Source organism: Lontra canadensis, unplaced genomic scaffold (assembly GCF_010015895.1).
Source record: "Lontra canadensis isolate GAN:19392208 unplaced genomic scaffold, GSC_riverotter_1.0 scaffold39, whole genome shotgun sequence".
NCBI classification, from domain to species: domain Eukaryota; kingdom Metazoa; phylum Chordata; class Mammalia; order Carnivora; family Mustelidae; genus Lontra; species Lontra canadensis.
Genome location: NW_022631033.1, coordinates 15,043,726 through 15,187,904, shown reverse-complemented (window position 1 = coordinate 15,187,904; position 144,179 = coordinate 15,043,726). Strand labels below are relative to the sequence as shown.

The following is a 144,179-nucleotide window of genomic DNA, read 5'->3' as shown; positions in this document are numbered from 1 at the left end:
TGTCTACCCTTTAGCCAGACCTGCTATGGGTGAGATCTCATGCCAGCGACACACACCAAGGAAGCCACAGCTTGGCTAATGAGCAAAGAAATTCTGGGGAAAAAGTCAGGCCCTCTTTGCCTTGAGTGGTAGCTCATGTCAGGATTGTGGGGGCCGTGGAAGAGCCAAAAAGGGCTTTGCTGTATCTCTGCTTTCTCAAGTAACCCATCACTCTACCTCCCCCTCCCACAAAAAGGAAGATTTTTGTTGCCACTACTGTTTCTTTGCGTTAAAAGTGATTCCCATTGATAAGATTGGATCCCATAGCTCTGCCACAAAGGGGAGCCCTTTAAAGACCTGTGTTCCCTCTGGTTCTGTGGGCTGCAGAAATGGGGAGGACATTGTCCCCACCTGGTCTAGTAAGAGAACCTAGCATTCTGTGTTGAGCTACTGATACTTTTGGATTAAAAAAAAAAAAAAATCACATAGCAAAGATTCTGGCAAAGTTCCTGTGTTCTTCTCTTTTATTTTCTTCTTTTTAAAAGTGTAATTCCAGTATAGTCAACATACAGTGTAGTATGTTGTAGTAGTATGAAACTACTAGAGTAGTTTCAAGTGTACAATACAGTGATTCACCAATTCTGTACATTACCCAGGGCTCATCAGGAGAAGCGTACTCAATCCCCTTCACCCATTTCTCACACACACACCCCCCGCCTCCCCTCTGGTAGGTATCAGCTTGTTCTCTATAGTTAAGGGTCTGTTTTTTTGCTGGTCTCTTTTTTGTTTGTTTGACTTCTTAAATTCTGTGTAGGAGAGAAATCATATGGCATTTGTCTTTCTCCTATTTATTTCGCTTAGCATTCTACTTTCTAGCTCTACCCATGTGGCAAATGACAGAACTTCATTCTTTTTTATGGCTTAGTTTGAACACACATTGAACACTCCACTGAAAACACACACACACACACACATACACACACACACACCACACCTTCTTTATCCATTCATTTATTGATAGACCCTCATGTAGCTTCCATAATTTGGCTATTGTAAATAACACTGCAATAAACATAGGGCTGCATAAATCTTTTTGAATTCATGTTTTTATATTCTTTGGGTAAATACCCAGTAGTGGAATTACTGGATCATGTGGTAATTCTATTTTTAAGTTTTTGAGGAAACTCCCTACTCTTTTCCATGGTGGTTGGACCAGGTTGTGCTCCCACCAACAATGAGAAAGAGTTCCTTTTTCTCCACATCCTCACCAACACCTGTTGTTTTGTGTTTTTGGTTTTGGCCATTCTGACAGGTGTGAGATAATGTGGTTTTGATTTGCATTTCCCTGATGATGAGTAATGTTGAGCATCTTTTCATGCATCTGTTGGCTATCTGTATGTCTTCTTTGGAGAAATGACTGTTCTTGTCTTTTGCTCAGTTTTTAGTTGGATTTTTTGGGGAGGAGTGTTAAGCTGTATAAGTTCTTTATATATTTTGGATACTAACCTGTATTAGATATGTCATTGTAAATATCTTCTCCCATTCAGTAAATCGCTTTTTGTTTTGTTGATTGTGTCCTTTGCTGTACAGAAGCTTTTAATTTTGATGTTAGTTCATTTTTGTTTGCCTTGCCTCAGGAGACCTATCTAGAAAAATGTTGTTATGGGCAATGTCAAAGAAGTTACTCCCTGTGCTCTCTTCTAGGATTTTTATCATTGCAGGTCTCACATTGAGGTCTTTAATCCATTTTGAGTTTATTTTTGTGAATGATGTAAGAAAGAGTTTCATTCATTTGCATGTAGCCGACCAGGTTTCCTGACACCATTTGTTGAAGAGACTTTTTCCCATTGTATATAGTCTTTCCTCCTTTGTTGAAGCTTAATTGACCATATAATCGTGGCTTTATTTCTGGGTTTTCTATTCTGTTCCATTGATCTGTGAGTCTTTTTTTTTTTTTTTAAAGATTTTATTTGACAGAGATCATAAGCAGGCAGAGAGGCAGGCAGAGAGAGAGGAGGAAGCAGGCTCCCTTCTGAGCAGAGAGCCGGATGCGGGGCTCGATCCCAGGACCCTGAGATCATGACCCGAGCCAAAGGCAGAGGCTTAACCCACTGAGTCACCCAGGTGCCCCGAGTCTATTTTTTTTTTTTTAAAGATTTATTTATTTGACAGAGAGAGATCACAGTAGACAGAGGCAGGCAGAGAGAGCAAGAGGGAAGCAGGCTCCCTGCTGAGCAGAGAGCCTGATGCGGGACTCGATCCCAGGACCCTGAGATCATGACCTGAGCTGAAGGCAGTGGCTTAACCCACTGAGCCACCCAGGCGCCCCCCCCCCCCCCGCGAGTCTATTTTTTATTACTGTTTTGATTACTACAGTAGTGTATCTTGAAATCTGGGAATGTCATCCCTCCAGTTTTATTCTTTCTCAAGATTGGTTTGGCTATCCAGGGTCTTTGGGGGTTCCACACAAATTTTAGAATTACTTGTTACAATCCTGTGAAAACTTCTGTTGGTATTTTGATACAGATTGCATTAAATCTGCTAGTTGCTTTGGGTAGTAGGGATATGTGTTCTCCCAATCACTGAGCATAGGAAATCTTTCCATTTCTTTGTGTCACCTTTAATTTCTTTCATCTATGTTTTATAGTTTTCAGGGTATAAGCCTTTTTTGGCTAAGTTTATTCCTTGATATTTTATTCTTTTTGGTGCAATTATACATGGATTTTTTTCTTTTTTTAAAAGATTTATCTATTCAGAGTGCCTGGGTGGCTCAGTTGGTTAAGTGTTTGTCTTCAGCTCAGGTCATGATCCCAGGGTCCTGGGATCAAGTCCTGCATCAGGCTCCTTATTCAACAGGGAGCCTACTTTCTCCCTTTGTCTGCTGTTCCCCCTGCTTTTGTGCTCTCACTTGCTGTCTCTTTCTCTGACAAATAAATAAAATCCTAAAAAAAAAAAAAAAAGGATTTATTTTAGAGAGAGAGTGCACACATGTGTGAACCAAGGGGAGGGGTAAAGGGAGAGGGAGAGAATCTTCAAGCAGACTCCTCACTGACCACAGAGCCTGACATGGGCCTTGATCCCACGATCCTGAGTTCTTGACCTGAGCCCAAATTAAGTCATATGCTTAACCAGCTAAGCCACTCAGGTGCCCTGGGGATCGTTTTCTTAATTTCACTTTCTGTTGCTTCACTATTAGTGTATAGGAACACAATGGATTTCTGTACATTGATTTTGTATCCTGTGACCTTACTAAATTTATTTATCAATTCATTTTGGTGGAGTCATTAGGGTTTTCTATATACGGTATCATGTCATCTGTAAATAGTGAAAGTTTTTCTTCTTCCTTACCAATTTGGATGCCTTTTATTTCTTTTTCTTGTCTAATGGCAGTACATTTTATTTTCATGTGTTTCCTTTTGCATTTGTACTTCATTAGAAAAGGCTTTGAAGTGACATTAACAGCATTTATAGTTTTGGGGTTTGGTTTCACTTATTAAAATTTATAAATTTTGCCTTTCCAAAATATATACATTAATAAGATTTTTTTAAAAAGAGAGAAGGAAGGAGAGAAATCAGAGAAAGGGGAAAATAAAAATAGAGGATGAGAAAACTGAAGAGAAAATTCATGCCCCGAACATCTGTGTGGTGAGGTCCTGCCCAGTTACGAAGGTTGGGTGGGACACTCTGCCTGGAGTTCCCAAATTGAAGAGAATCCCAAGCGGAAGACTTGCCTTATAAGTGATTCAGTGAGAGGACAATGAGGCAGTCTTGCTTTATGATTCTAACCATTTTAAAGCACTATCGACTAATAGTTCATACCGTGTGTTTGAATCACCTGCTGAAGGAAAGCTGCCCATGTACTAGAAATTTATATGACATTTGTGGGGCTTTTGTGTGTTACAGTAACTGTGGTACCCTAACAACCCTAGAGGAGAACTGATTGCACGCATTGGGTTAATTTCTTTATGTTTGAGTGCAAGTTCTTTTGGAATACTTCCTTTTTTTTCCCCTTAATCCTCTATCCCCAGAGAGCCTAGCACTGAGCCATGCACCTAGCAAGCCTTCAGTAAATGCTGAGTGATTGATTTGATCTAAAGGGATGGATTGGAGCCCTTGTGGTTTTTCAACAGCGCCCATTGTACAATGATGTGCTAGCCAGTCACTTTTTTTTAAAAAACATATAATGTATTATTAGCCCCAGGGGTACAGGTCTGTGAATCGCCTGGTTTACACACTTCACAGCACTTACCATAGCACATACCCTCCCCAGTGTCCATAACCCCACCCCCCTCTCCCTACCCCGCCCCCCGCCCCCACCCCCTCCACCTCCGGGCAACCCTCAGTTTGTTTTGTGAGATTAAGAGTCTCTTATGGTTTGTCTCCTTCCTGATCCCATCTTGTTTCATTTATTCTTTTCCTACCTCCCAAACCCTCCATGTTTCATCTCCACTTCCTCATATCAGGGAGATCATATGATAGTTGTATCCAGTCACTTTTCATAAAGGTTCTTGCCCTTAAGGAATTTGAGACCCCACATATTCCTAGAGAATGGAGATCTAAGGGAAAGAAATAAAACTGATATGTCCAAAAGTGCATTTAGGATTTCATTGAAAGATACTCATCTCTTTAATCCTGGAGGTTATTGAATGTAATGGTGGCTTAAGCGGATCTGAAACAGGACTGTGAGCTAGGAGGGGGCAGGTAGCGGTGGGGTGCGTGGGTCTAGCTCTGTGGCAAGGCCTCTTTCATTTCTTTGCCTTAAAACAATGTCAGTAGTTCCCAAGTGAAATTCTATGGATTAAGGCACATTGACTACCATTGGATTACATACATATATATATGTTCCCCATATGATTTTTATGCACAACCAGATTTGGGAACTGTAGCATGAGGTAGGTAGGTAGGTAGGTAGGTGAACTTAACTGGTGGGTCTGTCTTCTATAACACGGAAACACAGCTTTTCTTTCTTGATCTCAGGGGGTAGAATTTGGAATTGGAAAGAGATGGAGGATTGAATAACCCATCTCTAATTGGAGGGAGGCAAAAATGCATGACAACAACCACAAAACACCTTTAGCTAGTCCAAAGATGAAATGGAAAAATAAACATGTTTTAAGACAATTGGGTAGAGGAAATATTTTCTTTGACAGGAGATGAGAGAATTCACCAAGTGTTATTAAACAAGGAAGTCAGAGTTCCCATTGCAGGAACTTAATAAATATTTGTTGATTAACTGACTGATGTGCTCATTCAAGCAAAGAAGGAATTTTGTTGCTGTTTTAAAGTCAGGATTTCTGACTCCCCGTTCAGGATAAAAATATGCCTTGTGTTTCCCTAAGCAACCTCAACTATCTAGTCCACTATTCAAACAAACACCCAAAAAGATTTAATGTATCCTTTGGCAACCAAAGATAGAATGCCCACTTAAGCTTCTTTCCAACAGATATTAGTGATTATTTGGTTATTTTAAGTATTGAGAAATACTGGGTGATCCATGCTCTGTGTTTGACAAAGTGAGTTTGAATTCTGCCCCTGCTCCCCACCCCAGGAATTTCAGGGGGCACTTACCCTTTTGGGGGTGGCTCCTTTTCCTGCCCCCAGGTGTTTACCCTGCTGCTAAGTGAAACCCAAAGGATTTACTAAATAGAAAGGATCCCAGGTTTCTTCAAAAGCACAGAGATCAGAAGAACTATTGATTCTGGAATTGAGCAATTTCCAGTGGTACAAAGAACTGGCATATTATAGTCATTAGGCTATGTCTTCTATTCAACACATTCCAAATTATTTTCTATTCAAGCATATTCAAAATATATTTTTATCCAGTGTATTCAAAATGTTCCTTCTTCGAAAAGTATCCCCCAATTACCCAGTGGCCCCTCCCCCTCAGTTTTCCCACCTTTATTCTCAGGGCTTAGCGGCCACTTGGGAGCTGTCCTCATTGGAACCACACATCCCCATTTCGTGTATATTGGAATTATGTAAATTTTAAATAATGCTCTGTAGAAGAGTCCTAAGATATTCCTGAACGGGCAACCCTTAACATAGTGCAGATTCCTCCAAATTGGTATGATTTGTGCAGAATGACATAACAGGGCCAGAGCACCAACTTCGTGACATTTAAACCACTTTTCGTCCTGTGTCTGGCAGACGCTTACTTTAGCGGCAAACAGAAACCTGTATAAGCCTTGGTCACAGTCATGGCGAGCCATAGTGGGACTCTGGAGCAGGGGCTGTTGTGATTTTGGTGATGATAGTGCTGTTATTTTAACACGCATTGTTTAAATAGTTTGATATCTTTTCTATCCATGATCATAGCATCTAAACTTCTAAAAAGTAGTGGTGTTGCAAATGTGCCCTTGAAATGAGGTCAGACGCAGTGGATGAAATAGGCCTGGCAGTGGCCGTGACCTTCGGCCCTATTGATTTCAGGGAAAGACAGCTAAACCAAAGGGATGTTGCTAGGACTTTTTAAAAAAGCATCACTAAAGTAAAATTAAGTAAAGTAAATTAAGTAAATTTAGTAATTAAAAAATTAAGTAAAGTAAAATTACGGATCTGTATGCTCTGAGAACACATGTCCCAGCCCATTTTGTGATTTTTAACTATAAGAAAATTATACTTGAATTAAGTGAATTCTGCATGATGTAGTTCTTAAGGAATGCTGTTGTCTTGTGAATATCCTGGAGGCTCCTTCTCAATGCAAGAGGAAGCAGAGACCATCTGTTATTTCTATAGTCCACACTCCAACCACCTAATAACAATCATAATGGTGATATTGTTCTAGAACTTCAGGGATTACAAAACCATGGTCTCAACTCACCCCCCAGGATGACCCTGGGAGGTGAGTTTTCTTATTTTTCCCATTTTACATATTGGGCCCTCCCCAGAAGTATAGAAAGATTCACTGATTGGCTCACATCATCCAGCAAGGAGTGGCCCATAAGAAAGCTTCCAGACTGATCATGGAACCGGGAACCTATGGGCATCCAAATGGACTTGCAACATTTCCCTCAACTCTCAAGTGCTAAGTGCTCTGGATAGAGGCATGTTCTGGTGACAGGGAGGATGGAAACTTCTCTGTTAGTTCACAGGGTAAGGAAAGACCAAAGAAAGAGGCAAAACATTCCAGATTGATAGGTGGCAGTTATAATGAGCAAGGGAACTTCTTTACATGGACTATCTTGGGTGGTCACAGGAAGAGTAGTTCTCCATACCTGGCTACCAGGTCTAAAAGTTTCTAGAGACGCTGTAACTGCATTCAATCAGAACTACCATCCAGATGGTCTCAACAGCGTATCAAGGCTACGTTCTTGGGAAAATTGCTAGCATGGGGAGGGCAAGCCGACCAGGGTAGGGGGTGAGGAGCCTCTGATTGCTTGAGTTCAGCTTATGGGTCAGCCAGTGGTCACATCCTCTCTGTGACCTCCTCCAACACTGTCCCTGTGTCCCTCCTGCAATATCTGAGGCTGTGGCCTTGTGTCTGTTTCCTTGGCGAATTCCTTAGTTAGGAAAGCAGATTCATTTGGGGTTGGCTGGTGATCAAGAAGTGTCCCTTGTGTGCATTGAAGTGTTCAGTGCGAGAAAAAGCATCTCTGTGGAGATGATAAGGAGAGAAGGGTCACAAGCCACGTCAGAGCAGGACTGTCATAGCTATGGGTCCTGGGGAGAACGGCAGAAAAAGTCCGGGGATAGCACTCTGTTTCTCTTCCTAACCAATCCTGAGATCTCAAACAGGGCTTTAACCTCCCTGGGCCTTAATTTCCTCATTTGCAGAAGAGCAACACTTGTCTGAGCTACGTTAGAGGATTGTTGTGAACAGATGGGAACCTTTTCTTTCTAGTGCATGCCCCCCAAGGCAGAAAAGACTCAGGGACTGAATGGCAGCAGGCAGGCGGGAAGCCTTTGCCTCCCCGCCAACACGTCCACCCATCCAGCCCTCCACAAGCTCCCTGGTGCGCAAGGGCAGGATTTTGTTGTTTATTTTGAAAAAACGAACTCAGCCCTTGGGATTCAGAGAACAAATAACAAATGTGATAGCTGGTTAAAGAAACTGAAATAACTTATTGATAAACATACTTTCTTATTTTTTACAGATAGGAAATTAGGTCTCCTTCTGGTCTATACAATCTATAAAATTATCCAGGTATAAGGACTGAAATCAATTCAAAAGACTTTATTTTATTTCAGGAAGGTCCAGAATCAGTAATTTAGATGCATTGATGACGAATCGCCTCTTTTTGCCCTGAAATATGCATAGGGTAGTGTTGGGTAGGAGACTTGGCCTCCCCTGGGGAAGGAGCTGGACAAAGGCAAAGCACCCCTTGTCCTCTCCCCAGGCCACTTTCGTGCCAGCCCCCTCTTCCACAGTGTCTCTAGTGTGCATGGAACTTCATAAGTTAATATGTTTGGGGCAATGAGTGGGATTTGCTCCAGGAAGGGAGAGCAATAAGTTTTAGCTTGTGGTCAATTGATTCAGGCTGCCTGGGACGCCAAGTTGAAAGAGTCTCAGGCAAGTTCTGGTCCGGGGCAGAAAGACATGAGCACCCCCCATGTAGCTGCATCCCTTCTCTCTGGCCTCAGGCTCCCTTGACATTGTCCTGGCTGGCGATCTTTCACAACCAAGCTTCTTCTCTGTTTTGTTCTAGACACACCAGAATTGCAAGCACATAGAGACCACTCTCAGAGAGAGACAGAGAGGTTTGTCAGAGAGGAATTGACCTAGGTGGTTATGGCCTAAGAATTGGGGGCCATTTGTGTAAACCTTGGTCTGAGTCCAAAGACCCAAGAACCAGGAGTACCAGTGTGTGAAGGCAGAAGCTGGGTGTCCCCGTTCAATGAGAGTGAGACCATTTGCCCTTCCTCTTCTTTCTGTTCTATGAGACCCTCAACAAGTTGGATGATGCCCATTATGGAGGCCAATTTTCTTTACTCAGTCTCCCTAGTCAAGTGCTAATGTCCTCTGGAGTCACACTTGTAGACATGCTCAGAAGCCTGCCATCTGGGCATTTCTAAGCCTAGCCAAGTTGACATATACAGTTAACCACCATGGCCTGTGTTTGTGTATTGAGCACAATGGCCTTCCGTCTTATTCATCATATAAATTAATTATGTAAATGTGGAGGTCACAGAATCCTCAAATTGCCAGCAATCTACTAAAGTTCTAGACCCCCCTCTCTGCACCACACACACATTTAGCACTTTCAGTACTCAGCATTCTGAGGTTAAGAGAGGAGACCAAGGGAGGTCACTTGACTTGCCTGGGGCCACCAAGCTAATTGGTAGAAAGGCCAGACCCGAACCATTTCTCTGCACCTCTCTGTCTTAGGATGTGCCTTGCATGAGCTATTTCCTTTTCATATGGGACAGACCACGAGGATCAGAACCTGGGACTAAGTGTACCTACCAGAATGGGACAGGGAGCTGGTGAACACACTGAGAGAGCTTTGCTAAGAGCAGGTGCGGTCTCGCGAACAATGAGGTTTCTGAAAGTTGTGGCTACACAGCAGCTGTTGGAACCCAAGGACAAGTTGGGAACAGGTGATGCTGGGAGACCTTGAGGCCAGATGGTGTTCGGTGCCCTGATGGCAGTGAGCAGGTCCCAGGTACTGGGCTGTTTTCAGGAACAGGTGTCCTGTCTCTGGTAGGACTTCTGGCACTAGACACTCAGAAACTCAGTCCCACAGGGACTGACATGGTTGACAAGAAACAAACATGGATATTCAAGCTTAAGAAACAGGGCAGGAACCCAAAGATCCAGTGAAAGATGGGGTTCATTTTAGGAAGTAAAGAAAGAGCATACAAGGCAGGAGCCAGAAAAGGGAGTCAGTGTTGGGCTAAACCCACCGGGCTGTGGACAGGACTGGCCCCCGAGGCCAGACTGAAGTTGAGTCTGCAGATTTGGGGTGTTTAAAGAGGATAGTACAGGGACAAAGGTGAGGGCTGCTGACCAGGCAGAATGTTGCCTTGACTTTGAGCCCAGTGCTCTTTTCTATTAAATATTTATCTGTTAGCAATTCTGCAGAGCTGGAGACTTTTCACCCTTGTACCTAAAAACCACAAATGAAAGAAAGGGTAAAGAGATGAGCTTCCGACTTGCTCCTGCTAGTTTGGGAAAAGCAGTTGTATTTACCCAGATTTGGTGATTACATAAGGGACAGCTCGAGCAAAGGGTCATCGCCCTCAGATAGATACTTCCATGGCCAAGATTCAAGTTCCACACAAATCACAGGAAAATGGGTACTTTAAGAATGTATCATGTCATCCTTTTAAAAAGTCAAGCTGGGCATAAAATGTGAGGATTTAACCAGATGATTGTCGTGTACACTTGTTGTGCAGGAAGAGGGTAATTGAGACCCATATCTGAGGCAGGATGGAGGAGGGAGAAGAAAACTGGTCTTGGGAACAGAAGACCTGGGTTTTGAGCAGGAATCTGTCCTTGCAATTGCTCCAAGCAATGTCCTCATCTATGACCTGGGGCCAAAACCCCAGAAAGGGATAAGGATTAAATGGAGTCTTGGCTTTGCAAATGCACTGAAGGAAGCTGCAGAGAATCATTGCCCTGTAATGTAAGCCCACAATCCCTTCCTTCTTTCTCAGAGTACTCCACTTGATTTGGCCTGCGTAGACCAGGCCTCGTGACTAATTTTACTGTTCCAGAAACACTTCATCACCTATGTCCAATCTCACTCACTCTCTCAAAGCACCAGAGAAAGTCTAAAATTCCTCTCACTACTCCTGGACCCAAAACTATTGGGATCAAGTCCTACCAAACTAGGAGTCAGGGAAGTTGTTGTGAGATTCAAGAGAAGAGAATGAATGACCTTCACATGGACTCCCCATAACTCCATTGTGATTCCCCCATATGGACTCTCTCTCTCTCTCTCTAGTTCTCCTGGGGACTCATTGGCTGTCTACCCCTGTGGGTCAGGTAGTTCAAGCTGGACTCCCTTCTGAGAGTTGTCGGGACATTGCCTTCTGGAATTGGCCAAAGCCAACAGGCAAGGAACTGACATACTAACACTGGCATGGTCCAGCCCAGGAATTGGAGAAGGTCCCGGTGGGCCCTTTCAGAGAAGATGGTATTTATTTCCTGGGCAGGTCTATATATCTGGCACTGGGCTATCTGCTTTATATATATATATTTATTCTCACAAAAACCTTGGAGGAAGGGTATGTTATTGCAGAAGTGAGTAAGAGGAGGATTGTAGAAGCTAAGTGTCTTGGGTAATGTTGCCAGCCTGCAGGTAGCAGAGCAGAATTCAAGCCCAGGTTGTCCTGACAGCAAAGCCCATGCTGTTTACTTGACACCATGCAGCCCCCTTCTCAGAGAAGTGCTAATGAACTTGGCTCAGGGTGGGTAGGGCTTTGTGCTGGAACAGAAGAGTCAAAGCCCATCAGATGAAAGTCAAGAGTCCAATGCTGACAACTTAGACCCTCCCTTCCCTCATCACCTTTCTCTCCTCCTTCTTGTTCCTTTACCAGTCTGGGAGACCCTTAGGTCGGGGGAGCTTGGACTGGCTCTGCAGATGCATCCAAAGAGTGAGGCTCTGGAGACCAAACAAATAAATGAGAGTTGAGAATACCATCCCACAAGGAGTCGCTGAATGCGCACCACGTGCTCGAGGCAGACGGCTTCCATCTTCACTAGGGAGCAATATATTCATCCCACATTGTTGAATAATAGTCAGGACTATATGTGACCAGGGTGAGAAGGAGGGCTCGAGGTAGCTGGGGCTCAGTCTGTGGTTGAGATCAGAGGAGATGGTGCAGATAAAGGGAAAGGCTCCCACAAGGCACAGGGGACCCATCCATCTTCATCCTAGGCAATCTCTGGCTCAGAGTAAATGTTCGTTGAATGACTGAAAACTGAAGGGTGGTTGAGTTGACTTTCCGGGAAAGAGGAAAAATACCAAAGAACTCTTAGAAGCAGGAGTCAGTGGGAGGAGGGGAAGCCAACACTATGGTTCATTTGGGGAGAGGAGCAGGGATACCATTGGTAGCTGTGCCATACTGACAAGTGCCAGGCTGTGGATATCTGAGAAGGTCCCTACACGCCTGTCCTCCAAGCAAGCACTCTGGCATCTCCCCTTGGGGGTCTAATAACCAGCTTGAACTGAACTTGTTACCTTGTAGTTGACAGGAAGTCTATCCTTCCATTTTCTCAGGCCCCCAACCTTGGAGCCATTCTTGACTCTCCCCTTTCTCTCACCAACTATACCCAACACAGTAGGAAAGAAGATTGCCTCTTCCTCCACACTCAGTCTAGATTCTAGAATGCAAGCCCTTTTGCCACTCATCTTTCATTGTTCTGGGGTGTTCTCAGAGATCTAGACATCTGGGGAAGGCAAGAGGAGAGAACATGTGATTCATTGGAGACCATGAAAATGTTTTCAAAATAACTATTCATTCTCAGAGCCCAATTAAAAACTCGTATATTCCCCTTAGCTGGCTTTTCCTCAGCATTTATTTCTAGCCTGGCCTGATGTCACTGATAAAATGAATGGAGAGATGAGTCAGTGGTGGAGTAGGGTGACATGCCCTCAGTGGTAACTACTAAATTAAGCTAACTGTAGCCTCTTAAGTTCAATGTAAAAGCAGGAATGGAGGGAAAAAATTACCATGGAAAGGAAGAGGCCCAGAGGAAGATAATTTTTGGTCTGTCTTAGAGAATAGATTTGTGCCAAGGGGCCCAAAATAATTCATAATTGGCAGGCTTCTTGTCAGCCCTGCTACTTTTGTCCCAGCAGAATTACACGTCAGTTGTGTAAACTGCTATAAATAATTATCGCTTTTGCAAAAAATTATTTCCAGACAAAAGAGCTGGTGTCCTGTGGGAGCTACGTTTCAGAAATAGCCAGATTTGGAACAAGATTAACAACCTCCAAAACCTGCACCGCAGTGTGCAATCGCTTAAGTGTTTCAACAGCACAAACGTGGGCACCCTTCTTCCCCCCACAGTGTATGTGGCGGGGGAGCACGTGAGTCTGGACAAGTCACAGCTGTGTTTAAGCTGGAAATGACAGTCTTATGAAGCAATCTACGCCACCTCCCACTCAACTCAGGAAATTGGAATACGACCGAATGAAAGGACTTTGTAACCAATTCATTCAACATATCTTATGAGAACGTTCCACTTCTCAGGGGCTAGACCCTAGGGATAAAAGAGAGATACCATTCCTGCTTTACAAAACTTATAGTTTCAGATAAAATACCTGGAAAATATGGTAAGAACTGTGAAGGAAACAGAAAATAATAAGAACATTGACTTGAGAGAGAGTAGGGAAAGCCCCTTTTGAAAAGGGGAAAATAAGATCTAACAGATGAGGAGGAGCTGGCATTGGGAAGGCTAAGAGCAAGGCCATTCCAAACAGAGGGAACAGCATGTCCTGAGCACGTCCTGAAAGGGGAAAATGACATGTCTGCTATTGAGGTGGAGGGAAATATAGAGATACAAATCTGCAAATCAGATTCAGAGAATTATGAATCTACAGATAGCAACTTGCCAGACACCATTATTTTATATTTTCTGAAATTTAGACAGTCTTACTACCTTCTCTAAAGTCTCACAGAAAGCCAAGGCAAGGACCCAGAATTCTGGACTATTCTATATTACCAAACCCTCTTGACAACCAAAGAGAACAATTTGACTTTGCCATTTTTGTTCTTCCAAGATACTAGTAGCTCTATGTGTCATACAACAAGCAATTCGCAGGTTTGGAAGAGAGAGAAGAGGTCATTTTATGTCATTGCCTTTACTCATTCATTCTTTCACTTACTTATTCAGCAGGTTGGGGATGTCCTCAGGGAAGCTCATGAGCCCACAGCTTTGCTATTTTGGTGGCCACTGCACTTTGTTATGCTGTTCTTATGTCCTGTGGGCTTTCTGTAGCCTCTTCTAGACCCAGAGCTCCATGAAGAAGTCAGAATCTATCCTGCCTCAGCACTTAGCCCAGCACATAAAAGGTGTTCAATTAATACTGGTGGAAAGCTGAATGAAAACCTGAATGGATGGCTGAATAAATGAAGGTTGAATATCCTCCACTCTTAATTGGAAAATTCACCTGTGAGAACATAGGTGTGTTCACGCTTGCCCAGTCTTATCTTCAAACACCACCAATAGGGAGTTGATATATCATTAAATGCTTATTTACCATAAAGACCATTAAAATCCAGGAGTCAACTTTACAGTGATTGTGGTATTCACAAATATTTTCTTAATCTTATTTCTCATTTTTTCCAATAGGTAACATATAGGCATGATTCCAAAGTCAAAGCGATGGCACAACGGGTACTTTGTGAAGTCTTACTTCCACCTGTCCTGGGTTACTCTATTCCCCATGCCCCATCTCCTCCCCACGCCTCCACTAGGTAGGTTGGGTTGGATAGAGTGACCCTATAGACTGGTTTGTCTAGGACAGTTTCTAGTTGTACCTACTATCTTGGTATAAATATTAACAGTGATCCCTTTCCCTCTCAGAACTATCCCATTTAGACAAAAAATAATATGGTTACCCTATCTATAACTACTTTCACTACTTCCTTCAAACTTTTCTTTATGCAGAATTAAGCAAATAAGAATATATATTCCTATTTTCCCTTCTTTTCAGCATCTTGCTTTTCTCCGTGATTTGGAGACTTCTCTATAACAGGAATAGAGGTGGTCTACTCCTTCCTTCCTTCCTTCCTTCCTTCCTTCCTTCCTTCCTTCCTTCCCTCCCTCCCTTTCTCCCTCCCTCTCTTTCTTATTTATTTAGCAGCTGCATGGCTTCCATTGTTTGTATGAGTATGACCTATTTAACCACTCTGCTGCTGATGGGCAATTGGGTTATTCCGGTTGTTTGCTGTTACAATAAGTGGGGCAAGGCTGTTAACATTTAAGTGTGTGAAGTGAAGTTGTGTCTAGAGGATTACTGAGTCAAATGGCACACGCATCTGTAATTTTGATAGATATGCTAAATTTCCTTCCACTGGGGTTGTGGCATTCTGCAGTCCTAAAACAAGGTATGAGAGATCCTATTTTCCTATAACCCTGTTCTTAAATAACTCACTGATTACACAACTTGATCCAAAATTAGCAATTGTGTTCTCGAGGGGAATACTGTTGGTTTATCTCTTCCCCAGAACCTGACTGTCTCCATAGAACTGCCAAAGAAGTGCTAGCGTATTAATATTTTCTTCTAATAAATGGTTTTAGAAATTCCTTAAATCAAATACCTTTATGAATACTAAGAACTTTCAGTATTTTCCTATTTTTTTCTCAATAATTAATAGTTTCTTTTTTACTAAATCTCGTGATAAAATGGTTGCTAGCCAGTGGTGTTTTTTTAGTCTGATACACAAATTTTTAAGAACTATGGAAGGCTATTCTGTCAATAAATATGTTGCGGCGGGGGGAGAGTAATGAAGTATGTAGTATTTAGGAAGTACTTACCTATCATCACATTTTTAGATCCTTTGGACTATTGAGATAAATTGAGTTAATTGCCCACATCCTACCATTAGAGTGGCCTTGCTAGAATAAAGGAAATTTGGCCCATTGGAAGTTAGAAATCAGACCATGTTCTATAACTCATGACTGAAGGGTTTCTCAGTCTGCGGTCCTCGGGCCACCTACTTTGAATCAGCTAAAGCACCTGTTAGAGGATAGAGCTTCTCCGTACCCATCTTCTCACATGTCATCGTTCTGATCATTATCACTATTGTCCATAGTTATTGACCAAAAGCCATGAGTAGGACACCAGACCTATGCTCTGTAGGAAACTCCTAGCTCCTCACACCCTGAGTTCCAGAGAGTCTTTCTTTGTTCCTTTTTTTTTTTTAACTATCTCATTATTTTTAAGAAGTATTTTATTATGAACATTTTCAAACACAGGTGAAACCTAGTATAGTAAACTCCATGCATCCGTGATCAGCTTGAACAATGACCAACTCATAGCCAACTTGGCTTCATCTATGTCCCCAATGAGGTCTTGCCATCCTTGGAAATCCCAGACATCCTATATTTCATCTGTACCTGCATTTTAGCATGTATGAGGAATGCTTGCCACTCCCACAGAGGAGCAGCTGATCAGAGAGGGGTTTTGAGAGGCACCAGGTGTGGACGGAAGGAGAGCATCTCAGAAGGACAATGGCCTGGCTAGATGTCCAGGGTATCTCCTCTGGGCTAGCTATTAGCCTCCAAGGAATTTGTACTAGGTGCATTCCGAGGTCCCTCCTGGCTCTAAGATGCAGGCTTTAGCCTGTGTCCTGAGGGGCTGTCCCTGCTGGGTTGTTGGAGGGTCCGAAGGGGGGCATTCATGGAGCCAGTGCTGGGGAGAAGACATCGCATGGGGATGCCATTAAACACTGCTGGCTAAAGTGCATTTTTGTTGTAAGTGAAGTGCTTCCTTATGGTTTGAATGCTTTGCCAGACTTTTTCCACCTTTCAGTAGTTTTTTTTTCTCAATTTCAACAGCATTTTGCCCGCATTTCCTTGCCCCATGCAAGCAATTCATTCCAAAAAGCGTTCGCTCTTCTGCAATAGTCAATATGCTGCTTGAATTGGAAGTAGGTCTTTTTCTCCCTTTTTAAAGGAAAAGTAACAATTTCTGTTTTTACAGAGAAAACCCAAGCACTTCATGGACTGTGTGATAAAATGTCACTTTATGATTTTCGTAGCCAGGACAGGCTATCGTTGGTTATCCTCAAAAGCCTTCAACCCATTTTGCAACTGACCTAAGCAAGCCTGGGTGCCTGACAGTGGGGAAGCCAAAGCTCACAGCCCTTGACATCAGTAACAGAGACAGCGAGAAAAAACCCCCAACCCAAACTGCAGGACTACGGAAGAAGCCTTTTAATCATCTTAGAGTTATAACGTTTCCTACTAAATGGTTAGAGGAGATGTGTGAAGAGTAGGCTCTTGACCTGTCTTTGGCCCAGAAAGTAAAGGGCTTCTTGCTGCTGGAACTGCTTTTCATGAAGCTGTGAAGTTGGCAGTTTCACGTTCTCATTTCTCTGCAGGGTTTTTTGTTTGTTTGTTTGTTTTTGTTTTTCCTCCAATCCCGCCCCAACTTTTGCAAAAGTCTTGCATCATTAGGTGAACTCTGTTTAAAAGAGGTACATATTTCCCCAGCCTAAAGACACTATTCTGCTGTCTTGTGAAAGACCATTGTTTCAGTGCAAGCACCAAAGGGTTGGGAAACAGGGTCAGATTTCTCAGCCTACCCCACTCTTGCTGTGGGACCACCTACATATCTGAGTCCCAAGACACTTGTGAAAGCCTGCTACCGGACAAGTCACCCTGGGAAAAAGCAGCAACGTGAGGTTGCATTTTTCCTGTTGGCATCTTTAACAGCTTAATAAACTGGACTTGAAAAAAATGTAAAAAACGTAGGCAAAGAAATGTAAATTTAAACCACAATAAGCTGCTTTGTCAAATAATTGACAGAGATTTCAAAGAATGGTAATGCCTAAGTTAGCAATGGTATAGGAAAAGGGGTCACTGATAGTGGGAGTGGGTATGTATGTTTTATGACAATTCCGAAGAGCACTTTGGTAGTACATGTCAAAAATCCATTAAAAGCATATCATGTAATCCACCAACCTCTCTTCTAAGAATTTCTCTCTCAAGAAATAGCCAGACTGCAGTTTAAAACTGTGTACAACAGATGTTTATGGTAAGAAAAAAATTCAATGTCCAAGAATATAGATTGGGTTAAGTGAGTTACAAATTTATAAAATGGAAATCTCTGAAGTCAGAAAAAAATTATAAGGTAGAGTTACATTTATTGGCATAGAAATATTTCACAACATTTTTTTTTTCTTGTGCATAGATTTCTTGTCTGTTTCTGTCCTCCTTTTTGCAGGGATAGGTGCTCCCATGAACTAGGGCTAATGGTCAGGCACTCTACCCCATTGTCATCTAAACAGACACTAGAATTCTAAGAGGATGTATTGCCACAGTACAAGGAAACTGACTGGTTCCTTTAATGGAATCACACTCAGTGGTCAGCACGGAGGTCAAATCTCTATTTGGGAAAGAGGAGCAGTTTGATGTAGTCCTGGCTCTTATTCTCAGGCACTTGTCTTCCATCTTTGGAAGGATCTATCAGGGAATATTTCCTCATCCGCTATTTTTCATGAAAAGGTCTTCATGGAAAAATGAAATAGTACAGTTGGAACATTAGAAATAAAATGACAAAATGCTAATTTACTGTTGAGGTAGGTAAAAAGGAAAGATGTCCCTTTTTTTAATAAGATTTTATTTATTTATTTATTTATTTATTTGAGAGAGACCAAAAGTGAGAGAGATCACAGAGAGGGAGAAGCAGACGTGCCTTGCTGCTGAGCAGAGAGCCCAATGTGGAGCTCAGTCCCAGGACCCTGAGATCACGACCTGAGCCGAAGGCAGACGCTCTACTGACTGAGCCAGTCAGGTGCCCCAAGGATGTCCCTTTTTATTTAAAAGTCTTTGGGGGGTGTGTGGATGGTAGAGTTGGTTAAGCTTCTGATTTGGTTTCAGCCCAGGTCCTGATCTCAGGGTCATGAGATCAAGCCCTGCCAGGGCTCCCTGCTCAGCGAAGAGTCCCTTTAAGATTCTCTTTGCCCCTCCCTCAGCCTCTCCTCACCTTAAACAAACAAACAAACAAACAAATAAATAAATAAAAGCCTTTGAACCTGCCAAGGGAGATAAATGGAGAGGAAGCATGAGGGGTGAGTGAAGAAAATGCTTAACAGCAGGGAGAAATTTGGTCTAAATTCTCCCCAAACAATGGGAAGTTTATTTATAGATGTACACGTTTCCTCATTAAATAGACATTTACCATGTACTCGTGTGGCAGAGCTCCCAGTCAGCCCTGACTGGCCTGGATTTGGTAAGGGGACTAGAATGTGTCTCAGCTCTGTCCCAGGTGGGCAAGCCCCCTTCCACGTCGCCCCCAATGCCCCCCTTCAATTACTTGTTCACAAATGTAAACTAATTTCTCTCACTGGTTGTTCCGGTGTCACATAGACGAAGCCTGTCCTCCACAGGTTGGGGTGTCCTGGGGCTCAATCCCGGGGCCCCTTCTCTTCTTTCTGTGCCTTCTTTCCCTAGGTCATCTCACACAGTCTCCTGGCTTCAAATACTGTCCCGGTGGGATGACGCCAACCTGGGCTCTCCAGTCCCTACGTTTCCCCAAGTTCCAGAACCACACTCACACCTGCCTAGTTGACAGTCCCCACTTGGACATCTAAGGCACTTCTCAGATCTCTCTGGGGACATTAGCCGGGGTCCACTCCGCCTGGCCAGCCCTGCTGCCTCTGGCGCTGACCTCTGCTGATGTCCTCCCTCCACAAGAGAAGGGCAAGGAGAAGGAATCCGCCTTCCTTGGCCACTCAAGTAGCCAAGTCGCTCATTGATTTAGTCACTTCTGCTCCTTCTTCCCTTTACCCGGAGCTTGACATTCTGCCAGAGTTACCCTTGACACCATAGCTATCTTCTCCTACGTGTGTTTTGGATTAGGGTTTTCTCCATTAATAGGATCCTATGTGCTTTTTATCATTTGTGAATTTTCTCAAAGTTTGAAGCTTTCTGATTGTGCTGCTGCTTTTTTTTTTTAATCTTTGTTTCACTCATTCTTTTAATGTTTTAAGGTCTTTTGTTCTGGACATTTTGGGTGGGCGGTAGAAACAGGCACTCAGTGGGCTGTGTCGATTCGGTATCTAGTCTTTCTTATAGATTCAGCATTGTACTGAATATAAGCCAATTTAGTAACTCAGTTATTTTTCTTAATTATCATTGTGTGCTCTGGAGCTGTAATACCTTCAGGGGCTGTCGGGATGTGTAACCCTACTTTACCCAATGACTAAGCGACCCCCAAAGAAGTAGAAAGCGATCAGAAGTCTCAGGGTTATTGTTTCTTTTAGTTATGAAGTGTCACTTCTCACTTCTTTCAATATGCCTTGCTATTATAATTGGTAGTCTTATGTTTTATATAGTTTCTTTTTCTTTAGTAATAAAAAAAAAGAAACATGTGTTATAGAAACTTTTGTTCCTTAGTCCTCCCTTAAAGGGAGATGATTATTTCTCTTTTTGTCATTACATTATATAAGAACATTTTCTCAGATTACTTCTTTTTAAATATGTGATGTTGTACTATAATTGTGCTTTTTTTTTTTAAAGATTTTATTTATTTATTTGTTAGAGAGAGAGAGAGAGAGAGTGAGCGAGCGAGCACAGGGAGACAGAGTGGTAGGCAGAGGCAGAGGGAGAAGCAGGCTCCCTGCCAAGCAAGGAGCCTGATGTGGGACTCGATCCCAGGACGCTGGGATCATGACCTGAGCTGAAGGCAGCCGCTCAACCAACTGAGCCACCCAGGCGTCCCTAATTGTGCTTTTTTAAAAACCTTGGAACAAAATCAGTTTGGTTTGTTTAACCTGGATCCTGCATTTGAAGAGTGCACTACATAACTTAGTTCTCAAGTTGTTCTAATATCATCAGGATATAGGTAAATTTTGTGGTTTATTTTAAATATTAACTGGACTGGGCCATGATGTCCAGCTAGGCGATGAAACATTAATTTGGATGTTTCTTTTCCTTTTTTTAATTTATTATTTATTTGTCAGAGAGAGAGCACAAGCAGGGAGAGCAGCTGGCAGAGGGAGAAGCAGGCTCAGTCTTAGGACCCTGAGATCATGACCTTAGCCAAAGGCAGATGCCTAACCAACTGAGCCACCCAGGCATCCCTATCTGGATGTTTCTATGAGGGTGTTTTTGGATGATATTTACATCTGAATCAGTGGACTCTGAGTAAAGCAGATTGACCTCCATAAGGTAGGTGGGCTTCATCCAGTCAGTTGAAGGTCTTAAGCAAGGAGTTCTACCAGCAAGTAGTCTTTGGACTTGAACTGCTGCATCATCTCTTCCTGAGTCTCAGGGCTGTGGCTCCTTCTGCAGATTTTGAACTTCCCAGCCTCCATATTTACATGCTCCGATTCCTTAAAATAAATCTCTTTATATCTATACTTATACAGATATAAACATAATATTAAGTAGGGGGGCCTGAGTGGCTCAGTTGTTAAGCATCTGCCTTTGGTTCAGGTCACGATCCCAGGGTCCTGGGATTGAGCCCCACATTGAGCTTCCTGCTCAGCGGGAAGCCTTCTTCTCCCTCTTCCACTCCCCCTGCTTGTGTTCCCTTTCTCGCTGTGTCTCTCTGTCAAATAAATAAAATCTTTTTTAAAATATTAAGTAAAAAATTTATAAAACATATGCATTTGTAGAAATATGTATAAATACATTACATATATCATACATTAAATATATTTTATGTATATGTACTTAACACTAAATTGACTTGAAGTCCTTGCATATTTTCACACGGAGCAGTAGATGTTACAGAAATCAGAGTCAAAACGACACATATCCACATATCTGCTTTGAGAACTAGGAATCAAATCCCTTTACAGGTGGCCCTTTTGTGGGGACACCTGGGTGGCTCAGTCAATTAAGCGTCTGCCTTCAGCTCAGGTCATGATCCCAGAGTCCTGGGATCGAACCCCATGTCAGCAGGTTCCCTGCTCAGTGGGGAGTCTGCTTCTCTCTCTCTCTATTTCAAGTAAATAAATAAAACAAAATAAAGCAAAGAAACCCTTTTGTGGATCTCCTTGTTTGTTACTGCCTTTGTAGATACCCCAGACTATGAACTCTATTTGTCCACTACCAACCATAATGGCAGCCTTGTTTCTAGTCCACTGGGCATTTCCTGAATGTTGGCTCCGGTTCAACTACCAGAAGTGCTGTTGTGCCACTACGACTTCATACCTTTGCTACATTCCTTGAGTTTGCACTTGACACCATCTCCCAGTCTTCTTGGACTTCTAGTTTCTGGATACCTTCAGGTCCAGATGACTGATTTTCACTCATTTCCACATCAGCCAGACCGCTGCTCTCAGCATCCAGGTTTTCTCTGCTTCCCATAATGGGAAGATGGGCTTCCCATCTGCTTCACCATAATGAGTGCCACAGCTTTCGCACTGGTTTTTCCCAATGTTCACAACAACCTGACAAACTGGCCAGTGTCTTTTGTTTTCATTTCTAATGTAGCTCATATGTTTTCACATTCTATTCTATAATCTGAAGTTGGCTTGCGAGGAAGGACAACATTTTGCAAATAGGAAGACTATTTTTAAAACATTGAGTGCTCAGTATGTTGTCACAAGCACCTGGGAACCTTGGGGAGGATTATTGAGACCTGATGATTCTAACAAAATAAATAATCAAATGAAATAACTGAGCGGCACTTACGCTGTTAATAATACAGACCTAGAGCTGCAGTTCTACTTGACTCAGTTGGGGTGAAGTGAGGAGATATGCAGCACAGCAGTCGATCTAACAGAGTAAGTTTCTATTACCACCATCAACAAATTACCTCCCATGGAGTGGCTGGAGACAACACATATTTGCTACTTTACCATTCTGGAGGTCAGAAGTCCAAACATTTTCACTGGGCTAAAATCAAGGTGTTGGCAGAACTGTGTTCCTTTTGGAGGCTCCCATGGATCTGTGCCTACCTGCTGATCCCTGCTTCCAGAGACCACGAGCATTTCTTGTCTCAGCGGCCCTTCCATCCTTGCAACTTCTGCTTCCATTGTCACACCCACTTTTCTGACTTGGACCCTCTGCCTCCTTCTCATAAGACCCCTTGTGATGATGCTGGGCCCCTGCAGATAATCCAGGATAATCTTCCCATCTCAAGATCCTTAACTGCTAAATTCCTTTGGCCATGTGAGGTAACATATTCACAGGTTTTGGGGGTTCGGCTGCAGTTGTCTTTAGGGAGACCGTTATTCTACCCATTAGAGTAGTTGACGAGGTGAAAGAACATGCAGGTATCACATTTCATAGACTGAATTAGCAACTACAGGAAGCAGTGACACTCCCCCCTCCCCCCCCCGGGGTTCCAACAAAGGGAAGATGTTGGCATGTTGAAAATGTAGAAGCTTAAAGAGAAGGCCCACAGAGCAGAAACCTACCGCTCTGAGGACAAGACATCAGCTGCTAGTGGTGGCCTCTCTGAAGGGACAATGAGGCAGGGGCTTCAAAGGTTAGGAGGACAGTAGACTGCTCCCTTTGGAACAAAGTACGGCTTAGAGGGGAATGAAGCAAGGTTTCTGATGCCAACTAGAACAGGAAGCTACCAAAAGGAGTAGGTCCCTTTCCTTCCTCCTGCTTCCTAGTCTTTCTCAAGTGCTCCTTACTGACACTCCAAGAGGGAGGCCGAGGGCACAGGATAATTGTGGGTACAGCCTCAACCCCAGCATTACAAAGCAGAACACAGGACCTAAGTCAGAACTGGAGAGACAATAGTTTTACAAGTGGTACATAACTCAATGCAGTGAAAAGCGAAAAGCATAAATCCGGGAATCCTGGGTGGCTCAGTCGGTTAAGCGTCTGCCTTCAGCTCAGGTCATGATCCCAGGGTCCTAGGGCCAAATCCCACATCGGACTCCTTGCTTGGTGGGGAGCCTCCCTCTCCCTCTGCCTGCTGTTCCCTCTGCTTGTGCTCTCTCTCTCTGACAAATAAATAAAATCTTTAAAAAAAAAAAAGGCATAAATCCATCAATTGTTTTTATTCTGTATCCCTAAAGCAAGACTTGTTTGCTCAGTTCATTGGTTTTTTATATTTTGTAGCTTCAGATCACTTTAAGACACATGTGTGGAAACTAGTGTTTTTAGATAGACTCCACATAATACAAAGGTTACCACACTTTTTAGAAAGAATGGACTCTTGGCCTACTTAGCCAGAGGGAGTCATTTTGTTGTTTATGCAGTAAACTTAGATTGACCCTGCCCCTCCCAGAGGAACTTACTTGCAAAGCCCAGATACAAGGGCAGGTCAGGCCAGGTGGAGACATCCAATGAGTGGAGCACGCATACTGTCTCCCTAGCTACTGGGGAGAGTGGGCCCCGCCTTTTGGGCCCCAATTCTGACCAAAGTGATAGGCTAGTTCAAATATCTACTAGGGTAAATTGTAATCTCATTGGCCACCTGTGTGTAGCCAGGCTCTACCACATGGCCTTTGCTCTATAAAAGTTAGTCTGTGAGGCGGGGAAGGGTCCCCTCTTTGTAAGAGACGGCCCTGACCGGTCGCATTCTCGATGTTTGGCACGAAATAAAGCTTTGCTTGACCTTCGCTTTGTATCAGTCTCGTTCCTTTGATTACGGACCCAACACTCTTGCATTATTTTGTTTTATAACACTCCATGCGATCTCCCTAAATCCCTTCTGGTATATATTTAGCTTGTAATTAAAGCAGTTCATTCATTTGAGATGCCTGAGTGGCTCAGTCGGTTGAGCATCTGCCTTTGGGTCAGGTCATGATCCCAGGGTCCTGGGGTTGACCCCTGCCTCGGGCCCCCAGCTCAGCGGGGAACTTGCCTCCTCCTCTTCCTCTGCTGCTCCCCCTGCTTGTGTTCTCTCTCTTTCTCAAGTAAATAAAAATCTTAAAAAAAAACCAAAACTATTAATTCATTTGTTTGAGGATTTCATACCATTCTTTGATACAACTGAAAACAACTCAGGATAACTCAAAAACAAGAGGAAAATTTCTGGGGCACTACAGTGGATGGTTTCTTCAAACCTTTTCATAATAATAAGTGAAAAGAAACCCATAGAGGAAACATCCTGAGTCAGATATTCAGGTTAAGAGACATATATCCTATTTTGAGAGTGCAGTCTTTGTATTTTGACTTATATTCTTTTTTTTTTTAAATTTCTTTTCAGTGTAACAGAATTCATGGTTTATGCACCACACCCAGGGCTCCATGCAATCCGTGCCCTCCATAATACCCACCACCAGGCTCACCCAACCTCCCACCCCCACCCCTTCAAAACCCTCAGATTGTTTTTCAGAGTCCATAGTCTCTCATGGTTCATCTCCCCCTCCAATTTCCCTCAACTCCCTTCTCCTCTCCATCTCCCCACGTCCTCCGTGTTATTGCTTCTGCTCCACAAATAAGTGAAACCATATGATAATTGACTCTATCTGCTTGACTTATTTCACTCAGCATAATCTCTTCCAGTCCCATCCATGTTGATACAAAAGTTGGGTATTCATCCTTTCTGATGGAGGCATAATACTCCATAGTGTATACAGACCACATCTTCCTTCTCCATTCGTCCGTTGAAGGGCGTCTTGGTTCTTTCCACAGTTTGGCGACCGTGGCCATTGCTGCTATAAACATTGGGGTACAGATGGCCCTTCTTTTCACTACATCTGTATCTTTAGGGTAAATACCCAGTAGTGCAATTGCAGGTTGACTCATATTCTGACCTCATGTTTTGATGGCTTGTGCGAAGTTTTTCCGGACATAGTTCTCAGTTTTTCAACACCAGATTTGTGTTCTGTGTTACTCTGTGTTCTCTAATATGATCTTCCTATTATCAAGTTGTTCTTCAGTTACAAAAGCAAGACTAGGGCACCAGGGTGGCTCAGTGGGTTAAGCCTCTGCCTTCAGCTCAGGTCATGATCTTGGGGTCCTGGGATCAAGCCCCACATCAGGCTCTCTGCTCAGCGGGGAGCCTGCTTCCTTCTCTCTCTCTGCCTGCCTCTCTGCCTACTTGCGATCTCTGTCTGTCAAATAAATAAATAAAATCTTAAACAAACAAACAAACAAATAAAAAACAAAAGCAAGACTAAAAGAGCTGAATGTCCTCATGTCTATCTAGCATCATGTGCTCCATGTTGACTTCTAGAATGTTTTAGAATGTGCCAGGCTTGAGCACCTGCAGTGCTGTGGTTGGTGTTCCCTTTCATTCTCAAGTCAACTCATCGTGAAGCTCTTAGGTCCTAACCTTGGTTGGCTAGTTTGGCTTTCGACCCCATTCAGTACACTTTCTTGTCCTAATAACCCAGAAATGACTTCAAGCTAAAATATTTGTTGAACTGCTTCTCATCCCTCATCCTCAACAATTCTGTTTCCTTTCCTCTCCTGCATTTATAAATGCAATCTTTTGAGTTGGAACTATGGTCCTAAATTGGTGCAACTTTCCTTTAAAGTCATTGTTTAATCACTTCCTTGGAATCCTTTTGTAGGTAGATTTTTAAGAAAAAGAAGCCAATACAAGAAAACACAAATTATACCAGGAATTTATTCCAGAAGCTTTGCTCAGGATCAACTGGGTCTATGTAGATTCTTCCTGTTTCCATACACATTTGACATTTCCATCTGTTCAATAAAGACTATGTTCAAAGTAGTAATCCTAAAAAACTGTTGATAAATCCAAAAGTAACAAAAAGTCTTGAAATATGTGACATGCATTGTAACTATTGAGGCAGAAAATAATAAATTAACTATGGAAAATTGATTTTTCAACAAGAGTTGATACTTGAAGTTTTCTGTTTAAGCAATTTTATTTCCTTAATTTCTATTTTACCACTACTTTATTTTCTATTATTTTTGTTGGTGATAAAGCTTCTTTGAAGATTGCTTTCTTTTTTTCTTTTTCTTTTTTTCAAATGCTACTGTGCTTTTGTTTTATTAACACTATTTTGCTCTTAGTTTGGCTTTTTTCTCCCACCCTTACAGTAACCATAAATTTTTCCTAATTTTTATATTTTAAATCTTTACTATTCTCACATCTTCTTATCAATTAATGTTTTGAATGGCAATTATTTTGTCCCTAATAATTGATTGACCATTTGCATCTTATAATCTTATTTTATTACCTAAGTAACTGCAGTATATATCATTTATTTTTTCCTCTCTCAATTTCTTCTGTATTCTCATTAATAATTGAAAATTGGGGTTTATATAACAAATTTTATTACATTTCCCAGGCAAGTGTATCAAAAGTAGAGAGGTGATTAGTCATAGGGTAAATATATACAGGAGATAAAATATACAGAAGATAATATATAGAAGATAACAGAGGTATCAAAGACAACTAAGAGGCTATAGCTATGTTTCATTTGTACTGTTTATGTTCTCCATAGTATGTTCATATGCATACGATTTCTAATATTTCATTTTGTAGCCTGCCTTTTTCTTCACTCTGATTCCTTTCATATATACCTAAAGACTTCTGTTCTGGGAGTTCCCCCTTCTGATTGTGGGTAATCTAAGTAATTCAGCTTAATCCTTTTGCTAAGAACTAGAAGAGCTGAACAATTATTTTTTAAAAATCTTTGAAGGCATCAGGAAATTTAGAAGTCAATGAAGAATCAGGGACCCAAGATCTTACGAAAGAAGGGAGATGGGCATTGCATTCGGGTCTCTGGAGCTTCCAGAAGAGGTGGTTGAGAGGCTGAGTAGTGCAACAGAGGGTGACAAATTCATGAAGTTAAGGAGAAAAAGCTGGAGTTCAGAGACTACCAAAGAGGAGGATCATAATACCCTTTTAAAGTGGCTTCAAATAATCCCAATCTTTGACTGAACTCAGGTTATCTGGGATAGCTTGAACTCTTTGCTATTAACAAGAAGAAAAACATAAATCCTCTCTACTGAAAGAGACTATCATCCTAAACTTCAATTTTTCAATTTTTCCCGATAGTTTTTCATATACAATATCCAATATTTCTTTTAAAATATTCATAAGTCTATAAAGAGACAAGTTACTGTGATAGATAACCAAAGTGGGAAACACAACAAAAATAGACTTATGGAATCTAGATAATCAGACACAGACCTCAAAATAACTGTACCTAATTGTAATTGTAATTGTAACTGTAATTGTAAAGTACTAATTCCCTAATGAGATCAAGGGGAAAAAAGATAGAAATAACCCCTATCAAGAATGGGAGAGGGGATGGGGTGCCTGGGTGGCTCAGTCACGTAAGCATCTGCCTTTGATTCAGGTCATGATCCATGGTCCTGTGATCGAGCCCACCATTAGCCTCCCTGCTCAGTTGGGAACTTGCTTCTCCCTCTCCCACTTCCCCTGCTTGTGCTCTCATGCTCTCTCTCTCTCTGTCAAGTGCATAAATAAAATCTTTAAAAAAAAATGGAAGAGGGGACACTGTTACAGATCCTACAAATATTTGAAATATTGTGAGGATATTAAAACCAATGTGAATACCTAGATTTTTTTTTTTACCAATTGACAATTTTCTAGAAAAGCACGGTTTACCTAAACAGACACAAGAAAATCTCTACAGTCCTGTAATAATGAAGAAATGGAATGCATAATTTTAAACTTTCCATTAAAAATAAACCCAAATCCAGGGGCGCCTGGGTGGCTCAGTGGGTTGAGCCGCTGCCTTCAGCTCAGGTCGTGATCTCAGAGTCCTGGGATCGAGCCCCGCATCGGGCTCTCTGCTCAGCGGGGGGCCTGCTTCCTCTCTCTCTGCCTGCCTCTCTGCCTGCTTGTGATCTCTGTCAAATAAATAAATAAAATCTTAAAAAAAAAAAATAAATAAATAAAAATAAATAAATAAACCCAAATCCAGATGACTTCGCTGGTGAGTTTTATCAAATATTTGAGAAATAAATAATGCCAATTGTACATTAACTTTTCCAGAGGAGAGAAAAAGTGAGACACTTTACACTTTGTCTCCCAAGGCCAGTGTTACCTTGCTACCAAAACCTGACAAGAACATTATAAAAAAAAAAGAAAATAATAGGCCAATACAACATAAATGTTAAAAAAAAATTAAACCACCTATTAGCAAAACAAATCCAACAATGTCTGGTGAATACGCTGTGACCAAAGTGGGCTATTCCAGGAAGGCAAGAATGGTTTAAAATTTGGGTTGCCCTGGCAGAATGGAAACAGGTCCTCTGGCTGGAGATACACATAACACATTGACTTACTGGGAGCTATAAATGGTTGCAAAGAATGTCTTCAACAGAGGATTTGGGTTTGGTATAATAAGTAGATTTAAGAACCCAATCTTGTAGTGGGGTAGAATGTTCTACTTCCGGTCATGCTTCCACAGATATAGGCAAAGCATTAGACAACCTAGAGACCAAATGTAAGATCTGTAACTAGGAACTTCTTTTCAACCAAAAATGAAAGAGACGGCACTCTTGGGCCAGAAATGTCTTTATAGAATAAGTTGGTTGAAGGGTTGAAACTGACTCTTGATACCATATTTGTACTGAATACAGGAAAGAAGAGTGGGAAATTGAAGTCCCTATAAATAAGATTGTTTCCATCTTGACAGTAATGTTGATAAAGATTTTTCTGGATCAAACATTTATGGTTGAGCTGTGTTAGCCTTTGAAAGTTGGCTTGCTGGCTCTCAGATGAGTTTTCACAGAGCTAAGTCTAAACAGTCACAGAATATTTTTACCATGAATTACCAGGCTGCAGACCTCCAGCTACACCCTCAAGTAAATGATGGCACTGAACTTGGAGGTTGTATCTACCGGGGGCTTAAAATGAGAAGATCAGATCACCAGTGAGCCTTGCTCACATAGCTGGCACCAACACCTGTTTTGATGTTGTTGCTAATTACACACTGGCTTGTAGAACTCCTTTATCTCCTAAAGCAAATAATCCCAACATGATTGGACTGGGTGATACCCCAACCTCCAACCACGAGTCAAACTGACCCCATCAGCTTTAATTGATGGAAAGAACATCAATGCAGGAGGTCAAAAGGTTGGGGTGAGAGTCAAACTAGAAAGCTTAATGTGGTTTTGAGTAAGGCATCAGTTTTATCCCTGGAAATGAAGAGAAATCAACCTGCTGTGTTTTGACCTTAGAATTCTTCTGTGACATTTCAGAAGGGTGAACTTTTTATTCTTCCAAAGAATGGTTATCTTCCCCACACCGAAGTCTACAGACCGGAAGGTCGGCACTTGAAGGCATGCCTGGAAGTTGTCAAGTCTGTGGGACGTTTCAGTCTGGTGTTAGTTTACAGGCGTGCCTCAGTGACAGTGCAGTGACATGTGGTAAAGGAACTGACCCAGTCCTCCAGTTTGTATGTACTTCATGTCTTGCATGTGCCCTGCCACTTTCTCAAGACCTTTAGAGATATAATGGTCTCTGTGCTGTAATGGAATCTTTGGTTTTATAGCAGAGTTAAATGAAGTAAATCCATCACGGGGGCACCTGGGTGGCTCAGCTGGTCTGTCTTTGTCTCCGGTCATGATCCTGGGCTTGAGCCTCCCATCGGGCTCCCTGCTCAGCGGGGAGTCTGCTTCTCCCTCTGCCCCTGCCCCTGCTCGTGCTCCCTGTCCCTCTCTCTCTCATATAAATAAATTAAATATTAAAAAAAAAAATCCATCATGCTTGGAACAAAGAGAGAATGGTTTAAGGTTTATGAAATTTGTCACATTAACAGAATGAAGGGGAAAACATCAGACTACGTTCTAGATAAATGCTGAAAAAGAACTTGCCAAAATCCAATGTATATTCGTGTTTAGAACTTCTAGCGAATATAAATGAAACTGCCTGAATCTAATAAAATGCACCTATAAATAATCTTACACAAGCATGATTAAATGTTAAAAAAACATTCCCTCTGGAATTGAGAGTGAGACAAAAATGTCCAGCCAATTTGATAAGCAAGATAAAGAAAACAAGTATAAGAATATGAACACAAGGATAAAAACCACTCCTACTGATAATTTGGTGATGTACATAGACTATCCGAAAGAATCTACAGATAAATTGTTAAATTTAATTAAATTTAAATTTCTGGCAACCAGTCTTCTCTGTACTTATGAACTTGGCTTTTTCTGGTTTTGTTTTATTTTGTTTTGTTTTGATTTGTTTTTTTTTTTTAGATTCTGCATGTAAGTGAAATTATATTGTATTTGTCTTTTCTGACTTATTTCTTAGCATAAATGCCTTCAAGGCCCATCTACAATGTTGCAAGTGGCAAGATCTCGTTCTTATTTATGGCTGAGTAATATTCCATTCTACATATATCTCCCCCGTCTTTCTTCTTTATTCATCTGTCAATAAGCACTTAAGTTGTCTCCATATCTTGGCTATTGTAAATAATGTTGCAATGAACATGGGGGCGTAGATATCTTTTTGAATTAGGGTGTTTGTATTCTTTGGATAAATACCCAGAAGTGAAATTCCTGGGTCATATGGTAGTTCTCTTCTTGACTTTTTGAGGAACCTCCAGACTGGGTCCATAGTGGCTATACCAGTTAACGTTTCCACCACCAGCGCACGACGTCTTTCCCTTTCCTCCACATGTTCGCCAACTCCTGTCATTTTTTGCCTTTTTGATGATAGCTCTTCTAACAGGTGTGAGGTGATATCTCATTGTGGTTTTGATTGGCATTTCCCTGATGATTAGGGATGTTGAACATCTTTTCTTGTGTCTCTTGGCCATCTGGATGTCTTCTTTGGAAAATGTCTATTCAGTTCTTCTGTCCATTTTTTAATCACATTGTTGTTTTGCTACTTTAGTGGAATGAATTGGGTTTTAAGCGTTCTTTATATATTTGGAATATTAACCCCTTATCAAATATGATTAGCAAATATCTTCTCCCATTCAGTAGGATGCCTTTTCATTTTGTTGATGGTTTCCTTTGCTGTGCAGAGGCTTTTTAGTTTGACATAGTCCCTCTTGTTGATTTTTTATTTTGGAAATTAAAAACAAATCATCACTGAGAGAGTTGTCGAAGAACTTACTGCCTGTGTTTTCTTTAAGGAGTTCTGTGGTTTCAGGTCTTACATTCAAGTCTTTCATCCATTTTGAATTTATTTTTGTAGATAGTGTAAGATGGGGGTCCAATTTCAGTCTTTTGCATGTAGCTGTCCAGTATTCCCAGCACCATTTATTGAATACACTCTTTTCCCCCCATGATGTATTCTCCTCTTCTTTATCAGAGATTAATTGACAGGAAGTCTTAAGTCACAAAGTATTACTGTAAGGGAAAAGATTGACCAATATGGCTACCTTAAGAATTTGTTACTCAAAAGACTCAACTTTATGTAAATGATATTCTTTCCTGAACAGCTCTTCCCCTCACCACTGAAAATTATGACTGTGAGAGTCATCCATACTTTTTAGATGTTTTATGTTTATATATGGTCTGAGATAGGGGCCAAGTTTCATTCATAGAAAATATTTGTTATATTCTTACTAAACTCTGCCCATTGGTTTAAACAACACTCAGGTGGTTACCACTGGGAAAGACTGAAAGGAAAATGATGAGAAGGGGAAGCCAAGAGGGCTCCAAGTTGCTGGTTATGTTCCATTTCTTGTCCTGGAGGTGATTACATGAGTGGGATTACTTGGGGTAGTTCACTGAGCCATATAGCGATTTGCTCGCTTTTCTGTATTTGTGTTAGACTTCAATAAAAAGTTAAAGAAATGTATCTTCCTTTCCCTTAGAGTTATAGACTAGCAATAAATGCATTAGTTCCTTTGTTCCTGAATTGTCCCCAGTTTGTTCCCTTTTGCCAACTGCCATCTCACCATGACCTGTAGAATTTTTTATTGGCCACCTAATGCATGCCCCCTACGTTGCTAGATTCAGTTACATATATTGTCACATTGAAACTTCACGACAGCTCTGGGGATTGGATGTCATAGCCACTGAGACTGGGAGTGAAGAAGGGATCTATCGAAGTCAAACTGCTAACAAACAGCAAGCAGCAGAGCAGGGATTAGGTTCTGGTGTGTTTGCTACGTTCTACTGTGCTATTAAAATCCGAACATTAAAAATAGAAAATTCTGGGGCACCTGGGTGGCTCAGTGGGTTAAGCCACTGCCTTCGGCTCAGGTCATGATCTCAGGGTCCTGGGATCGAGTCCCGCATCGGGCTCTCTGCTCAGCAGGGAGCCTGCTTCCCTCTCTCTCTCTCTCTCTGCCTGCCTCTCTGTCTACTTGTGATCTCTCTCTGTCAAATCAATAAATAAAATCTTAAAAAAAAAAAATAGAAAATTCTACTTATCAATTCACTTGGGAACCTCTTTGATCTATATAAAAATGCTGTTAAAAAGGTACATCCGAGTAAAATAAACATTCTTTTCTATGTTCCTGGTATAAATTTATAACACTTGTCAAGTTTGTGAAGCTTTTTAAAAGTGAATGTTGGTGACTGGGGCTGGGGGTGGGGTGGGCACCCGGGTGGTTCAGTGAGTTGAGTTTTGGCTCAGGTCATGATCTCGGAGTCCCAGGATCGAGCCCCGCATCAGGCTAGCTGCCCAGCAGGGAGTCTGCTTCTCCCTCTGCCCCTCACCCTGCTTGTGTTCTCTCTCTCTATTTCGCTTTCTCTCTCAAATAAATAAAAATCTTTTTAAAAAAAAAAATGAATGTAGAAGGAAAAGCGTAGGTTTATAGTGAGGTACATCAAATCCCAGACGGGCTACTTAACACTTGTGTTTCCTTGAAAATTTCCTTAAGCTATTAGAGGCTGGATTTTTTCATCTGCAAAAAGCAAATAATAAGGGGCATATGGGTGGCTCAGTGGGTTAAGCCTCTGCCTTCAGCTCATGTCATGATCTCCGGGTCCTGGGATTGAACCCCACATCTGGGCTCTCTGCTCAGCAGGGAGCCTGCTTCCCTTCCTCTCTGTCTCTGCCTGCCTCTCTGACTACTCGTAATCTCTGTCAAGTAAATAAATAAAATCATTTAAAAAAAGAAGCAAATAATAACACCTTTTCATGGCAAGCCAAAGGAACTGTGTAGAAATCATTTGGGACTACAGATTAGTGCAGCTGGCCTGTTAGCCTGAGAAACTGAGAAGATTCTGCTTGTGGTGACCAAGGTTGTAGCAGAGAGCTGAGCTAGGACTCAGTACATTATAAATGCAGGTAGAGTCTAACTTATCAGAGCCCCCCATCCTCGTACTTCCAGCTAACTGGTCCCCACTCCCCACCCTCCACCTGTGCCCTCACCTTTCCCCTTTCCTGCCCCTACCCCCATTGTTACAGACTTCTCCACTGCCCAAGTCACGAGAGCTGCTGTGAGGGACACGTACATATTAGATTGCCCGAGCGAGGTCCTGTAACCCACTAAATGCAACTTCAGTCAACAAGATAACCATTTTTTCGTCAATCACATTAGCAAAGACATTTCATGTGATAACACTCCGTGTAGACAAGGGACAATTAACTTTCTCATTCACAACTGGAAGACCCATGCGCCTTTCCAGAAAACCATATGAGAAGCAAATTGGAAAGAAAACATCGAGAAGTTTAAACCATAATTGTCATGGTAATTTGCCTTCCAGAAATTTATTACTGGGAAACAGTCATGTTCATCACACACTTGGACAGAGCTTTATGTCCAAGGATGTTGCTGCCATACTTGCCATAGCAAAAGTCTGAGGTAACCTAATATTCAAATATAGGAGAATGATTAGGTCATCTCTTGTGCACTCATAGGGAAATTGTCAAATAAAATCACAAAATGGATAATTATATGTGATAATTATCACTATTTGTTATATTCTTATATTTGTGAGAATATATAACATATGTTATATATATAATATATAACATATATATAGAAATATATAACACAAAAAGAGAATGCCATGAGTGAGAAATTATAAAGTGAAAAAAGGAGTTGTAAAACGATAAATTGAAAAAACCCAAATGCCCATCAATAGATGAATGGATAAACAAAATGCAGCATATACATACGATGGAATAGTATTAAGATTTAACACACTCCAGCGTGGATGAACACTGAAAATGTTATGCTAAATGAAATAAACCAGAAGCAAAGTGTCAAATACTGTAAGATTTCATTTATATGTGGGGCGCCTGTGTGGCTCAGTCATTGGGCATCTGCCTTCGGCTTAGGTCATGATTCCAGGGTCCTGGGATCGAGCTCCACATCAGGCTCCCTGCTCAGCGGGAAGCTTGCTTTCCCTCTCCCACTCCCCCTGCTTGTGTTCCTGCTCTTGCTATCTCTTTCTCTGTGTCAAATAAATAAACAATTTTTTAAAATCTTTTTAAAAAAATAAAAAGATTTCACTTATATGAGGTACCTAGAATGTGTAAATGCCAAAAGATAAAGTTAAAAAAGGTTATCAGGTACTGGGTGAGGAAAGAATAGGGAGTTAGTGTTTAATGGGGACAGAGTTTCTGTTTGGGATGAGAGAAAAAAATTCTGGAAATGGACAGTGGCGATGGTTGTACAAATTGCGAATGAACTTCCTGCCACTGAAATGTATACTTGAAAATGGTTAAAATCATAAATTTTATGTTATGTGTGTTTTACCACAGTAAGAATGCACAGGAAAAAATTATATGTACGTGTTTACCCAAAAAAGTATGCTCTAAAATAGTGGATAATGTGTAATTAGATATTAAGATATAATCTCTGTATATGGATTGATTCAATTTTAAAATATAGGTTGAGTTACACCAAAAAAAGGTGTTATATTGGACACCTCCTATGTGCTGCTTACTCTGGATCTGGGGGATAGAACTTGATGAACAAGACAAATGACCCCTTACTCTTAGGGCAAAGGATAACACATACTGAGATTCCAAAGGATTTTCTGTTTTGACCCTTTCTGTATATTCTGAATCTTTTTCAATGAGTATGCCATTTTTTTTAAGAGTTGATGTTTTTATTTGAGAGAGAGAGAGAGCAGGGAGGAGGGCAGGGGCAGGGCAGAGGAAGAAGCAGGCTTCCCGATGAGCAAGGAGCCTGATGTGGGACTTGATCCCAAGACCCTGGGATCATGACTTGAGCCGAAGGCAGATTGCTTAACCGACGGAGCTACCCAGGCGTCCCAAGTATGCTATTTCTAGATTTGGGAAAAAACATAAGTGGGAAGCACTTATGAAGAGGGGAAGCAATTATGAAACGCAATACTAGCTCAAGCTGAGGCTTTCTCCCTTGGTGTAAACTCATCCACAGTCATCATAGAGAGGAGCAGGTCTAGCCGTGCTGAGCTAGGAGGTGGGGTAGAGGGCAAAACTGAAGAAATGAGACCTGTCGTTCCTGCTCAGTCAGCCATTCTTCTCTTTTCCTTGTTATGTGTTGGGCTTTCTGGCTTCTAGAAGCCTGTGGACCTCAGTTACCCTGTTAATCCTGGTCACTCTTGTCCCTCACCATCATAGTTTACATCAGTGTTCAAAAGACTAAGAGCTCTGCTTTTCTGGTACCTGGATTTTCTTCCTTTAAAAAGAGTCCTGGGGGCACCTGGGTGGCTCAGTTGGTTAAGCATCTGCCTTGGGCTCAGGTCATGCTCCCAGGGTCCTGGGATCGAGCCCCACACCGGGCTCTCTGCTTGGCGGGAAGCCTGCTTCTCCCTCTCCCACTCCCCCTGCTTGTGTTTGCTCTCTTGCTGTCTCTCTCTCTGTTGAATAAATAAAATCTTTTAAAAATTAAAAAAAAAATAAAAACAGTCCTGCAATAACTTTTGAATAATTATCTTGTCCTTCTGCCTACTTCTGTAGGATAGTATGCGTCTTCTAGAGACTCACAAAACTGATCTGAAAATATTGGGCAGAGGTTAGTAGACTTCGGGGCTCGCACCTCTCCACCAAGAGATGGTTGCTAATTTGTGGCTCCTCTTACAACAGAGCAAAACTGAGAATAATTTCAGGGCTTTGCAATGTAAAAAAGTCCCCAGGGGCCTCATTTCTACATGCCCTCTCTGCCCCCAGTAACGACCCTAGGTTTTTTTTTGTTGTTGTTCTTGTCTGATCTTGGCTAGAATTAAGGGAAGGAGCCTGACCTGGATGAGTGGAGTTTGAGTTTCTTCATCATGACTCAGAAACCCCTCTCTACCCCTGCTCTGCGCAGAGACAGGAGGGATCCTAGGAATGAGAGAGAGAGAGACCCCCATCCCCGTGTGTTTGCTGAAGCCCTCCTGTAATTCTGTGACCTTTGGTCCAAGGATCTATTTTAGGCAGTGATTTCCACACTCTGTCAGAAACCTCTCTTGTCACCAAACTAGACTTTAGAGGTGTGCAAACATCTGGTTTTTGCCTGAGTCTCCTGGAGCCTGATACTGTGTTTCCTTCCTGCTTCTCGATGAAGGCCTAGTCTATCGGTATATGACGACACATGAATAAAACCAGCTTTGAAGACTTCATCTTATTCCCCAGACAACTTTTACTCTCTGTTGCCCCCACAAAAACTGTTTTTTTTTCTTCTTCAGTTCAATTCTTTTCATCTCCCTCTCCCCCAAATCTCCAGCTATCAGTTCTTCCCATGGAAAATTCCTTCTCTTCCCTCTATTGATACTTGTTCATAATCTAGGAGCTTAATCCAGGAGAGAAAGACTGTGTGGTCTGGTGGCTCAAAAGCACAGGCTGCCTGAGTTCAAATTCTGATTCCAGAACTTTTGGTGATTCTGGGTGAACCTCAGTGACATCATCCATCATTCGGGGCTAATAATAGAAACAAGGTGACAGGGTTGGTAGCAGTGGTGATACTTGTATCTCACACGGAAGCCGGCAATGGAAGGCCATGGAAGGATTTAATACATCTCACTGTGAGTGATGTTACCTAAATGGGTATAGGCTGTCACATTATTTAGGTAGGCCGTTCTTTCTTCATGGCCTTTGTCCACCCCCAGACTTGATCAGATGAGGAGGAAATGGATCATGGACCTGTGAGGGAAAATCTGGGAGAATGGGTTTTTGCCCCAAAGGAAAGGTGACTGGGAAGGATACAGCTCCCACCACCCAGAGCCCTTCCCCAAGCCTCACGCAGCCCCTGTGATGCTCTAGCAGCTGGGCCTTAGGCACAGAGTAAATTTCGGGTCATCACCGCTGCCTGAGATTCTGTGTCCCTACTTACCAGCTGTGTTATTTGACACTTTAAAAGGAAGAAGCTTGGGGCGCCTGGGTGGCTCAGTGGGTTAAAGCCTCTGCCTTCAGCTCAGGTCATGATCCCAGGATCCTGGGATTGAGCCCTGCATCAGGCTCTCTGCTTAGCCGGGATCCTGCTTTCTCCTCTCTCTCTGCCGGCCTCTCTGCCTACTTGTGATCTCTGTCGAATAAATAAATAAATCTTTTTTTAAAAATGAAAGGATGAAGCTACAAGCTAGCAAGGACAGGAAATTTGCCTAGGGTCAAGCAAACTACTAAGTGACCACACTGAGTGGCGATCCTAAGGTCTTTAGAAGACCCATCTAGGACCTCGGGGACACACAGAGTTGCTGGGTCTGGTCCTCATTTCTATTTAATCTTCCCTGCTTCTGGGGTCCTTGCTTCCTGATCCCCTTCCAGCCTCCTAACCCTCTCATACCCCCAGCCCCAGAGCCAGCCTCGAATGCCACAGACCCAACACAGAAGTGTCTCCACCCTCCTGCATACCTAGTGGGGCTTGAGAAGAAACCACCAGCCCAGACCTAGTCCGGTGGCCTGGTCGCAATATCTGGGCTCAGGTGACTCCTGAGGGACCTTGCTGTCTGTCACACCTGGCAGCTTCCAGAAGCACTTCCCATAGTCCCAGCCCTCTCTTCCTGCCTTCATCTCTAGCTGGGTACTCCCTCCTCGGGCCCAGATCTATTGCCCGCTCTATTCTCTAGACCATGGGGAGGGAGGCCAGCCTTATTCTGAATTCCAGTTCGGTTGTTGGTGGCCTTGGCACCCAGCCTGGCCCCATCTCTGGGGCTTGAACTGACCCATAGTGTCATTTCCTCCTATAAACAGACAGATTCCAGAAAGCAGTTTTTCGCCCTCTTGTTTTCTGAACACTTGAAGGCTGCTTGCAACCCCCAGCTCCAGGCCTCACCCACCTGACTATAGACTCTTTCTTCACCTACTGCTTCAGGAATGAGGGGCCTCCTCCTTTCTTACTGCCCATCCCCCATTTTGTCAAAGGACCTGTGATATTTTGCATCCAAACAGCCTCGGTTTCAACACATCCATGGGTTTGCTCCTGTGTCCTTTTGGAGTGGAATTAGACTATCCACTCCATCTGTGACCTTGAGCAAATCATTTTCCCGCTCTGAGGAATTTCCCTCAAGTTAATATGGACATTAAATTAGATGACCTCTGTCTGCTATAAAGTGCTGAAATTAGAATGGAGACATCTTTTCTGTTACCCAAGGACGGGGGAGAAAGCATGGTTCTTGGACTAACTTTAAGTAGATCTATGTGTCTTCCAGGAGAGTCTGAAAATTATCACCACAGATAAAAAGTTCTAGTCTATTTCCAACTCCTATCCCTCATGCTATTGCTTCAGAATGACCTTTCCTATCTCTATAAGCTATATCACACTGGTCAGGTATTTTTACCTTCAAATCTACCTTTGATGCTTCTGGAAAATTCCCTGAGCTTTGTAAATTAAGTTACTTGCATGCAAATCATAATAATTTCCTTCAGTCCGAAAGTGTTTGGGAGACCTAAAACTAGAAAAATAACCTTTAAAGTGAAATGCCCCCTGCAATGCGTTTATGGAACATTAAGGTCACCGGATTTCAACTATTTCAATGCTGTATACTTTTTGTCTCTTGATATATGCTCTAATTGTTGGCTAACTAATTTTCATAGTGCTGTTCTCATTTCTGCTTCTTAGAGTTTTACGTTTTCTTTGTTTCTTGGTGAGGCAAAATTAGCTTCTGCCATATTGCTGTAGAAACATCACTGATTTAATAACACATGCATTCAAAAATTAATTCTTGCCGTCTTCATTTACTCATATGTTTTACCAAAAAGCATAGGGGACCCCTATGCTTTTTGAGTATTCACAACCCAAAACAGCTGTTTGAAATAGAAAGTTAAATCATCCCACATTTAAAGGTATGCTGATGGACAGAAAAATATGAATTATTACCTGATTTATTTTTTATCCAGCCCAATACTATATTTTTTCTCTAAAGAGGTTGACTCACCCAGCCTCTTTCATCCTCCTGAGAACACAGTGGAATTAATTTCCCAATCACTGTAACATCTGTGTGAAAACATATAATCCGCACTCATAAATGGAATATAATGGAGGTGATAGTGGCCCTGAGGGGCTAAGGAAGTTCTGCCCCACTCCCCCATCTGCCAACTAGATGATACTGAGATGATCTTGAAATCCTGTGTTGATGGTAGAACTGCATGAAAGAAGCCATGTCCTGAATCATCATGGGAAATGCCATATGCCTACCACACGATTGGATGTGAGGCAAATCGCTGGAATTCTGGGACGGTTGGATACAGTTAGCCAACCTGGCTGACACATTCCTCTTCTCCTTCCCCTTGAAGAACTTACATGCTGCAGTCTTTGGAGTAAACAGCCTTGCTGCTTGGTACAGTCAAAGATGGTGCTTTTCGCGTGACTTAACAACACTCCTACTGCTTACTCTGTCTTCACTCTAACTAATGTAAGTTACATCTCTTCAGCAGAATTAGAAGGGGGTTCAAAGTCATCAGCACATTCTCTCCTTTTAACTTATCTTTGCTGCTGGCCATTCACACCCATCAAACCTCATAAGCTTGTCAAAATGGCCGCCCATCTTGGCAATTTCATGAATAAGGCAAAATGACTCTCTGGTGGGTCAGAGCCTCAGAAACCAACACAAAGCATCCATATCTAGCCCCTTCATTTCTTTCAGATCACTCAATAAACATAATCTGGTTTCTTTCAAAATAACATGGTTATCTAATTTCCTTCATTAGTAGCGAGTTAGGCAAAGCTTCTGGCTTCCCATGACCCAATTTACTGGGTCCCTGAGCTCATTTAAGGCTTCTCCTCTTACTCTTGAGGTCAGTCACAGTCTTACTTCTGTAATGTAACCTCTGGATTTTCTGTTGAAATGTATTTCCTGTTTTTTTCTGTTACTTAAAAAAAAAAAGAAAAGGAAGAAAAGAAAAGAATGTCTTGGATCCTCCTTTCACTATTACTAGGCTACTGATTCTCACTCTCAACTGTGTCTCTTTCACTACCATTCCCTGAAAATATATCTCAAGTCATTTCTTCAAAGTAAGAGCTCAGTAATATAGAGATCTACTGTTTCTCTTTCCCTAGACCATAGATGTTATCAACTGTTTTTCTGAACCACCTCTCCTGGTCCAGGCCTTATCTTACAGGATAAACTGATTGCTAAATCAAATCAAACAAGATAATACCCAATTTGCTCTCTTTTCTCTCTCGCTTCTCCTAATGTTTAAATTTCTCTATCAATCGATTAATGAATCAGTCCAGTACACTTTGCCAAGGCCTTTGTACACTCCAGGTACACTCCAGGACCTTTGTGATGGGAACAGAAAAGATGAGAACAGAAGAAATACAAGGGAGTGCACACAAGTCACATGTGAGTCTCATTTGCAGGAAACCACTGGAGAATAAGATTGTATATAATACTAGTCATCTCGTGTGTACAAAAAGTGTATTCACAATTGTAGAGGGGAGAGATCAGTGTTTGCTGGAGTAGAGCAGAGTTTCATAAAGGTGGGATTTGGCCTTTAAAAACTGTTGGGTTAGACCAATAGGAAGGACAAGCATTATATATGGGTAGGATCATGAACAAAGGCACAGAGTAAGGAAGGGATACCACCCATCAACAGTGGGTCTTATTTATTATGTACCTGTTACGTTCCTTGCACCATGCCACACCCTGTATGTTCATTATATCTAATCCTCACAGCAATCTGGGATTATGAGATGGGTATTTTACAAGTAAGAGTACTAAATGTCAGAATTGTGATTCAATGTCTGTGCTCCGCCCACTACATAGGAAGGTGGGGGCAGTTAAGAAGAAGGGCACCACCCTGGAGAGCAGAACGCAGTCAACTAGACAGCTTGGTGAAGCCCAGTTATGGAGACACTGGATATTGAACAGAGGTGTGGGACTTGACATGGGAAGTAACAGGAGACGGCTGGAGATATTTTAGCACATACATAGCATGGCGACTTTGGAATTAGACAAGATATGAGTTCAAAGTCATACTCCATGTTAGCTGAAGGACTCGGGTGAACTTGCCGAGGCTCAGTCTCTCACTTGTAAAATGTGTTTGGCAGTAGCACCCATTCTTAAGGGAGGTCATGTATTTTGGTTTGTTTTTTTGTTTTTTTTTTTTTTTAAGATTTTATTTATTTGAGGAAGAGAGAGAGAGTGAGAGAGCACAAGAAGGGAGAGGGTCAGAGAGAGAAGCAGACTCCCTGATGAGCAGGGAGCCTGATGCAGGACTTGATCCTGGAACTCCAGGATCATGACCTGAGCCTAAGGCGGACGCCCAACCGACTGAACCACCCAGGTGCGGAAGGAAGGTCATGTATTTAAAGCTTCTGCTGAAGTACTTGATGTACAGTAAATGTTTGACACGTGGTATTCCTGCTACTGTCCCTGCTGCCAAATGATTCCAGATGGTAATTGAGAGAAAAACAGCTTGTGGGCTATATCCTTGGAGACATGTGATGAGGGGGCCTGGGATTCTTGGGAGAAGGAGGGACAGGTGAGGATGAATTTACAAACATGGCAAAGATGAGTCCATGGGATGTGGTGGCTGATGTAGGGAACAAAAGAAAAGATAAGGCCAAAGAAACATATTTGGAAGCATTGGAGAAGTGTGATGACCAGAAATTAGGAAGTGAGGGAGGGAGTTAGTTTTAGGAGATAGAGGATGAGTTAAGTTTTGGATATTTTGAGTTTGAAATGATGGTAATTCATTGAGGACTAGTTACTAGAAACTTGGACAGAAAGGTTGACTCTGGACACGTAGATTTGGAGACTGCTATAATAATTGTATTTATTTGAGAAAAAAAAGTTATCTAGAGCCCAATATAAGGAGAGAAGACCAGAGGACTCGGATTGATACGAGGAGGTTCCTCCATTTGGGTAACAGGAGATGGGAGAGAAGGTGTTGAAAGACCAAACAAAGGAGCTGAGGGAGAGATAAGACAACAACAACAGCATCAACAACTAAAGACAATAACACATAAAGACAATAACACAGATCACAGAAGTCACAAAACAGAGAAGGGATTTTCCCAAAGAGGGAGAGGTCTGCTGTGCTCAGGGTTGCTGAGGAGGGAAAAGACCGAGGGAACTCGGAAGAAACTCTGCACTTGGTGTAGACAGCTGGAACCCAGCCTGGGAGGAAGCAGGTGGCAAAAAAGTCAGTGGGTACTGCCCATTCATCCATTCATTGGAGACATAAATGTACTGGGAACTAGGCTGTGGCCAGAGGTAGTAGCAAAGGAAACACAGGAGGTTATTTTTTGTTTTCTGAAGAGGTCAGTACCACCAATAATTCTCAGAGTGTGTTTCAGTTCCTCCCAAACCATCCCACTGCATATCTCTTTGTGGACATGTCCCCTTTGCCCATCACTAGGTCTGCAGTCTTCATCTGACATGTATGAACTCTTATGTTCTCCTTCAGGTTTCACCACTCTTCAGCCTGACCCATCTGACCCCAACCCCACCATGTCTGATAATATCTTGGGTCCTATGACCTTTAACAACCACATCAAAGATTGTTTCTCTTTCAAAGCATCGTCAGGATTCAAAGTTATTTTACCTAATCTCTTTTTTTCTGGTTTGACACTGGTGTCTAAAAACATGATAGCAACTGTTATCATTGTGGGTTTTAGATCACTCCTCAAACACACTCAAAATTCCTCCCCCTCATACACTGGAATTCCATCATGAGCCGTATCCCCCAAATATTATTTGGAGCATGGGGTGGGAATAACCGCCCTACCCCAGCCCGCTTTGGAAGTGATTCTTAGGATCATATTTCCTCTCGAATTCCTGCCCTGGTGACACCTATAGTCCATCTCAAGTGACAAATATTATGTGCCAATGAGTAATGCAGGCACAGTTGCCACATCGTGTAAGTAAGTTTACTTTTCCTTCTGTTGTTGGTTTCACCCAATAGGCTAGCCTGAGTTAGCTTCATTTGACATTATCTTGTATCATACATGTCAGAAACTGTGTCCAATTTAGTGTGTCTGCCTAGTGGTCACCTTCTGTACTCTAGTATCCCCGCCGTGTCATATAAAAGATGCTACTTTGTAGTGCTCCTGGGTGGCTCAGTTGGTTAAGCGACTGCCTTCCACTTCAGGTCACGATCCTGGAGTTCTGGGATCAAGTTCCACATCTAGCTCCCTGCTCAGCAGGGAGTCTGCTTCTCCCTCTGACCCTCACCCCTCTCATGTTCACTCTCTCTCATTCTTTCTCAAATAAAAAAATCTTTTTTTAAAAAAATCATGCGTGCTTTTTGTTACTGGTTGGTAATGATGGTGACCCCATTCCTCTTCTCTGTAGGTTCCTCTTTATGGTGACAACTAGGTAGCCTTATTTCTCTTCCACCTCCTGCAAACCAACTCCAAGCATCACTTCTTACCTGTCAGCAGCTCTGAGAGCCAGTCTTCCTTTCAGAGACTTGCAGGACAGACTATCTTTCTTTCTTTTTCCTTTTTTCCTTCCTTCCATCCATCCATCCATCCTTCTTCCTTCCTTCCTTTTTTTTCCCCCCCCAAGATTTTATTTATTTATTTGACACGGAGAAAGAAACAGCGAGAGAGGGAACACAAGCAGAGGAAGTGGGAGTGGAAGAAGTAGGCTTCCTGCAGGGAGCCCGATGCAGGGCTCAATCCCAGGACCGTGGGATCATGACCTGAACTGAAGGCAGACGCTGAACAGCTGAGACACCTAGGCACCCCCAGACCCTCTCTCTTAATTAATACTTATATCATAACATTTTCTGGTTTCCTTGCCTTTTTTTCTGCCTTTGGAAAGGTATAGCAATGATGTCCTGATCAGAAGCATTCTCCACAGACAAGCTTCTGGTTATGTACCTTTTAACGTTTTCCGCCACTACCCATGTATTTTCATTCTGATCCCGGATACCACAGGGCATAGTCATATCACTGTATAACCTCACGTCCTGGACTTCAGTTTCGCAGGGCTGGGTGAGTCAGCCAGTAAGTTCTAGGAGTATCCCTGAAGGTCATTCTACTTTTGGATTCCCGGTAATACCATAACCATATGTTGAAGTTCCTGAAAAATACATCAATCTATCCTACTCCACCAAAAATAAATCTATCCATAATTTGATTTCTCCCTAATTAGATCTCCAAATGCCGATATCCACTCTGATGACACCTGACACAAGGAACAATGTGATGGAGGGGAGGTTGAAGTGAGAAGTTGGGCAGATTTAACCAATTGCAATTAGTCTATTTTACCTCTGAACATTTATCAAATGTATGACTATGTGGCCACAATTCTGGGCCCCTCCTAGGGCTTTGGAAGAAGGAATCAGTGCAAGTGAGGGGCTCTGAAGTTAAAGCTTCATTAAACTCATGGCACATCCACTTTCCCACAACTTCTGAATTTCTTTTTTCATCTGCAAAAAAGCGTACTATTTGCTTTGCTTACTTGGAAGGTTGTTGTGATATATGCAATGAAATCATCTATATTTTTTAAAAAAGCACTTGATATTACTATTTAATGCCTTAGTGGAGTTTCTGTTCGCTCTTATTTTCTGACATTGGCTACAACAACAACAACTCCCTTCCCGAATTCTCTTCTTACAAAGACTTCGGCACTCCTGCAGTTGAGCGTTGTGGTCTCTGTTCCTACTCTTTGAATTTGGGTGGGCTTGTGACCACAGCAGAAGTGATACTATGACTCCCCCCAAAAAGGTCATAAAAGGTGAGAAATCTTCCACCCAGCTGTCTTGGAATGTTTGCTTTTGCAACCCAACAACTGTGAGGAAGCCCAAGCTATAGAGAAGCCCACATAAAGAAGAACAGATAGCCACCTCCAACTTTCCCACCATGTGAGAGAGCCATCTTGAAAGTGCAGCTGACACTGATGGGACAAAGCCATGTTGGAGAATCCTGAACAAGATAAGAGATTGTCGTTGTTTTAAACCTTTAGGTTTTGGAGGGGTTGGTCATGCAACACTAGATAACTGATATACCATCCATGTTTCCTTTTAAGCCCCTCTCTGCTCACTCCAAATTCAATCTCATGATCACACCTTACAATTCCCTACACCTATGCCTTTTCTCATACTGTTTCTTCCACTGGAATGTCTTCTTTCCATTGAAATCTTATCCATCCTTAAAGGTCTTCTTCAATTGCCTCTTTCTCTGTGGAGCTTCCCTCATTGCCCAAGCTGGTTGTAATATCATCCTCCTCTCAAATCTTGAAGAAGTTTTTTTCTACTATATATATAGCAATTATTGCCAGAATGGATATTCAGAATATTTATCAACTGGCATGGCCAAGTACTGACCAATTAGAAGGGGGCCTCATGAATTATCGGCCCTAGGATTGACCTTAGCCATGCAGCAAAGTTGGTTCCACATGATCTTAGTTCCTTCTCTGGCCTCCTTCAGGGCAGGGACCTCATATGTTTTTGCAAGTATCCCATCTGCCATGCAACACAGAGTCTTGCATGTAATGTGCTATGTACATTATTTTAAAATAATTTGCTAAGCCTTAAAAAATAGATCTCTGACTAATCAAAGAGAAGGTACAGAGAAAATACCCAAGGGAAAAAGGAGCTTAAAACTTTAAAACTGTAAATAACTGAAAACAAGATAAAATCTCTCAAACCAGGGTCATGAAGCCACAGGACTTTGTGATCTGAGAGCTTAGACATCATCTAATTGGTACTCACACTTGTGTGTGCAAAGAATCACTTGGGGGGAAATTAGTGTAGGTGTGGGTCCAAATTAGTGTATGTGTGGAAACAATACAGGTCTGCATTCCATACCCAGGCATTCCGAATAAGTAGGTCTGGGTGGGACTGTGAAACCTCCTCCTCCTTTCTTCTTCTTTTTATTTTTACATTTTTTTTAATTGACATATAATTAACATAAAATATTATATTAGTGTCAGGTGTACAACATATCAATTCAAAAATTCTATAATTACTCAATGCTCACGAGGATAAGCATAGCTACCATCTGTCACTGTACAGCAGTATCACAATATTATTGACTATATTCCCCACATTGTGCTTGTCATTTCTGTGACTTATTTATTTCATAACTGGAAGTTGGTACTTCATCTCCTTCACCTATCTTACCCTTTCTTCCACCTGCATTCCCTCTGGCAACCATCAGTTTGTTCTCTGTATTTAAGAGCCAGATTTGCATTTTGCTGATGATGAGTGATGTGGAGCAACTTTTCATGTGCCTGTTGGCCATCTGTATGGCTTCTTTGGAAAAATGTCTATTCAGATCCTCTGCCTGGTTTTTAACTGATTATTTGTTGTTTTGCTAGTGAGTTGTATGAATTATGAATTATGAGTTATATCAATTCTTCATGTATTTTGGATATTAACCCCTTATCAGATATATGATTTGCGTTTTTTTAATGATAATAGTAGTAATGTTATTTTTATTTTTACTATTTTAGCTAATAACTTTGATGCTGGTTGACTGATATCTTTCATCTTGCTTCTTATTTGCAACTCCTAGGAAGCTTTCTGTCCCCACGCTTCCAAATTTTTATTTAAATTCTAGTTAGTTTACATGTAGTGTAATGTTGGTTTCAGGAGCAGAATTTAGTGACTTATCACTTACGTACAACACCCAGTGTGATAAAGCCTCCTTTATGAGCTCTCCAGGTGACCCTGATGCAGGGTGGAGTTGGCGGACCTCACTTTCAGAAGCTCTGGCTTAGTTAGACCCCCTCTGTCTGGGTCTAGTTTGTTCCCTCTTGTTGTAGTCAGGTGCTCTTTGAACTACCCATGCAAGCAGGACTGCGGTGAAGTAGAAGAGGTAGCATGGTCAGAAGCAAGGAGAAGTTGGGAAAGCTATAACTTTAGGGTTGCCTTTGAAGGAGAAATCACCACCTTTAATCTTTGGGTGGTGGCAAGATGAAACAAAGCACTTCACTGAGATCAGCAGGGAGACAAGCAGCCTGGTTGGGGAGTCTTCTGTCTGGAGGTGTCCTTGGGTGGAGCGACCTGTTTCTTCATAGTCAAGTACATTGTTACTGGGCTGAATCACTTGGTATAGTTCAGCCTCCACCCTTGGCTACCCGGTTCCTACCAGTCCAACACCTCATTTCACTTACCCACAACCCCAGAGCTAACATTAGAACCCTGGGTTTTACATCAGATTAGCTACTTCAAACCCCCACCACCCGCCCCCTTCTTTTTTTCAGAATGAAATCTACACCTTCTAGATCCTTCAACTACTTAGAAATTAATCCACGGAGTCTTTCGTCTTTCCAGCTTTGTTCTTCCAGCTTTCCATATTCCATCTTCTAGAATCCTGCACAAAATGAGTGATCTGGAGTCTGAGTCTCCGGAGGAGGGGTCTGAGCTACTGCTTGTACCCGTCATTTTATGCCCTACAGTGTCTCAGAGGTGTCCGTCCTGCCTTTCAAACCTCAGTATTTGCCAAAAATATAAACTGAGGGACATCCTTTAAACAAAACAGCTTTGCGTCCACAGGAAAATGCTTCTCATCCTCGAAGGCAGAAAAGGAAAACAGGGAAACAGTGAGCTGCTACCATTGATTTAACCTGAATTATCATTAACCATGAATTATTTGGGAGCAGAATAGCCCTCTTTTATGAAATGCTAAGTCTTTCTGAAAATCCTCTTTATCTCCCCCGATTCTTGTGCCTTCTTAAATTTTTTATAAATATCTGCATAGAGAGCATAATCTAGAAACTGACATCTAGTAAGTGATAAGACCCTCTAGAATCTGAATCCTGGAAGAGGACACAGTGTTGCACAAACATGACCACAAAGATGAGCAAATCCTCATTATTGCCACAGACTTTCTGATGACAAAATTCCGGATTTTCTGTAATTGGTCTTTAATAACTGCGATTTTTTGATTTTGTTACAAACACACACATTTGTAACATCGTACAAAGCACTTTATACCATGTGTGCTCATTTCATTCCTCACCATTCTGTGAGATAGGTTTTACTTTATTTATTATTATTTTTTAAAGATTTTATTTATTTATTTGACAGAGAGAGACACAGCAAGAGAGGGAACACAAGCAGGGAGAGTGGAAGAGGGAGAAACAGGCTTCCCGCCGAGCAGGGAACCTGATGCGAGCTCATGGAACCCCGGGACCATGACCCAAGCCGAAGGCAGACGCCTAATGACTGAGCCACCCTGGTGCCCCAAGATAGGTGTTACTTTAAAATCAAGAAACCAAGGTTCTGAGAGGTTAGGTGACTCACCTAAGGTCACAAGGCTAGTGACAATCAGGGACTTGGGGCTCAACCGCCCAGAACCGAAATGACAGTTCTCGAGCACATTCCACCATGTCACATGGACTTGCCCCGCGTATGAGCCAAGCTGGGCCTGCACTGCTCATTCAAGAGAGAGCCTGGATGTGGGCCTACAGGGGCCCTGAGGATGCCGACCTCCAGCTACTCGGGGGCATGACTGGCCCAGGGCACCTGCTGGCTGCGCTCTGCTCTATAATCCATCTCTGCCTTGCTGAGGCCACCCTTCTGACAGACTGCACCCCACCAATGACCATGTGGCCACAATGAGGCTCTTTCTTGGGAGCCGGGGGACTCGTCTGACTGGTGACTTTGTCTCAGGACGCCCTTGGGACTTGCTCAGCTTTCCTGAGTGCATGGAAACCGAGGAAGTGTCCAGTCCACCTTCCCTCCCCTCCTTCACTCAAGGTCACACTTGCAGGGCTATCTGATGGCAATCCCACCCTTCTCCAGCTCCCGAAGCAAATCTTTGGCTGCTGCTTCTCAGGGACCCCAGACTGTCCCAGCCTGCCTAGTAGAGTCACTACCACATGGCAGGGAAACAAGACAAAGGGGGCTGTCTGGGGAGACCCTGGGATTTAGACAGCTTGATTTACTTTTACTGAAAATCAGCTCTTCTTTTTTTTTTTTTTTAACCCAGCTATTACACATATTTACCCTGGTGGTGATGGTCTCATTTTAAAAGCACACAGCAATTATCCTCCAGTGTGTCAACAATTAATCCAGGTGTGGCTGGAGTTCGCTGGATACTGATCTGTGTCTCGATGGTACCTGTACCATCAGGCTGTCATTGCTGGCCCTTTGGGGGACACGCTCTGGTATTGTGATCCCCAGAGCTTCAGCCTCACTATTTGATGGCATCCTGGAGCTTCATATGGTCCCTGGCATCCCGAGATGGCCAGTAGGCAGAAGGGAGGGCTTTAGACATCAAGGAGCAAAGTTGCACAGTACCTTCTAGATCTGGGCTGTAAGTGGTTACTGAGTCCTCGGAGCGTGGGGGTCCTCTTAATTGGTACACGCTCTAGGTATAAAATATGCAATGGATTTTGAAAACCAAATTTAAAAAAAAAGAATGTATGATATTTTATTAATCATTTTTGTATTGATTACATGTTGAAATGACATTATTTGGGACATCTTGAATTAAGTAACATACATTCTTAAAATGAACTTCATCTATTTTTTTTTTAAGATTTTATTTATTTATTTTGACAGAGATCACAAGTAGGCAGAGAAGCAGGCAGAGAGAGAGGAGGAAGCAGGCTCCCTGTCGAGCAGAGAGCCAGATGCGGGGCTCAATGCAGGGCTCTATCCCAGGACCCTGGCTTCATGACCTGAGCCGAATGCAGAGCTTAACCCACTGAGCCACCCAGGCGCCCCAACTTCATCTACTTCTTTTTGCTTTTTTAACGTGGCTATTAGAAAATTTAAACTTACGTCGAAGGCTCAGATTACATTCACAGTGCCATCTAAGTGTCAGACTCAATGAGGGTGAGGATTGCCTCTGTGCTCATAGAATCACACTGTACTCACAGAATTTAACATTATCTAGCACTGAAAAGAACTGAATAATTAATTTGAGGAATGAATGACAATGTGAATGAGCAAAGGGACTTCAGTTCTTCCTTTCTCTCTCTCTCTTTTAAAGATTTTACTTATTTATTTGACAGAGAGTGAAAGAGCTCAAGCAGAGGGAGCAGTAGAAGGAGAGGGAGAAGCAGACTCCCTGCTGAGCAGGGAGCCCTACTCAGGGTGATCCCAGGCTACTGGGATCATGACCTGAGTCAAAGGTAGACGCTTAACTGTCTGAGCCACCCAGGCACCCCAGTTACTCATTTCTCTGAAGCAGGAAGCATTTCTACCCCCTCTTGCCCCTTCTGACGTCTGAGGAAGAGCCAGGAGATTTTCAAAACTTCATCTCCGAAATTTGAGTCTCCAGCCCTGAACTCCCCTGAGTGTGTGTCTGGTTGCCTGCTCCGAAACTTCTTTGAGGTCAGTAACAGACATCTCAAACCTAACATCTCCAGAGCAGAATTATTTATATTCTTCCCAAACTGATTCCTGCCCCAGTGATTCTCTTCTCAGTCAATGGCACCCTCATCTACCAGTCTTTCAGGGCAAAAAACAAAACAAAACAAAAACTAGTCATTCTGGAGTTTTCTGTTTGCCCTGTTAATACCACTGCCCAATCCCATCCAACCAAGAAATAAGATTTATTGGTTCTACTGCAAAATATGTTACAGAAATACCCAGATTTCTCCACCATCCGGGCTGCCATGTTGGTAGAAGCCACCATCATCCGTCACTGGCCTAGATGTTCCCAATTGGTCCACATGCTGCTGCCACTGCCCTCAGAAATTCTGTGAACCCTTATTATCCTTCTGACAAAGACAGTTGGATGCTCCACAAACTCTATGATAATGTGACTTTTATTTGTATGTAATAGCCGTGTTTCAACAGAGCACACAAACCACAGGCTGGATACAAGTGGGCAGTCATCTGAATATACACCAGCCTTCGGACAGGTCTTGAGGTTAAAACTCTGCTCTATTTCTAAAACTCTCCATGGATGGGCGATCCAGAGACAGGCCAACAGAGGGTTTAACCCCTTCATTTATTGGCTGTATCACCCCAGCCTTTCCCGGCGGGGGGGTGGGTACAATCTCAGAGCAAGCATCACTCCCCCTCCTAGCACAGCTTCCTGCTGCCTTTTGGGGACCTCATCAATAGTGTCATCCCCCCCAGCTCAGAAGCAAGCGAGGTACACCCTTGCCCCCTTAACACACACAAAACAAAAAATAATAGCTTTCATCAGCTGGATCACAGAGAAGGTGAAGGAGACATCAGACACGGAAATAAGTCACGGGCACGCTTTGCTGATTTAGTTGTTTAAAGAGTTAGTATTGCTACAGAATTGCAGGGGAAATTAGCTTAAAAGAGGACAGCAAGCTGAGTGGGAACATTTCACACGGGATTCTGCCTACCGTCTTCCACACAGGAGAGCAGGCAGCTTTGATGCACTTTTCTGTGATTGGACTGGGGACTGCCTCTACATCCTCATGCCCTCCCTTCCCCCACCCCCGAATTTCACCTTCTCCTAGGACGACCGTCCTCAAACACCCTCCTCCCTCACAAACACCCCGCCATCCCTCTGGTCCCTGGCGTCATCTTTGGCCCTTTCTGGGGGTGATTTCAGGCTTTTCCATGTGACACCACACTTCCTAAGGGTGGCCCTCTCTTCACTCTCTCCTACTCTGCTGTGCCAGGTGAATGTTCTAGAAGCACCATTTTCTTTAAGTCATTTTCCTGAATAAGAATTTGAAGTAGCTCCTATGGTTCATTCAGTCCTTTTTAAAAAATTCATCCATCCAACGTATGTTTCTGTCAGGCCATATCTGGGGATGATGATGAGTAGCGCTAAGTCCCTCCATCCAAAGGAGCTCCATACTCTTCCCTAGGATTTCTCATACTTCACCATCTCTCAGATAGGCCTTTGCTGTCATTAGTTCCCCCAATGGGAGTTCCACCTTCACTCAGTTTCATACTACACAGAGAGGTAGTATTAAATCATAACTGCTTGAAACGAACTGTAGTGCATATTACATCACACTGATAATTTTGTAGCCTTCTCCTGCTGCTCTTGCAGGGAGCTCAAGCGTCACAAGTATCCTCTGAAAAGGTCCTGTAATGCCAGTTATCTCCATGTGGGCAGCTCATCTCGCCAGGAAACTGTGTTGCAGTAAAAAGCGATCACTCACAGGTTTTGCGTGTTTTTCATCATGTTTAGGGCAATACTTTAGATAATGCCATGGAATCTGTAGGAAGGACCACTGGCAATGTGGGAAGTGCTCCCAAGAAACAGAGAGAGAGGTCCTGACCTTACAAGAAAAAAGTTGAATTGCTTGATAAGTCCTGGAGATTGTGATCTTTAGATCTATAGTTGCGAGTGGTTTCAAGTAAGCGAATCCAGCAAAGGACCATGGTTAAAAAAAAAAAAACTTGTGACGCCATTGCCACAGCTACACCAGCAGGCATGAAAACCTTGCACTCCTTGCTAAATATCTTTTCTCTCCTATTGAGAATGTGCAAACTGCATGGTAAGTGGAGGGGGAGTAGGGAGGGGGAGGGGCAGAAGGAGAAGGAGAAGCTCAAGCAGGGTCCACGCTGAGACTTGGTCCCATGCCCCTGAGATCATGACCTGAACTGAAATCAAGAGTCAGACTCTTAACAGACTTCAACTCCTAGGCCCCCCAAGAATGCAGCTTTTATCTGGGTGCAGGATTGTTGTAAGAAAGGCACACCGAGGGTGCCCAAGTGGCTCAGTGGGTTAAGCTTCTGCCTTCGGCTCAGGTCATGATCTCAGAGTCCTGGGATCAAGCCCCTCATCGGGCTCCCCGCTCGGCAGGGAGCCTGCTTCCCTCCCTCTCTCTCTGCCTTCTTGTGATCTCTCTTTCTGTGTCAAACAAATAAATAAAATCTTAAAAAAAAAAAAGGCATACCGACCACCTCTAACTTCATTTAAGATAAATTGAGTCCTACTACGACAACTTGAAGCAAAAGGAAGGCAAGTGATCCAAAGCTAAAGAATTTTTTTGAATATATATATTTTTAAAGATTTTATTTATTTGTGTGAGAGAGAGCACGAGGGCTGAGACAGTCAGAGGGAGAAGTGGATTCCCCATGGAGCTGGGAGCCCGATTCGAGACTCAATCCTGGGACTCTATCCGGGGACTCCGAGATCATGACCTGAGCCGAAGGCAGTCGCTTAACCAGCTGAGCCACCCCAGGTGCCCCAAAGCTGAAGAATTTTTTTTAAAGATTTTTTTTTTTTTAATTTATTTGACAGAGATCACAAGTAGGCAGAGAGGAAGGCAGGGAGAGAGAGGAGGAAGCAGGCTCCCTGCTGAGCAGAGAGCCCAATGTGGGGCTTGATCCCAGGACCCTGGGATCATGACCTGAGCCGAAGGCAGAGGCTTTAACCCACTGAGCCACCCAGGCGCCCCAAAGCTGAAGAATTTAATGCCAGAAAAGGATGGTTTGATTTTAGAAAGAGGTTTGCCTTAAATAATCTCAAGTTAACAGGAGAAGCATCTTCTGCCAACCAAGAGGCACCAGATAAGTTCCCAGACACATTAAGAAAATCATTGAGGAGAAAGATCTTCCCGAATGGGTTTTTTTTAAATATAATTTTAAAAAAAGATTTTATTTATTTTATTGACAGAGATCAAAAGTAGGCAGAAAGCCAGGCAGAGAGAGGGGGAAGCAGTCTCTCTGCTGAGCAGGGAGCCTGATGTGGGGCTTGATCTCAGGACTCTGAGATCATGACCTGAGCAGAAGGCAGAGGCTTAACCCACTGAGCCCCCCAAGCGCCCCTTAATATAATTTTTTGAAGATTTTATTTATTTATTTATTTATTTATTTATTTGTCAGAGAGAGAGGGGGAGAGAGAGAGCACAAGCAGGGGGAGCGGCAGGCAGAGGGAGAAGCAGTCTCTCTGCTGAGCAAGGAGCCCGATGCAGGACTCAATCCCAGGACCCCGAGATGATTACCCCGAGATGAAGACCTGAGCTGAAAGCAGATGCTTCACTGACTGAACCACCCAAGCATAACCTGAATGGGTTTTTAATGCAGATAAAAGGCAGAAATGCCACAAAGGATATATATTAGTAAGGAAGAGAAGCAAGGACTGGAATTTAAGGCAGGAAGGGATAGGCTAATGTTCCTGTTTTGTGCAAATGTAATTGGGTTTATTATGAGGACTGCCCTCATCTATGAAGCTGTGGACCCCTAGCCTTGAAGGGAAAAGATAAACACCAGCTGTGTCGGTCTTTTGGTTGTACAAGAAGAACCCTTTTTTCCTGGCTTAGTTCCATCAATACTTTGTCCCTGAAGTCAGGAAGTACCTTAGTTAATAAGTGACTGCCTTTTAAAATTCGTCTGAAAAAAAAATTTTTTTTAAATAAAGTTCCTTTGATAGTGGACAGTGCCCTGCCCCCCCCAGCCCCATGAGTTCAACACCAAAGGCGTCGGAGTGGTCTACTTGCCTCCAAACACAACATCTCTAATTCAGCCTCTAGATTGGGGGTCATAAGGACTTTTAAGACTCATTACACACATTACTCTATGGAAAGGATTCCCAAAGCTATAGGAAAGAACCCTGGGAAGGAGAAATCAAAAAGATCTGGAAGAATTACACCATTGGAGATGCCATCATTGTTAAAGAAAAAGCCATGAAAGCCATCAAGCCCGAAGCAGTGGATTCCTGCTGGAGAAAGCTGTTCAGAGCTGGGCATGATTTAACATAAGTTACGACAGAACCAAAAGGAAATGAAGTTAGAGATTATGGATATGGCAGAAAAAAGGTAGGGGAGGAAGGATTTCGAGATATGGGTCTTAGAGAATTTCAAGAGCTAATGGATACCACACCAGAGGAATTAGGAGGTGGCCTGATGGAGATGAATGCTTCCAGACCGATGCCCAATGGTGAGAGAGAAGATATAGAAGAAACAGTGCCCAAAAAATGATCATTGGACAATCTGGCAGAAATCAACCTGATTATTCAAGACTGCTTTTGACTTTTTTTTAATGACATGGACCCTTCTACAATACGGACGTTGAAACAGTGGAAGAAAGATTGGTACCATATAGAAACATTTTTAGAGACATGAAAAAAGCAAAAAAGTAAGGCAGAAATTACAATATATTTCTATAAATTTACACCCAGTGTGCCTGCCTCTCCTACCTCTCTTTGTACTTCCTCTATCTCTTCCTCCTCTGCCCGCCCTGAGACATCAAGACCAATGCCTTCTCGTCCCCCTGCTCAGCCTACTCACTGTGAAGACGATGGGAATCAAGAACTTTATGATGATCCATTTCCACTTGATGAATAGTATATCATCATCAAGCCATTCCATTAAGAATGATCTGCGAAATCTAACATTGGTAGGGCAAGACCATATGAGACGTTCCCATGTCATCATCCTTGCTGTGGACTAAGAATTCACTGCATAGAACACCGTGAGCAAGACTTTTATGGAAAGGCATGGACTATCCTTATGTAGGCATAATGTGAGTGGTATTTAATACAAAATTAGTGATATGTTCTTTTTTAACCCTTTTATAACTTTGCTTTCAAAGAATTACATCACTGTACAGTATGCATCTCTCTCTCATAAGTGGAGAAATTACATATTGGCCAATCATGGGTAAGTGGTTTTAAACAATGCAACTGTGTTTTCAGTACTGTGTCACTGCGTTATGAAGATGACTATAATGCTGTGTGCCATAAAAATTTTATAGCAATTCATTCACTAATGTATACGCTAGGTTCCTGTGAAGCAATCATGCAGGATACACTAGGCTACCATAAATCGATCATTTGCTGCTTTTTCATTGTGAATGCATGAATTATTAGACCTATAAATAAATGTGAATTTTTTTACATTGTATCTTCATTTGTTGATGTCTAGTGTTATTAACATGTATTAACAACTACAGTGTTTTGTATCCTATAAGATGATATTGAGGGAGGTACTGATGATTCATTTTGTAAACATGATGCAAAGTTATAGTATTGATAAATACAGTACAGTTCTGTAACTATGTTTTCTGTTTATGATTTTCTTAACATTTTCTTTTCTCTAGCTTGCTTTATTTTAAGAATATAGTATATAATATGTATGAGATACAAAATGTGGTTTAATCAACTATTTACTTTATTGGTAAGGCTTCTGGTCAACAGTAGGCTATTAGTAGTTGACTTTTTTGGGAGTCAGAAGCTGTACGAAAATTTTCAACTGTGTGTGGGAGGGTTAACACCCCTAGCCCCCTCCATTGTTCAATGGTCAAATGTACTTATTTTTGTCATCCTACTAAATTATCCAATTGAATTTCTATTATTTGAATTTTATATGAAGACTTTAATTAGCAGATATTTAATATCTTTTCTCTACACTGAAAAGTTGTTTACAGATTCTATTTGTAAAACAGGAGATATACTTGAAGTTAGGATTTGATACTGCATTTTTTATTATTACTCATTGTGTTTAATGTTGGCATTGGGCAAATAGGAAGTGCCTGATTAAAAAACGATTGATTGTAATGTTTCCTGTGTTTCAGCGGTTGATATTCTTGTCAAACTTTGCCATTACATTCTGACATAATTGAAAGCAGGATTGTTTTGTTCACTGCTGCATCAACAATGTCCAGGAAAGACCTGCTAGAAAGGAAAAGAATCAAAGAATAGGATGGATGGATGGATGGATGGATGGATGGATGGACAGATGGGTGGATGGACAGATCAATGGATGCGTCTGATTTCTTCCAACCTAGGATAATAGAAATTTCCTGAAGTAACTGGTATTTGAGCTTACCCTAAAGACAAAGAAGCTTTAGATAGGTGGGTCGATAATAAGGGCAAAGCCAGGCAAAGTAGACACGTTAAGCAGCAGCCTCATGGATTAGAAGAGCTTGACTGAGTTGGCAAGATATGCAGTGCTGGAAAATATGGTCTATGACTAAAAATGTGTTTGACAACCTATGAGTGCGCTAGAAGCATTTTAAGCTCCTTGAAGGCATGGCCTGTTGATGGGTGTGTTCCCAGAGCTAGCTTAGCCCCATGCCTACCACACTGAAATAATGGAATAAAAAACAAGTCATGGAGTAAGGTTGGCCCACTGCCACTTCATCTACTGCAAGCCTTTTTCTGGCTTGCTCCGTTCCACCATATTGATCACCCTGTCCTTCCTGACACATGACTCAGAGCCTTTGTCTTGGCTCTTCCCTTTACCTGAAACTTTCCTTACCCTGCTCTGCCTCATTGACCTTCCTGCTCTCCCTTAAATGTACCTGTCTGACACCTTTGCTGTTGCCGTGTATTTTTTTTTAAGTTTCGGAGATAGAATTTAGCAACTCATCAGTTGCAAATGACACCCAGTACTCATTATGTCATGTGCCTTCCTTAATGCCCACCACTTCCTCCATCCCCCTACCCACCTCCCCTCCAACAACCCTGTTTATTACCCAGAGTTTAGAGTGTCTTAGGGCTTGCCTTCCTCTCTGTTTTTAATCTTATTTTATTTTTCCTTCCCTTCCCCTATGCTCATCTGTTTTGTTTCTTAAATTCCACATAGGAGCAAAATCACATGGGGTTTGTCTTTCTCTGACTTACTTCGTTTAGCACAGTACTCTCTAGCTCCATCCACGTTGTTAAGAATGCAGTCGCCATTTATTTGCTCACTCTGCTGGGAAAATTCTTCCCACCTGTCTTCAAGGCTCTTGATCCCTCCTTCATTTAAATATCTTCTCAAAATCTTTTTTGCTTCCTTGAGAAGCCTTCCTTGCCAGCACGTGTAGGGGGTGCCTCTCTCCTGTCGCTCTCAATCCCCCCAACTTTTATTTTTGTTTTGCTTTATTTTTCTTGATAGCACATATTGCCACTAGATATTATTAGACCGTTGTCTCTTTACTGTTGACTTCCCACCCTGTTAGGATGTAAGCTCTTATTTCAAAAAGGTCACATAGCGTTGGAGAATTTTCTTCTCCTCTGCTACGTCCCTAGAACAGTGCTGGACGTAGAAAATGCAATAAATGTTCGTTGAATAAATCAGTAAGTAGTTCAAATACCTTACCCTGGAATTGACGTCCTTTTATATTTGTACTCCAATCTGCCTTTGGGGTGACTAAACCTAGAACTTCTAAAGGGAACTGGAGCACGTCCAGATTATCTTATCCATCCAGGGCACCTGGGTGGCTCAGCTGAGGCGTGGGACTCCTGATTTCTGCTCCGGTCATGATCTCAGTCAGGGTCATGAGATGGAACACCACCTCAGGCTCTACCCTCAGCAGGGAGTCTGCTTGAGCTTCTCTCTCTCCGCCCTCCATCTAAAATAAACAAAAGATCTTAAAAAAATATATATCTTATCCATCTAAATCTTCTTAAAGATGAGAATAATGAGACCTAAACACGCAAAGCCTAAATTGGAGTTCAAATCACACAGTTAATTGGTGAAAGAGCCGAAATAGAAACTTGATCTCCTGTGGCCTGCCAGGCTTAACCCCAATCCACACCCATTCCTGCAGTCCACCCTCCATCAGGGATCAGAGCGAGCTTTCAAAAATGCAAGCATGTGGGGTGCCTGGGTGGCTCAGTGAGTTAAGCCCCTGCCTTCAGCTCAGGTCATGATCCCAGGGTCCTGAGATCGAGTCCTGCATCGGGCTCTCTGTTCGGCAGGGAGCCTGCTTCCCCGTCTCTCTTGCTCTGTCTGCCTCTCTGCCTGCTTGTGATCTCTGTCTGTCCAATAAGTAAATAAAATCTTAAAATAAATAAATAAATGAATAAAATCAAGCGTGAGCCACCTCTCTTTGAAACTGTTGAGTACCTCTCCATCACCCAGTGCAATCAGCTGGGCTGGCTGAGAGCAGCTGTCATGGCAGCCCCGTGTCCCTCTTTTACTCCCGGTACTTCATGGTCGGTGCTGTTTTACACATCTGTACCTCCCTACATGCTCATGGGAACCTGGGCTTATTATCATCACCTTGATGATCCTTATGCATTTCTCCTTCAAAACTTTGAGGGGCTACTCCACCCTGAGACCTACCGTTATTCCATCACCCCAAGTGTCTGAGAGATAATTAACTCACCTTGTCTATATCAATTCCAATCCTAGTACCTGCCTCTCGCGTTGCATATGTTATATATGCATATGTTTTGCATATAGATGCATATGAGATATATGATATCAATAACCGAATTGCACCCCCCCCATGGGTTTATAGAATATGGTGGACGTTTGTCATATGCTTGACATTGCAGTTTGCTCTGCAATGTTCAACACTCCTCCTATCTGGGGGGTCATGCTACCTTGCCGGCAACTCCAGATGACAAAGCAGAGAGATCATCCCTCTTTCTCTCTCTACCCCTGGCAGCCAGGTCTCAGGCACAGGGCCAGAGGCTGGCAGCCAAAGCTCATCCTACAATTTGGACTCTTGAGTGAGGGTAACAGACACAAAGGGAGGGTTGGCGTCTACCTGTGGCAGTTACCGCGGCTGTGCTGGTGGCATTCTAACAAGACTCATCTTGCTAAGAGATGGGTAGGCTTCTACCTGCTTCCCGGCTTAGATGCCAGGCAAATGTCCCTAATGTCCTGAACATCCTGTGAGTTCTTCCCAGTGTTCTAGATCTATCCACATCAGTCATAGTGGGCTTCTGTTGCTTGCAGCTAAGAAGCCGGCCGTTTGACGTAGGGCACAGGGCAAGTGTATTAATCCCCCCAGGCTCTCCTAGCAGTGGTAGACCAAAGACTGTTTCTGCAGCAGACTGTCACGGTTTGAATCCTGACTTCTGCACGCATCAGCTTTGTGGCTTCAGGCCAGGACCTCAACCTCTAAAGCCGCAATTTCTCTAAAATGGGGAGAAATCTCATGGTAGATTTAAAGAAGAGTATATTTATCTCAACTCCTAGGGCAAAGTTCAATAAATAGTAGCAGTTACTTCACGTTTCCATATATAGTGATTCAAGTAGTTCAGCCTTTCTCCTAAACAACCTACCAACTCCAACCCTATTCTTTCTGAATTGTCTTGTTTCTTGACATCTGAATATGTCTTGGGCACTTTGCGATGGCATCTAAAGGGCCCAGCACCACTCCATCTATCTGAATCCTAACCCTCCTTCAAGACCCCTTCAGTGGCTCCAGCTGAGGGGCCTGTCATGGCTATGGTTCCCCAAGATCTTCCCCCATCTTCGTTCTCAGAACGCTCCTTCTCTACACTATTCGTGATAGATGAGATTCTCGGGCCCTGTTATTCGAAGCCCCTTCCTATGAAAGGATTATTATTACGATATTCTCATAACTTGATGAGGGCAATAAAATGTGAACGGAAGTGACACGTGCCCCGTCCAAGCACAGCTTTGAGAGAGATCTCATGGTCCCCCCCTTGCACTTTCTTCTCTGCCATGAGGGACATCTCCTTAGAGGGAGGCTGTCCCACCATCTTGGGTCCTAGAAAGATGAAGATCTGTGGCGTCCATCGCTTATCTCTAGCTCAGCTGTCATGAGAATGAAAAATCAACTTGTGTTGTTATCAGCCACCGACATTTCAGAGGTCATGTTACTGTAGCAAGACCTAGCATAAGCTCACGGAGACACCACTCACATTTTTCAAGTGCTATTTGGCATTCTTATTTATCTTTAAATCAATATATTCTGTGTTCCTGGGGTGTTTCCCAACACCAACAGCCAATTTTCTGCTGATGTCCACAATTCAGTTCCGTGCCTAAAGTAGAGTCGGCACAGACCCCTACAGGTTAAGGGCTCAGTCCTGAAAGACTGCCCCCCAAGCTTCCAATGCCAGTTACAAGTAGTGACACCCCACACTTGTGTCTGATTTGGCTACAAATCGGGGGTTCCCGTGACCTGCTTCTCAGGTTCCATAATTGGCTAGAACAACTGATAAAACTCAGGGAAACATTTACATTTGTTGGTTTACTCTAAAGGAAATTATGACGGATAAGAATAAACAGCTAGATGAAGAGGTACATAGGGTAAGGTCCAGGGGGGTCCTGAGTTCAGGAGTGTCTCTCTCTGTGGCGTGGGGCTATGGCACCCTCCCTCTGGGTGGGTGACTGCATCCACTCACCCAGAAGCTCATCCAATTTCTTCTTTTCAGAAGTTTTATAAAACTTAATCTCTAGACCCCTGCCCCTTCCTGGAAGTCAATGAGTGAGGTTGGAAGACCAATCCTATCCTGAGACCCACATAGCCTCATTAGCATAAACTCAAGCTAAAGGGACTCACGTTGAGTAATAAAAGACACTTATGACTTGGGAAATTCCAAGGGTTTTAGGGACTCTGTGCCAGGAATCAAGGATAAAGACTAAATATATTCCTTATTTTATCACAGTTCCCAATTTAATTTAAAAACCTTTGCAAACAGAAATCATGCCTTATACCCCCAACAGTTCTAGCCCCAGATGGTGCTTGCTCTGTCAATGTGAATGGATGGTAGAGACGGTTTTTCAATAAACCTGAAAAGAAGACCCATTAAAGCAGACCTATGAATGCAATGTTTAGACTGGACCACTGTGCTATTTTTTCCTCCATCTAACATGAAAGTTATAGAAACTAAATAGCATGGGGTACCTCAGTAGGAACAACACCCAGGAGAAAGAGTTCAGAAAATTACAAGTATTTATGCCTTAGGTGACCTCTCCAGATAATTATCAAAAAGCCCGGTGCTTGGCAAAGTGGGAGCTTTGTGAATTTTGGCAAATTGACTGACCTGAAGAAGACCCCATGAGAGTAGAGGAGTCTAAATTTTTTTGTATTTATGTATGTATGTATGTATTTATCAGAGAGAGAGAGTGGGAGAGAGCACACAAGCAGGGGGAGTGGCAAACAGGGAGAAGCAGGCTCACTGCTGAGCAAGAATTCCCGGTGTGGGACTCTATCCTAGGACCCTGGGATCATGACCTGAGCTGAAGGCAGCCGCCCAACCACTGAGCCACCCAGTTGTCCCTAAACGTTTAGTGAGTCTAAATGACCAGAAGCCCATATGTATGTGAGCTGCCTGCATTTTAAATTGAAGAATATCTTGGCAGCTATTAAAAAAAAAAAAAAAGTGTAAGGATTTTTAACAGTGATGCAAAAGCAGTCCTTTGCAAAACACATTTTAGTAGCCTTTAGCTGGGCAGAGCGAATATTATAATCAATTTTATTCAGTCAGTGAGAACATTGGTTATTTACCAAACGGAACTAATTTCAAAAAGCCGTGTGTTCTGCATATTTAGGCCAAAGATGTCTCCCTCAGTGCTGACTATATAAGAATATTCCTGATGGAGACTCTTGGCTTTGACTTGAACAGGGTCAAGGAAGAGAATGTTCTAGAGGGGACGCCAAACAAGGGTCAGACTTCGATCACCGGGCCACAAGGCTGGCGGACCCATACCACAGGTCCTTTTAGGGCGTGAATTAGGTAAAATATTTTTGGGGCGTGAATTAGGTAAAATATTTTGTGCTGAAATTTTTGAGAGGGAGTCTATTCTAGGGATAGAGAGGCACGAGGCCATCATACTGTGAGCTGAGGTCCTGTGTATTAGTCCGCTCTGTACACCTTTCATGAGCAGGTGTACACACATGTGGTCCCGTGCTTACCTGCCCTCTCCAGTCCCGGGCTCCTGGAGATCATCTAGTCAATGGATCCAGCAAATGCTTTTAAGTGAAGGGATGCAGAGCCGAGCTTCGAGTAAACCATCAATCGTTCGCTGCCTACTCATGCCAAACTGATAGCACCATGGACTTAAAAACAGTTACAGCATAGCTGAAAGCTTGCTCTGGGGAACCTAGAACCAAGAGCCTGTTAGGTGGCAAGCCGCTTAGAACCTGTAGAGGCTCAGAGCTGATTCACATAACCAGCCTTAAAACAAATTTCTAAGCACATGACGGATCTGCTCCTGCCCATGGTGTACCACCAGGAAACCAAAATTCAGATAACTTTCGTGTCCCTATAAATGCTCCCCTTGCCCAGAAACGCAATATTTTGAGTCCACCAATCCCCAAATGCCAAGCCAGCTCAGCTCTATAGTATTTCTTCGTTCCTTCTCACTGCAGTCAAGGTTAACTGGGTAGCCCTGGCCAATCAGAGATTTTCTGTTTTTCTCTTCCCTGTTCTTTATTATTTATCTTAAAAGTGCTTCCTGCCTTCCTCCCTGCTGTACGGTTCTTGAATGGGAGTTATCGGCTACATGAAGTGTTCAATAATTTGTTCCTATTGATGTAGTTTGGGAATGTAGGTGAGGTCTGGAGATGAAGGCCCAGAAAAGAATTCTTGAGACGTCTTTGGTGCAGAAAAAGATGATTTTATTGAAGCGTAGGAAAGGGACGGGGGCAGGAAGAGCGGCTGCGCCGGGCTTGTGAGGGGTGGTCATTGTGTATTTGGGAGGTGGGGGAGGTGAGGAGAAAGGGAGGCATCCAAAAGGACTTTGATATGCTAAAGAAGCCTCGGAGGATCCTGGAGGCCTGGCTATTGTCAAGCTGAGGTGGTTTTTCCCTCCAGCCAAGCATTCACATTCGGACCGTTGCCAGTTTCCTGGAGGAAGGTTCTAGTCTGCCAGCCTCTAGTGTTGGTCGATGGGCTGCAAATTGTAAGGAAGTTTTACTTGATTTACATTTCCTTCTACCTTTGTTTCCCGCAGTACTTTGGATGGGAGGCTGATGGTAGGGCTCCAGGAAATTGAATCTTGGGGGGGTCTATCAACCCAACTTTCAGAGACCCGTAAGAATGGTTTTTTATTCTAAATCACTGATAGAGACACGGGTCTTGCAGGACTGTGATCACTGTTAGTTAACTATTTATTTTCTCCTTTCCTGAGTTTCAGGGCAGCTGGGAGTGACTGAGGAATGTCATGCAGATCCCATAGATCCCACCTGTTGCCCGGGGGTGTTGTGGGGCGTCAGCCTGTGCTTTGCCCTCACTTTGCTTTCTGCTCCCTCATCAGTATCACTTAAATTGTCTTCTTGAACCATCTTTTTTTAAACCGCTAAGGGGCAGAGACCAGCCTTGAACTTAGATCTTTATAATCCCCCGTTGAATACTTTTTCTATTCGATCAGAGGCTCTTAACCTAGGGATCCTCGGACACCCACAGACAGCATATGATAACACTTAGGAAGTGAAGATCCATAGCATTCATCAGATTCTCAGGGTGGGCCGCGGCAGCCTCCAGAAGGCGGAGGCGTGGGCTTGGGGCGGCGTTCAGGGCCAGGGCTGGTGCAGTGGGGATGAAGGAAAAGCCCCAGCAGGAAGGCTGCGTGTTGCTCCACTCACCCAGTTTCAACACCTCTCGGAGCTGATGTGCCAGCCCTAGGGGGGATTACCAGTGTCCTGTCCCCAGGAACAGGACAATGATCTGGTCCAAGTCCCCTGCACTCTCCATGGTATTTTCAGCCACATTCTATTCACTGAGAGAAACTTAAAATACTGCTGGGTGTTGTGGGCCTGCCCCTTAATATTTCCTTGTTGGTGGTGGCAGGTGGGGGTAGGGGGCTGGGGGGCGGTAGGAGGGTGGGAGAGGCCCCAGGGACAGGGGCTGGGCCTCCACTGACCACTCTCCCCAGCATGTGGTAAGGGAACAGCATTGCGACCTGAGAGGAGAGGGAAGGACTAGAGATAACAACTGATGAATTACATACTAAATCTAATTTTCCTCCAGACCTCTAGGCCACAGGTCTTCCTGAGTATAACTAGAATGGGCATTTGAAAGAGTTTTTATTCATTTACAGGAATCTGTAGAGTACTCCTGGCTACTATCAGGCATAGGGAAAGGGGGAATCTGTGTGAAATCAGGGAGAATCACGCACATTCTGTCCGTGTGCGTGTTACACAAACAGGTAATCACAACAGAATGTGACAAGTCCTACGATGGAAACATTACAAAGAGCCATGGGAGCACCTCCAGAGGAAAGAACAATTACACTTGGGGAATGAGAAGCTGTTCTATTGGAGGTGGCAGAGCTGTTCCGTTGAATAAATGGGTATCGAGTGTCCAGTGTCGCATTGACAGGAGGGTAGGAGATGGCTAGACACAGAATGTCCGCTGTCAGGGAACTCAAAGCCAGGCCCATGGGCCTCAAAGCACAGAAGGGACAATCTATTAGTTACAACAGGTCACACATCCTATGTGCAGGCTAGCACAGCTCTGGGGACAACACATTGTGTGTGTGTGTGTGTGTGTCCGTGTGTGTGTCCTGGAGAAAGGGATGCCTGAATTAGGTTTTGGATGATAAATAAGACTTTACAGGGTTGCAGGTAGAAAGAAGCATAAGCTACAAAGGCTTTCCGAAGAGAAGCAAAAGCAATAGTATTTATCGAGCTCCGTACTAGGTACTGAGTGCTTCGCAGACATTATCTCACAGGGCAACTCACCACCCTGGCAACTGCTTTTTTTCTTAAACAAAATCCTTTCTTGGATCCAAGATGACCCTTGGTCCCCAAAAGGCCCAGCATACTCCAATCATATCTATCCCTCTGTCTATCTCTATCTATCTATCTATCTACCTATCATCATCTGCCCATCTGTCCAGATCTATCCCAGTGTTTATTCAGGAATCAGACAAAGGATTGTATTTAATTTTTTAAAAAAGATTTTATTTATTTATTTGGCAGAGACCAGCAAGAGAGGGAACTCAAGCAGGGGGAGTGGGAGGGGGTGAAGCAGGCTTCCTGCCAAGCAGGGAGCCCGATGAAGGGCTTGATCCCAGGACTCTGGGATCAGGATCTGCACCGAAGGCAGACACTTAATTACTGAGCCACCCAGGCACCCTGGGATTTTATTTTCTTAAGAAATTATGGTTTTCCTCTTCTTCTTCTTCTTCTTTTTTTTTTTTTTAATTTTCTTCTAATAAGCAGAAAGCATACACTCTCAGCAGTGTTGGCTTCTGTATTCCTCTATTAGGTCAGTGGAGGGATTATTGAACAAAGAGAGAAGGCAATGTTTGGAAGGCAGGGGTGTGATTAATATATATATATGTATTTTTAATTTATTTGACAGACAGAGATCACAAATAGGCAGAGAGGCAGGCAGAGAGTGAGAGAGAAGAGAAAGCAGGCTTTCCGCTGAGCAGAGATTCCGATGCGGGGCTCGATCCCAAGACCCTGAGATCATGACCTGAGCTGAAGACAGAGGCTTTAACCCACTGAGCCACCCAGGCGCCCCGTGTGATTAATATTTAAGTACACTGAAAGGAGCTCTCTTGGTGATATATTTCATCTTGTCACCCTAAACTGTTTAAAGGGACACTCCAGGTTTTAAAGCAGAAATGCTTATTTTATCAGAGCATCAGTGGTTATGAATTGGGAACTTTAGTTTGATAAATGGTGCTGGCTTACTGCAGTTTAAGGAAGGCTAGACCCGCCAGGAATGCTCAAAGGTAGAAACTCTTAAGGAAACAGTATATACCAGCACTATCCATTGAACTGGACAGTCATACATGTTTTAAAATTGATCAAGGCTAAACTCTCAGAAGCCTGGTTTTTCCTGTAAAAACTCTATTTCTTCTGTGAAAACAGAGGGAGCACAGGACTGCAATCTCTGGAGGAATGGGGAGGGAGAAAAGGCATCACGACTCTATATTCTTTAGAATGAAGAATATTTTGTTTACTTTGGTCACAAGAGTGGAGGGCCTGATTCCTTCCTCTTTGAACTCTACTATTTTCTTTTTTTTTTTTTTTTTAAGATTTTATTTATTTGACAGAGATCACAAGTAGGCAGAGAAGCAGGCAGAGAGAGAGAGGGGGAAGCAGGCTTTCTGCTGAGCAGAGAGCCCGATGCGGGGCTCGATCCCAGGACTCTGGGATCATGACCTGAGCTGAAAGCAGAGGCTTAACCCACTGAGCCACCCAGGCGCCCCTGAACTCTACTATTTTTAAACTTTATCCATACCAACTTGAACTTCTTTCCCTCCAGTCCCAGAGGAAGGTCTTTTCTCTGCTAGAAGCTAATGACTTCTGCTTTCCAAAACATTTGCCTCTCATCTCCTTAAGCACGGGGCGGGGGGGGGGGGGCCCTCCACCCACAAAGCTACAAAGTAAATATTCTTAAACTCTATGTTCACTTCAGCTAATATGTTTCTTCTCTACTTTCTTAAATTGAGATTGATTGACATATAACAGTTTCAGGTGTACAGCGTAATGATTGACATATAATATATATTAGTTTCAGGTGTACAGTGTTATGATTCAATATATGTATATTATGATATGATCACCCAATAAATCTTTAACATCCATCCCTACTACTATATTTTGTGTATTCTTAAATGCATTTTTTTTTCCAGATTTTTTGCAACATGGTCCCCATAGTTCCCCCCTGAATTGATGTCCTTGGGTAATCCTTTCCCACATGGATACTTGACTTGGTCATGTGGCTTTCTTGGGCCAATGGAATGGCGGCAAACATGGCATCTGAAAAGCAGTTGCACATCAGGGCTTGTCCCCTTTGCTGAGCTTGGAGCCCTGAGCCCACCATTTTAGCACATATGAACTAGCTCCCTGGAGTGGGCACCTGGAAGAGAACTAAGGGACCCCAGCAAACAGCCTGACGACCAAGTGGACTGAGGCCATTCTCGAACCATCCAGCTCATCTATCTACTGGCTGACTGGCGGCAAGAGAGAGAGCGAGCTCCGGAGAGACCAGCAGAGGAACTACCTGGTTGAACCCAGCCCATGTGCCCAGCCACAGAACTGTGAGCTAATAAATGGTCGTTATTTTAAGCTACTAAGTTTTTTTTTTTCTTTTTTAAAAATTTATTTATTTATTTATTTGTGAGAGAAAGAGAGAACAAGAGGAGAACACAAGCAGTGGAGAGTGGGGGGAAGACAGGGAGAAGCAGACACCCCACTGAGCACGGAGCCCGATGCAGGCGCTTGATTCCAGGACCCTGGGATCATGACCGAGCCGAAGACAGACATTTAGCCGCTAAGGTTTAAGGTGATTTGTTACGCAGTAAAAGCCAAGCAATATAGGGTTCATCTCTCAACTGTGATGTTGCAAATATAATGTGGAACATTTTCTTTTCTTGGAGATACATATGATAATGGTGCAACTTACAATGGATTGTGATTTAGTTTGGCTGCCCTAGGATATCATATTCACTTGGCGGATAAGAAAGCTAGGGATTAGCGGTGCCTGGGTGGTTCAGTCGCTTAAGCGTCTGCCTTCAGCTCAGGTCATGATCTCTGGGTCCTGCCATGGAGCCCCACATGGAGATGGGTGTCAGGCTTCTTGCTCGGTAGGGAGTCTGCTTCCCCCATCTTCCCTCGACCCCTCCCCCTGCTCATGTTCTCTCTCTAATAAATAAATAAAAATCGTAAAAAAAAAAAAAAAAAGCTAGGGATTAGAGGTTTTTTTTACCCAAGGTCTGGGACAGTAAGTTGTGGAATTTGAATCCAAGCAGTCTGACTCTAAGGCTTTGCTCTTAATCTGCAAGTATTTCCACCCAGCAGGACAGGAGCCTCGGAGAGCCCTTGGGAGCCTCCCAGTGGGAAGAGGGGTACACCCGTGGAGGTTACTGGCTAGAGAGCTGTAGACTAACTCTCCTCATAAAGTTAATGAAGTCAGAGGATCAAGTGCATGGCAGCAATCAAAGGGGCGTGGGAGAAGGGAGGACTATGGCTTCAATGAGGGCCACTGGAGACTATGTGATAATCAACAGTAGTTATAGAACAGTGTCATTTTGGTGGAAACATCCTTTTTCCCTACTGCTGGAAGCCCAGCAAATCTGAGATTAATGGCATACAGTCCCACTTTCTAGACACTAACAGTTTCACGGGGGAGAGGGATATATGCCTAAAGCAGATGTAGCCTCAAAAGAGACTGAGTGAGAAGGACCCAGCCACTGATGCCAGCTCTTTCTTTAGCCATCCTGGAATTAAAAGCACATTGGCCACTATTAATAGATGTGGCTATCCTGCAGATGACCATGTTCAAAATCGGTAGATACAGAAGATCAATAATAGTGACAATTCTGCTGCTGGCAATCACAAGTGGGAGCTTTGGGGACAAGATCATTGTCAACCTGTCCCTCAGCTTGTCCCCAAAAGGACCTTGACTCTGTTTAGCTTCTCCAGAAGATGGATCAATTGGTGTTCGATAGATCTGGATCTAGCCAGAGTTAGCCACAGCATTTTAATCAAGCCAATATGGGACTGAGAACAACTGATCAGAGATTTAAATTTCCATTAGATTTGCTCCATTGCAACACCCAACTGGCTTTTGTTCGGGTGGCTGCAGAAATGTTTGGGAAAAAAAGATGGAAAAGGGACTTAAGTCTGTGTTCCTACATCTTTCCAAGTCACAAAATGGAGTCCCCAACCATGGAGCTTGGAACGTTCATTTAATGAGAAAACTAAGGCGATGGGCTGACACCCACCTAAGGTGGGTGCCATTATTCCTGTCTTACAGAGGAAGAGAGGGGGCTTAGTCAATGTTTTTTAACCACTGTGCAGTTCTGCCTGCCTTCAATGTCTTTATTTCATGGTCATGGAACAACCCCATACGTTGTGAAACTTTTTGAAATGATTAAGGAGATAAATTTTTTGTTTTTGTTTTGTTTTTAAGTGTTAGCTATGAAAGAGACCTGAGGAATTATTTAGTCTAGTCCCCTTTTTTCCAGAGGAGAAACCTGATCTTGCTTCCTTCCCTATGTCATACAGTGGCTTTGCCAGAGAGAGTAGGAATTGAGATGTAATTCCTGATTGTGTGCCTTTCTCATTCTCAGGGGTCAGTTACCTGCGTTAGGGCTAGAAACCAAGGAAGAGCCAACTGACGAGGAAAAAAGAGTCTTGGAGGGGGAAGTGATAGGGAAGTTAGTCAGTGACAGCTGTCACACGTTGTGGGTTGAATTGCATCCCCTCCTTTCCCCAGATTTATTTGTTGAAGTCTTAACTCCCAAGTAGATAGGGCCTTCACAGAGGTCATCAAATTAATGTCCTTACGGTGAACTCTGATCCAATACGACTGATGTCCTCATAAGAAGACATGTGGCCACAATGCACACAGTGGAAAAACCGGGTGAGGAGACCCAGGGAAAAGACAGCTTTCTCCAAGCCAAAGAGAGATGCCTGAAGCAGATTCTTCCCTCGCTGCCCTCAAAAGGAACCAACCCTAGCCTATACCTTCATTTTGAAATTCCAGCCTCTAGGACTCTGAGTCAATAAATTTATGTTGTGTAAGCTACCTGGTTTGTGATACTTGTAATGGCAGCTCTGACAAACCACTACAGCAGAGAACTTTGAAGTGCATAAGGAGGGGCTGAAGGACTGGTTGGAGAAGCAAGAGAAAAAAGAAGAGGCTATGAGTGATGAAATCACAGGTGAGGAGGAAGAGATCTGAGCAGAGAAAGTGGAAACCAACAGAAAGGAAAGTGGAGCCCATTTTTAATCTTAGAGAATCTGTGCGTAGAATGGGGTCTTGGAGTCCTGTGCTGCTGCAGAGGCCACTGGAGCGTGGGTTGCCCTCGCCATCACTGTCCTATAGTGCCTGGCACACTTTGGGAGGAAAGTCCCCAGGATATTACTTGCTCGAGTCAACTTGATATGCTTGAGACCACCTCCAGTGAGCACGGCTTGCAAAAACGTAAGGACAAAGTGTAGTCCAGTGGTTATTATGGGCGTGTTCTGGAAGCAGACTGCATGAGTTCCAAGTGCGGTTTTGCCTGCAGTAGCATTCCACCTCTGGGCCTCAGTTTCTCCCTCATCCGTGAAAGGACAATCATGTCAGCATCCACCTCATAGGGTTATGATGAAGATTCAAGGAGATAACGTGTGTGAACTGTTTCCGTACACTGTAGCTGTTGTTTATCATCACAATAATGCTTTTCATGCTGCAAATTTAAAGAAGTACTAGATAGCAGCTCTCCTCCCAATACCAGGCGCAAGCACCCCTGTAACCCGAACCACCGTTATTAGAGGTTAAGGATACTGGCAGACCTCAGGTGCTGGGAGGAAAAATAACATTTGGGATAGGACCTGAAGAAGTTCATGTCAAATGGGCATTGCACAGATGCAGAATCCCTCAAAGCCCCAGCCAGGGCTGAATAGGAGATAGAGGCCTCAAGAACTTGGCAGGTGGATATTGTCCTTGAGTAACGTTGGATTTGTATTCTGCTGTAACTAGACCAGCAGGATAGGTCCGGAGTTGCTTCACGACCAAGACATTGCAAAGTCCAGACGAGTCTTCCCTGCCAGGGACTGTGGCAAAACCCCATGTGGGGACCGTGGTGAAATCGGGTAAAAAGGGGCTCCGCAAGTGAGTGTCAAAAAAAAAAAGAAAAAAGAAAAGAGGCCAGGGAAGCTCCCCACCCCGCCCCCGGGTCTCTGCCTGTAGAGAAACCCCGGTCGCCAAAAGTCAGCAAGGCAGGCAACTGGGAGTGGAGGACGCAAACGGGCGTCTTCCGGTCCCCGTGGCAGCGGTACCCCAAAGCTGGCCGGGCTTCTAGGCTGAGGCTCTGTGATACACCCTTCGCCCTTCCACAGGTTCGCTATGAAATGGAAGGCAGGCGAAGCGACTCCTACTGAATTTGCTAGTCGCCTCCCGGCACCCGCCCGCACGCAGCCAGATTTGGGCTCCTCCCGCGGGGAGGCAGCCAGGCGCACGTCGGGGGCGGGGCTTGCCGGCGGAGGCGGGGCTTGAGGACAGGGCGGGGCGGGGCTGGGCGGGCGCGGCAGGCGCACCAGCGAGCGGCTGGGCCCGGCGGCGGAGGAGGCTGGGGCGCAGCCAGGGAGCCGCGGCTGTACGGCGGCGCCCTTAAATAGCATCCGAGCGGGCGCTGAACAGGCAGTGGGCTGTGGTGACAGCTGGCGGCGAAGCGGCCGGTCAGCCGAGGAGGTGAGTGCTCTTGCCGAGGGGAGCCGCGTCCTTTCCGGCTGCGGCGCTGGTGGTCTCGGTGGAGGCGCGGGGGCTCAGGCTGCCCCGCCGCCCCAAGCTCGGGAGGCGGCGGCCGCCACGGAGACGCGTGAGCTTCCCCTCGGCTCCCGGGGCCGTTCTGCTCTTCCGGCCTCTGCCCTCGGCTCCTCTTTCCGCGGTGGCAGAGGCCTTCGGGCCGCTTCCTGTGCCTGAGCCGGGGATGCCCGGGCTGCGCGGGAGCGGGGCTGGTGCGCGGCGGGGTCCGGGTGACGCGCGCCGCGGGACCGGCCTCGCGTTTGTGTGGCGGCGGGGACCGGCCCGGCCCGGAAGGCGGACCCCGAGCTTCACATGCCAGGGATGATCCCGCGGGGCTGGGACCGGTGGTCTCTCGGCCACGGGCGTCCTTCCTGGCCCCGTGGCAGGGTTTTTGAGGCGCTCTCGGCCGCGCCTGGAAGCACGGCGCCGGACGGTCCTGCTACCGCGGCGTGACAGTGGCCCCTGCGCGGAGCGCTTGCGGAAAGGTCAAAGGCAGCATCCAAAAGCCGGTTGCCAAGTGTAGAAATTCTCGCGGTGTCTCCAGAGTGCCCATAGCCGCTGCACACAGCGGTGTTGGAGTCATTGATGTACGAAGCCTGGTGTTTTGAAATTAGGAAGCAGAAATGATGCCTTATCTCCTTGCGGCGTAAACAGAGAGTGGTGGTAAATGGCTTGAATGGACACGTGGTCGGACCTAGAGACAGACACTGATCAGTGTGTGTGTTAGAATTTCAGACCCCTTCCCCGATCCGCCTACCTTCAAGGTTATGGAGCTTAATTAAGACCATTATAAGTCTTAATTGTCTTTGTCTTTTAAAGTTAACACTTTTAAGCATCTTCTTGGTTCAGGAGTATCCGAAGTGCCCCCAACAGTCAATACCCTTCCTTTTATTTATTTATTTATTTATTTATTTATTTATTTATTTTTGTCATTGCTTAGCATGAGAAAAACATGAAATCTCACAATTTCTGACACAAATTTCCCCTGTGATTACCTCAATGTAAACAGTTATTTGCTTAACACAAACAAAAATTTCTGGTTGATTCTGCACTTTCAAGTGGAGATGGCAGCTTAGATTGGTGGATGAGTGGGGTCGAGGAGGTCGAACTCTTTAGAGGAAATCTTGCTTGCCAACATGGTGGAGTGGGTGTTTGGAGGCATTCTTTCTAGTCCTCACTCAACTGGGAGAATCCCTTCCCAGTCTGAAACTTGACTCCTTACTTGTGAAAGGACTGCATTAGGCTTGAAGCCTTTCATGAGCTAAGATTCTATGACTGGAAAAAGACAATCCTTAAAAGCAAACCTCATACCTACCTTCCTCACTTAAATGATGTAGACCTATCATAGGCCATATATTATACACCTCTGTTTTTTGCATTTACTGTAAACAGAGAAGCCTTTTTTTTTTAAATCACCCTTCCCTCGCAATTATAAGCATTTTGACCTATTTCCTTCCTATGTTATGCATATTTTGACGGTAATTTTATTATTATTGCTGGCAGCCTGACTAGAAAGAGATCTCTGGGCTTTTTGTTTGGGACATTTGAGAGAGAGCTACTTGGGACAAATGCAGGTAGGGACTGGTTTCTGTTTGTATCAGCAAGGCAGAGTTTTCATGGCTCTCTCTCTTCTGAATGGAGTTTGAAAGAACTCAAAGTGTCCTAGCATGCCACAGTGTCATGCCTCATGTCCAGGCTTTACTACATCTTTTGTTTTTGAGGTAGCTGTGCTGTGGAAAATGGACCTGTTCAGAGGAGGGCCTGGGGAAAGATCAGACTGTTTTGTCATTACAGCTGGGGATTTCTCCTCTCTCTCTTCAAGTTTCACTTTTCTGGAAAGAGCAAGACTACGAAATACTTGTAATTTCTAGATGTTGACACTCAGGAACCTGAGATGAATATATAATTTTTAAGGTCAGCTGCTGAATTTATTGCGCAAACTTGCCCCATAAAGCATCTGTCCATTATTCTGTGGCACTTACTCTCTCTTATATCCAAATTCTGTTGAGTTAGGATCCATTAACAATGTTTTATGAACAGTATTGTTTGGATGATGCAATGGGTTAGACTCTTGTGTTCAAAAATACAGAAGAACTTCCTTTAAGGCAGCTCCAAGCTGTTGGTATCTTATGGCCTAACTGGAAACCGTGGTCTTCAAGCCTTGCTCTCTCACGGGCAAGTTAGTCAGAGGAGGTAGACTGAAGGTGCCAGAGGTTTTTACTGTAGGTTGTCACGCCAGCTTGGGCAGACAAACATCTTAGGGTCACTTTTCTTTGACATTCATGCCTAGAGGTTGCATCTCTGAACAGAGCTGATCTGAAGCTGCCAGGGGTTGAGTTTAGTTTTAAACATTGTCGTACTTAAAGGGGCTCTGAGAGCTTTTTTTTTTTTTTTTTTAAGATTTTATTTATTTATTTGAAAGAGAGAGATAGAGAGCATGAGTAGGGAGAGTGGCTGGGAAGAAGTGGACTCCCCACTGAGCAGGGAGCCCCCACCTGGACACCTGGGGACCTAGGGATCTGGGGCTGGATTCCAGGACCCTGGGATCATGACATGAGCCCGAGGCAGACACTTAAGTGACTGAGCCACCCAGGTGCCCCTCTCTGAGAGCTTTTAAAGAAACCCAAGTTTGTAAAGCTTATGATCTAGAATAGAAGCAGTTTTACCAGTGTTTCTGGCTGCAACTCAGAAATGATCATTTTATCCCCAGTTCCTTAACTAAAATGGGGAATGACAGACAGCTCATAGGAATTTCTAGTTTGTGGAAGCCCAAGGTGATACAGAATTGTGAAAAAATTGCCCAGACCACAAAGACAAGAGAAAACTATTGTATAGTCTGTGTTAGGTTACTTTTTCTGCCTTTTTTACATCCTCACATTCAGAAGTTCTTGACTGAGTTGTAACCTTTGTGGAATCAAGAGGGGACAACGAAATATGGAACGAGCCTTGCTTGAAACGTGGCTGGCTTGGATAGAGGGCACATTCTTTGGACAAAAGCTGAGGTGGAGGTGAGCGCTCTGTTGCCCTGTGCTGCCTGCTTGGGAGAATGCCTGTGGCTGGAGGGAAATGTCTTGTTTGCAAAATCTAAGATTTCAAAGCTGGTGGCTCTGTGTGGGTACCTGGCCTAATTCTCTTCATGAGTTAGTTGCCAGTCTTCAAGTTTTACTTGAAAACTGTCTAATACCTAAGTCCTTAGAAAACCTATATGTGTATGTGTGTGTGTATATGAATATAAAATACAAAATTGTAATTTTAGAAAGTGTATATAGTATGTAAATATGAAAGTATAGTAGGAATGTATGCTTTTGTTACAGAATTATATTAAAATAGGAATATATATTATATGTTTTTTATATTATAGGAATCTATGCTTATAGAAAATTTGGGAGCTCTTAAAAAATAGTCTTCAAGAGAATAAATGCTGTTCACATTTTTGTGCATTTCCTTTTTGTGTTTTTCTAAACAATTGCTTTTTTTACTTTGAGCATATAGTTTTAATTTAAGATAAAAATTTTTTTTCAAGATTTTATTTATTTACTTGACAGAGAGAGAGGGAACACAAGGAGGGGAAGTGAGAGAGAGGAGGAAGCAGGCTCCCTGCTGAGCTGGGAGCCCGATGCAGGGCTCGATCATGACCTGAGCCACAGACAGACACTTAATGACTGAGTCACCGAGGCACCCCAAATATAAAAATTTTGATAACTTAATTTTAATCACGTAAGTTATATTGTGAACATTTTTCCATGTTGTTGCCTGCTCCTCAAAAAATGACCTTTGAGGATGACTGCATAATGTGGTATATGGGATATGTCCCAATTCATTTACCCTTTTCCTATCGTTGGATATATTTTTAAAAAATATTTATTTATTTTAGAGAGAGAGAGAGAGAGAGAGGGTACATGTGTGTGGGGGTGGGGCAGGAAGGACAGAGCGGAAGGGAGAGAATCCTCAATCAGACTCCCTGCTGAGTACCAAACCCAGCAGGGGACTTGATCCCAGGGCCTCGAGATCGTGACCTTAGCTGAAATTAAGAGTTGGATGCTGAATTGCCTGGGCCACCCAGGGGCCCCTATTGTTGAATATTTAAGATTGACTATTTTAGGACAGTTTGCTAAGCTTCTCATATATTTAAATGTATCTTTTTAAGAAATGAGGGCATGTTCTGCTCTAAAACTGTTGGAATGGACAGTGATTTGAAAATTATTTTTGTTCGTGAATGGTTTTAATGGACTTTGGGGTTCATGTGTTCTAGTCAGAAGCTGTCAAAATAAGGATTTCATGGTCTGGAAAGAGAAATGGAAAAAATAGGGCATCCGAGGAGGAAATGTGGATTGCTGTTTATACCATTTCCTCATTCTGGAAGGCCTTCTGATAAATGTATTATCTGTCCATATGCACAGTTTTGGCTGCAAAAGAAATGGGTACTTTCCCCCTCAGGTTTGTTATGAGAGAAATGTCTGTAGAGCTAAGGCTCAAATACCTCAAATACCGTTTATTCTTTTAACAACTAGAGTAAAAAGAAAGTTGCTACAGAGACTAGTTTCTGCCTCAAGGCTCAGCTGTCACCTACAAAGCAGGGCAGTGTCAGATGACTAACCTTGTGGCCCCAGCCCGGGCAGGGGCAGGCTCAGGACAGGAGAGGTGGTGATAACAGCCAACCTTGCCAGGCCCTGTCCTCAGTGCTTCTCAGGTGTTGACTCAGTTAAGCCTCCCAGCAGCCCTGCAAAGTAAGTCCTGCTATTATCCCTGTTTTACAAAGGATATAGAAACAGGTGCAGGGATTAAGTCGCCCACACCGGGATTTGAACCAGCACGGGTAGTCAGGCTTCAGGGTCAGAGCTCCTAATTAATTGGCTCCGCTGCCTCTGAAGACTTTGAAACGTTCTTGGTCCAGGGAGTGTCTGGAAAGTTCCAGGTTACCCAGCTAGTGGTGAGAGACTGAGAACAGTCTCCATGTCACTGCCCCTTGCTATTTCCCTGTCTCATTTTTACACTCGGTCTCAGGCCACCAGAGTGCTGAAAAGGACAACAAATTTTGGTTCAACTCAGTTTAGTGAGTAGCAGTATCACTGGCTAAGCAGCTCGACTTTCTAGAGAATTAAAGAGTAAAAGGCTGTGCCTGCTCTGGAAGTTGGTCTCCTAAGACTGGTGAACCGTCGAGGCACATGCTTAATGCATCAGGTGTGTGGAAGGAAGAGCTGCAGGGCTGGGGCCAGGGACCCAGGCTTAGCAGAGCTGCTCAACCCTCCCTCACTGAGGGAAGTGCTCAGCCTCGCCGCGGCACATAGATTTGCTTTCTGCTGCATATCTTAGGGCACTTTTTACCAGAAACAGACTTTCTCAGCATGTTTTAGACAAGAGAACAGAAATGTGCATTTTCAGGGTTTGAAGGCACAGTGGTATCCTCTAGTGGGGAGGGCTGCCTTTTTTCTAGTACAGTTTTAGGCAGAACCCCAAGATAGCAAATAAAAGCAGGGCTGCCATGGTCGAAGGGGGCAAGGGTAGGGACCCCAGCTCAGGCACATCGCTTCGTCACTCACCCTGGTCTGAGGGACTTCCCAGTGACCCCAGGCCCCCACAACACTGAAATAGCCTAATTTGCTTCCTTGGCAAACCTGTTGTTTGGGAGATGGGTGACTGAGCCCAGGTTACACAACCTGTGTTCCTCTCTGGCCATGACACACAGGGGAATTTGTTCCTGGGCCTGTTCAGGGAATGACCAGATCTCGATGTACTCTCTGATTTGTGCCCTGCAATCTGCTTTTTTAAATTTACTCTCTGTACAGGGTTGCACAACACAAAGCCATTCTTCCATTTCCTCCTGGGCGTCACCGCCCAATCCATAGCCCCATCACCTCTGGTTTAGACAGCAGAGACCCTTCGTTAAAAAAAAAAAAGAGAGAGAGAGGGGCGCCTGGGTGGCTCAGTGGGTTAAAGCCTCTGCCTTCAGCTCGGGTCATGATCCCAGGGTCCTGGGATTGAGCCCCGCATCGGGCTCTCTGCTCAGCAGGGAGTCTGCTTTTCCCCACTCTCTCTCTGCCTGCCTCTCTGCCTACTTGTGATCTCTGTCTGTCAAATAAATAAATAAAATCTTAAAAAAAAGAGAGAGAGAGAGAGAGAGGGAGGGTGATTACTTTTCCTAATGCAGAACTCTGATTGAATCCCTCCCTTCTGCCCAGAAGGCTTCCAGGACTCCCTTTAGAAAGCCCTAAGTCTTCAGCCTGGCTCTCACGAGCTTCTTGCGTTTGCTTCCAGCTTGCTGTTTCCCTTGTCTCTCCCCAGCTACCACATCCTGGGACTTCTGGAAAGGCAGACTCTGGAAGCACAGGGTTGCATCAAGATCTCTGCCTCCCGAGAACGTTTCCATGAGCTCTCTCCTCTGCCTGACTGGCTTTCCTATGTCCTGGAAGGACCCTAGGGACCCTGTGCATTTAGCATGACCTGTCTGCGAGTCCTTATCGCACCCGCCTTCCTCAGAGCCTTGCTCCTTAGAGACTCCCGATCACTCACTGAACTCCGGGCTGACAGCGAGCTGCGGTGTGCCAGCAGCCACGATGATGGTTCAGATGTGGAAACACTCCCATACTGGGTAGAAGTAGCTGCCCCCTAAGCGCCCCCACCCCTAATTCTGATTCGGAAGAGTTCAAGCCTGGTTCATCCGGGGATCTCCTGAGCCTGTTGTGGGCCAGTGGCTTACTTCGTTCCCAGTTGGTTGATGCCTGGCTGTACTGGTTATTCATTGTTTGGAATAACTCCCCTCCCTCCCTCCTTCATTTGTCTTTCATGTGAACATACCTTGTTCCCTCACATAGGCTCCCCAGCTCCGTTCTAGGCTCTGGACATTTAACAGACCTAGTCATTGTCATCTGTGAGTTTTCAGCAGCATTTAACAGGGGACCTTACTGCGAGTAAGCACTTAGTACCGTCTGATGGTTGGTTGAGACCAGGAGACGTTCCGATGGTCAGGTATAGAAGGGAGTCACTGGCTGACAAGAATATACTTTTAGATGTCCCAGGTTTGTGTATTATGGTTCTGGGCAAAGCTTAGATCTTGTAGGTAAGATCAAGGCATCAAAAATCACTAGACCAAAGCCTGAACTTTCATTGGGTTGAACTTAATGTCTGAGGTATCGTTTGCAGGGCACTTCCGGAGATTTTCAAACAGCAGGTGGCTATAGGCTTTGTAGTGGGAAGAAGGCAGATCATTGTCAAGTTCTAGATAATCTTGCATAACTGTACTGTAGTCTTCATTTACCTGGTATTTCTACTTAAAACCATACCTTATCTCTGTGCCACTAGTAAAATGGTCAAATAGCTGTTTGTTCCTTCTCTAGGGACAATTACCCACATTGTGCCTCACACAGGCTTCTGAGGTACCCCAGAATGGGGAGCTGGCAGGGAACTTGCCTGTCAAGCAGTCCAACCAGCCACCTCCCAGAGGCCAGAACCGTGGTCCAGAGAGGTGTGGCTGCGGGCCCAGAGACCGGCTCAACCTGGAAGCCAGAGCCAGCTTGTGTTTTCCTGATAGGGTTCAGAGATAAGCACCATGGATCCCAGCACCTCTCTAGAGGGTAGGCTGGCTGAAGATCCTTGGCCCTTGAGGCAGGGGCTGAAGCCTGGGGCTCCTCAGGAGAGGCCTCAGAGGAGGCCAGCCTCTTAGTCAGCCATGGCTCTGAGGCACTGATTCTCCTTCCTCCAGACTAGCTGGCCCAGTCCATTTGGGCTCTCACGCTTGCCCCGGCGACATCCCTGGCAAAGCCTGTCCTCTCCAGAACACTTCTTGCCCTCATGGGCAATGATGAGTGTCTTTGTCTCCCTCTTGGGTGGGAAGTCTGTGTGTAGGCTTTGGCCCCAACTGGTAACACTGCCCCCTAGCTGTGGCACACTTTTCAGGGGGCTCCAGTTAGCACTTTTATTTGTTTGTCTCCCATACTCAAGAACTGACAGAGACTCCCGCCAGGCAGGCAGGTGCCCGCAGAATTTGCGGGTACTGCTCTGTTGTAGTCTCCAGAATGGAGCACACATGCCCCGTGCCCCAAAGTGGGAAGACCACCCAGGGTGCAGAGTGGAGGCATTAGAACTTCTGCAGCTACTTACTTTTTAGGTTAAATTCATATATATATATTTTGCAATGTTCAGAGAATATTTGCAGATGTCTAGAGTTCATAGGTGGCTGCATTTCCATATTAAATACCCATTTCTTTATTATTCTGGATGCATTTTAAAAAGTTCAGAGAACCAGAAAATAACTCCTTCTTTGTACATCAGCATGGCAGGATACCTATAAATGCCATTAAAAAATAGAGAGAAAACTCAGTTTTTCAGTTAAGGGGGATCAAAACTGCTTTGCAAAACTAGGTTGTGGACTGCCTGGGTGGCTCAGTGGGTTAAGCCTCTGCCTTCAGCTCAGGTAATGATCTCAGGGTCCTGGGATCAAGTCCCACATCAGGCTCTCTGCTAGGCAGGGAGCCTGCTTCCTCCTCTCTCTCTCTCTCTCTCTCTACTTGTGATCTCTCTCTGTCAAATAAATAAAATCTTTAGAAAAAAAAAAAAAAACTAGGTTGTGACTCATGTTAATTTGGCCTCGTATGTCGGAAGAGTCCTGTTAAATCCAGAGTATATTTTGACTTTGGACCAAAGCTTAACAATGTAGAAGCCTCATTAGGAAAAAGATTTTATTTTATTTTTTTATTTCTTAAAGATTTTATTTATTTCTTTGAGAGAGAGAGAGCATGAGGAGGGGGAGGGGCAGCGGGAGAGGAAGAAGCAGGCTCCCCACTGAGCAGGGAGCCTGATGTTGGACTTGATCCCAGGTCCCTGAGACAATGACCTGAGCCAGAGGCAGACGCTTAACTGACTGAGCCCCCCAGGCATCCCTAGGACAAAGGTTTTATTTTGTGTTTTATTTTTTATTTTATGCTGTGTCCCTCCCCCGAGGCTGGAGCAATGTTTGATGTAGAGTGCATACACAGGAAATATTTTCAATTGAACATACGGACCTTCCCTTGGGTGACAATTAAAAATCATGCTGCATATGGCACTTAAGTCAATATTTAGGTTGGCTTTCTTTGTTGAAACCTGTAGTCAGACGGCAGGACGCAGGGATGGGTCAGTCAGCGTGACACCCTGCAGATCCGTTCACAGAGCTGCCCGAGCATCATGCTGGATGGACCTCCGAAGTGTCACCTGAATGAGATGATGTGTGGGATTTCTTGGAAATCATGTTTTTTGTTTTAATGGGTGTAAAATGAGACAATAGTCGTAAAACATTGATCCTGAATAAAGCTCAAGCTGGGCTCAGGGGCACATCGTGCCTTCTTAAACTATTCTAATTACCTTTGAGTCCATGTGGACATTTTCCTAATAAAATTTAAAAAAACGCAAGGGGAAAATAGAGACCCCGGATTCGTGTCACTTGTTGCAAGTAGGTAATAGCCAGCGGAGACCATCTCTTCTTCTTCCTTCCCTTTGGAACATGGTGTCATTTTTCAGCAGTCCTCGCAGCTTGTTGGGTGTGTTTTGTTTGCAGCTTCCCTGCGGCCCGCCACCTTCTCTGGTAGTTACCTGAACTCTGGCTGTTATTCTAGCCCTTGTCCCTGGTTGTCACCAGGCCCCCACCCTACCCTCCACATACAATGAGCTTAATCCTTCAACCCTGTCTGTGTCTCTTGTGTCACTTCCTCCACCACCACCGAGGTTTCCCCCAGAGCTGACCACAGGGAGAGGACGCATCGGGGCCCCATGCTCTTCCAAGGCTCTGTTTGGTCTTGAGGAAGCCCACCGCGAAAGAATCATGGGAGGTTCCCTTCATCGCTGCTGTTTAGGGACACAGACAATTAAACAATTAATTTCTGTGCTGAAATCCGTAGACACTCGAAAGCGTCCCCGTCCCTGGGTGGCTGGCCTTCCTCTGGGTGGGTGGAGGTCTGCCCGTGTTCTGTCTCCCACTTACCCGCACTGCTAAGCCCCTCGTCTAGTTTATCCGCCCCCCTGCAGCCACGGTCTATTTTCAGAGGTGTAAGTAACTCGACCCAACCTTGTGTCCCTTCAGCTTTCTTAGCCAGGTCATTGCTATTTGATCATCTTGACCTCTGTGAGCAGCAAGGACTGGGCCTCGTTTTTTTCTGTCACCCGCATCAGGCCTCACCCTGCTGGGGACACGGGATGCTTGGCAGACGACGAACTTCTGCAGCCAGCCAGGGCTCAGTGTGAACTGGTGGCGTGACCGTAACCCTGGTTTGTGGCACCACGGTTCCTGACCAGCCAGCCGCCCCTGCCCCCGCTCGCCAGCCCGGGTTGGCTCTCAGGCTGTTGCCCAACCCCACTGGTCTCTGCCTGCTCCCCTCCACCTTCTGGAAGGCCCTGCCTCCACACCAGCCCATCTGTAGTGCTTTCTCCCTCCCGAAGTCCTCTACCACTCACTTCTTCACTTTCTGTCTAGATAGTCGGATTAAATCTTTCCTGCAGGAGTGTTTGTTTTCACCGATACCCTAAACTCTTCGGAGGCAGAGGAAGCCCATGAGCACTGTGTCCTCGTGCTGTTGGCCTTCTGTCGGCCAGGGAGGAGGGAGAGTGGGTTTTTTCCCTGCGATTTTGTTCATTCGCGGTGGGACCTTTCTCAAAGGGACCCTTAAGTGGAAGTTGCCACATAGCTGGTCAGTGGCTGCACCAGCGTCCCACACCGGGTGGACGGTGAGGGGGCTTCTGCCCCATCTGTCACTCTTCTAGAAGGCCCTAGGCCATTTTCTAGAGAGGTGGGAAATATGTATGTATGAGAAGAAATGAACTGAATTCGCCTAGTGATATCTTTTTCATCTCGAGAAATAAAAAAAAAAAAAGTAATAACACAGCAAAGTACATAGACTAATAAAATCACAAAACAAATACCTAGGTGGTGTAGCATAGAAGTGACAGTTTTTAATGTAATGTTGCTTGTTGTCTTTCCGTGTCATACTGTCATCTGGAGTTTCTGGGTGGGGGTGGAATCTGTTATCAAGTCCCTGACTCAAGACAAGGCTGTGCGGCCATCTTCTGCTCTCTCTAGCATCGCCTTGGAGATGCTCCCTGGTGTTGGTGACAGAAGGAGGCGCACATTTCCTCTGTTCCCACCCTTTCTGGATCCCCTCTGAGGCCCACACAGGCAGCAGCTCAGCGGGCACAGTCAGTATCTAGAGCAATGAGGTTTTTGCCTCTGAGACTCCTGTTTTCTTGGACACAACATCTGAGGGGAACCTGGGACTTACGTACTTTCTCTGTGTGCAGTTTCTCAAACAAATGGGCCCCCCTTCCTGTCCTGGAGCCCTGAGTGGAGAGGAGTTCCTGCCTCGCGGGGTCCAGCCAGGGCTATCATCAAAAGACATTTGTCCTCTTTCCTAGTAAGTTCTTTCCCTCCCAGGAGGTGAAGCCTCCTGTCCCAGAGCTTGCTTTGCGGTTCATCATAGGCCAGGAAGGTGGAGAGTCCGTTCTGAATTGTATTTCCTTCCCTAGCTCTTGTCAGAATAGGCTCTCCTTGTGTTGCCCTGTTCCCCAGACCGTGGTGTCATGTTCTTAACATGTGGTCCTCCAGACATAATTTGGGCTCCTGTGCCAGATGTCAGCTGAGGTCACGCCTTGTTGGATCCAGTGGGTGAGTGGGAAGCCGGACCTACTGAAGCCCCTTCTGTCTCCGTTCCTGCAGAAGGGTTGGGTTGGCCTAGCCAGCGGGTCTTATGTCCATCAGCTCAAGTGAGGCGACTAACCGAGGCCCATTCCGCCCACCCTGCCCCTTTCTCTAACTCGCAGCAGGAAATGGCCCTGCCTTGTCTTGGCTTCTGAGGACTCACTTAACAAAATTAAATCAATGTTTGAAGACCAGTGGCTCTTGCTTCCCTTAGGAATTTTTTTTTTTTTTTTTTTTAAATGGAAACGTCTCCTCTTAAATCCGAGCCACCTCACGTCACCTGGAAGTCTTCACTGGGCATGTGCAAACTGCAGTCACCATTCTCCCAAGTGGCTGTACGTGACAGATCTTCATATCTATGTTGAAGGGTGATGGAAGGAGAACTCTTTGGCTTTCTTTCCTCTGCCTTCCAGAGAATGCTGGGCAGGTCCTGCGTGTGGCATTCCTTACATCTCAGATGGCCGCCCACCCGCGGCCATGGGCGTTGCCATGGGCTCTCCTCCCTGCGGTCCCGACATTGCTCCCAGCAGCTCCTGGGAGGTTTCTCTGGATTCGAGGCTTCTCTTCTCTGCCCTAGGAGACCCGCTTCCAGAAGCTGGGTGCCAGCCTGGTGTCAGGACTCAAGCACTTCTTCTGACATTTGCAGTTCTACTTAAGAAAGGTATTTGTCTGCTCTCTTCCCTTCCTTATGGGCAACCCCAATCTTTCAAAAAGCGATCCGCGGTCTCCTGTCTGAATATATGTCTACATGTCTGCTAAGGAGAGGAGAGGACCCTTGTCCTTTGATGACCTTGAGGTGACATTATCCAGAAGTGCAACAGACTGGGCATTGGAGAACATCATGGGAAGATGGGCAGGAGAGTATTTTTAAAAAATAGCTTTAATTCAATGGTCTCCCACCTTTTCTCCCCCCTCTGCATCACTAGGTGGGGGTGCTTGCTTCCTTCTTGCACACGGGCTCCCAGCAGCTGCCACTGCCGCCGCAATGTGGGGTTTAAAGGGAGAATGCTAAAGTTTAGAAATACTTGGAATACCTCCTTTCCCTTTAGAGAATCATTGTTCTATAAATATACCCTCCCCAGGGCCCATAGTAGAGAACTGGTCAGAATCCCAGAGGGTCATTCACAACTAAGTGACGGTCAATAAAGCACCTGTTCTGGACAAGGCATCAGGGCATATAAAGACAGATGGGAAGAGGCTCTGGGCCCGAAAGAGAGAGATGCATACACTCCTCACAAGTGCGAAGTAGGAGGCGCGAAGGGTTGCACGTGGGCTGCGGGGAGCATCCTCCAAGGATTCAGGGGCGCGCTGACTGCTTCTGACTTGAGGAGGTCATGTACTTACGAACTGACGAGAGAAAGTGGTCTGTTTGGGTGAGCTGGACATCTGAAAACAGGGCCAGGGAAAGGGCTGTAGGTGAAGGAGACAGCAAAGGAGGGGGATACAGAGTGGGCATGGAGGCATAGGGAAGACTTTCTGGTGGGTTCCAGGGAAGGTCAGGAGCTCAGTGGAGGAGTGGAGGCAGCCGGCCCTGGGACACTTGCCTTCCTAGCCCTGCTGAGGTGAGGCGCCAGGAGGGGAGCTCGCCCAGAGACGCATGGGGAGAGGACGGACCCTTCTCCTTACACGTGGAGGGCAGCTTTCAGGACCTTGGAAAGCTGGCTGGGAGCTCTCAAATCACCTTCCAGCCTCCCCTCCCCATTTTTCTTCCGCATTCTATGGTTTATTCTCCAGGCTCGAAAACCCAACCCTCCAGTTCCTCCTTTTCCCCCTTTATATCCACATACCAAAATATGGTTGTTTTTTTTTAAGTCATTAAAAGCCTCTTACTGTGAAATAGCCATAATGTAAAACTTACCCTTTAACCCATTTTTGAGCATACAGTTCATTGTCATTAAGCACTTTCTCAATATTGTGTAACCGTTAGTGCCGTGGAGTTCCAGAACTTTTCATCATCGCAAACACGGACTCTATACCCGTGAGGCAGTGACTCTCCCTGCCCTTCCCACCTTCCCCTCCTGTAGCCGCTATTTCTGTCTCTACGAAGTTGCCGCATTCAAAGTCCCTGGAACACGTATCGTCGTTTCAAGGTTCATCCACGTTATGGTGCGTGTCGGAATTTTCTTCTGTTCTCGAGGCTGCAGGATACTCCATGGTCTGTAGGTTCCACATTTGGGTGTCCCTCCATCTATCGATGAGCTTTGGGGTTCAGATCCCCGCTTTTCGAAGCCCCATGTCATGGTTCTTTTATCATCCTGCGCATTGCCTCCCACCTTTGTCTAGATTTGAATCACCCCATGCCTTGGTGGCAGCCTGTGCCTTTCAGCATCCCCAGGCTTTGCCTTCAGACCTGGTGTCTAGTCCCGTTCTCGCGTGGAGCTGGGGCACGACATTGGACTTTCCCTGGGCACAGCCTTTGAGCTGAAGCTAATAACATCTCCCTGAGCGGGGGCTGTTGTGAGAATTGTGCTTAGTCATGTTTGTAATTGCTTAGCACAGCGGCTCTTAAAGAAATCATTTCACACTGATTTCCCTGAATGTCTTCCTTCCCTTCTCCTGAACCCAGTTTCATCCTTTCACTCATTCCGGATTAATTTGTTCAAGTCCTAGCGCTGAGCTGGGGAGTTGCTTCTAGCCATCCTGTTTGGTCCCCATACCCTGAAGCAGAGCTGACTGTCAGAGGCCACACTGATCCCTTGAGGGCCAGCCCTCTTTGTGGCTTCTGCACACGGCTCCTCCTTGAGGGTGTGCGACCTCTCTCATTTCTTTGGCCCTGACTGCCACCTTGTTTCTCACGATGTTGTGTGTATATTTGTGTTACGTCTCTTACTTCCAAGCCTCATGAATGGGGTCCACACGTGAAGAGTAAATAACGTAGATGCCCTGAGAGAGGGTGAGGGTTTCCCCCAAACTCTGTCAGTCCTCATGTCACCCAGGTTCCCTCATTTTGCGAGGTGCCTCTCTCTTACCCAGGCTCTCGTTTGTGGGGGATCCTGTCAGTCACCTCAGTTTGAATACCCCATGAGGTAGAAAAGGCCCCTTTCCTGAAGCCCCCTCTGCCAGTCCTAGTCTTGGGTCCTCACAGAGCCCACCTCACTGACTTCACATTTTTCTAAGGCAAAGAAATGTAACACTCACTAGGTTGTTATTTCTGGAGGTTTGACCTTACAAAAGCAAATAGTGGATATTACTGTCAAAAGCTTTTAAAAGTCAGTTTAACAAGCAATCAGGTATGAGGTTGAGTTATATAATATGGACCCATTGGACACATTTTTTAAACTGTCCTAACATTGTGCAGGTGTGTTCCTGTGACGTGGGAGAATTTGTTCAGTGGTGGCAACCAGTGTGACCACACAAAATCCTTTTGAAGAAGCACTTTTAAAGATCCTGTTTGAAGAAGCATGCTCAAAGAATTCTGATAAAATACCAGTGAAATGTAAATAGGGAAAAAGCACACACTTCTCAAATAATTTGTTTTGTCATGTGGCCTAAGTATATACGTAGCTTACAGAAACTATTATAAGTAGAAGTTGGACCATGTCCTCTATCCCTAAAAGTTGATCTGTTCAAGTTGGACACATGATATTTGGAATCTCACTGCTTGGGGGCACATCCGGAAGTTGTGGCTTGGTGGCCAGTATGAACAGGTGAGGCATCACCCTGATCTCACTGGTTGTAAATTAGTCAAGCTTGATGCTTTAAATGCTTTACGTCCTCCTCTTTCTAACTTTGGGGATATGGGCAGGGTTGGTAGAGACTTTTCAACTTGACTGAATATTTCCGTAAGTCAGGTTTCTAAAAGCAGAGTGTCTCTGCTTCACTGCTCCTTTTACAATCTTGTTGGAAATTGAATCGGTGATCTAGAGCCTCACGTTCATAGAAATCAAGTGTGCTGCTTAAGGTTTATTATACTTAGTTGGGAAGAACCGCTCCAAGGCAGTAGAAGGGAGTAATTAATTCCCTTTGGAACGACTTGCCCGCTGTTGTATGGGACCCCGAAGTTCCCGGATGGTGGGTCTTTGCCCTACTCAGGCTCACAACAGAACGATGGTCCCAGGGCAGTGTCCGTGGTTGGGAGCTCCTGTACAGAATGGGGTTTGGACAGCGACTTCTGCTTTTCCTCCCAAACTGGTGGACTCCGGCGTCCTTGTGGAGCTCCTGTACAACCCTCTTCAGCGAGAGCCCGGCCACTCTTTTGGTTCAAGAGGGGATGGCTTAAGCAAATCTAGCTTTAGGTCATTTGCCAGCCAGGGTTAAGGAGCAGGAATCCGACAGTTTTGGAGTGGCACATTGAAAGAACAGCGCACGGTCTGGCTGCCGCCTTCTTGTTCCTCCCTGAGGTCGAGCTCTGCCCAAGCCAGTGCAGGACAAAGGGGGAGTTTGAGCCTTCTGTAAATAGCCTATTGTACCAGGGGAGGAGGTGGGGCAAGGAATGGGGCAGCATCTTGCCAAGTTAGCTTGCTGCTTTTAAGGAGAGATGTCAGGATTTCTTCCTCTGCCGCTGCCAGGGCAAGGGTGCAATTTATTTCTGTGGGTTTGCTTGAAGGCTGCATTCCTAGCGAAGTATTCCATCAGACCGTGATTATTCAGCTGAATGAAAGCTTGAGGAACTTTGGAAGGGGAGACACGTCCAGATCACCTTTTTTTTTTTTTTGGTTTGCAAATGATAGGAAGAAAATAAAATGCTGATGTAAGTATAAATCTACACAATCATAGGAGCTGTGTGTGTGTGTGTGTGTGTGTGTGTGTGCGTGTGCATACACACACGTGTGTGCCCCCGTGTCCTTAGAGAATGATGCCCTTGTGAGTCACCTTTGCCCCACATCCCTTTTTCCTGGTGTAAACAAAATGGTAAGAGGTGAGACTTTGTGTCCAGGTGGCCTTGGGCCCTTATGTTCAGAGTGCAGGATGATGGGGCAAATGCGGGCGGTTATATAAGACATGGAGCATTCACATGGAGTTCAGATGCTAGGCTCTGCTCCTGTTATGGAAAGCGAGTGCCAGAAGGACCTTTAGAGAGCACCTGCCCTCACGGTTCCTGAGCCGTGGTGGGTGGCAGGAGACTTGCAAGTTGCACACCATCCCCACCCCCCGCCCCGCGCAGAGGGGTACGCGCATGTTCCCGGTGCTAAGGACCAGGGGCAGAGGGTAGGAATGGTTCACGTACAGGAAAAAGCACTACTTGAGAGCTAGGTCGGTGTCTCGGGGAAGCCCCATAAATCTCCAGCCTCAGCTTCCTTATAATCATTTTGTATTGTGAGACAGTGCGATACAGAGTGTGAAAGCTTCACTTCCTGAACACTAAATCAGCGTTTGCTGGGCCACTAGCTAGGCTCCCCACAGTTTGGGTCGATAAGTACCAGGATTTCTGTTTTCTGATGGTCATGCAATCCAGTTTCTGTGACTTGGCTCTGTGTATCTGTTTCTGGAAGCCCAGGCACCCTTCCCTCTGGTACTTTGCCCTGGACATGCACCACACCTCCCTGACCACTGTTCTTATGTTCGCTGTCCATTCTGTGCTTTGTTTGTTTGTTTTTAAGATTTTATTTATTTGACAGAGATCACAAGTAGGCCGAGAGGCAGGCCGGTGGGTGGGGGGGGGAAGCAGGCTCCCCGCTGAGCAGAGTACCTGATGCAGGGCTCGATCCCAGGACCCTGAGATCATGACCTGAGCTGAAGGCAGACGCTTAACCGACTGAGCCACCCAGGCGCCCCCATTCCTGTGGTTTTAGACTCCAGGACCTGAGTGAGCAAACCCCCTTTTCATAGGCGTGGGGAGGAAGGAGCCGCAAGAGCATTGCCGGGGAAGGAGAAACTCGCTGCCTGTAGGCTTGTGTGTTCTTGACCGAGAAATACTGACTGCGTAAGCCTTTAAGCTGATTGAATCATTATTCTTAGCAAACAGCAGCATTGTTATTTGCCAGGCCTGCAAACGTGAGGAGAGGATGATGCGGAAATTTGCTTTTGAAAGAATTTTAAAAATATTTCAGCTGGAACACCGTTAGAATAAGAATAAAATCTGTCTGGTTTTTAATCATTTGTTGGCAAGGACGAGTCTTGATTCTTCTTCCTCAAGACCTGTTGGGGGACTGTCTTAAAGCGTGGTGTTTATATTCACCTGCAGCATTAAAAGGCTATTTATTGTGGCCGCTTTTCTTTGGATGTGGGTCTGCCTTCATTTTTAAACACCCCAAGTACTTTTTCCTTCATAGCCGTTCCGTAGAAGGGAGATTTATAATGCTTTACAGGAGTTGTTCTTCATGTGGATCTAAAAAAAGTTGTTCTTCATGTGGATCCACATGTGGATCTTCATGTGGATCTAAAAGATTTGCTTTGGTTCTTTACTGGAAAGACTATAGTTTTCCTATGTACAGCATTAGCCAGTGGGTTCAGTGAAGCTGGTTTGTAGCTTGTCGCCTGGCTTTCCTCTGAGAGGCATGAATTAAACTGCTATACCTCCTCATTACCCGGTAAAGATAAGAATGCAGCTGGATTTAAACCCTTAGAGTTACAGACTCATGTCTGATTAAATGGTCTAGCCCGGGTGCTACTAAATCAGTAGTTTTCTTTATTTTTTTTAAAGATTTTTATTTTATTTATTTGACAGAGATCACAAGTAGGCAGAGAGGCAGGCAGAGAAAGAGAGGTGGGGAGAAGCAGGCTCCCGCTGAGCAGAGAGCCCGATGCTGGCCTCAATCCCAGGACCCTGAGATTATGACCTGAGCCGAAGGCAGAGCCCCAACCCACTGAGTCACCCAGGTGCCCCTAAATCAGTAATTTTCTGAAGTTTTTGTTTTTTTCAAGTTTTCTTTCTTAGTTTTTTAGTATCTTAATTTATTTCTTATCTCTAGAAAGAGACTTTTTTTTTTCCTTTCTTAGTCTAATGCTGTCTACAGCTTGGCTACTGCTGATGCTTAAAATAGAAAAAAAAAAAAATCACCAGCTTATAACAGCATTTGTTCACGGGGGAATTATTTTTTATTCTCACACAGGGATGGGATTCTGTTGAACAGCCCCTGCGAATTCACACAGTCTAGGTTTTATGGAAATCACCTTAGGGACCTGTGGGAGAGAAGAGACAAGGGCAGAGGGGTGTGTAGGGGGTGGGTGGGAAAGTCCTGTTCAGATCTGGGGCGCCGTGGGTATGAAGATGGCTGGAAGGTGGAACGATTGCAGGGAAAGGCACGTTTGCTCATTGTACACGTCTGGTTGCTTTGCGTCTGTAGGGTAGCAGTGCTGTTTTTGCAACCTGACCACAGGGGCCAGACTTGATTTGTCTGCTTATCCTCACGGTCTCTTCCTCACAGAGGCCTTGCCTCGTCTCCTCCGGCTCCACCGACGGGAACGCTTCTCACACTTTGCAGACATTGCTGGCTTAATTTTGCACCTTCCCCACCAGCTGGTGAGCCCATGGAGAACCTGCACCGGGTCACCAGCATCGTCCTCCCCACTGCGGGCACCGGGCCTGGCATACGCCGGATGCTCCGTGATGGGCACCAACCTTGTAGCAGAGTAACTCAGTTCCTATGCATTCATTTAGAATAAATCTGCTGGGAGTGTACTACAGACAATCTGTTTCTTTCTTGGTCTGTCTCATGTTGGTTCGACATAACCACCCAACATCTGATCGTGTACTTTGCTGTTTGTTTTTTTTTTAAATATGTCCATTGTCTCTTCTCATGGGGAAACTGAGCAGAAAGAAAACAGTGTCTGTTTTCAGATCTGGCACTGGCAGTGACACTGATGCCCGTCCCTGCCCATGGGTGGAGCAGTGGGGTGACTTTGCTCCCAGCTGCTCATTGGCCCATCCTCCACCCTCTCTCCTCCTGGGAAGTCAAGTATGAATTTTGTCTGCTAGTTACCTTTAGCCCAGTGGGCAGCAGCGCGCGAGTCAGCATGTGACTGATGCCCTGAGAGACCTTGGCAGGTTGGATAAGCGGCGGCTGAGCTCCTCCAGCCCCCTCCCACCCCCAGCCCTCGCCACCTCTTCTGCTCTGTGGTGGCTTGTCACCTAGCAGTCAGCCCTGGGTGGCACAGATGGTGAGTGGTTTTATAAGTCCTAGAGCTCTCTCTCTCCACCATTGTGACCTAAAGAGATCTTGCTTATCTGTTCCTTCTCATTTGTTACGTAAAACCTGGAAATTTCCTGTGTGTGTGTGTGTGTGTGTGTGTGTGTGTGTGTACACCTACACAGAGCTGTTGTAACACATGTCTGCCCAAGCTGACCAGATATACTACAGGACTGGTGGCCGGTGAAAACAATGGGCCCCCTGCCACTCCATAAAAAAAAAATAATTACAGTAGTATAGATTGGAAACGTAAACATGTCTGTATTTGAAAAAAGAAAATTATCTTGAGCTTTGTGACCTAGCTCTTTAAAAGAACACACTGTAAGTGGCTCACAGATACCTCCTGAATGATAGCTAAAATGTTCGTACTCTGTGAATCGGCCGGCGGTGTTCAAGAAAAGCCATCAGCATTTACCACAATGTCCTCCCCTTTACTGCCACACGTGCTGTAGAGGACCTTCTCATCAATAGTTTTCTCCTTAGAATTACTTATTATCTGTACTGCACACTTTTTATATTGGTATGAGTTGTCTGTAACATCCAGTGTGAGGCTTTTTATCTAGTTTTCTTCTGTGCGTTTTTGGCCTCTTAATTTTGTTGGTGAACTCTTTGTGGTCTAGCCTTGTTTTTAATTAACTCTGTCCCTTCCTGTTCTACACACAGGACAATCACAGAGTCTTGGTAGGTGAAATAATGATAGTGCCTGGAACGTATTGAGTCATTTCTGGTGCCCCGTGCATTTAGTCCTTATAAAAACCCCACGAGATCACTACTCTTTTCAGCCTCCGTTTACTCTTAGGGCTACGAGACTCAGGGAGGTGAAGTAATGTGTCCCCGGTCCTCTAGCTAATAAGCTGGGAAGACAGGATTTGGCTCTTGAATCTGGGATCTTAAATACCCTTCTACACTTCTTCTCAGCTACTACGCTGCAATCTCTCTCTAGGCGTTTGGTGGTTGGTTTGAACTTCATGTACACCCTTTTAGCATTATAATATAATCAAGGAATATAAAAGAAATTATTCAATCCGAATAGTGAACTCTGGTTCCCTGGCATTTATGTTGCTGCTTTTGTGGTACAGAGTATGGGGAAGGCAAGAGGCATGTTGAAATTTAGGTTGGCGTGCTGTATCCATTGGGAACTCGTTCTGAGATGTGTGGGCAGAAGCGGGAGCGGATGGCCGTTAGGTAGTATGGGCTTATTTGTGCTTCTTCCCCTTTCTTCTCATTAGCCGTGATAATGAGAGCTGAGTATATCTGATTGGGTGGAAGGAAACAGAGACGGTATCAGGGAAGGAGGTGGTGACTTACACCACTGGAGCATGTTGTGGCAAGAATTCTTCCTGAGCGAAACCTTTTAACATGGGGAATGGAAGCTTGACACAAACTGATACACATACAATGAACTTCTTCTTCTTCTTTTTTTTTTTTTAAGATTTTTGATTTATTTATTTGATAGACAGAGACAACAAGTAGGCAGAGAGGTAGGCAGGAGGAAGGAGGCTCGCTGCTGAGCAGAGAGCCCGACATGGGGCTCGATCCCGGGACCCTGAGACCATGACCCAAGCCGAAGGCAGAGGCTTTAACCCACGGAGCCACCCAGGCACCCCTACATGTACAAACGTACAATGACTTTCTAAAGGGTTTTTAGAGACATGAAACTTGACAGCCAAGGAAAGAGCTGGACCGTTAGACTGTGGGTTCAGTGCCTTGACCAGTCAGGAATCAAGTTGGATGGTTGGCCTTTAGGAGTTTTGGACACAGGTCTTGCCTTTCTGGAAGGAATGTGACATTCTTCTCTATTGACAGAGTTCAGCTTAGGGAGCGACCATCACGGGACGATGCAAGCCCACGAGCTATTCCGGTATTTTCGAATGCCAGAGCTGGCTGACTTCCGACAGTACGTTCGCACACTGCCGACCAACACGCTCATGGGCTTTGGAGCTTTTGCCGCCCTCACCACCTTCTGGTACGCCACGAGGCCCAAAGCCCTGAAGCCACCATGCGACCTATCCATGCAGTCTGTGGAGGTGCCGGTAAGTGGAGGGGCTGGCCTGCCTGCCGTGTGCGTTTTCTCTGTATTTCTCCAGGTTCCCTGTCGAGTGCTATGTTGGTCAACATCAGTCACTGGCCGATACTTGCTTGCAAGGGCACTTTGTAAGCCAAAATGTGCTCAACACACAAAGTTGGCCAGTGGGCTAATAGAAGGGGGTAAGGGCCAAAATACAGAGCAGAGGCACAAAATGGGTGGTGTTGGTGGGGTGTCTCCCTCTAGTCACCCAGAGGCTCACTGCAGGAATCCTACTGAGTTTTGACCCAATGCTAGACCCTATAGTCAGCCCAGAGGATTCTGTGAGCGGGAAAGGAGAGGCATAGAGTCCCTGCTCCCAAGGGGCTTATGTTCCAACAGAGAAGAGAGTTGTCGAACAAACACCGGAAAGAAGGATTTCCTCTGTGGTATACCTGATACTTAGAACACCTCCCTAGCTTTTGAAAGAGACTCTGAGATTTCACCGAGGAAAAGGCGAGGCTAGGAACTTGCCAGAATAACACGGCCACAGAGTTTTGGGTAGGCCAAGAACAAGCCAAGAACATTCAGTTGGTATCAGAAGTTGAGTAACTACAGTGGTGTAGAACTTGGGCACACCGTCAGCCATGTTCTTGTCGTCATGAAAGTGAAACGCAATGTATTTCCCTCATTAGGGCTGAATGGTAGCGATGGCATGCGGAAAGTTAAGGACCCTTTTTAGAAAGATTCTTAGTGCTTTGGCTCTGCCCTCCTTCTGTTCTGAATCTCTTTAGTATAAAACATGAGGGGTTGAGAAGATGAAGCAGCCGGGGTGTCTTGGGTGCTGGGACTCCTGGGCTACTCTCTGTGTTGTAGTCTCTCGCTTTCTCTACCCAGGGCAGAATCAGTTTTCAGTATTTCTAACTTTCAGCACATATAAAGAATATTTCTTCTTCTCCATCCTGCCCTGCTCCCCAGGCTGATGGCCGTGAGCAGGAGAGGTGCCCTTTCAAATGAACCTTGGCCTGATGAGTACCTTTTTGTTATTTATAGTTTTAGTTCTTTGCTTTCCTTTAGACAATTGCTTGGATTCATTCATTTGAAGCTTTTTAAATATATAGTAGATATGTCAGTCTAATACATGCCAAAATGTAAAAATAGAATGACTGAATTATTGCCAAGAAAAGTTGGTTTTATGCCTTATTTAGAAGGTAAACATGGCTTAATATTTTACCTCAGCTAATCACTAACCGTGAAGGAGGAGAATTCAGTTTTTCTAATAGAAGTGTGTGAGGTTTTTGAGATTCCTTTTCTTCTGGAGGAGGACCTGGTGTCTCACAGTAGCATTGCCATTGCTGTGAAAAGAATATTTGCCAAGCGCAGATTTAAGATATTTATAATTTAGCAGTAACTGTAAATGCCTAATTCGTATTATATGAGAAATTGTGGAAGCACTTACAGTATGCTCTTTAAGCTCCAGCTTCGCATAAAGTCATTCTGAGACTTGGGAAAATAAGCATGCGTGTCCTCTGTGGAATAGTTTAAAAATTACTGAGAAGCGGAAAGAAAATTAAAATCTATTAATTCCACTCCCTGGTAGAGAGGCTTCCTGATTTTTCTCTTGGCCTATAGAAATGGACTTAGTTCTGGTTTTCAGAACTTGTAGGTGTTATTGCTTTGCATTTCTAAAAAAAGACCTTAAAATATCGAATTCAAGAGAGCTTGGTGTAGTTATAGATGCATTTATATAGCTAGCATGGCCGTATGGACTGCTTATGGCAGAAAGAAGCCCTTAATTCATTTCATTACATATTCATGAAAAGCCTGCTTATCTGGCATGGTCAGAGGAACTGATTGCCAGAATAAAATATTGTTGTTTGGTTCCTACTTTGAAAACAAGTAAGCGCCATTTGCCAGTCCACATCCTGATCCCCCCACCCCCTGCCTCCATCTCACATCCAGATTTTTACCCTCTCCCGCTTCCCATAAACCTTACCTGGATATTAAAACGAGAGGAATCTGCACTTTTTGGTTTTGCTGCATCTCATGACTACCCACACCGCGTGATTCCAAGCTACACCTTCCTAAAGCAGCGGCACAGAGGTTCTTGATAAGTTACCGCTTCTGACATTTCCTCTTAAAAGTCAGGGTGGAGGGACGCCTGGGTGGCTCAGTTGGTTAAGTGTCTGCCTTTGGCTCAGGTCATGATCCCAGGTTCCTGGCATTGAGTCCTACATCAGGCTTCCTGCTTAATGGGGAGCCTGCTTCTCCCTCTCCCTCTCACCCCCCCGCAACTTGTGCTCGCTCTCTCTCTCTCCTCCTCTCTCTCACTTTCTCAAGTGAATAAATACAATTTTTAAAAAGTCACGGTGATAAAGGGGATGTTAGCATTGAGCCCTAGCCCCATGTATGAAAGGCAGTGAAGACATAGGCTGCAGAACGGGACAGAGAAGCTGGAGTTTGGAACAGAATCCAACAAGACTTTTTTTAACTTTGAAGCATGGTTTGATCTAGGCTGTGTTTAGAGGGCTGTGCCCTGGCATTCATGGTGGCAGCTGACCCTGCCTGCAGCAGGGGGACCCCAAGGGCTGCCTCTCCCTGCATGTTGGGGAGGAACTTCCATCTGCCACAGAATTTTTCTGCTGCTGCTCCATGACTCTGAGCTGTGGAGGGAAGCGAGGTTTTCTGTGTCTGTACGGCCTTTAATCATGTTCACAGGTGACGTGCACATTTCCAGGTTTCAGCTTGCCTCTTCCTGTTGGCTGAGATCCCCACATCCCCTGGTGAAGATGAACTTCACCACAGTGACTAGGGACCCCTTGGGACCTGTTTAGGGCCCAGGCCTTGGTGGGACAGAGGAGAGCATGATGGCTCTGGAAAGGACCAGGGAGGCTGCAGATGTGGCAGAGGCTGGGCCTGGCTCCTCGGCTTAGATCGGGCAGCTTTGGGCAAGTTCCTGTGACTTTCCCGACCTTCAGCCTTCTAGAAAACAGGAGTGACAGTATCTGCCCTCCCTGGTGGGCATTAAGAGCGCTGCTTAGCTTATTTGCAGAGTGTCCACTTGTCCATGCTAAGTGTTCGGTCAATGTTAGTTTTCTTCTTCTGTAAAGATCTCCTCGTAACCATCATGTTTTATATATAAGAAAACAGCTGAATCCAAAGAGGCAAAATTGTATCTACCGTTAGTGGGCTATCAAGAGCTCTGTTATGCTGCTTTCATTACAGTTCATTACAGTACTTGAAAGTTATGGATTATAGCTAGGGTTTTTCAGGGGCGGGGGAAGAGGAAAATAAGGATAATAAGGTAAGTTGGGGTCTGTCTAGATCAATTTTTTAAAGATTTAATTTATTTATTTGACAGAGAGAAAGAGAGCATAGGCCAGGGGAGTGGCAAGCAGAGGGAGAGGGAGAAGCAGGCTCCCCACAGAGCAGGGAGCCTGATTTGGGGTTTGATCCCAGTACCCCCAGGATCATGACCTGAGCCAAAGGCAGATGCTTCACCGACTGAGCCACCCAGGTATCCCTGTCTAGGTTAATTTGAAGAGCCATTGGCTAGACCTTTGGATCCAGGAGCAGCCTCTTCTGAAAATGGGTATTGCAGGCAGATGAGTCTGCGAGTAGTGATGGAATGAAAGGAAGAAAAGGAATGGGTAATAGAAGAATGGAGTCTGAAGGTCCCGCACAGGCTGGTGGTGGGATCAGACACCGTCAAGGATGGGGTGGGAGGGAAGTCTGGGGCTGAGAGCATGGAGCTGTCAGAGCCTGGGCCAGCAGCAAAAGTGGATTTCTGGTGAGCTTCTGCCTCCCCTCCTCCTCCTCCCCTACACCAGGTTGGACATAGATGGGGTCAGAGCAAAACTTGGTGCTGATTGGGTCGTAAGCCCACCTACCAGAGTTTAAGGGATCGCGGCAACAAACCATCCCAAAGCATAAAAGGGAATCATTGTAATTCCTGAAGGAGGTAGAAGAAAGAAGATGAGAATTCCTTTTAACTGGTGAGAGATGTCCTATAGGCCTTGAGATAGCTTACTTATCAAATTCACATGCAAAGATTTTGAGTGACTACTGCTAGATTAGGGTGTACTTAAATGAAAATGAAAACCCAAGTGATATGCTTTGTTTTTAAATATTAAAGAAGGGAGTAAATTGTAGGATGCAAAAAACTTTTTTTTTTTTTTAAGATTTTATTTATTTATGCAAGCGAGTGCACAGCAGGGGAAGGGTACAGGGGGAGGGAGAAGCAGACTGTATGCTGAGCAAGGAGCTGATGCTGGTCTGGATCCCAGGATCCGGAGATCATGACCCGAGCTGAAGGCAGACACTTAACCAATTGAGCCACCCCAGACAGCCCCCCAAAACTTTTTTATACCCACAGGTCCAGGCTTTTTGAGACTTCATTTTAAAAATATCAGGACTTCGTTTCAGATTCACCTCAGGCAACTAAACCAATTAATCTGTAACAGAGTCACTGTTTAAACTTGTTAGCTGTGGCCCCTTGGTTCCAGGGTGGCTCCCTATCTTTCACAATACAGAACCGGTTCTTTGGGTGTCAGTCTTCTTGTCTGAGTTGGATGACTTTCACACCAGATGATCTCCTGACATTCGGGCGCATGCTGGCTGGCTCCCCCCCTTTGGCGGGAAAGCTTGAGATCGGCCCGTCCACATGGTGGGCTATATACGGTGAGCAGCTTGCCTTAGCGTGTTAGTCCTGTGCTCCAGAAGGTCTCCTACGGAGGAGGGGACACTCTGGATTTAGTCTGCCGTGAGTCACAGAGACATTATCTGACGGGCATCCATTCAGAAGCACTCGAACATTGGCCGAGCAATGTGCGCACCATCCCTGGGAAGAAGAGGTTGTTGGCCTCACATAGCTTACAGGGTGGAGGGCAGAACAGCCAAGGACCTCTTCTCTCCCTGGCAGAGGGCAAGGAGCGTCCTTAAGCCAAGAGTAATATGAGCAGCTTGTTCTTGTGCCCTCAAGCCAGAGCTCTGGTTCGTCAGAACTCTGAAAGGAGCGCACCAAAGGGAACATGTCCGACCTGTGGAGGCCACGCTCAGCAGATAGCGTGGGTTTAAGTTTTGACGATGACTCACGTGGGACCTGCACAGACACACTGCTTGTCTCTGAGGGAATGACATTGGCAATCCAGAGAGTGAAAATGACCCAAAGAAGTTGACTCAGAGAAGCAGTGAGGAGGAAGGGTGGTTTCCCCGGGGCGGGAGGTGGGAGTATAGGGAGAAAAGGGCCCAAACTTCCAGCTGCCCGGTGAGCAAGGTCTGAGGCGCTCGCCTAGAACATGGCGACCGTGGCTGAGAACACTGCACCGGACAACTGAGAGTCGCTAAGAGAGTAGGACTCAAGTGTTTTCACCAAAAAAGAAAACAAAATATACATCTGTGAGGTGACGAGATGTTAATGACTCCATTGCGAGAATCTTCACAGTGCAGGGGCCTCGCGGGCTTATCGAGGACACCTCAGTAAAGCTGGAAGAAACAAAAGGCAAAGAATGGCAATGGCTGGGGCTGGTTCCCAGTGGGGCGCTGTTGTCCAGTGGGGCAGGGGGCAAACACAGCCGGGAGGCAGAGCTGCAGGAAGGGTCTGCGGGGTCACTGCCAGGCCAGAGCAGGAAGAGCCGTGGGAAGGGTGGGTGCGTTCCCACGGTGCACCCATGGCCGCCCGCCTGGAGGCCTTGGCCGAGCACCGGCAACAGGGGGTGTCAGACTCACGAATTTGAACCCGGTGGCAGGTGGCAGGGGAGCAGGAAGAGGAAGGGAGAAATATCAGCAACAGTCTAGCTGTTTCTGCAGTCACCTGTAACTAGAAACCTCAATAGAAACAGAATTCTCATCCCGGAGGACACTTGGAATGGTCGACTAGAAGTCCGGGTGGGGCTCCCAGAGGATCTCCTGGTTTAATGCGCTGGCGTCATACCGGTCTGTAGTACTTGTGGGAATTCCTGTTTGGGGGTGCCAGCCTTCATTCACCTGCCATGTGTAATTGCAGGTGTCCGGTCAGCATTCCCCCACTGCCTGTGCTTCCCTGGTCCGACTGCAAAATCGTTGTGCATGTGGTTAAAGACGTATGCAAAGATTTGCTTTTCTTTTTTTTAACGATTTGGCTTTTTAATCTTATCCCTAGCAACTTGGCTGCTCTGGTGCTCAGAGAGTTTTCAAACACGTTTTTCTAAAGCGTTATGGCATCGGAGGGCATTTTTAGCAAGCGGTCCTAGCCGTTGGGGCAGTGGGAGTGGATGGAAGGGATGTGTTTATTTAGGTCTAGCATCCTGGGGGTATGCAAACATCAGCATTTTCATGCCTTGCCGTAACTTTAGCCTGTCTTCTAAGACTCCACGCCTTCTTAATAACAAAGTATGAAAAACCTTGCTAGTTACTTTTTTCTTGGCTAGACTCACATCGTACGACATTTCACCGAGCTTCTCTAGGTTTTTGGGCTCATCCGCTAATTGAAAGTGACTGGTCATTTGAATGAAGAGGCGCTGGTCATGGGGCCACGGTGGGCGGACGAGTGGGCTGCGGACAAGGGCAGGCATGACAGAGAACTGAAGGTAGAGTTTCTGACTCCATGCCAAGACCAGGCCCCAGAGGGTAGCTGCCTTTAGGAATTCAAAGAAAGAAAGATGATTGTTTTAGAAAAATTTATTTCTCGGTTCCATTTAACCAGGCAGTAAACGCTTACTACTGTTCACTAAATAGGAGTATGGTCAAGCAGGTCTGACAAAGTGCTTTGATTTTGTGCAAAGGATGCCGCCTCTCACAGGCTTCCTTGAGCAGGGAACGTGTGTATTCATAAATGACAGAAGAGTGTGCTGGAATATTTATTTGAGTTTAAAAATAGCCGGGACAACTCACGCCAAATGAAAAATGACAACTGAAAACTTTCCGAGCCTCTCGACAGAACTCCCTCCTTCTCACACTTCATGTCTAGAAGGCCGGCCATGGATGAGAAGTAGACACTGGTTCCCTGTCGATTAGTCCACAGCGGAGCGGAATGGTTGGCATGTCTAAATGGCGGGCACATAGAGATGCTACAGGCAGTTTTGTCCTGCTGGAACAATGTATGTTTGTGGGTTTGGGGTTTGGTGGCTCCAGACTTTCTTCCCTCTCACGGAGGTGGGAGGGTGCTATTTTCCCTTCTGTGGTTGGCTGATGTCCCCTTGTGATGACATTGAAATGTGCCTTGGGGCACAGAACTATCGTTTCCAAGGGCTGTGCCAGATCCCCCACCCCCCTGGAAGCACATCCTTCGCTTGGGAAATTGGGGGCTCAGGAAGTAGGAAACTGGGTGGGGGGTGTGAAATGGAAGCCCTTCTGGGATGAGGGGAAGGTGTTAAAGATCCAAAAAACTGAGTCGGCCACCTGGCTCCTTGAAGATGGAGATGAGTAGTGTGGGGGTGAGTTTGAACCTGCTCGGGACCCACAGAATCTTCTTACCATGCCAGATGTCCATGGAGCTGGGTCCAAGACATTTCCGGCCAAAGCCTTGCCCTTGGGCTGCTTTCTCACCTGCAGAGCGGCTGGCATGTAGCAGGCGCTCAGGAAATAGTCACTTAGCTTCCATTGTTCCTGCACTCAGATGACAAAACCCAGCACTGATGGTGACGTGATGGTTCTGTCCTTTCTTTCCTCCCTGGGCGTAAAGGATCTGGGGAAGTCAGTTTGTTCAATGGTGAACATGAACAGTGAGCCTGATGGTTCCCCGCTATGCTGGGATGTAGACAGCTCAGCATATCACGGGGAGTTTAGGTGTGTTTTTGTGTGTCCTGTCTTTAGCGTTCAGGAATTGAGGTGGGAAGGTCACCATCCGGCTGCCCTTTAAAGGCCCTGGTTCATACAGCAAAGATCTAGTGTTGGTGGGATTGAGAATTGATGGCCAGGAAGTCTCTCTAAGAGGTCACTGGATGTAAGAGTGGTTTTTGTGCCTGCGAAGCAAGACAGTGATGCTCTGGGCAGGGTAAGAGGCATGTAAAAATGTAAGTGCTGGGAAGAAAGTTTCACATGGAGGATATTGGCAATAGAAAATAATAAATAAATGAATAAACAAAAATCCAACAACAACCCATAAAAACCCCGTGCCCCTAGGGCTGTGATTCTGCTGTTTTTTCCCCCTGGAGATGGATTTAACATTAAAATCCAGCCACGTCTTCCACAGTTTCCTTACAAGTTACGTAGTTCTCCTTCCCTCCCTTGTCTCCCTTCCTCTTTCTGTCCGCCCCGCCCCCCTGCCCCAGCAGGAGTAAACAATAGTAACACAGAGGGAACTTGACTGTCATGGCCTGCAGATACCCATTTTCTAGACTGAGATGAACGAGACCAGTTTACAAAGCCTGGATCTTTCTATCCCCCAGAAATCCACAAGAATGTAATTCCATTTTTTTAAAAAAGATTTTATTTATTCATTTGACAGATAGAGATCACAAGTAGGCAGAGGGGCAGGCAGAGAGAGAGGAAGGGAAGCAGGCTCCCTGCTGAGCAGAGAGCCCCATATGGGGCTTGATCCCAGAACCCTGGGATCATGACCTGAGCCAAAGGCAGAGGCTTTAACCCACTGAGCCCCCAGGTGCCCCTGTAATTCCATTTTTGCATTTAAATATGAGCGTGCACAAAATGACTCTTACCATCTTGAGTCCTTTTCATCAAATACAGGTTTCCCCTGGTATCCAAAAGTAGAGCGCCCCTGTGAAAGCGTTTGTAAGCCTAAAGGGACTAAAGCAAGAGTGTCCCCCACTTTCCAGAAGTTCCAGTTATGCCACTTCCCTTTTACAAAAAGATCTATGTAAACGCAGAACTCCTTTTTGCATAAACATGAAACTCCTCTTCGGATTTTGTCCAGGTGGTGAAAACAGGTAGTACTCTTGTGGGTCTTTCATAAAAGTCAAGTTTCATAAAGTGAACTTTCAGAAAGTGGGAGCAAGGGCCCGTATAAGCAAAGGTTCTGGTCTTGGGAACCACAGATATGCAGACATCCACTGTGCTCCTGCCCTTACTGGCCCCAAGTGGAACTTGAACTTTCATTTCCTAATTCAGCCCACATGGGGAGACTGACCTCAAGAGGAACCTTAGCTTATAGAGATGTTGCCAAATGGACTCAGGACCACTGATGTGTCCATAGTGTATTTGACTCATGACCTTCTCTATTTTTTTTTAAATTAGAAGACTCTAAAACCACATTAAAGAAGTGTATAGCATAATCCTCCTTGATAATCTTACTGACTGATTTCCTGTACGTTTAGTTGGGGTTGTCTGCTTATCTCTCCCTGTTTCTTCCTTCCTTCCTTTCATTTATTTATTAATTATTTATTTATTCGAGAGAGAAAGAGAACACAAGCTGGGGAGAGAGGGAGAGGGAGAAGCAGGCCCCCATTGAGCAGGGAGCCCGACACAGGGCTCAGTCCCAGGACCCTGGGATCACTACTGAGCACAAGGCATATGCCAAACCAACTGAGCCTCCTAGGAACCCCTGCTCTCCCTGTTTCTTGGAAATAATTGAAACCCCGGCCTCTACCCTCCATCTGTAGGTTATATCAGAAGTCCAGAATTTTTTTTTTTTTTCATTTAAGTAAATGTTCCTAGAAATAGCGACATGTCCTTGCATGACCCAGTAATGGAATGCCCTCCTTTTGAAATGGCTTGAGTTTGTAGCACATATAGACATTGGAGCTCAGTTTCAGCCCTGATTCCCAACACCCCGAGTGCAGTCCTTTCCCCTTTGTAGGTATAATTAAGGTTGCCAACACCCAGTGTTTACAAATAGCATTTTTGTTCACAAATGGTGATTCCTCAGGGGAACGTGTGATCATTTCATAGAGCAACACATTGCAAAGCACAGATCTTGCTCAGTGCCCCCCTCCCCTTTCACTCAGAAATTTTGAAATTACAGAGTATATTACGAGTAAGTGACAGTGTGACTTTTTACCTAGTTTCACCTATGCCTTAAATGGTGTGCCTTTGGGGTCTAGAGCTCATTTATTGTTTCATCTTCAAACCTTTGCTAAGTATTCTGATGGCTAATTAGAAGAAGAAGAATAAATATCTTGTCTTCAATTAACTTCTTTAACTTGGATTTGGCTCTGTTACTTCCATGTTTCTCAAAGTTTTGAGGATTATGTACCACCAAAAAATTAACCTTAACCAAAGAAGTATTTAACCAAACGTTTGTCATCAAATTATCCTCCAGACCAGTGATTCTCAAAATAGGAGTTGGGAGGTTGACCTACTATCTTGAAAGGGATATGGTCTCCCTATATCCAAAGCTAAACGGACTCTCTTCTCAAACCTGGCCCCCATGCCCAGTCTTCTATTTTTGATTAAATGGAACTGCTATTTTTAGACCTCCTCCTTTAGAACCAGGGACTGGGCAGATCCCATTCATTAACCCTTCCTACTTCTGGTGTCACCCTTCTCCCGGTTTCCACTTGCCACTGCCCTCACCCAGGCCCACATGAGTACATTTTTCTCTGGTCCCTTGCCCTCCGTCCCATTCTTCGTGCTGCTGCCTCACTTCTTGTAGCTTTCTTTCTGAAGCATTGCTCCGATTTTCACTACTCCCCTGCGTACCTTAATGCGACCAGTGAGTGGTTCTCACCAGCATGCACCAGAATCCCCCGGAGGGCTTGCTACAGCTGCTGGATCACACTCTGCTGGATCAGAGTTTCTGATTCAGTAGATCTAGGGAAGGGTGAGCTAATTTGCTTTCCTTAGAAGGGTCTTTGGGGGACCTTGGCTCGAGGAATCTGAAGATTCCAGGCTACTCCTGTCCATTCATCCTGACCTCCTGCACGCTCTTTGCCCAGCCAGTGCTCCGTGGAGCACTTCTGGGGATGTAAGGATAAGACGTGGGGGTCCTTCGGAGAAAGCTCTTTGTCTTATTCCCCTGCTGCCCCTCTGCCCCACTGACAGCTGTGAGAGTTCTCAGTGGAATGCTGGGGAGGGCAGGATTGCTTTTGCAGAGAGACCCCCGAGTGATACCACGCATGAATTCATGGCAGGATGGGAGGCGTAGGAGGCCCTGTCCTAAGCTGAGGTCATGAGGACCTGGGCCACCAAGCTGCCTGTGCCTCCTGGCCATGCTTGATAGGCGCAGTGGGCCAGGCCGGGCCAGTGGCCAGGAGGTGGTTATATGTGGCTCTTTGCTCCTCTCCACCAGGCACACCTCTGTTCTTCCCGTTTTCTGTCACTCCATCCCTTGCTCCTTTTTCTCCTACCATAGCCGTGGTACCCTGGCTCTTTTTGGTGGGTGCCTTCCTGGGTTGAAAAGGCTTCCAATGCATACTGTAAAGCCACAAAATTACTTCTGAATTTTAATCAGAGTATTTGTTGGAGAAAAGATACAGGCTAAGCAGGACTGGCATTCGTAGTTAAGGCTTGTTATAGGGTGTCTGAGTCATATTCTACACACCCCTCTTTTATAGGACCAATTTTGTTTAGCTGAAGATAACCCTGGACACGGACACATGGGATCCCCGTTTTGCAGACAAGCAAACAGACTCAGAGATTAGGTCGTCATGATGCATGATTCTACGGAACAGAGATTTTCCCACCATAGTACACACAGAAAATAACTTCTCTGCTTTATTAAGTAGTGTGTTGTAATTAATAATCACGTTTGGAATCATGGCCACAGGTGTTAGCAGGCGTCTGCCAAGATAGACTGTGCTGATGAGTCAAATATATCATCGGGTGATATTTATCCCACAAAACGATTTGCTGCATTAGGTCAAGTGTCAAACACATATTTAGTACCTAGTAGATAATGAAAGAGTTTATATAAACTTATGTAAAGCAAAGAAAAAAGTCTGGAAAGAACTCATCGAACTGATAATAGGGGCTAGTCATTTTTTTTTCTTAATATACTTCTGTACTGTTTTTTTTTTTTTTTTTTTGAAGTACATATATGATAAACTGGTTGGGGGGAGAGCTTACAGGAGATAGGAAGAATCCTACCGAAATCCTAAAAAAAAAAAAAAAAAAACCCAAATAAACAATCAAACAAAAAACAGGGGCACCTGGATGGCTCAGTCTGTTCTTCAGCTCGGGTCATGATCCCGGGGTCCTGGGATCGAGCCCCACCTGGGGCTTCCTGCTTGGTGGGAAGCCTGTTTCTCCCTGCTTGTGTTCCCTCTCTTGCTCGCTTGCTCTCTCTGTTAAATGAATAAATAAAATCTTAAAAAAAAAAAACAAAAAAACAGAAGAAGAAGAAGAAAAAGGATCCACCAAAGTCTGTCTGGAGGTCATGACCTACGAAGGCTCTCCATGTTGGTTCTTCCCCTGGAATGCTTCTGGTGTCTCCATCAGCAACTGTGCTGTCTGAGACCCAGCCCTTTGCTCCTTTCTCGTGAAGGCTTTCCTCTCTGCTTTCTTCAAACCTCACGCTAGAAACAGTCTCTCCCACTTGTGAATGGTCCTTTCCTGTAGTACCAGAAGTTCCTTTGTCTTCGTCTGATTTCCCTGGAAAATCAGAAGTTCCTCCCAGGTTATACTGCTGTGGACACGGGGATCAAACAGTGGAAATCATCTCAAAAGGAATACACAGGATGGAAGTAAAAGCAAACGGCCTGTCATTTCCTTGAGAGCTGATGCAAGCTCCGTCCCCCGTGAGGTTGATAGTAGAGGCTTGTGTGGTGGTGGTGGCACATTTCCAGTTCTGTTCTCTTCCCCTTATCTGGCCAGACCCCTGCTCAGAGATGGGCACCTCTGATGGCCGTTTGGTCTTAGCCTTGATTCTCTGAAGCCTGCTGCACTTTACCCCAGGCAAATGACTTCTTTTAGCAAATCCTGCACTTCCATTAGTTCCACAAATACTGAGCAACGACCCCACAGGGGTCCCTTGGAGGGCCTAGTGGGCACTCATGTTAGGCTTTTTATTTTTAATGTTTTCCCCTAACGTGCTCCTGCGTCTGTGTCTCTTTGCACAGGGTAGCGATGGCGCTCGGAGATCCCCGCTGCTGGATAGCGATGAGCCCTTGGTGTATTTCTACGAAGATGTCAGAACTTTGTACGAAGGCTTCCAGAGAGGCATCCAGATTTCAAGTAAGCATTTGCTGCACTTGTGTGACTAATGTTCAGTGATTTTCACTGAGAACAAGCGGTCTCTCTTGAGGAAGTCGTATTTGCGCTCATCTTCTATCTCCTTCCACCTGTTCAAGTCCCCTGCCTCCTCCCATACCATCTCAAGAGTGAACCCCAAAGCACACGAGCCCCTCTGGCTGCTCAAATAGGTTTTCGGCGTGTCCTGGATTTTATGCAGAGTCTCACAGAGATTAGCTCATTATTGGGCGCGGACATTTCCTGAGGTCAAAAGGTTTAATGGGGCCCGATCCAACATTTTCAAACTTACTTGACCACGAGACCCATATTTTGAGAAATAAACACTGACATCCCAAGGAAGTAGTGTTCTAGGAGAGCCTTTGCAAGTGTGACTCACGGGACACGCTCCCACACTAACGGTGGCTGGAGAAACCCAGCCCGCGCTCCACGGCTCCTGCCTGCCTTTCTGGCCTCTCTCCCTGCAAGGCTCCAGATAGAGTCTTCTCAAGTTTACACCAAACCTCTTGCAAAACCAGCACCCCTCTCCCCTTTCTCATAACCCCACGCCTTCGTGGGCTTATCTCTTGTTTACTGGCCCTCTACAGCGCCTGTTCCATTTCTCCCTTTTCTGTGCTACTGCTCTAGTCTTTCCTTTTCATCTCCTGCCTCTAGGTGAGGTGTTTCCCCCCCAGCATCTTGTACCTATTTCTGTAATCGTCCTCCAGGGAGCCGAGGCACTCGCCTGCTGTTCTGTCCCACTCACCAGGGCTCCTTGAGCAGGGCAGCTGTCTCTTCTCTCGACACTGGCACACGGCCTGGCAAACAGTAGGTGCTCCATTAATGTTTCCCCAGCTGGCCGCATCCCTCTTTGTGTTTTCACCTCTTCGTTTTGGCTTGTTCCAGGTTACTCTGTAGAAATGGTCTCCAGGATTCATGGTTTGTCGTTTAAATCTTTTGATGGCTAGCTTTTATTTTTGCCACAATTAGCTAGACTGGAGTCGGCTGACAGTGAGGGACTGCGTGCTATTGCCGTCTCTGGCCCCACAATGTGTTGCAGATAATACGTGCTCAGAAGTGCCCTGTTTTTTTGGGACACCTGGGTGGTTCAGTGGGTTAAGCCGCTGCCTTCGGCTCAGGTCATGATCTCAGGGTCCTGGGATCAAGTCCCACATCGGACTCTGCTCAGCGGGGAGTCTGCTTCCCTCTCTCTCTCTCTCTGCCTGCCTCTCTGTCTACTTGTGATCTGTCAAATAAATAAATAAAATCTTTAAAAAAAAAAAAGTGCCCTGTTTTTTACTGGCTACTGGTAACGCTGGATGGCTCTAATGCGTTTTTGACCCAGCATTCCTGTAGAAGATTCATTAAGCCCCACTCTAAAGGGAAAGCCAATTTACTTCTATATTTTGAACTTGTTCAAATATAGTGTCAGGGTCAGGGTGGGTCATTCCATACAGCCACTTCAAAATATTTGTATATTAAATATTTGTATATTTATAGATGTGTACATATGTATATAGAATCTTTACCACTACCACAAAGTCACGTGTAGAAATGCTTTCATTTTTCTCAGTGTGAGCAGAGAATGAATTCATCCTGGTAGTACGGTGACTTACATTATCCTTCTGACTCTCCTCTGACCTCAAGACAGTAACTTTTCAAGAATTTTTTGGTCACTTTCTCTACTTAGAAAATGAAAATCTTATGTGACTGTTACAGAGAAGTTGAAGAAAACAAAGTTCACTCTTCTTAATCTATACTGATTGAAGGAAGCTGCTTTGCAGGTCACTTTTGCCTTCTAAGCCCCGCCAGGGAAGCTTTTTTATTCTAAGCCCTTTTTTTTTTAAGTATTTTTTTAAAAAGATTTTATTTATTTATTTGAGGGAGGGGGAGCAGCAGGCAGAGGGAGAGGGAGAAGCAGACTCCCTGCTAAGCAGAGAGCCTGACATGGGGCTTGATCCCATGACCCTGCCTGAGCCGAAGGCAGACGCTTAACCATCTGAGCCACCCAGGCATCCTTATTCTAAGCTTTAATTTTCCTAGACTACCATACGACGAAGGCTTTATAGGAGAGTAAACACCAGCATCTAGATAAGGTAGTTGGGAGTTTATTGAATGAAAGGAGAAGCCGGCATGGAGTTTTTAAAAGCTCGTCTTTTCAGACTGTACACAGGGAGCCACTTGTAAGAGGAGGGCTCTGTCTGCGAACCTGTGGATTCTCGTCTCTGGCTGCACAGCAGTATTGCCCAGGCCCCATCCCCGTCCAATTATATAAAAAATTGGGCTGGGTGATGGACATTGGGGAGGGTATGTGTTATAATGAGTACTGGGCATTATATAAGACCGATGAGGGGCGCCTGGGTGGCTCAATGGGCTAAAGCCTCTGCCTTCGGCTCAGGTCATGATCCCAGAGTCCTGGGATCGAGCCCCACATTGGGCACTCTGCTCAGCAGGGAGCCTGCTTCTTCCTCTCTCTCTGCCTTCCTCTCTGCCTACTTGTGATCTCTGTCTGTCAAATAAATAAAGAAAATCTAAAACAAAGAAAAATTAAATAAATAAATAAAATCTTAAAAAAAAAAAAAAAGAAAAAGACTGGTAAATCACAGACCTCTACCCCTGAAACAAATCATACATTACATGTTAATTAACTGAGTTTAAAATTTTTTTAAAAAAGAATTAAAATTTTTTGTTGTTAGTAGGGCCCGGGTATGGTATTTTTTTAAGTTCCCACTGTCCTGGAGCTGGGGTCTATAAACCTTTTCTGGAAAGGGCCAGATAGTGAATATGTAGGCTCTTGGGATCACGTGGTCTCTGTCAAGCCTGCTCTGCTGAAGGTCTTAGATAATATGTAAATGAGCCAGTGAGGCTGTGCTCCAGTAAGACTGTCTTCACAAAAACAGGTGGCAGGCTTGATTTGGCCACTGCTTACATACACTGCCAATCCCTGTTCTGGGAGAATAACATAACATTATTTCATATGGCGTGTGTCTGAAAACAACTTCTGGTGGAACTTGTGATGTCCGGCTTGGCCTTTATCACAGCCCCTGTGAATGGCAGAGGGTCTGAGAAGGAGGACCCTAGTGCTCTTTTCTGTGTTCCTTAAGGCTGCAGTAGAGACAGCAGAAATCAATGTGAAGCAGTGACTTGGTCAGCCCGGGTCCTCCCTGTCCTCAGGATTGACCTGTCACGCATCCCACTCCCCCTCTCCAGGGCGTGACTCTGCCTCGTGGGCCCGGCCTCGTCAGGGCTGCAGATGGGGCTAGGCTCAGCCTTTCTGCCATCCTCCAGGCCCCCAAACCAAATCGGGACACCTCAGCTGACACTCAAACCCAGAATGGGGCAGCCGTATACGTTGTAGTCTCAAAACAGAAATGCAGGTCCCCTGTTCCAGAGGGGAGATGACCAAAAAAAAAAAAAAAAAGCCCTGTAGAAGGAGCTATGAGGCCCGGCTTAACACAGAGTCTGTGTTTCTAGTTAGTTCTGTGGTCAGCTCTCATCATCTGAACATGGCAGCTTTTTCTCTTCGTTTTCTTTCTTTTTTTTTTTTCCCTTTAGCTGGACATTGCTTTGTCTTCAACAGTTACAAACTGAGCGTAAAGTGAGCTTGGGGTCGATCTGTAGAAGGAAACTCCCATGATTCCAAATATAAATGATCTCAGTGGTACTTTTTACTGTACTAGCCCTTAGCAGGAATACGTAATATGAGTTTTCTTGCTCTCTGCCTATTCAGTACCCAAGTTAGAATCAGGACACATCCTGATAGTTCTTAATTTTTTGCTTTCGCAAATACCCCACCTTATTTTCTCTTTATTTTGTATCTTTTCCTCATTTTGTTTCTCTGCCAGTAAGGCTTCACCCATGTAAGTACATTCCAGGTCATCAGAATTTGGGCATTTAAGAGTCACATTTTCTTTTTTACATTCTGAGTTAGAATGCTTTACACTTCTGAAATTTTGAGGGATTCTTCTGAAACCTACACTAGGATTTTTTTTTTTTTAACCAAGCAGCTGTTGACTCCTTTCTAAACCAATAGGATATGAAGAATTCACAAATTGAGTATCCTTAAAAATTGTATTTGCCTCATATCTTTTTAAAAATATATATATTTTATTTAGTTATTTGAGAGAGAGTGAGCGAGAGACAAAACACAGGCAGGGGGAGTGGCAGGGGCAGAGGGAGAAGCAGGCTCGCTGGTAAGCAGGGCTGGATTCCAGGACCCCTGAGCCAAAGGCAGACGCTTAACTGACTGAGCCACCTGGCACCCCTGCCTCATATCCTCTTACTTTTTCTCTTCTCCTGCCCCATTTAAGGAACAAAATAGAAACAAACAAACAAAAAATCACACCAGAACCCTGGGAGAACACATTTCTAATCTGAACTCCTTCTTATTTCCAATCTGGGGACCAAAGTCTGCGGATACTTTATAGAATAAAGTCGGGTACCAGTTAGAATATTTATGCACGTTAAACCCATTTTTTGTTTTTTCATTCTTTTTTCCTTTTTTTAGATAACGGCCCTTGTTTAGGCTCTCGGAAGCCAGACCAGCCCTACGAATGGCTTTCATACAAACAGGTGAGTTTTCTGGCTCTTTGGGTCCTCACGTACACTGAGCTGAAATCTGTCTGTTCTTGGAGCTACTGACTGTGAGGACTGAAAGCTTACTCCAGGATCTGTGCGCTGGGCTAGCCCAGAGCTCTGGGGTTTATGTGCAGCCTCCGAAGGGAGAAGTTTTACACAAAGATTTGGGAAAAAATGGTTAAGTCACTTCATTGGTGGTTCAAAAGCACTTTCTTGTAGAACTTAAGTGGGCGCACCGTAGAGCAGAATATAATTCCAAGATAATATTCTAGAAATGTGCTCGAAGCAGGTGACTCTCTCCCAAAGCCCGTGAGGGGATAGAAGCTCTCTTCTGCCTTATGGGGTGCTAGAGACGTTTAGAAGCCCCAATATAGAGCAACTCTCTCATTTTAAAGATGACAAAACAGCCCCTCCTAGGAAAGGATGGGACTCGCCCAAGGTCACAGTTGGTCAGTGGCAAAAATGGGACTGGAAGTGAGATCCACGTCTTCTGGTCTAGGTAACCTGACCCACTGGGGACTGGTGTGACATGGAACCCCAGGGCAGCCGTAGTGAGTGGTAAAGATGTTTAGAGGTGACACCTGCATTACTGTATCAGCACAAAGGAAGCTGGGATCGCGGTGGATTTATTCTTGTCCCTCTGTAGGCCCCGTTGATTCACAGCTGCTGCTGTTTAAATAGTTGCTGATGGCAGAAAGCAGAGCAGGAAGATTTTGCTTTTTATTTGTATCATGATAACAGGATATCTCGAAGCCCCTGCTTCTCTCCCCTGTGGCAGTAGGACCCCAAGAGTATACAGGAGCCCCTGGGAAGTGTCCAGTCTGCTGCCTTGTGTTTCCAGCACGGCTGTCCAGGAAATGGCTCCCTGCTGTAGGAACAGGTCATCCTGTGGCATTCATGACTACAAATGAGCTTCCTCCTTCCACGTTCCGTGGGAAGGGCGCCCTGACAGCTGGCACACGCTGGAGTGTATGTGACCGGGGATGGTCACGAGGTGCCCCGAAGCCGGCCTGGGTCTCGTGCTCACCAGCCCTGCCCACACGGAGACACACACTGTGTTTTCTTCCCCTTCCCTCTCCTGAGGATGAATGAAATGCAAAAGGCTTTGCTTGTGTAGCTCTTGACGGAGAGCAGAGCGGCAGAATAGCTCCGCGTACCTTCCTTGTGGAAGGAGTGATGCGCTGTGTAGCCCTGGGGGCCAGAGGGAATTCGCCGCTTTCCTTTTGCTTTACCAGAGCCCAGATAAAAGCAGTTGCTGAGCTTCCTCATTTTCCCACGTGGTATGTAAACAGTTGATTGCGTTGGACACACAGTGTTGCATGGTGGGCCTCAGGCCTCACAGATCCCCCCAGTGCTGTCTGATCCCTTTTGTTGTATGCCAGCCGGAAGGCAGAGAAGGCAAGTCCTCGGCCGATTGGATTTTTTCGAGGCAGATTGAAAAATCGCTGCGGTTTCTGAAGACATTCATCTGTGTTTGGTACATTTCAGCCCGAGGCTGGTGAAGACCTAAAACTAGACCCAGAGAAGCCAACTCTGGATTTTTACCTTCAAGCCTTTTCATTAGCTTAGTGACTCTGACTTTTGTGGGGCTAGGAGTCCCTTTGAGGTTTCCCAAACAAACGTACGGAGCCTCTGTCTAGAGCTAGAAATGCCTGCGGTTTATCCTGATACTCTCTGCCAACCACGGTGGCGTTTCATGGGCTCCCATCCCTGACATGCGAGCAGAGGTTGTGAAACAGGCTGTGGGTACAAAAACAATAAGCATATTCATATCATTCTTGCTGTCACCTCACCTGTGTCAGCTTTCGTCCCCATAGGCAGAGCACGGTGGCGCCATGTGCCAGGACAAACAGAGTTCTGGGCCAGAATAGGTGTGGCTTTATCCCACGGGCGTGGGTGTGATTTCCAAGTGCTCTTGAGAAGCCACCAACTGAGAATCAGGAAAATAATCCAAATTTGAAGATTAAAACCAATTTTTTTTAGTTACTTTGGGATAGAAATAGGGAGAGGATGGGGGCAGGTTTAGAGTCCTACCTAATTTTTATGAATCTTCCTAGTTTTACTTGCAATAAGAGTATTTATTTTCTTATCTATTTATTTTATATAAAATTTTTATAAGTTTTTTGAAGGAGGGTGTCCCCCAACCTTGTTATTTCTGCTTTTATAGAGAGTGACAAGTTTGGGCTGCTTTGCTGCTCTTTATAACTCCAGATGGTCACAATAATAATAATAATAATAATTCTGTGTCCTTGTATTATTTATAATTTTATGAAATTATAGTTTTATAATTTTATGAAAGTAAAGTGTGAAATTGAAATGTCTCAGAAGGCCTAACATCCAGCGATCTGTGGCCCACAGCTGTCGGGATCCGATTTGTCTGCTTTCTAGGAGGAGGCCCTCTGATCAATTCCCTTAAGAGTGAGATCCGGCGAATCATGCCTTGGTTTTACAAACATGTAGAGCTAAGGGAATGCCTGTTTGCTCCGGCTCTCCTCATCATGTGCTCCTGCTCGCTGGCCAAGGTGTCAGGCTCGGCCATCACCTGGTGAGCTCTGTTCCTTGCGCTGGGCCTCACCCGGCTCCTGATGTCTGTCCTCCCCATTCTAGGTTGCCGAGATAGCCGAGTGTGTGGGCTCAGCGCTCCTCCAGAAGGGCTTCAAGCCTTCCCCGGATCAGTTCATTGGCATCTTCGCTCAGAACAGACCTGAGGTATTGACCATGAGACAATTCTGAGTGGTGTTGAGAGTTTTGGATGGAAGAGCCGTTGGGAATTCATACCTGCTTTTGCTCAGGACCTGATTTTGTGCTCTGATCTCTACTGAGAATATGTCTCTGTGTTATTCCTTAGAAAGTGACGCAGTTATCTTATGATCTCACTCATATGTGGAATTCAAGAAACAAGACAGGATCATAGGGGATGAAATCAGAGAGGGAGACAAACCACAGGAGACTCTGAAGCATAGGAAACACACTGAGGGTTGCTGGAGGGGAGAATAGTGAGGGGAAGAAGTAACTGGCTGATGGACATTAAGGAGGGCATGGGACGTAATGAGCAGTGGATGTTGTATAAGACTGATGCATCACTGACCTCTACCTCTGAAACATTAACGTTATTAGCAATTATTATATGTTATATTAACAAACACTATGTTTTAATTGAATTTAAATAAAAATATATAAAATTTTTTTTGAAAAGTGCCGCATACAAAAACCCGAGCCAGGGCGTCCTTGACCTTAAGTGCAGGGGAAAAGAAAATCACTTTTTGAATTATTGGTTTTTGTTTTTTTAAAACCAGTTTCCAAACAAAAACTTAACAGAGAAGTTGCTAGAACAAGTAGCTCACAAAGAATCGTCTTACCTTAAGGCTTATGTCTGTGATTAGAAGAATAGCATGACACATCTTTGTCAGTTGCAGACTCTCCTCTTTGCTCTCTGAAAGGTAGGAGCTTGCCCTCTGATCAGATTACAAAGTTGAAACTACCATGGGCAGCGGGGAAAAATACCATGGGTATGCCTTGACCATGAGTCAGCCTTAGTGTGGGTGTGTGGTCTGTCTGTCTGGCTGGCTGTCAAGTGCACTGTCTGGTGCTTCTGCAGACCCTTGCATTAAATGAGAAGCCCTTTTGGAGCTGTTGCTTATGGCATTTGTGAACAGATTAATGGCATAACTTGGCTGGGAAAAATTCAGGCACTGAGCTTGAAGAAGTTGGATTGGTTCCTGTGTCCAAAAGACATGTGGGCTCCATCCCTGTGCTACCGACCGTTGTATAAATGAGGATGGTTTCCTACAGTTTTATGTATTGGTAAGAGAAAAACAGCATTTTCCACAGCTGGATGGTGACCAGGCTCGTGAAATTTAGTTTCTTTCATTTCAAGTAAAACTCATGCAAGGGAACACAGCCCAGATTTTTGCGTGAGTGGAATTTTATAATGAGTCGATCACGAGGACAGGTATTCCTTACTTCACAGAGTAAGCCCCTTCCTGTATGTATCAGCTAGTTTAATAAATGTTTACTGAGCACCTACTATATGCCAGGCACTGCGAGGTACCAAAGTACAACGGTGACTTGGAAGACCGGCCCATAAGCTCCTGCTTTCTCTGTAGCATGGTAAGGGTGGACACAGGGAAAAAGGATTATGGGAGCTCAGTCAAGGAGGACTTCCTAGAGGTGGCCTCCCAGTGGAGTGTTGAAGTATCTGAGGGTGGGGGAGCCAAGGGAATGTCAGGAACAACCACATGTTTGTATCAAGCAGCATGTCTGTGTTGGGGAAAGAGGCATTTTCTTATGGTAGAGCTTGGAGGGGCAGGAAAGACAGGAGCACATGTACCATACAACCCTGCTGAGAAGCTCGGACCTGACCTCCACATCTGTAGCTTGGAACTGGTGCTGGGAAAGAAAAGGGGGAAAAGTAGTTCGGGGCCAAGCAAACTTAAGCGCCATGCTCCTTTCCCACAGCAGCTCTGTCTGTATCTGTGCCGTGTGTTGGCGGGCCGCAAGGGATTCGAGGATTCCAGCTGGAGGTGATGGGGCGGCCAGGGATTTTAAGTGAAAGGCTGACCTCACTGTGTCAGCCCGGAAGGCAGAGTAGTTGCCACATGGCCGATGAGATTAGAGGCAAGGTGACCAGTTACCTTATCATGTCTTTCCTGTATCACTTCTCCGGGGAGATGTCGCCAGAATATTTTTCCTGTTACACAAGCGTGTGTCCCTCCTTCCTCAGTTTCCAGATCCTACTGCACACAGCCGCCTGGCTGATCCGCAGACCCCAGGGCCTCTGCTGTGCTGAGGAGCCCTCCGTGGCTGTGCGTTCCCTGGGGAATGGAACCAGGCCCCTCCCAAGTCGCACCGCAGCCTTGCCTGCTGGGCCACCCACGCCGGCCAGGGTCCTTCCCACCTCTTCCCTGCTCTCGATCATGCGGTCCCCACTAGTGGAGTCTCCTTGCTTTTCTCTCCATCCAAACTGTGCTGCCCCGGTAAAGGGTTGAGCTCAGTTACCACCCCCACGAAGGTGGCCTACCATGGGCTCCCTCGTGTCCGAGTCGGTCACTCTCTTGTATTGTTAATTATCTTTTCGTATATTTGCATCAGTTCTCCCAGCAAATTGCTCTTTCCTTCTTAGAAGGGAGCAGGTGTTTTGTTCGCACGATGAGTCCCTCAGGGTGCCTGGCACATAGTAGCAGACACACAAATGTGAATTTTGCCACGTCTAGTGTTTCCACTTTGAATCTCTCTAGAGTGTTGTTCTCCTTGAATTAGTTCCATGATGACATCTCGTTTTTCTCTCCCCAACCTTTACTGGTCATCTAGTGGGTGATCATTGAACAAGGATGTTTTGCTTACTCTATGGTGGTTGTTCCCCTCTATGATACCCTTGGAACAGAAGCAATCACCTACATAGTCAACAAAGGTAGGTCTGTGGTCTTTGGGTGGACGTTGGCCTGGTTATCAGCTCACTTTGGTGGCTTTATGTTGGGTTATATTTGATTTGATAGGGATTTTATGTTTGTTTGTTTTTTTAAGAATTTGCTTATTCATTTGAGAGAAAGAGGGGAAGAGAGAGAGAGAGAGAACATAAGAATGGGGGGAGGGGCAGAGGGAGAGGGAGAAGCCGACTCCTCTCTGAGCAGGAGCCATCATCGGGCTCGATCCCAGGACCCCTGGATCGTGACCTGAGCCGAAGGTAGACACTTCACCGACTGAGCCACCCAGGCATCCCCAGGATTTTGTTTAAATGCACACAATTCTTTCTATTCAAAGACTGTAGTCCTTAAAATAACCTGGTGTCAGATATGACACGGTTAGGTTTTTAATATCTCAGAGCTCATTCTTCATTGTATCTCTTCCTTCCCAGCTGAACTCTCTCTGGTTTTTGTTGACAAGCCAGAGAAGGCCAACCTCTTATTAGACAGTGTAGAAAACAAGTTAACACCATGCATTAAAACCATCGTCCTCATGGACTCCTATGGCATCGATCTGTTGGAACGAGGCAAAAGATGTGGCGTGGAAATCATCAGTATGAAGGCGTTGGAGGTGAGTCATCCTGCCCATTCCTCTGACAGGTGTCCCTGGGGCCATTTTGGTTCAAATGTGGAAATCCTAACTCTGCTTGGTCATCTCAACAACCATAAAAGACCCAGAGTGGAAATTCCTGTCTCCTTAACTGGAAAGAATTCTACGTGCGTGTCCCACTGTGAATCCATCACACAGAAAGTGCTCTTGTAAAACAAGTTGCAGTGCCCACACATTTATTCTAGACTACTGACAGGCCACACGGTATTTGGGAGAAAGGCGGATTTTCAGTTCAGGCAGAGATTTAAGTGGTTGGATGTCCTTTTAAGGCTTCCATGCCATTTACTCACTGCTTTGTTTCTAAAACAGAGCCAGCCACAGCAATCCGCCTCGTTATTTTGTTTCCCAAGTTCCTTTTGTAGCATCCTGGTGAATTCCCAGCATAGATGTCGGATTTGGTTTATTTTTATATTGAATTTCTTAAGATTCACGTTAATCAAAACTTTCAAGGTAACCGTGCTAGGAAAATGAGCAGGGCCCATATTTAAATCAGTTGTTTGACATCGCATCGTGTAAAAAGCTGATTCTCCAGTAGGATTTGGATTAGAGTTTAATCCCAAGGAGCTGGTAAGAGGAGGATCTTGTCAGGGACATATCCCAGGCTACATGCAGTAGTAAGTTGTTCTCCTTCCGAAAATGTTATAAATATTTCCCTGGAACTGTTATAAATAGGGTTTTATTTTACTTATGGTTCTCCTTGGAGGCTACAAACAAGGATCTGTGTCATCACTTTCTGGAGGAACTTAGCCTTCATAGGGAAACTGTAATTTGTTCTAACAGAGTCCTTATACGTGTACATACTTACACACATGTGTACACACACACAGTAGCAGAGAAGCTGAGTCTGTAAGAACGCATATGCCATACTGTTCAATGGGGCAAGCTGGCTTTTTACCGAGCGTTCTCGCACGTTTGCTTCTGCACTTGTGATTGCCGTTCACGATAATGCCATAATTTCCCCCATCTTTCCTCTTTCTCCGTGACCCCACCACACAAACATGCACACACACACACACGTACACACAGGAATTTGGGGTGTTTTTCGATGCCTCTACGATGTAGTAATTTTATGATGAAAAAATTTAGGTAAATGAAGATTGTAATATAAAATTTATATTAAAGGCTTCATTTTATAAAAGGCGTTCTATACTTCCCTGTGTAATGTAATTCATACTCGGTCTTTAAAAATTTGGTAAGCCAAAGGTTAATTTCCAAGAAGTGGATGTAAAACTGGCTTTATGGCTGGTCCTGTGATCAAGTTTATATTAACAGTTTTATAGGATCAAAAAGAGAAATATTGGAATTTTTGCTTTTTTTGATACTTCATTATGAAAATTTTCAAACATGCAAACAAGTTGGAAGAATTGGTCAGTAGACTACTGCACAGCCCCCAAGCATCCCACAGCGAGTGTTTTAATATATTTGCTTCATCCCCTACATATCCATCACTCCGTCCCTCCATTCATTCCTGAATCTATTTTTTTAATGCATTTTCTTTAAGTTGCAGTTTTTATCACCCCTAAATACTTCCACATGCTAATCATTAACTGGAATTTGGATTTTCTTCTGATTTAAGTTTTTTTGTTTTTTGTTTTTGGCATTTGGAGCTTAAAGATGGCAACAACTCTTTCATTTTTATGGTTGCCGTACTCTCTTCTACATAATGTCCTTAGACAGGTTTGAGGCTCTGGGCTTTCTTGTCCCATAGGGCAGTCATTTGGATAACGTTTATTCCTGATAAATTAAAAGCCAAATCGCATGTAACTGTTGAAGTTATGTAAGAATTTTGAACAGATGAATGGAGATTTGTGTCTGATGAAGATTCCTTTGGGGAAAAAAATGAAATTACCATTGCTTCAGCTCTTGGTTTGACTTTACTGTTCCTGTTTTGAATCAGTGGTCTGTCTCTGATATAATTTAAAACGTAATTAAGATTAAAAACAGTTTAAAGCCATACGCTGGGCAGAAACTCCCTGAATCCTGAGTGCACTCATCAGATTTCCACTTAATTCTAGGCATGCTCACTCCATGTGCTCATTCAGACCATTCAGTTTTAATAGGAAAAGAATATAAATGGTTCATTAGAGAAATTAATAACTAATTAAAGTGGCCACCGAGATGCCTGTGTTGCAGTGAACTGAACAACGTCCAAATGACCCCTGGTAGTGACGGGAGCTAGCCGCTGGGCAATGTGCCCCTTGGAAATGAACCTGCCACTCTTTATGACCATTCAAGAGGACTGGTTTGTAATTGGAGGTTCCAAAATCTTTTTTTTTTTTAATCCACTCCATGTGGGGAGTACAGCTATTTGAGCCTCTAGCATTTCTTCTACGAGAGATGGATTATTCTCTCTAGACTGAAGAAGATGCCAGTTACCCAGAATTGGGTGACTGCGGGAGGGTACAGAACATCTTCAGTTCTTGGGTTAAGATTATGGTTTGACGTTGGTTAAGAGCCAGGCTTTGCTAAAGACCATAAGGGGAGTGGGAGTGGGGGCAAGAAATCCATAGTCAAAGACTCTGATTCCTGTCTTTTGAGTAAATCCTGTTTCAGAGATTAGTCCTCATACCATTTATACGGTTTTATATATGAGCGAAGACAACTGGAAAATGGCGTCTGAAGACAATGCCTAAATATATCGCTTTAGGTTGGTTAAAACTGCCCATTTCTTTCATTTGAAATGTGTACTGTCTTTGGGCCAGTGATAAGTGAATCCCACAGTGAGGTTGGCTTGAAGTGATTGGATGTCACCTTCTTCTTTACTTTTAGAAAATGTTCCCATTTAGGATTTTTTTTTTTTTCTCTTCTCATTTAGGACCTGGGAAGAGCCAACAGACAGAGGCCCAAGGTAAGTTCATCCTGTCAGCCCTCTGCTTCAGCTCTTCCAATATCTAGTTGTCTCTGAGACTAGTACAGATCTTGGGGGTTAGCTTATGGCTTATAGTTTTCTTTTCGGTTCTGACTTACACCACCTTGGTTGTGTGTGGTTTCTTTTTGTTTTTTGTTTTTGTTTTTAAATGTCCTGTAGCCTCCAGCACCTGAAGATCTTGCAGTCATTTGTTTCACCAGTGGAACTACAGGTAAGTTTTGAAATGCAGTCGCTTCTGAGTGGTGTCTGGAGGTGTGTCCCCCATACCCTCCCCCTTACTTGGATGGCGGGTGACGTGGGACTTAGTTGAGGTACAGATGGTCCGAAAGCACATAGGGGACATAGGGGTTCGAGCATTCTTCCCCGTCACTGTATCTGACCTTGGAATCTGAGTGTGCTGTGCACTTCCTCAGATGTTTATGGGAGCGGACGGTAGATTCCCCTATTTCCTGGGACAAACCAACATTTGATTTCCAGAAATAAAATTCCTGCATTTTCTTACATGCCTTCTAAAAGTCACCCGTGTTAGTAAAGGTTGTTCATGATAAGAAGTTTCACATAAAGGATGGCAGATTTTTCCAGAATGTAAGGTCATTTTGCATTTGGCTCTCCTGGGTGCACCTAATGCTAGAGGCATAACCCAATTACATAGGGTTCTGGGCTTCCTTAATTTCGTTCACTTTTGGATGGACTTTCTTTAACTTTGTTTTGCTCCTGTGTGTTCCTCAGGCAACCCCAAAGGAGCACTGATCACTCATGGAAATATAGTGAGCGATTGTTCAGCTTTTGTGAAAGTCACCGAGGTAAACTTTGGGGGTATCATCATCTTCCTTCATGTTCCTTGGTTGGCATGAGGCCTCAAGAATGAGAGCGGGAAAGGCCAGCCCCACTGTGTTAGGCCCCTGCTGTGCTGGAGGCATAGTTAAGAGCTGAGCATTATTATAGTCTAAGGTCACCCGCCCTCAAATCATTTTCATTGTGGACCTCATCCCCCAAGTCCTGTGTGTGACCGTAAAGCTAAGTTGACAGACAGAAGTTATTACAACTTTTATAGGGTACAACTTTATTTGGATACTGCCCTATAACTGTTTCTGGGACAGAACCAAGAAGAAATGACTCTCTTGTGCCCTTGTCCACCTACTATTCCAGTGCGGGGAAAATAATTTAAGTGGACAAATGAAATCTTAATGGGATGCAGAAGGTTTTTTAATTATTGTTCCTTATTGCAATTGACTTCACTTCCATTTTATGAGAAAGATTAAAGCCTTGACCTTTAGTTGGTTTCCTGTCATCTTAAAGTTTGCCTGCACCCCCCCACCCCAGCCCCGGTGTGTCCTAGTCCTCTGGGTGGCCATAACAAAATCCCACAGGCTGAGGGCCTTAAACGACAGATATTTATTTTCTCAAAGTGCAGGAGGCTGGAAGTCCATGATCAAAGTATCAGCAAATTCGGTTGCTGGTGAGGGCTCTCTTCCTGGCCTGTAGGTAGCCACCTCCAGAATTGTGTCTTCACCTGCCCTTTCCTCTGTGTGCACATGGAGAATGAGGGAGAGGTTTCTGCTGTTTCTTCCTCTGCTTGCAAGGACACCCGCCCTGTTGGATCAGGTCCCCCACCCCATGACCTCATTTCACCTGAATTACCTCCCCAAGGGCTCCATCCCCAAATCCAGTCACATGGGGGATTAGGACTTTAACATGAATTTGGGCAGAGGGGATGATACAATTCGGTCCAAGCACCAAGGATATATTTCAAACTTGAGTTTTAAAAGTCCTTGTCAAACAGTATAATGCCTTTCCCTCATAACAGTGTCTGGGAGGGTTCTTCTGTGAGCCCTAATTTTTATGACCGGAGCCCCCATGCTTAATGGTTTTGGGGAATACATGTCTTTGGTGGCTACGGAAGGCCTAGCTCCCTCCTGCTTACACCCACACTTTCTTAGTCCCAAATACCTATTTTGGGGGCATATATTTCATAAACAGAATTCAACATTTAGCACCTCACCTAAGTAGAATTTTAATTTCCCAACTAGCCTTCGAAGAAAATTTAAGATACACTCCTGGCTCACTGAGGCAAATGATTACAAACTTGGTTTAAAATTAATGATACGATCAAGGGCATTCTCAACTTTGTAAAACTTCTAACCTTGCTAATGCACATTTTCTTTTGAGTACCAAATCAAAAATTGAAAAGTATAAAAATTATAGAATCTGACTTCTCATTATATAAGCACTTACCTCCTGAGATGAACTAGTTGGGATGCAGACCACACTGGAATAAAATTAATCTAAGTTTGTGGCAGGATCAGGCTACTGAGTTTGCTCCACACTGGTGGGGGTTGGGCACGGCCTGGAAGCGGTTGCATAGGCACCTGACTGGCATGGTGGCAGGTGCTGGAGGTCCTTTCTTACTTTGGCCAGAATTCCTGACACATGAATAACATGAATATTCCCCGTAAAACCCTCATTATGCCTGGTTCTAAGTAAAGACCATTCTTAGCCCTGCGATGGAAACCAGATGTCCAGCTTAGCCTCGATGCAGACCTCTATCACAAATCAGCATTTTATAGGAGACCGGGCCAGAGGAGAGCTCTTGCACTAAACAAATCGATATAGTGTTCATGGGGTGTAAAGCAGGCCACTCAGGTAAAGATCTTGATCAAACTAAAATACTCAAAATGCATTTATACTATAAATTAAAAGAGCTTGGAAATCAGTTTCTCTTATCATCCCTCCTCCTATCCCTTTATAACATAAAATGCTATTTTATGTTGGAATAGATCATCTATTCCCACAACATAATATGCTATGTTATGTTGGAATGGACCTTTTATTTCTTACTTATGGTGGAATTGAGTTTGCTGGGCAGTGGGGTACAGTAACTTTGGAATACTAAATGATTAAAGCACGTGATCCCTTAATATCCCAATTTGGGCAAAATTTTCCCGGTTTGGGCTAAAATCCTGAGTGGGTTTCCTTTATCATGAGGAATGACCTCCACTCATATTGAATATGAAGTTATTAAAGCATTGCCTTTTCATTTTCATCCTTCTGTGAGAATTAATGGCAGGTTGTAAGTGAAAGCTGCTTTCTCCTTAGCGTTAAGGTATCATGTGTTTTGAAATAAAAATGGGAAATTACTGGGAATCTTGACGCTTCTCTGCTTGCCGGTGTCTTTCTTACAGAATACAGTCAATCCTTCCCCAGATGATACTTTGATATCTTTCTTGCCTCTCGCCCATATGTTTGAAAGAGTTGTAGAGGTAGGCCTTGTTTTGTTCTTCTGCACGCGCTTGCTTGTTTGTGTTCTGCTAAGTTGTTGTGTTTTCCAGAAAGTACTTGCCTTGAATGCCAGTGACATACACATTTCGTTTTTACCACTTGCACACATGTATGAGCAACTGATGCAGGTAAGTTTTCAGGGCAGAGTGTCATTCCCAGAGAGAATTGTTTGCAAGGCCCCCTTTTAGAAATGGTGCTAATTACTTAAAAGAGTATAAATGTTGGGGAGAGGGGGAGCGGTCTGAGTACGTGAACTTTAATCATTCATTTTAAAATTCGAAGCTCAGGCTTCTGCAGGAGATGCACCTAGGCATGATTCCAGAAAGATTAACTGTCAAAGTAGAATTTTTATGAATGCCATCCTGCAAAGCTTCATGAAGCCTCTGCCTCTGTAAAAAGCTGCTGGTTTTCCTTGGGGTTGTTCATAATGTGCAAGTCAGCTTAAGATTCATTTTTTTCACCAATATTCCAAGTGCCCTTGGAAAAGTAGGATGATCTTTAGCTGACCTTAGCCTCGCCTCCCTTTGTATGACTGTGTGATGACAACCATCTCTTTAACTTCTCCAACAATTTTGGATCCTGTACTTTAGGAAAAAGCAGTGGGCACCATCCATTCATTTAACAAATATTTATTGAGCTCTGGCTGTATGCCAGGCACTGTGCTGAGTGTCAGTGACTGAGACTAACCGAGAGGTGACTAAGAGCGAGTGGCCCTTTGATCGGCTGCTGGCCCTTAGGGTGCACTAACCCTAAAGGACTAAGGGTCATGAGATCCCATCTTGGGTCTGTTACCTCTCCTCCTGCACACCTCAGGAGATCTTGTGAGTTTCCAAAGCTATCTCAGACGGTTTGATAATGGCCCATATATACCTAATTGCAGTTTGGGATGTGTGCCTGGGAGGCAGGCCATCGAGGACAAAAGCCTTCCTCGCCCAGCTTGAATTTTTAAACCTGAACCAGGCTGGGCGTACCTTTCTAGTGGTTTCTGCTTTCAAGCCTGAGACCATTTGTACTTCCATGGTGTCATCTTTTGAATCTCTCTCTCTCTTTAAAATTTAAAACAGCCAAACTGTGGGTCAAGTGCATACGGCTTGCCAGTGCGGTTTGCATCGGGTGGGAACATACCCATGGAGTAGATCATAGCTGAACGTTAAGCCACTCTGCTCTTTGACACCCTAGTGTCTCAGCTGCAACATAGTCAGTGGCTTTTCAGACTTTTTTTGTGAGATTCAGATTTTTAAAAATGAGACTTTAATACGCTTGGCAAGTAGCCAAGTTTGCAAGTTGCTCTGTTGTTTGGAGAACAAATTAGGCCTAAATTTTCTAGGCAAGTGAAATACTGGGATTACTTAACACCCTGTCATTCACTCACCAGCTATTTATCCTAGAGCTGAAATAGCAGAAACTCCATGATCATCCTAAAAACAATGTAGTCTGTTCTCTTACCAGCTCCTTTATCTTCAGGGTGATCAAGAGAAAGACCACACTTTGATGTTGTGTAATGACCAGGGAAGTCAAGAATGTTTTTTGAAAAGTGACCAACATGTAGGAACTTCGTGGTTTCTGGACACTGGTCCGAAATGCTAAAACAGAAGCCTTGTGTGTCTGTGTGTATGTTGTGTGGTCCCTGCTTTGATGAAGACATGGGCGTTATTTTTGTTTCCTGCTCTAGTGTGTAATGCTGTGTCATGGAGCTAAAATAGGATTTTTCCAAGGAGATATCAGGCTGCTTATGGATGACCTCAAGGCACTTCAACCCACAATCTTTCCTGTGGTCCCCAGACTGCTGAACCGGATGTTTGACCGAGTAAGTTCCAAGGAGCAGCAAAGTGGGGACAGAGCACTGGACAGGGAGTCCGAGACTCTGGTTCGAATTGGGCCAGCCGGATACCTTATGTACACTTGGTCTCGCAGAAGTGTGGTTTATCCATCAGTAAAACCAGAATGCATTTATATCATAGAACCATTGGTGAGGATTAGAAGAGAAAACACATGAACATACTTTGTAAACCGGAAGGCCCAATACAGGTGGAAGGTGGGAGATCATATTATTTGTACCATAAACACTTTAGAGCCTCTATTTTCTCTTCTGCACTATGGACTGTTACCTCCTCCTCCTGCTGTCTAGCTCATAAAGTTGCCAGTTGCATCACATGAGAACTATAACTATGAAATTGTTCTAGAAATTGTAACGTTCATACGCACATAACATTACTTACTTAGCCACACAGAAAGAAGTGACAAACCAAGCCAGGGATGGAGAGGCGGCCAGCCCCTTGGGGCAGGGAGGTCACTGTGGCACGGACCACCCATCCTGGGTGAGACCAGTGTGTGGCATGAGCAATCTTCAAGGTCAATTTGGATGGGGTAGTTTTCATGTTCTTTATTGTAAGGCAGGGCTTCTGTGATCTATGAGAACCTTGGGTGTTTTTTCTTAATGGTCCTTTAAAAACAGCTTGACTGAGATATATAATTCACATTCCATATAATTCACCCATTTAAAGTATAAAATTCAAAGGTTTTGGGTACATCCACAGAGTTCTGCAACCATCACCATAGCCCATTTTTATCACTTCAGAAAGAAACCCTGCGTCTGTCCTGTGGCTGACCTCTACCTCCTTCCACTCCCAGGCAAATGCATCTGATTTTTGAATCTATAGATTTCTCTATTCCAGACTTTCATATGAATGGAATCACGTAAGGTGTTCTTCCGTGATGGGTATCTTTCATGAGGTTCATCTATGTGGTGGCCCGGGACTCTACTTCATCCCTTTTAATGGCCAAGTAATATCCCACAGTGTGGCTACAACACATTTTATTTCTCCTTTCACGTATCGGTGGGCATGTGGGTTGTTGTCACTTTTTGGCCATTATGTATAATGATGCAAAGAACATTTTCATTTCTCTTGGTCACTTACCTAGGAGCAGAATTGCTGGGTCCCATAGTACTTCTGGGTTTAACTATTTAAGGAGCTACTGGTCTATTCTCCAGAGCAACCATGCCATATTACATTCCCTGCCCCCCAGCAGAGGCTGAGGGCTCCAGTTTCTCCACATCTTCACCAACACTTGTTATTATCTGACTTTTCGATTCTAGCCATCCCCATCATTTTGTAACTCTTTTTCCTTGACCCGTCAGATTTTTGGGCAGGCAAACACCACGCTGAAACGGTGGCTGCTGGACTTCGCCTCCAAGAGGAAAGAAGCAGAGCTCCGCAGTGGCATCATTAGAAACAACAGCTTGTGGGACAGACTGATCTTCCACAAGATACAGGTGACACATTCACAGCTCTTGTCTGCCGGGGGAAACTCACTTGGCCTTTGGAGTGTCTGTGAGGGCTCTTTCTTAAAGCGCAGTATGAAGCTGAGGGAGAAGGGCACGTTTTTAGTAAACCAGGCACATTTCTAAAAATTAAGGACAAAGCCAGTACTTAAACCTCAGTATCCCATGCAAACCTGAACAACATGGTAACATGGAGAGGCAGAAAAGGAATCAGGGCATTGGAGCCTTCCTAATTTTTTTTATTTTTTATTTTTTATTTTTTTTTAAGCTAAAAGTCAATTAGCCAATATAGAGTATATCACTAGTTTCAGATGTAGTGTTCAGTGATTTGTCGGTGTAATTAAAAAAAAAAGATTTATTTATTTGAGAGAAAGAGAGAAGGAGTGCAGGGGCAGAGGGAGAGGGAGAGAGAGAATCTCAAGCAGACTCTCTGCTGAGCACAGAGCCTGACGTGGGGCTCCATCTCACAACCCCGAGCTCATGACCGGAGTCGAAATCAAGAGTTAGGCGCTTAACTGGCGGAACCACACAGATGCACTGAGCCTTTGCTATTTTTTATTTTGCTTTCCTTTTCTGCAACAAGTATGTTACGATTGATGTCATTTTATAGGCACGTGTGATTAAGAATATGGAATAATGATACTATGTCCTGCAAAATGCCCCAGATGTGGTGGTTACCTCCAAGCCCACCACAGTCTCGTTCTAATTCCTTCAAAATACCTGCAGGTAGAGGGGTTGGCTAGTGTTGAGAGAGAAGGGTGTAGCCTCAGGGGGCAACCAGCTACGGCCAGGCCTTCCTCTTTCAAACACCTGAGAGTTCTCTGTGCGGCCTGCAGAGAAGGAGCTGGTGGATCCGGGGACTGGGTTTCCAGAAGGGGTCTTTGAGGAACCCACCCACGTGCAGCTATTGGCCCCTTACTGTCTCCCCTCTCCTTGCCTTGCAAGTCGAGCCTGGGAGGAAAAGTCAGGCTGATGATCACAGGAGCCGCGCCCGTGTCCGCCACTGTGCTGACGTTTCTGAGAGCCGCGCTCGGCTGTCAGGTGAGGTGGGCGTCCCTTCTGCTCCTTGTCTCTGGCTTTTGCCAGCCCAGGTTTCTCCTCTCCACAAAGGCATTCTTATAAGCAGGTGTCTTATTTTGTTTTGGAAGGGCACGTTATTCCCAGGTTGCTTGGAGACAGGAGTGTCTCTGTCTTGTCCCCTGGGCAGGAGGTTATGTGTCTGTGGCCACCACAGACTGGGGGAAGTACCGGCCAGGAAACTAGCCTTTCACCAGGCCTGAGGGGATGGGGATGGGTTGCAAGTGAGGAGCTAACCTGCAAACCCTGGGGAGAACCTGCCTTGAAGGGCGCGGGGAGGCAGCAGGGACCGGGTGACTAACAGGATAGGTGTGGGGCACAGCCATGAGCAGACAGAGCGAGTGCCTTCCTGGGCAGGTCATGTGCAGTGTGACCTGTCAGGCCATGTCAGTGTCCCCCTCTCCTGTCTGCAGGAGGGCAAGTAGAAGATGACTGTGGACAGCGGCCAGGGTTTCGGGTTGCGGGGGAGATCTTTGGGTGCCGTCGTAGTCGTTCTGAACAGATTTTAAAAAGAGACATGTTGCCATGCTTAGCCATCACTCAGGAATGAGAAGAACGTCCTGATTTGTGCCCTTGCAGAACAGTGTGACTGTCCTCTTTACTAACGTTTCATCTCTTGGTCCAGTTTTATGAAGGCTATGGACAGACCGAGTGCACCGCCGGCTGCTGCCTGACTGTGCCTGGGGACTGGACAGCAGGTACGAGCTGTGGGACATTCCTTATGGGAATCTCGTTATTCCGATGGGAATTCTTGGAATTGGGTTTGTCCTTGGTCCCTTGAACTACGGAAGTTCTGTGTCTCGGGTGATCAAGCCTTGGGGCAAATGGCCTTGTAATTCAGGGATCCTCATGGAAAAGGGCTGCTGTGGCAGAGCGCCTGTGCTTGGAGGACCAGCAGGAAGGTGGGTGGTGGTAGAGATTCACCTAAAATCTGAAGCTGACGCTGAGGGATGAAAGCCCTTTGCACCGGGTTCAGAACATTTGGCCTCACAGAGCTTTCCGGGAATGGATTTGGGTCAAATTATTGGCTGGTAAATTTGACTCAAGTTTACACTGGGCGCTGGGCTGGGAGTTGAGCCCACAGAGAGAAGGAAAGATGTCATTTCTCCTGAAAGGCATAAGGAGAGGCAGAAACAGAAATTACCCAGTGGAGCAGTTGTCCTTGAGCACATCGGTGGTTTCATCCCAGGAGCGTCCTTGGGGCCCAAGTCCTGCTCCCTCTGACAGGAAGTGATTGTTGGTGGAAAAGCACATAAACAGTGTATAGGAACTTACCCAGCCAGAATCCCACCCCAGGTCTGACCAGTGGTACATTCTACGCTCTGGTAGGCAAACGCCGCTGACGTATTTGCTGTAGCATAAATGTGAGCACTGTCTGGGAACTTGGATTCTCATGTCCAGACTGTAAGAGCACAATTCTGCTGGGACTCGTACTGACGGTCTCTGAACCTTCTTCGTGGTTTAATTCTTAACCACTGGTTCCTTACCAGACTAGAGAATCTCGAACAGTGATCTCTTTACACAGACATTATTAAAACATAGAAGGAATTATTTGTGTTGCTCTTAAAACCTATCTCATTTCTATTGTTTGTTTGGAAAAAGACAACCCAATCCTAGCAACTTCTGGCAGGAGAGTTGAGGTAACTGTGAGAATGAGATTTTTTTTTTTTTTTAAGGTTTTACTTATTTATTTGAGAGAGAGAGAGAAAGAGATAGTGAGAGAGAGCATGAGCGAGGAGGAGAGGGAGGAGCAGGGAGCCAGATGTGGGGCTCCATCCCAGGACCCCAGGATCATGGCCTGAGCCGAAGGCAGACGCCCAACTGACTGAGCCCCCCAACCCCCTCCCCACCATCCTATCTTAATAAACTTAAATCTAAAACGTCTTCCCCTATACTTAAGGAAGTGAAGACCATCTTGGTCAGAACGAGGTGACGTCGAGAGAGTAATCCAGTTGCCAAAGCTGTGTGTTTTCTCTTCTTAGAGGAAGTAGGGAGTAGGGAAGTCTGAGTGAGGGAGACGGGGCAAACAGTGAGCACAGGCCATCAGATCATAGGAACCTGGTAAAGGTTTTGGAACGCTTGCTTCCAGGAATTTGTAGAAACCCTCAGTCCACAGCCTGAGTACTTATACTCTGAAAAAATAATTTGGGGCCTCAAACTGGGGAAAGGTCCTAAGAGACTTTTGAATGTTTGTCTCAATTCTGGAAATACACTGTCTGTGCTCACTTACCGGGGGAGACGGGCTGTCGTCGCTGCAGACAGACATTTACACCAGCTGTTCTCCTCCTGAGCAGGCCTGTTGGCCATAAAAGTCATTTGGCTTAAGGGTAGTAGGAGTCCTCCTGGGAATGATCATTCTTTTATTTTCCACGCAGGCCATGTTGGCGCTCCAATGCCTTGCAACCTTGTAAAACTCGTGGACGTGGAAGAGATGAACTACTTGGCTTCCAAGGGCGAGGGCGAGGTGAGTGGTACCCCCCTCGCACCCACACTGCCATCCCCCTGATGGTCCGGCCGCTTGCCGGCAGCGTCACATAAAGCCACCGAGCTTGACGTTCTTGGCGATCCTGGATCAAACAGGCTTCTCTTTGAAGGTACCCTTATGTGGGAGGGGACCATGCACGTCTCTTCCGCCAGACACCGCAGGGACTTGGGCTCAAGACCGTGCAAAGGCTCCTGTGCCCGAAGGCCTGGAGCACAGTTCCTGACAACTCATGGCCCTGGAGACCTATTAGTGAGCCACTGGCTAGTGGAAAGAAAGCTGATGACTTCAGAGTGATTTCCTCCTCTCTGGGGCTTTGAGCCGGAACCTCAGGCAGTCATCAGCCCTACAGCTGGACTGCGACTGATGTCGTTAGGGTAAGGGGACCAGAGGCATTGGATGAACCTCCGGGGTCCCAGTGTGGTTCCCTGCTAGCTCCCTCTGGATCGTGGAATTCAGGGCTTCCCACTAAAGGTTGAGATACGCAACACACACACACACACACACACACACACACACACACACACACTTTCTCCATAGAATCCCCCCCCGCCCCCGTAAATGCTCTTTACAGATCACCTTTGTCCCCCACAGTTCTATCGAGACGTCATTGACATACATGCTGTATGCATCGAAAGGAAACGGCATAATGATTTGACGTCCATCTATGGTGGAGTGATTACTCCCCACAATAAGTCTCCTTCATATTCCATTATCTCACAGAGTTACAAGGAAAACAGAAAAAAAAAAAAAAAAAAAATTTTTTTTTTTTTTTTTTTTTGGTCTTATGTTGAGAACTCTGAAGATCTCATCTCTTAGCTGTTAAATACAGTCACAAGTCTGTGTGGGCGGAGGTCATTGGGCTGTACATTCAGTCTCCGATGCCTACCTGAGTCCTAACTGGAACTTTCGGCCCCCACCCTCCACTTCCCGCCAACCACCCCCGCTCCCGATCTTTCTCTCTTCAGGTGTGTGTGAAAGGGCCAAATGTATTTAAAGGCTACTTGAAGGACCCAGCAAAAACAGCAGAAGTTCTGGACAAAGACGGCTGGTTACACACGGGGGACATTGGAAAGTGGCTTCCCGTAAGCTCTCCCTTCCCCCGTTCGCAGATACTTTTCTTCTGCCCATTGCTGTTGTGCGACCTCACTTTCCCCTTCCCTGCGGAGGCGGGTAGCGGGGAGGCTCTTCCATCTCCTGCCGGGAACAGCTTTATACTCATAGCGTGTCTGGGTAGGGTTTTCACTTGAAATGTAGGGAGTATGTTTGGTTTTGATGTGTGACATCAATTCTGATGGCTGCTTCCCATTCAAAATCCAGAGAGAACGGTGTATGGCTTTCTCTGTATCAGTGCTGGGCCTCCACGTGAAGGCCTTAGTTCCAGAAGGTTACAGGGTACGTTGTGGTTGACGGCCAGGAAGGAGGTGTGGTGGGCAAGAAGTTGCGAGCGTGTGTGTTTCTTAGGCTTGCCCTCCCCTTAAAAATAGGTAGGTGTCCCACGGGTTAGGCCAACGCCTTTGAATGTAGTCTCAGAATTATTACTGTAGACAAATGCCGGGGTCCATCAGAGGAGGGAAAAGAGCCTAAAAGAAACCACAGCCGTGGGTTTGACCAGTTTGGCTGGCCGGGACCAATTCAGACTTGCTTCTTCTAAGTTGTCCCCGTGTTGAACTGCTATTACTGAAATGGCTTAGGCCAGTTTTATCATTGCATGATTTTATCATTGCATTGTCCCATTCTTGTAGATTTAAGGGTGCATGAGACTCCCGGAAATGTTTAGGGATTTGAAAAATGCTCCTCTTCCCCACCCAGCTAATTCAGACTTCAGAATACCAAGGTGTTCCGAAATACATTAAGTCCCTTCTTTCAAGTTCAAGAGGGATTAAGCGTCAGTCCAGTTCTGGCTTGGGCTCTAATGAACACATTTCATCATCGCCTTGACCTCAGTCTGCTTCTTGGGGACGTGGTACAGGACCAATGTGCCAGAACCAGAGAAACTTCCCTGCAGCCGACTTTTGGAACCACAGGAAGGCCCCTGGGGGTGGGTTTTGACCACCAGAGGGGACACGGTGGCATTTGGCACGTCTGGTGCAGGGGTTGTATCCGTCCCACAGTCCCAGCGTGGGCCTGATGGACCTGCCCCAGGGCCCAGGAGTGAGCCCCCCGTGCCCCTCCCACCCACCCTCTCACAGCACCTCCCCTCCCCACCCTCTCATACACAGAATGGTACCTTGAAGATCATCGACAGGAAAAAGCACATATTCAAACTGGCACAGGGAGAATACATAGCACCTGAGAAGATCGAGAACATCTACGTGCGGAGTGAGCCTGTCGCTCAGGTGTTTGTCCACGGAGAAAGCTTGCAGGTACGCACGTTTGGGGCTGTGAGCTGAGTCGCATGGGCGTGACCGGGGCCTCAAACTCTGGGCTTTTGCAGGGCAATGGAAAGTTTGCAGTGAGGACTGAATTGCCTTTCTCGTGTGACGTGCTGGAACATTATCGGGGTTTGCTGCTTGGCATTTCTCGTCCAGAAAAATTTTTCTCTTTAAATCCCATATTTTTATTTCACCTAGAGTGTTCTGGCATACCAAGGGCAGCTGGATAAGGATACTAGGGGGTGGGTAAAATATGCTTCTAAATTTAAACTATGAAAGGAGATATTGATGGGTTGATTATAAGGAAGTTTAGAATTTTCAACATATTAAACCCATCGTATTTGTGCTGTGTCTCCAAAGTCGTGTGTGTGAGCAGTGTGGGTTGTGAGCCGGTAAATGCCGGTAAATACGTACAGTTGGAAACCAAGGTCAGTACCATAGCGGAGCGTCTCATTGCCAAAACGTCAAGTAGGTGGTGTCAGGGAAGAGAAAAGGGCCTGGTCCCCTGAAAGCTAATCTTTTTACAAATCTTGAGACTTTTAAATACTTGTTGAAGAATATTATCTTATAAGGAACGCACCTGTTTTTCTTTGAGAGTATACCTGTTTTTCTTTGACCTAGAATCTTTTTTTTTTTAAGATTTTATTCATCTGACAGAGAGAGAGTGCAAGAAGGGGGAGCAGCAGGCAGAGGGAGAGGGAGAAGCAGGCTCCCCACTGAGCAGGGAGCCCGATGCAGGACTCGATCCCATGACCTGAGCTGAAGGCAGACGCTTAACCAACTGAGCCACCCAGGCATCTCCCTTTAACGTATAATCTTAATATACCGTCAACTTTTATGTAGTTTTATTGTTACTAAATTGTAAAAAATGTGGCATTGGAGACCTAAAAAAATGAATCTGTATAAATTTTTTTCTCTCCTTTTTAAAGCGGTTACTTGATGTCTGTGGTCTCACTGCTTATTTGACCCTGTTTTATTAAACTGTATACATGCACACACACGCGCGCACGTGCATGCGCACAGAAGTAAAAAATTAGGGTTTCGTTAGATTTTGATTCCCAGGGGTCCTTTTTAAGATATTTAATTGAAAAATTCCTGATGCCATCTGTATTTTAGAGCTGGGAGCTCTTAACCTGGGCGCAGTAGACTCCTGGGGCTGATAATATGTTCTGAAGGGAGGGTCTGTAACTTCTGTCAGATTCTTCCAGATCTCATGCAAAATGACAAAGAATTGCTATTTCAGAACATCTGGATCAAGCCACCTAATAACTCACTTGTCTGTGTTAAAGGCATTTCTCATAGCAATTGTGGTACCAGATGTTGAGACATTATGTCCCTGGGCCCGAAAGAAAGGATTCGAAGGTTCCTTTGAAGAACTGTGCAGGAACAAGGTAAGGCTCGGGAGTGTGTGGTTGGCCTCCTTGGACCTTGGCTTGGCACAGGACGTGCCTTCAGAGACCACCAACACAGCAAACCTGTCGTTTTCTCACCTTCCTAGGACGTCAAAAAAGCCATCCTGGAGGACATGGTGAGGCTTGGGAAGGATTCTGGCCTGAAGCCATTTGAACAGGTAAGATTGGCATCACGGAGCCTGCACCCCTAAAAACCCATGTCTGACCTGAGGATTTTGTATGAATGGGTATGGAGCTCAAGAGGACCTAAAGAAACCCACGAGGAGTGACAAAGGACGAGCTTTGGCCCGGGGAGGGATTTCTATAACCGAGGGCAGGCATGCTCTTTTCCTAGAGGTCAGGATCCAAGCCCAAGGCCTGTCCTGGGAGCAGCTCCTGCCCTGTGTTTGAGTGAGCCACTGGCCTGAGACCCAGGAGGGACTGGATGGCCACAGGGTCTCCATCCCTTCCGACCAACGGGCTTTAAGGCCCGGGTTCCATCGGCCCTAGGTTTTGCTTTAATGGCCTCATTTATTTGCAGGTCAAAGGCATTAGTCTTCACCCTGAATTATTTTCCATCGACAACGGCCTCCTGACCCCAACGATGAAGGCGAAACGGCCCGAGCTTCGGAATTATTTTAGGTCACAGATAGATGAACTTTATTCCACCATCAAAGTTTAATGCGAGGACGAAGCCACCCACCTCCGCCGTCTCCTGGAGCTGCTGGCCTTCACGGCGGTAATCTTGACTAGAGCACACATAGGAAAGGGAGCGCCCATGTTTGACTTGTGCATTCGGGGTTCTCGTCATAGGAACATTAGAGGAAATGGAACACTGCCTTACAGTCACCTCCTGTTGCAGACCGTGTTTATGGTGATACACAATTTCCTAAATGAGCCTTAAAATTGTCAAGGGGAAACTATCCGTGGGCTAAGTTATTTGAAACTTCCTCGGTATTTTAAAAAAAAAAAAAAAAAAAAAAAGGACCGGTGAAAACTTCTGTCTCCCTGTTTTTCTAACTAAGGGGTTAGGACTTTGCTATTTCCGAGATGTCTGCTACTTGCTGCAAATCCTGCGGGTGTTCTGCTGCTCTGCAAAGTACAGTGCACTGGAGGGAAGCTGTCCCTTAAAAGCAAGGACTGTCCCAGCTGGAGGACGTCACAAGTGGACCAGAGATTCTTTCTTAATCCCTGCCTCCTCCCCTTCCCCGCCTCACACGCACTCCGACCGGGTCTCAGGGCAGCCGGGCTTCTCCACGGTCCCTCTTGTCCCGGAGGAGCAGAAGGTTTCCGGTGAAGGAGAGAACAGATCCCGCTCAGGCTGGCACAGACGCGGGTCTCAGATGAACGGCTGCTCACCTGAGCAAACGGCTTCCGGTGCCCACAGAGCAGAATGTTCTCAGACCCTCTTCTCCAGACCCAATTCCCTCCCCGCTCAGCGATCCCTTCCCAGGGGTTATTAAAAAATCTGCCTTAGACTCTGCAGTGAAGACAAGCATTTCAAGAAGGAAATAATGACCTGGATCGACCATGCTCAACTGTGACGCCTAGTGAACCGTCCCCCTTTATCTCCGCCGAAACAGTCATTCTTTGTGATGGCTGACGGATTTTTAATGTGGTTTTCATATCAAAAGATTGTGTTGTGATGAAGTGGCTTTTTCCCACCCCCAGATCAATTCTCAGGCAGGGCATGTCTTTAAGCCTATTAAGGGAGGAGGTGCGCTTGGGCACTTAGCGAAGTGGACAGTGAGAACGAATGGTCTTACAGTGCTACCTGATTTTTATGAAATGTGTTCGACAAGCCAAAATTCTAGGGTGTAGAAATCTGGAAAACTCATTTTCTGGGATTCACTTCTCAAGGGATTTTTTTGTTTTGTTTTGTTCTTTTTAAAGTTAATTTGGAAGTTAGCTGCATTTCACTTTACTGCAAGTCTTTGCCACGTGTGACCGAATGAAGTTGTCATGTACACACTGAAAGCAGCTGGTTTGGGGTTTGTGAGAGTCTGTGTATTACCCAAGCACGACAGGGCTGGCACTGAAGGATTGTCACCGTAGTAACACTATTGGGTAGCCTAACTTCATCCGTGTGTTCTTAATTGCACAAAAAGTCAGTAATTTGTCACCTTGGGGTTTTGAATGTTTGCTTTAAGTGTTGGCTATTTCTATGTTTTATAAACCAAAACAGAATTTCCAAAAAACAATGAAGGAAACCAAAATAAATATTTCTGCATTTCAAGCGAGTGAAAGCTTCTCTTTTCCTGTCAGGGCTCGGGCTTGGGTGCACGCAGGCACCGAGCGGAAAGGACCCTGGGCCACAGACCCGTCCTCCCGCGGCTTCCCTGACACCCCCATAGGGTGACCCGGGACCTCAGGGTTCTCTGGCAACTGCCCTGCTACGTTGCACGGAAGAAAACCATGGTGTGCATAATACGGATATTCTTGGAAATGCAAATTCTTTGCTGGGAAGCTCTGTTTCCGGAGACATTGGCTGTAGTTGGTGGTTCTATGGGGGATTTAATTCTGTGTATTTTAGTAGTTCTCTTACTAAGCACTGTTCTAGAAGATGTCTCAATTGCAGCAGCCAACCTGTTCTCTTTCCTTTTCCTCTGGTGTCCACGCTACGCTATCATCGTCAAGATTTCCTCTTCTGTAGGTGTTCGGCAGTCAGCCCCGGTTCCTTAGGTAGTCTGAGGTGTTGAAATCTGCCTCCCTCCCCTAAATCTCCTGTTTGGTGTGGAGATGTTCGTTTTTTTTCCTCTAAAACTTAAGGCCTGTTCACATATCTCTGGTGAGCCATTCTGCCTTTCATTTGAGTCTCCCCTTTCTCTCCCTCTTCCCCTGAGCTGAGGGAAGTGTGACATCTTCCCACTGGGCAGGACCTTTCTTTTCCCTCCCTTAGCGCCCAACACAGCCTGCAAACCAGTAGGCGTTCATTTAATCTCCTGTGAACAAATGCTTGCAATTTTGAACAAAGCTTCTCCTGGGATGAGGTTGAGGTTCATGCTGGGTTTTATCCTTTTTTAAAAAAAAAAAGTGGTAAAACACACATAACATGTATCATCTTAGTTACTTTTTTAAAGATTTTATTTGTTGATTTGAGAGAGAGAGCATGAGTGAGGGGCAGGGGGCAGACGGAGAGGAAGAAGCAGATTCCCTGCTGAGCAGGGATCCCGGTGCGGGACCCGATCGCGGGACCCTGATATCATGACTCAAGCCAAAGGCAGATGCTTAATTGACAGAGCCACCCAGGCGCCCCTCATCTTAATTAATTTTTAAGAACCCAGTTTGGAGGCATTAAGTGCATCCGTGTTGATGTCCAACCATCAGCCCCTTCTGTCCACAGAACACTTTATCCTGTGAATGGGAAACTCTGCTCATTAACCACTAACTTCCATTCCCTGCCCCCCCAGCCCCTGGCAACCACTGTTATCCTCACTGTCTCTGTGCATTCCCCTGCAGGTAAATCCTACAGTGTGTCTGTCTTTGGGACTGGTTAACTCCCTTATCGTACTACCCTCCGTGTCCATCCATGGTTTAGCACGGGTCAGAATTTCCTTCCTTTCTATTTTATTTCATTTTTGTTTATTTTTTATTATGATAGTAAATTTTATTTAGTGCCAGGGCAATTTATTGTGCCAAGATCATATTTCCTTCATGACAAATTCAAAGCAGTAACCTCTGGCCTCTTTGAAGGACCATAGATACTCTTTGTTACACTCTTACTAATTCCCTTTGATCTTTTATTACGTTCAGTTAGCCACTGTGCAGTACATCGTTAGTGTTTGAGGTAGTGTTCAACGATTCATTAGTTGCATGTAACACCCAGTGCTCATCACATTACCTGTCCTCCATGGACCTGGTTTCTTTCTTTTTTAAGGCTCAGTAGTAGTCCGTGGTAGGCACAGCCCACATTCTCTGTATCTCTTCCTTTGGTGATGGGCATTCGAGTGGTTCATACCCTTTAGCTATTGAGAATAATGCTATTGAGATTAATACTATTAATACTGTTAATTAATACTATTGTATTAATACTATTGGTAATAGTATAATATTCACTAATTACTAATATACTAATAAAGACTAGTAATAATAGTATAATAATCACTAATTACTAATATACTAATAAAGACTACTAATTACTAATACTAATAATTAATACTATTAATAGTAATTACTATTAATTCTATTGAGATTAATAATAGCTATTGAGAATAACTGAGCATGGGCGTCCAGATACCTGTTTTAGTTCCTGCTTTCAATTCTTTTGGGTGTGTACCTGGAAATGGAATTGCTGGGTCATATATATGGTCATTCTATGCTTCATTTGTTGAGGAATTGCCATCCTGTTGGCCCCAGTGGCTGCACCACTTGACATCCTCACGAGCATAGTACCAGGGTTCCGATTCCTCCACATCCTGTCTATAAACGTCCTCTCTGGTTGGTTTCTGCGTTTGTGATAATACAAATCCTAATGGGTGTGAAGTGTTATCTCATGGTGGTTTTGCTTGGCATTTCTGTAATGATTAGTAAGGGCGAACATCCTTTCCTGGCCTTACTGGTCATCTCTATATCTTCTTTAGAGAAGTGTCTCTTCAAGCCCTTTGCCTATTTTTACAAATTGGGTTGATTGTGCATTTCATGGAGCTCTAGGAGTTCTTTATATATTCTAGATACTAATCCCCAAACATTGTCTTTCAATTCTTAACTTCCGTGGTGCACTGTTTGGGGTCCGAGCCCTGTTCAACAGCAATACAGTGGCACTCTTCCTACTAATCAGAGCCCAGTGGTCTGTGTCTCAAACCCAGCTGGAACAGAAGACGATGGCTGCCTTGGAATGAAACAATCTTCTCTTCTGTCCAGACCTCCTGTGTGCTAAGCTTGTCTTCGGGACAGCCAGGGAGCAGGTGTCTCCCCACTGACAAGGGGCGAGGAGGCGTGAGTAGGGTATTGCTTAAACCCCAGGGGTCTGTCTCTCTGCCCTCAGAGCACCTCCTGTCCCACCCTGCAGCGCTCCCCCTGGTGACACACCCCCATTCTAGATCTAAACTCAGAAAGGCTGTTTGTTGTCAAGTATATTTAGCATTTGGTAAATATTTTTGCCCCCCATTTCTTCGATTTCTTGGAAAAAGAAAAAACTAAAATGCATCCGATGTTCCCACATGCCAGACGCTATTCTTAGCATTTTACCCAGATGACCCACTTTACGTTACAACGGTTGGAGCCAAATGCTGCCGCTGTCCCTGTTTTACAATGGGGAAATCTAGGCACACAGGGGACGTGATCAGTGTCACACACCAAGCAGAATGGAAGCTGGAGCTGAGCTTCCAACCTCATGCTGTGGATGTTTCTTCTTGTCCACTTTCGGCCGTGAACTTCTGACCAAACACGTTGGTAGGTGATTTCTCGGCCCTGCCCGTTTTGTGTGCAAGCGCCAGTACGAATGGCTTTGCTTCCTATCCTACCATCGCTCTTTGTCATAGCAGGGCCTGATACCACTCCCTGGAGTTTTGTTCTGGTTTTATGGCTAATCCAAAATTAAATCTGGTTGCTCTTTTTGACGTTGGTAACCCCAGATCTGTCAAGGACTCAAAATCTGGTAGAACGAGTGCTCTGTTTTAGAGGAGAATGTGTGTGAGGCTGTGTTGCAGGCATATAGCTGATCCATGAGATCCCTCAGAAGTTCTAGAAATCCTCACTGATGGGGTCATAGCAGCTGCGGGTCGTACTAGGAAGTACTGTGTGCTACACTCCTGTACAATGCTGTTTCATTCCTAACTTATGTCTCCATACAGGACTCTAGGGACCCGTTAGGGGTGAGTCCACAATTACCATCAGCTGTGCACCAGGCATGGTTCTGTGCAGTGGGATCACAGCAGCGAAAGCAGCAGACTAGACCCTTGCCTGAAACAGGCTCACCTTGTAACACAGATAGAGGGACGGACCATCCACAAAACAATCGAATGAGTTCAGATTGTGATGGGCGCTCAGAGAAGAACTGAGAGTGTATTGGGGAGGGAACCACAGGGCCTGGTTTAAGTGTTGGGGTCAAAGAAGGTCCCTTAGAGAAGGTGACACTTATGGTGATGACATGAAGAATGAGGAAGGGGAACTGCCCTTGCAGGGTTTGGGGAAAGAGTGCCCAAAGCAGACTCGTGAGTGCAAAAGTGAGAAAGCATGGGATGTATTCTAGGATCTGAAAGAAAGTGAGGGAGGCCAGAGCATCATAAGTGAGGGCAAGTGTAGCATTGGAAACAGTTACAGAAGGCAGGCCAGGTTACCAGAAAGCAATCTGGAAGTGACTCTGGGTTCAGGAGGAGACCACTGAGGGGTTTCAAGGCAAGGAGTAACATTCCCTGAATTACCCTTTACAAAGGCTGCTCTTGGCTGCCACAGAGGGATCAGAGAAGAAGCAGAGAGACCACCCAAGGGCGGCATGGGGCATGATGGCGCTTGAGCCAGGTTGGTGGCCACAGAGATAGGAAAGGAGTTGGATGTCGGGGTGTGAGCACAGTTGGGGAGACGCGCATCTGCACTCACTGAACTGGGAAGACTCAATGGGCTTTGGGGGAGGGAATCCGGAGGTTGAATATGGACAGTTTTTATTGAGGTGCCTACAAGACAAGCCGGTGAAGACGGATGGGTGTCGTGGACTCAGAAGACCATCGGGCTGGAGATAACATACTGGCAAGTCAGTAGCAAAAAGAAGGTGTCAGAGACTTCGCCAGGTAACCCTGGGGGAACCAGAATATCTGGATGGGAAATAGAGGAGTTCCCAAGACAGAACCAGCCTTGCGTATCTGAAAGGGCATTAAGGAGCCAGCCACAGGGACTGAGAATTACCTGCCACGGAGGAAGGTGGGAAACCAAGCACGTGGTGTCCCCGGAAGCCAAGAGAGAAAAGTTCCGGGGAAGGAGGGGATCAGTTAAGTCACATGCTGTTGAAAGGTACAGTATGGTGGGGACAGAGGACCATCCACTGGATTCTGCCATGGTGACTACCCTGGACAGAAGTGTTCCAGCAGAGCAGCGAGGACAGAAGCCTGTTGGGAGCGAGTGTGGGCATGGGCTCCTGCAAAGTCAGGAAGATGAGCGAACTAGTCCTGAATTTTGCCACTGCATGACTTCTGGTGCCTGGGTCACCTTTTTTGTTGTCCCTTCCCCTCCACAGTGTGATGTCCATCACTGTGTCGGACAAGTTTCCTTCGTTAGCCAGTCCCCAGGTGCCCCCAATCTCTCCACTGTAAATGCACCTGTTTGCAGCGATGTCATGTCACAAGGTGGAGGTGGGTAAATGCTGTGGACTCCGGAATTTTTAGCCATATTTTTGGCACAAAAGGAAAGCCACATTTTCCCTTTTTGACTTTTAATTCCTTTGCCCTGTTGACTTGCTCAAATGGTAGAAGTCTTGCTGGATGAATTCTGCTTGTTTCCAAAGGCACAGAAATGGACCGATCTTAGCCCGAAGCAGGGGTTTTTCACAAACACGCGCTGAATGTAAGTTCTTAGCCACTCACTTTTGCTGAGATTTTTAATGAGGGGATGGAGAATGGTTTTGACTGTCAGATTTCCCTTAAAGAAATTGTCCTTGCTAAATACTGAGGCTACTGGATTCCCGCCACCCACGCCCCCAGCCCCACCAGGAACTCTAGGCAGACTTCCTGCTTTGCATGTTAAAATGGGAGGGTGAGTCATGAGAGTGACAGCTGGCAGGGGTGCGGGGCAGTGGGGTGGGAGGGCTGCCACAGGGGGACCTAAGCACCAGGCACTGAATGGGACACGTGTGAAGCATGCGTGAAACCGGTTTGCTCACATTCTGCATTAAGCAACAGGGGCAGATGCGGAGGGACTCTCCCTTAAGAGCCCTGTGCTTTCCCACACCCACTGATACGGGCCCCACCCTGCTGAGCTCGGGCCAGCTCCCCCGCGACACCCAGCCGGGCTGGCGGGCAGTGGGCCCTGCACTCGGCGGGAATTCTGCCCACCACGCCGTCTTTGGTTGTGTTCTTCCACTGCCTCTCAGTGGCGTCCATGCCCCCATCCCCTGTCCCTCCTGCCTGGTCAGGGTGGCAGCTGTCTCCTGCTGGGACAACTGGCACCAGCCTCTGAACTGGCCTCCCTATCTCTCTGTGGGTCTCTACTGACTCACCCTCTGTTCCTCCACTTTGCAGCCAGAATGACGTTTCTAAACCCCCAGCCCATCACGTGGTTCCCCTGTGTTCACCTTCCAAAAGCTCCACTTGCTCCCAAGTCTGCACAGCTTCCTACGCTTAGAGGAGCGCTTCTCAGTTGTGCATCAGATCCCCTGGGGAGCTTAAAATGTTGATCTGGATTTGGAGTCAATACATCTGGCATTGGACCTGAAATTGTACATTTTGAATAGGTTTCTCGGGGGATGCCAATGCTGTTGATCTGTGCACGACACCTTGAAGAGCAAAGAACTGGGGGACTCCTGCTTGGATCTCTAGCTTCATCTTTTGCCACCTCCCCAACTCTGTGCCAGCCACACTGAATGTATTCTAACTCCCAGAATGCATCCCACTCTTGCTCACCACTGGGCCTTTGCACATGCCCTCTCCCTAGAGCACTCTCTTACCCTGGCCTCATAGACTCCTATACCTTTATTCCAATTAGAATGTCAATGCCGCTTCCTCTAGGAAGTCTTCTCCTATTCTCCAAGCCCAGGAAATAAAGAGTCAGGCATGTCTGTGTCCTGGCAGTGGTGTGAGGTGGAGGGGTAGGGTAGCTGGTAATGATTTTCTTCATGTTAAATGACAAGGTTAAATAAAGAGGTGAATAAGCTGGCTTGTGAGACATAGGGCAGCAGCCAGATGGAGTGTGCTGGGGGGGAGCTGTTTACTCCTACAGAAGGTTCCAAAAAGAAGGTTTTTGTGTCACCTGGGGTCTTGAGAGGGAAGCCTGTCGGCCTGACCGGAGGTGGTCTGGCTGATGGCACCTTGATTCTTTCGCTATTTTGTTCTCAGCTGAGCAGAAAAGGATCCCTAAGGTAAGGGCACCAGCTGCCTCCTTGACCTCCGGGGACAAAGTCAGCTACACAACTCTGAGTGCTGTCAGGCCACCCAAAAGTCGTGGCAGAGTGAGCAAGGTCATTACAAGGATGAAAACTGTTTTTAGAAACATTTTTTTTTTTTTTTTTTTGGACCACAGCTTGAGAGCGAATCATGGAGACAAATTTCTACTGTAGAAATTTTATGTCTCCTTTTTTCTTACAAAAATCTCTTCCTGGCAGGTGTTCTTTTTTTCTCTTTCTCTGCTTAGGTGCTCATGGGTCCCTCTTACAAGTCTGAGTTATAAAATGAATTCCTCTGCAGGTCGGAATCAGTGATCGCTGGGCTGGAGAAACCCTGGATTTTGCCAGAATGCTCCTGCCCCAGACCCAAGCCTGCAGGGAGCCGGGAATGGAATCCGAAACATGTGACGCGGCAGGTCCTGATGCAGGGGTCAGACCTACTAGCCATGTGATCTCAGCTGGGCTAGGAGTGGTGCCAGTTAGGTCTGGAAAAAGTAGGACGTTGGTGGCAGAGCAAGTAAGTTCAGCAGTGGGATCAGAGCCAGGGAAATGCC

At 45.0% G+C, this 144,179-nt stretch overlaps 1 protein-coding gene and 1 pseudogene across 3 annotated transcripts; both read left to right on the top strand.

The window, feature by feature from the left end:
- Window positions 1-28,762: 28,762 nt before the first annotated feature.
- LOC116874960 lies at window positions 28,763-29,585 on the top strand (annotated as a pseudogene).
- Window positions 29,586-72,242: 42,657 nt separating this feature from the next.
- ACSL1 (acyl-CoA synthetase long chain family member 1) lies at window positions 72,243-135,556 on the top strand. Of its 3 annotated transcripts, XM_032869897.1 has the most exons (22): window positions 72,243-72,363; window positions 93,952-94,178; window positions 107,083-107,197; window positions 111,699-111,763; window positions 114,377-114,478; window positions 117,080-117,179; window positions 117,624-117,802; window positions 120,657-120,689; window positions 120,870-120,921; window positions 121,440-121,513; window positions 123,893-123,970; window positions 124,040-124,117; window positions 125,662-125,796; window positions 127,129-127,263; window positions 128,218-128,313; window positions 128,975-129,047; window positions 130,725-130,813; window positions 131,800-131,916; window positions 133,054-133,197; window positions 134,496-134,597; window positions 134,705-134,776; window positions 135,139-135,556. In XM_032869897.1, the coding sequence occupies exons 2-22, from the start codon at window positions 93,984-93,986 to the stop codon at window positions 135,277-135,279; spliced, it is 2,175 nt and encodes a 724-aa protein (XP_032725788.1). In that variant the 5' UTR covers window positions 72,243-72,363; window positions 93,952-93,983; the 3' UTR covers window positions 135,280-135,556. The 3 variants fall into 3 exon arrangements, with proteins under 3 accessions (XP_032725788.1, XP_032725790.1, XP_032725789.1); XM_032869899.1 differs by lacking the exon at window positions 123,893-123,970; XM_032869898.1 differs by lacking the exon at window positions 124,040-124,117.
- Window positions 135,557-144,179: the final 8,623 nt, after the last annotated feature.

What these genes read in the sequence shown, in the direction of transcription:
- ACSL1 (XM_032869897.1), top strand. Translation starts at nt 93,984, where the DNA reads ATGCAAGCCCACGAGCTATTCCGGTATTTTCGAATGCCAGAGCTGGCT. An exon ending in TGTTTGAAAGAGTTGTAGAG is followed by an intron (nt 123,971 to 124,039) that starts GTAGGCCTTGTT and finishes TGTGTTTTCCAG; the next exon opens with AAAGTACTTGCCTTGAATGC. An exon ending in TGATCTTCCACAAGATACAG is followed by an intron (nt 127,264 to 128,217) that starts GTGACACATTCA and finishes TTGCCTTGCAAG; the next exon opens with TCGAGCCTGGGAGGAAAAGT.